Below are 127,316 nucleotides of genomic sequence, written 5' to 3'. Positions count from 1 at the left end.
AGAGGTACCCCACTTCTTCATGTTCAGCCTCACTCTGCTGAGAAAATTAATCACATTTATACATGTCTTTTCCTCTTGTTACAACAGAAGATGTGTGTCTGCTCCTGGCAGGGCCAGTTTCTCCTTGGACTCTGGAGACTGCATCCCTTCTTGCTTTCTCAAGAACTTAATTCCCTCAGTCATCTGTTTTCCCTCCTGCACAAAGCTATCAGTAATACCTTCCATTAAAAACAGACAGCAAACAAACAGTCACTGTCTTTAACTCCATAACCTGCTCCAACACAGGTCCTCTGTTCCCTTGATAGCAGAACTGAAAGTGCTGTCCACACTTGCCTCTGTCTCCTCACCCGATGCATGCCTCCACCCGTTCCAAAGGTTTCCCTTCCAGAGGGCCCTGCCCAACTCTGCACCCCAGTCTTCTGTTATCAAAACCATCACGACTATAATGATAATGGAAATGATTCCACATTCTGTGGCCTCTTCCCAGTCTTCATCTTACGTAACCTGTCAGTAATAATTGGCAGCTCCGTCCTTCTGCATACCCTCTAGTTCCCTGGCTCCATAACATGGCCTGCCAACCTTTCTTCTTCCTCAGCAGCTATTTCCTTTCAGTCTCTTGAGAGTTCCTTCTCCTCCCTCTGACCTCCCCACTTGGACTGGGCCCTTTTCTTCGTTCGGCCCTCTGGGGTGGGCTGAATAGTATAGCCAAAGATTCCAGGTCCCACTCTCTGAACCTGTGAATGTTATCGTGTACAGCAAAAAGACTTTGCAGCTATGATTGTTACAAATCTTGAGATAGGAAGTTTATATCGGATTACCCAGATTGGTCCTAAATGTAACCACAGTGTTCTTATGGGGCTTCCCAGGTGGCACAGTGGTAAATAATCTGCCTGCTGATGCAAGAGACATGGGTTTGATCCCTGGGATCAGGAAGATCCCCTGAAAGAGGAAATGTGGCAACCCACTCCAGTATTCTTGCCTGGGAAATCCCATGGACAGAGGAGCCTGATGGGCTACAGTCCATGGGGTTGGGAAGAGTTGGACACAAAAGAGTGACTGAGTATGCATGCAAGCACGGTGTTTGTATAAAAAAAGACAAGGGAGCTATGGGACACATGAAGGAACACATGCTGTGCTGCTGGCTTTGGAGATGCGGGATTGCTTTCCCAAGGCTGGAAAAGGCAAAGGACCGGATTCTCCCCTCGAGCCTCTGGAGGCCTGCTGGCACCTTGACTTTATTGCAGTGAAACTGATTTTGAACTTCAGATTTCCAGAACTGTTGAAAAATAAATGTGGGACTGTTGAAAAATAAATAACCCTGGTGGTCCGGTGGTTAAGAATCTGCCTTCTAATGTAGGGGACTCAGGTTCGATCCCTGACTGGGGAACTAAGATCCTACATGCTGAGGGGTAACTAAGCCTGAAACATGCAAGTAGAGATGCCTGCTGTGCTGCCGTGAGGACCCAGTGCAGACAAAGAGATGAAAGATAAACGTGTGCCACCCAGTCAGTGGGAGTTTGTATACCCCCTCCATAGGTTATTTCACTCATCTTCCTGGATCTGAAATTCATCTTTATGCTAATAAGTTCAAAATGTATTTCTTCCTGGTCTGCAGACTCCAACCCCTGCTTGAGCAGATCATGGTGGCAGTCCCTGTCGCTTCTGTCCCTCTAAGCACAGTCCACACAGCCGCAACAGTGCTCCTCCAAATCTGATCACATCACTTAACCTGGTAAATTTCCTTTACTGTCTTTTGGTTTCGCTTTTAACGATATCCAAACTCCTTACTTTCCTCTATAAAACTCAGACTGGTTTGGCTGCTCACGATGGCCACATCTCCAGCTTTACCTCTGACTCCTCTCTGTTTCAGCTTTTATCAGTTCCTGTGCCCTGCTAGTTCCTTCTTGCCTCAGGACCTTTGCACACACTGCTTTCTGTGCCAGGAATGCTCTTTCTTTCCAGCACCCTCATCCTCTTTCCTAGTTCAGATGTAAGCTCCCCAGACTGCCCACTCCAAAGTGGGCCCCTCCCAAGTTATTTCCAATTTCCATTATTTTCTTTAGTTACCCTAATCCTGGGACATTCCATCTTACCTGTTAGTTTGACTTTTGTCTGTCTCCTTGAAGTCTAGGCTCCATGGAAACAAGGACCTCAGACCTGTTTTGCACACTGCTGTACCCCAGCACAGACCACAGTGCAGATATACAATAGTTGCTCAGCAAACATTACTTAGAGAAATAAATAAACATATAAAGAGAACAGACCGTGTAGTGGGCTTAACTCTCTTGACTTTGACTATGTAGGTCAAAAAAGATTTCATATCCAAACGTCAAGGGTCTCTAACAAACAAAACAAGAGTTTTGGGAACATAGCTATGGGGCCCACAGCTGCTTTGGCTTCCTTCTAACAAATGACACTGGAGTAAGGAGAGGGGGAAGAGAGGCTTTAGAGGAGGATGTGTTATTTAATCCCTAAATGCACCTTATAGAAATAAAAGGGGGAGACAAACACTAAATGAATGGACAGTTATACACATATTTGTTGAACTGTAATTGGAGCAGAAGATATGAAGAAGAGGTGGCAAGAATACACAGAAGAGCTGTACAAAAAGATCTTCATGACCCAGATAATCACGATGGTGTGATTACGCACCTAGAGCCAGACATCCTGGAATGTGAAGTTAAGTGGGCCTTAGAAAGCATCACTACGAACAAAGCTAGTGGAGGGGATGGAATTCCAGTTGAGCTATTTCAAATCCTGAAAGATGATGCTGTGAAAGTGCTGCACTCAATATGCCAGCAAATGTGGAAAACTGAGCAGTGGCCGCAGGACTGGAAAAGGTCAGTTTTCATTCCAATCCCAAAGAAAGGCAATGCCAAAGGATGCTCAAACTACTGCACAATTGCGCTCATCTCACACACTAGGAAAGTAACGCTCAAAATTCTCCAAGCCAAGCTTCAGCAATACGTGAACCATGAACTTCCTGATGTTCAAGCTGGTTTTAGAAAAGGCAGAGGAACCAGAGATCAAATTGCTAACATCCGCTGGATCATCGAAAAACCAAGAGAGTTCCAGAAAAACATCTATTTCTGGTTTATTGACTATGCCAAAGCCTTTGACTGTGTGGATCACAATAAACTGTGGACAATTCTGAAAGAGATGGGAATACCAGGCCACCTGACCTGCCTCTTGAGAAACCTACACGCAGGTCAGAAAGCAACAGTTAAAACTGGACATGGAACAGCAGACTGGTTCCAAATAGGAAAAGGAGTACGTCAAGGCTGTATATTGTCCCCCTGCTTATTTAACTTTTATGCAGAGTACATCATGAGAAATTCTGGACTGGAAGAAGCACAAGCTGGAATCAAGATTGCCAGGAGAAATATCAATAACCTCAGATATGCAGATAACAACACTCTTATGGCCGAAAGTGAAGAGGAACTGAGAAGCCTCTTGATGGAAGTGAAAGAGGAGAGCGAAAAAGTTGGCTTAAAGCTCAGCATTCAGAAAACTAAGATCATGGCATCTGGTCCCATCACTTCATGGGAAATAGATGGGGAAACAGTGGACACAGTGTCAGACTTCATTTTTTGGGCTCCAAAATCACTGCAGATGGTGATTGCAGCCATAAAATTAAAAGACGCTTACTCCTTGGAAGAAAAGTTATGACCAACCTAGATAGCATATTCAAAAGCAGAGGCATTACTTTGCCAACAAAGGTCCATCTAGTCAAGGCTATGGTTTTTCCAGTAGTCATGTATGAATGTGAGAGTTGGACTGTGAAGAAAGCTGAGCGCCTAAGAATTGATGCTTTTGAACTGTGGTGTTGGAGAAGACTCTTGAGAGTCCCTTGAACTGCAAGGAGATCCAACCAGTCCATCTTAAAGGAGATCAGTCCTGAGTGTTCATTGAAAGGACTGATGCTGAAACTCCAATACTTTGGCCACCTCATGCAAAGAGTTGATTCATTGGAAAAGACTCTGATGCTGGGAGGGATTGGGGGCAGGAGGAGAAGGGGACGACAGAGGATGAGATGGCTGGATGGCATCACCGACTTGATGGACATGAGTTTGGGTGAAATCTGGGAGTTGGTGATGGACTGGGAGGCCTGGCCTGCTGCAATTAATGTTGTCACAGAGTCGGACACAACTGAGTGACTGAACTCAAGTGAACTGAAGTGAATTGTGATTTTCATTAAGAAGAAAAATAGAGGGGAACAGTGGATAACATGTACACAGCATTCATCAGTCGCCAGGCAATGTCCTAGGCACCTTATGTATATTAACTCTTTCAATCTTTACCTCAATCCTAAGCAGTATGAGGTACAGAGGGGGCATGCAACTTTCCCAAGGCCTGCAGCTGGTATCACAAGAATATTTAACAAAGGATTAACAAAAATTAATCCTGTTTAGTGTTTGCAAGGAAGACCCTCCAGGGGAAGTGACATCGAGCAGAACAGTCCAGGCAAAGAGGCTACTGTGGATGTGTTTTGGGGCAGGTGAAGGTCTGGAGGAGGCAAGAGCTGGCTAAGTTGAAGAACTGAAGGGAAAGTAGTGCAACTGGTAAGGCAGGCAGTGACCATGCAAAATAATTTGAATTTTATCCTAAAAACAAGGTACACTTTAAGAAGGGGAGTGATAGGATAATACTGGAGATTTTACAAGCTTCCTTTGGCAGCTGCTGGGGAGAAGGGCTTCCCAGCCTGCAGGGCCTACCTGTACGTGGTTAGGAGAGAGGATGGCAGCACAGGTGGAGGAAAATGACTAGATGTTCAATATTTAGGAGCTAGAAGCCAGAGAATTTGGAAATTGGTTAAGGGAGCTGGGAGAGAGGGCGCTGTTACACAAGGCAGTCCAGGTGTCTAGTTTGGGCGCATGGTCGCATGGCACTGCTTTGAGCAAGATGGGGAAGACTGGAGTTCAGGCCAAGAGGGGATGCGGGTTGTGTTCCTGGCCATTGTGTGGTCCTGGTCCCATGAGTCCCCTAAGCGGAGGGTCGTGCAGGCCGTGGGACGAGGACTCCGAGGGCAGGGCGGGGTGGAGATGTACACAGGGCAGGTGAGCGCACACAGAATAGGCTTGGCTGCACGGACCTGCCCGTGTACAAAGAGCAGAGACGTCAGCCCCGGCCCAAGGAGCCCTCCTGTTCAAAGGTCCTGCCAGCTCCAAGTGTTGCTGATCACAGCGTCTCTTGACTGTCTCTCAGCATCCCAGATCAAGGCTCCCGTGGGCAAAGCGAGAGGCGAAGCACAGACCCCTGAGACAGAGTCAGGCGCAGTCTCACCACTCTGAGCCTGCACCTCCCTGGCCCCCAGTGTTCCTGCAAGAGTTAAGTGCCCCGTCTTCCACGTTTGCTCCGTCTAACCCGTTCGCTCGCCTTTTATGGCGCCCTTTGCACCACCTTCTGACCCGATCCCGCCATGTAGAAATGCTGGGGGTGAGGCGTAAGGGGGCCGTCCGGTCTGCAGGGTGACAGGCCACTTCCGGAAGGGACTTCAAACTTCCCGGCGCCCGGAAGGGGAGGGGATGAGGGTGGGAGGGGGGCGAGGACTAGCCGAGGTGCCGCTCGCCCGGACGCCCCTTTCCCAGGGTTGCGGGCGCTGCCGCGCTCACCGCGCCCCCCGGCTCCCGGAAACACCGCGCTCCCTCGGCGCTCGCTCTCCTCCGAGGTTCCGGGAGAGCGCGCGGGGCGGGCCGAGAGCGCGCGGGGCGGGCCGAGAGCGCGCGGGGCGGGCCGAGAGCGCGCGGGGCGGCCGCAGCCGGGGCCTCGCGGCGCGGCTCGTGCTTTGTTTGGCCGCGGACTCTCGCCCTCGGGCGCGCGGCGGCGGCGCGGAGCCCGGGGACCTGCCGGGGTGGCTGCGCCCCGGCCTGCGGTGGAGGAGCGGGCGCGACCCGGGCTCCCGTGCCCGCGGAGCAGCCCCGGGACACTCCAGGCCAGGCGCCGGGAGAAAATGGCTGTGGCGCATCACGGTGCAAAGACCGGCGGAATGTGGGAGCCACCGGGGAGCAGGCAAAGGGAAAGCGAAACCCGCGGGCTGGGCTGGTGACGGGCGAAGGCGCCGCACGGCCCTCCCCACGCCGGCAGTCCGCAGGCCTGCCTCGCGAACCTGCCCGGCCCAGCCCGGCGCGCCGCAGCCATGGCCATTGCGCACCTTGCCACCGAGTATGTCTTCTCGGACTTCCTGCTGAAGGAGCCCTCGGAACCCAAGTTTAAGGGGCTGCGGCTGGAGCTAGCCGTGGACAAGATGGTCACGTGCATCGCTGTGGGGCTGCCTCTCCTGCTCATCTCGCTGGCTTTCGCGCAAGAAATCTCCATTGGTGAGGTCCGGGGCTGGCGGGATCGGGGCGGGCTGGGCCGGCGTTATCAGAGGTGCCCTGGTCTCTGGCTGGAAGTGATTTTACCGCGCGCCCCTGGCGGTGCTCGCCGTTGTCAAGGGCATATGCACGTTGGGAAGGAAGGTAGCCAGATTTGATGGTCTGAAGCATCCTTTGTCCACGTGCTCCCCGCCTCCCCGAACCGTGGACCTTGCTCGTGTCCCACTCCCCAGTTCGCCTGTTCCCTGCTGCCCACTGATGGCTTACTGGCAGTGTGCCCAGTCAGTGCCTACTGCTGACTGTGGCTTAGTGTTCAAGCCTCACTCCTAAGACCGGCGCCGTTGTCACTAGATTTGCCTGGAACAACTGTTTCCTCTTCCCTCCACGCCCACATTTCTGCAGTCACCCAAAATTTGTATCAGGGAAGCTCCTTAGTGTCTAAATGGAGGATATGAGAAAAAGTACCCCAATCAAAGTGCTTTCTCCCTTGTCTTACATTAAATTAATGTGTACTGAGACAGCAGCTGCAGGGTTGTGAATGATGGGAAATAACTGCTCTTGGCCAGTATTAGAAGGATATCCAGATCCTCTACCTGGATGGTCTTTTTGGAATGTGAGATGAATGAATCGCCTTCATGTAAATTCTCATGTGTTATAGCAACAGTTCTGTGAGATTCTGAAAGTCTGGTGGTCTGGGCAGGATCACGTGGCTACGAAGCAGCTGGTCTTCCTTACCAGCTGTTCTGACTTTGGCGGGGGCGGGGTGGGGGATGGGGTGGGGGGAAAGTGTTTTGAGTCAACAGGAAGGCAGCCTGTGAGGCTATACACAGCTCTGTGGAGCGGAGGTGGCCAGTGGGCTGAAGGATGGGGAAAGCTTGTGTGAGAAGCTGGGCTGGCCCTGAGCCCCTGCCCGTGCGTAGGATGTGGATAAGCAGAATTGACACTTCTGCCAAGATTTTGAGATGGCCGAGAAGGCCCAGTTCCTGGAAGGACAGACTCAGCGAGAGAGTATCCTCGCTGAGGCGGAAGGATTGGTCAGGGTTTCCGACATATGAGAGTGAATATGGGCCTGAGTCAGTGAGAACAGAAGACTTGGTTTAAAAAGTGAAAAGTTATGATTTGAGTAGAGGCTGGACTAGCTGAAAACAGCACTTAATAAGTAATAGGCTGAGGGCAGTGTGTAAGGTCTGGAGAAGGCAATGGCATCCCACTCCAGTACTCTTGCCTGGAAAATCCCAAGGACCGAGGGGCCTGGTGGGCTGCTGTCCATGGGGTCGCTAAGAGTGGGACACGACTGAGCGACTTCACTCTCACTTTTCACTTTCATGCATTGGAGAAGGAAATGGCGACCCACTCCAGTGTTCTTGCCTGGAGAATCCCAGGGATGGCGGAGCCTGGTGGGCTGCCGTCTACGGGGTCGCACAGAGGACACGACTGAAGCAACTTAGCAGCAGCAGTGTGTAAGGTCTGTGAAGGGGAGGAGGTTAGAGCTAGGAATGATGCCAGAAAGATTCGGAATCAGTTGAGGTCTCCTGTGAGTGTGGGCCCCACGACTAGAAGGGAAAGGATGGGAGGTTTCCAGGAGCAAGGAGCCTCGCTGTTGGGTGTATAGCTTTCCAGAGGCCCCAAAGGGCTGAACTGATCAGAGATAACGGAAAGGCTGCAGGCCTAGTGATTGGAGAGTCATATTGACAGAAGTAGTGAAGTTGAGGGAAGAGTTGGTTAGAAAAAGGTTACAGTGAGCTTGATTTTGTGATCTGCACCACAGAATTGTTCAACTTGGTAGGAAGTCACCAAATTCATTTCGAAAAGTAGTCTTCAGTTTTCCTTGTCATTGGGCAGGCATTGATAGTCGAAGCTTTCCCTCTGCCTTCCTGTGAGTTGAGGCTTCCGGGAGAAAGGAAAACCACAATGTAGCGTGGATTCTGGAGATGATCTGTCCCTTCAGTGAATGTTTCCTGAGGACCCAGTGCTGGGTGCTGAGGACCCAGGAGTTGGGGAGACGTGGGCTCTGCCATGGGGGAGCAGCCATCTGATGCCAGGAGCTGGGTACCATCTGTGATCAAACCTTACCTCTAGCCCACGTATTCCAGAGACTCTTAAGAGTGCTGTCTGCCCCTTCTAACTGATGGGCTGTCTGAAAGGCATTTACTTTGGATAGGTTTACCCAGTGGGAGGCTGAGCTTTTGCTGTTTTTTTTTTTACTGGCGGGGGGTGGGGGTAGGGGTTGAAGGAGTTTGAGGTGTGGTCCCCTCCCCGCCCTGTAGGAGTTTACCATCCAGCTGGGCACAGGAACAGACTTGCTGGAGGTAAGGTGGTTCAGCAGTGTGTGATTCAATGACAGGGCAGTGTTAAGCTCTGAGCACCAGGTGGCAGGAGCTTGGGTGAAGCTGTCAGAAGACTCCTGTATACTGAGAGCTTCAGGACATTCGAGAGGAGGAAGGCAGGACCAGGGATGACATTAGACAAAGCCAGAGGACAGACTTCAGAGAGGAGAGAAGAGGTACAGGAAAGAGTGTGTGGATCTGGTCTGGTGGGGTCCTGCACGCTCTGGGAGGTGGGAGCAGAAGGGGCTCTGCCTAGCCATCTGTCCAGCGTTTGTGGGTCATCACAGAGGTGATGTGGTGTGGAAGGGCAGAGCGGGGCTGTGCCCACAGGCATGGTGGAGGGCACACTGGTGGCCTTTGCAGCAACCTGGAGCTGTCATTGCTCATTGGTCTTGCCTGCCCTGCGGCGGCCGGAATTACAAGCAGAGCCATTCCGGAGGGAGTTGCTAGGAGAATCATTTAATTTCTGAGTTGTGGCTGGAGAGTTTTAAAGACTTTTGCAAGGTGAGCTGCTGATGTTGGATTGATGTAAGAATTAAAATAGACCCCTGGTCTGGTTAAGCTTGATACTTTGCTCAGCTCTTCTAAAGCATTGCATGCCTGGCTCCCTGAGAGGGTAAGCTGGGTAGGGGGACAAAAAACCCCCGATTCCACACTAACTGATGCACAGCAGAGGACAGTTTAAATTTGACTGTGACTCTGGGCTGGTAAGACTGTGCGATGGGAGCCAGAGAAGAGGCTGTCGGCACTGACCACGTTTTCAGCACTGACCGCGTTTTTTTCAGCTCTCACTTTTTCTCTCCCCTTGCCTTGCATCATGTCTTGTATACAACAAGTGCTCAATTAAGATGCAGTGAAAGAAATGCAGGAGCATGTGAGAGAGCTCTCCTGGGTCCGCCCTTGGAGAATGGCTGGGCTGAGGTGGGGAGGGGCATCCAAGGAGGGAGGCCAGGCTTCTGTGTCTAGGTCAGAAGCCCAAGTCAGGATCGAGGTTGTAGCGGCCAGGTCCCAACCTGGAATTCACGAGCTCGAGGTGAAGGGTCCCTAGTATGGGGAGACTTCCTTGTTGCTGGGTCCCCGTGTCATTTGATAATATAAGGGCTGCCTTGGTGAGGTCAGTTCTGGTTCCCTCCCTGAGGTCCCTCTCTGATAACAGAACTGCAGGATACGGTCAGAGTGGAGGCACCGGTTGCCTCACCTGACTTACAAGCATAGGATGTACTGCAAATACCTCAAATTCCCTTTGATAGCACTTTTGGGGGAAGGGAGAATCTGTTTGATGTCGAGGGCTCTGTGGAAGGTGGTTGAGTGTTGATCTGTATGGCTCAGGCAGTTGACTGTCATTCTGTGTGGCTTGGAGAACACACGACTGTCGCCATATGGCAGGTGCAGGGGGTCAGAGTTCTGTGCCACAAAAGGACCCTCATTTCTAACACACCTTTGCAGATGCCTCTAGAGGTACAGCATCTGTCACCCTGACTATCTCCCTATCTCTATGTATTTCTGTATCTAGAAAGAGTTTAGGAAATAGCAGAGTGACAGCTCTGTGTAGAATACAAGCATAATTGGGCTGCATGGCCTTCACGCTCTGAAGTGAAGTGTGGATTCTAGGAGTATTTATCTCAAGCATTGAAGAAACTGATTCCCTAAGCATGCTACTTTTCAACAGACCAGACCCTGAATGGGATTTGTGCTCTTGGGGTCTTTTGCTGGGTCTGCAGTGCCCTTGGCCTAGGGCTGTACATGACCTGAGGCCGAGGTGTCCTCCCTTGGAGTCTGCTTTGACTCTGGAGCCCCAGCCTGGTGCCTTGGGAGACGCTGGGAGGGTGGAGTCCCTGTGTCCTTCCAGGATGCTGGCTGCCTGGTCCCGGTCTGGCCGGACCAGATGAGCAGCAGGGGCAACTGCTAGACCCCGGGGAAGGGCGTCTGGCCTGCCCAGGGAGCCTGCTCCCCCGCTGCCCTCCCGTTGGGCTCCTGTGGTTCTGGATGTAGGGACGCGGTCTCTCGGGCTTAGCCTTCTCTGCTGCTGTCATTCCTGGGCGGGTGCTGGGCCAGACCCAGGGTGGCTAGGGGACAGGGAGCTGCAGCCTCTTGCAGAGCTGTTAGTGCCCAGCTCCCCTCGTGTTTCCTCCAGCTGAGTTGGCAGCTCTGTCATCCGCTCTTCTGTGGCTGTGTGTAGGCACACCTTTGGGAATGTGTTGAGGCTGCCTTCAGCATGCAGCGGGTGGCACAGCTGATTGTTCTTTTCCAGTGTGTCTCTAAGAATGGGCTAATATAGGGTCTCAGGGCAAAGGTCCCCAAACAGCACATCCTCAACTCACAGTTTAAGCCAAAACACCAGGGTTGCATCCTGGTCCCCTTTGAGAAGGATGCCTGCTGTCCAGAGAGGCTACTGATACATACATGTTTTTCTGTGTTAAGTTTTGTTTTTCTTTTTGTTATTTTTATTGTTCAGATAGTACCTACATACCTTCTCAGGCTAAAGGATTTATAAGCCTTCCTCGTGTGTTACAGGTGACCACCATGGACACTGTGTACAGCTGAAAGGTCCCCTTTCTTTGCATTAATACAAAGTTTAGACATTTTTTTAAACCAGACTGAGTCACGTCATGGTGGTTTGCACTTTCCAACTCAGTATGATATGGAGAGCCTTCTGTGTCAGTACTGAAATGTCATCTCACTGTTTTTTAATAGACAGGCAGACAGAGATAAGAGAAGGCAATGGCACCCCATTCCAGTACTCTTGCCTGGAAAATCCCATGGACAGGGGAGCCTGGTGGGCTGCAGTCCATGGGGTCTTGAAGAGTCAGACACGACTGAACAACTTCACTTTCACTTTTCACTTTCATGCATTGGAGAAGGAAATGGCAACCCACTCCAGTGTTCTTGCCTGGAGAATCCCAGGGACGGCGGAGCCTGGCAGGCTGCTCTCTATGGGGTTGCACAGAGTTGGACACGACTGAAGTGACTTAGCAGAGATACTCCATAGGGTGAAATGTTCTTGCCATAGTTCACCCAGTCATTTTCCTAGGGATGTGTGTGTAGGTTCTTCCTAATTTTCCATGATTACACATCAGGCTTGTTGGTACATAAATCTCTGTAACAGCTGCCCCCCGCCCATCATTGAAAGGAAAAAAGAAAAGTTCCCAGAAAGATGGAGCCATTCTCCAGGATAGTTCTGCATTCCTGAGTTACTATTTCAAGTACAAGTCAATGCGCCTGTGTACCCTCCAGCTCCAGCTCCCTCTAAATATGACTCAGAAGAGGGGAAGAGGAATTTTGATGTGTTCCCCGTTTTAGGAAAGAAATCGCCTCTTTCAGGAGTAAGGTTGCAAGTTTCCATGGACTTTTCTGATGTGTTCTCAAAGCACAGTGTTTCTGTCTAAGCACTTACCCCAAGTTCCAATTTGTTAATTATTTTCATAATTGTTTGTTTAATGCTGTCTCCCTACCAGACTGTAAGTTCACTGGGGTCCGGGACCATTTATCCTCTGTGGGGTTGACTGCACTATCCCTAGTGTCCAGCACAAAACTTGATACATAGTAGGCATTCAGTGGAGTTTGTAAAGGAATGGAATCATTAAAGATGCCAGTAGGATTCTAGCATTTTGGGATCCTGAGTGTTATTCTGTTGTCTGTAAGACAGGATTTTATGTATCTTGAAAGAGTTTGTCTTAAAAAAAAAAAAATCACCATCAAAAATATTTGAAAACTCTGTATGTCATTGGAGAGAACTGGAGTAACAGTAGTAGACCAAAGAATGTGAACTGATGGATTATAAGCAAACATTTAGTCATGATGGGATCGATTTTAAAAATTAACAGAATTTACCCCAGTAGCATTTGTTCTGTTTCAATGCCCATTGTTCCCTGACTTTAAAGAACTCAGTGACTTAGATCTATGTTTAATTATTTTCAAATCCCTTTCTCTTTTCCAAAGAGAAATGAAAATGCGAAAAGAAGATGAATTTGTGGGGGAGGGGGGAACTCTATTATTTCGAAACAGATGAAACTCCTGTCCTTAGCAAAAGCTGAACATATGTCTTGAAATCTTTGCAGAGTCTAGATTTAGATTGGCAACATCCTTTTAGAAACCATTCAAACACCCACCCTTCCTCTGCATGTTGCTTCCTTGGAGTGCTTTCTTCTCAAACCCCTACCTGGGGCAGTGAGTTTGGTCCAGAGCAGGGGTGCAGTTTGGGAGCACCGTGCCCCAGCTGAGTGAGCTGGGCTCAGCTCTGTCCCTTGGGGCTGCCTGGAGGCAGCTGGGACGTCAGTTTCCGGGAGAGAAAGTGTGGGGCACAGGGTATGTGTTAGCGCAGGGGTGATTCTTCCCACTTAATTCATCCTCTCTAAAGCTTGCACTCCTTTTTCTCAAAGGCCGTTTACATATGTGTATATTTATCTGATTGTAAAGATAGGACTTCCTGTAGAAAACATGGGCAATGTAGAACAGAGCGGTAATTCCAGCACTGTTACAACACTGAGGTAACCCCTGTCAAATCTTTGTATGTTTCCCCGAACTCTTTATTTTATATACATAGCTGACAACTTGTATTCTGCTTTTGAAAAACCAAACTTCATTTCGGGTGATTTTACCTCATTCTTAAATCTGACAAACTTGCCTTCTGTTGGCTACCAAAGTAAACATTAAAAAGGTGTATGGAAATTGAACCCACTTGCAATTTTTTGCTAATACAAATAGCAATGTGAGGAACATTCCTGAACATAAACCTCTAAACTAAAGGTCTCAGTATTTCAACAAATTGTGTATAAATCTAATTACAAAGTACGGGAACATTTTCAGGATTCTAGACTTAAATGGCTGGTTGCTCTCTGTAAAGATCATTTGTTGTTGAATCTTCCAGTAGTTAGGAGGGTCCCCTTGCTCCTGGTTTCCAGAGTGTATGATTTTATGTATCTCATTTACCCAGGTATCTCCTTACATCTAGAAATAAACTGGGAAATTGACAAGCAACAGACAAAGTGACTGACTTGCCTGTACAGCTTGTTACATCTGTAACAAGTAGTAGATAAATTCCTCAAAATGTACTGCTACAGAATTATAGGAAGGGGATCATTACTGGGAATTTGTCAGGTTACCTGACAAACTTCTACATTTGGGGGCTCATTAAATTTACTTTCACTTCTTTGTTTTTGCCTTTTGATTAATTATTTATTTGACTGCATCAAATCTTAGTTGTGGCATATCTTGCAGTGGGGGACCTAGTTGCCCCGCGGCATGCGGGATCTTAGTTTCCCAACGAGGGATTGAACCTGGGTCCCTTGCATTGCAAGGCAGATTCTTAACCACTGGACCACCAGGGAAGTCCCTCATTTCATATTTTGATTATTGCTATTACTACTATCTTTGTGATTGAGAGAAGCTGGGTGGCTAAGGATGGGATAAACAAAGTGGAAATGCTTTGAGAAAATTACAGCTCCCAAATAGGCTCAGAATGTGGTGAACAGTCAGTATGAAGGATGAAGAGGTTCTCCGTGGACTCATGCTGATGAGATAGACTGGGAGCAGTGCGTCTGCCCTGAGATGCTCTCGAGTAGATAACCCACCATTCTGCTGCTGTGCTGGTGGAGGGGACTACCCAGATAGTTTTAATTTGCCGTGTGTCTGTATGTTTGTGTTAAAGTTCAGAGCAAGAGGAAATTAATACTCTCCCTTTTTTTTTTTTTTTTTAATAAAAGCATACCCCAATGTTGGTCTCTTTCCTAGAGGTAACTACTATTACTGTTTACTGTATATCCTTTTACACTACTCAATGTTCCTATGGAAAAATCTGATAATATTTAGCATTTTATCAGAGTTAAATTTGTAACAAAATATTATGTCATTTGCTCGTTTGTCTATAATGTGTCCCAGAGATATTTTGGTGTCTATGTGTAGGTCTGCCTCATTCTTTTTAGTTGCCTGTAATTTTCCATTATATGACTATACCTTAGTTCACTTAACCTTTCTGTTAAGGGGAATGTAGGTTCATTCCACTTTTTTCTACTGCAAATAGTGGTTCAGTGAGCATCCTTGGATGTGCTTCCTCATGCAAAACGTGTTTCTCTAGGGCAGTGGTTCTCAAACTTTTTGGTCTCAGGACACTTTTATATTTTATACTCTTACTAAATTTTATTGAGGATTTCCAAAGAGCTTTTGTTTGTAGGTTATATCCATCAGTATCACATTAGCAATTAAAACTGAGAGATTTTTAAAATATTTGTTAATTTAAAATACAAGCCCATTACATGTTAACATATATTTTATGAAAAAATAAGTTTAAAAACAAAAGCTTAGCAAGAAGAGTGGCATTGGCTCCCAGTTTTGCAAGTCTCCTGAATGTCTGGCTCAGTTGGAGACCACAGACCACTGCCTGCACCTCATTCATTGCACAGTGATACGCCAAGTCAGTAGCTTCTGGAAGCACTATTGAACATATGAGAGAATGAGATTAAGAAGGTAGGTAACAATTTAGTAATATTATGAGAAGCAGGTTCACATCATGAGCTTGCTTCAAGAGTCTGAGGTTCTGGACCCCACTTTGAGAAACATTCTCTGGGGACAAAGAGTTGTGTTTGCGGCGAGCACCACATGAGGCGTGCACGTTGCATGTTCACAGGACCCTTCCAGTGGCCCTGCAGAGCTCTGTCCACACCCGTCAGGATGTAGGGAACAGCCCCTTCCCCACTTCCTTCCTGCTACCGAGGAAGCTTTCAGTTTCTCATTCTGTTGATGGAAATCGCATCTCACACATCAGCTCTGCTGCTAAGTCGCTTCAGTCGTGTCCGACTCTATGCAACCCCATAGACGGCAGCCCACGAGGCTCCACCATCCCTGGGATTCTCCAGGCAAGAACACTGGAGTGGCTTGCCATTTCCTTCTCCAATGCATGAAAGTGAAAAGTGAAAGTGAAGTTGCTCAGTCGTGTCCGACTCTTAGCAACCCCATGGACTGCAGCCCACCAGGCTCCTCCGTCGAAGGGATTTTCCAGGCAAGAGTACTGGAGTGAGATGCCATTGCCTTCTCTGACACATCAACTCTACTTCAATTAAAAAAAAAAAAAAAACCACTGGGGATTTTCCTGGTGATCCAGTGGTTGGGAATCCTCCTGCCAGTGCAGGGGGATGCCAGCTCGATTCCTGGTTTGGTCAGAGCTCACACCCTGCGGGGCAGCCTGAGCGTTTCAGCTGAGAGTCTGGGTGCAGAGGGTCCGGGTGCTGAGGGTCTGGGTACTGAGGGTCTGGGGCTGAGAGCACTGAGAGCCTGGGCGCTGCAGCAGGAGGGGCCGCCACGACCGCGGGAGAAGAAGCCTGGCTGCTGATGTAGAGAAAGCCTGTGCAAAGCAAGACCCAGCACAGCCAAGAATAAATACGTTTTTTAAAATTTAAAAAAGAAAAAAAATCTTAAAAAAGTACACACAAAGTCTGCTTTGTTAGAGTTAAAAATAAAAACAAACAAAAACAGACAAAACGGCACCTCACTGTTCCAGTCTCTGGTTCCCGGCGTGTCCTGGGATTTCATAACTCGCAGCTCGGGTCTGTCCTCTGTTAGCAGTGTCCAGAGGCTGCTCTGTCTCCAGGCAGTTCTCCATTGCCTTCTGGTCTGGAGTGCTTGGTCCTAGAGAGTATCAGGTCTCAGTTTGTTATTATTAGCTTATGAAATATTTCCTTCCACAGTCTCGCTTTATCTTTTTTTTTTTTCAAAGCTAAAAAGTTAAAAATAAGCTGTTTCCCTTCTGAGCCCTGTTTCCCACTTAGTTCAGCTCAGTTCAGTCACTTAGTCGTGTCTAACTCTTTGCGACCCCATGAATCGCAGCACGCCAGGCCTCCTTGTCCATCACCAACTCCTGGAGTTCACTCAGACTCACGTCCATTGAGTCAGTGATGCCATCCAGCCATCTCATCCTGTGTCTTCCCCTTCTCCTCCTGCCCCCAATCCCTCCCAGCATCAGAGTCTTTTCCAGTGAGTCAACTCTTCACAGGAGATGTCCAAAGTACTGGAGTTTGAGCTTCAGCATCATTCCCTCCAAAAAAATCCCAGGGCAGAATGGACTGGTTGGATCTCCTTGCAGTCCAAGGGACTCTCAAGAGTCTTCTCCAACACCACAGTTCAAAAGCATCAGTTCTTTGGCGCTCAGCCTTCTTCACAGTCCAACTCTCACATCCATAGATGACCACTGGAAAAGCCGTAGCCTTGACTAGACGGACCTTTGTTGGCCAAGTAATGTCTCTGCTTTTGAATATGCTATCTAGGTTGGTCATAACTTTTCTTCCAAGGAGTAAGTGTCTTTTAATTTCATGACTGCAGTCACCATCTCCAGTGATTTTGGAGCCCCCCAAAAATAAAGTCTGACACTGTTTCCACTGTTTCCTGCTTAACTAAGTAGCAAAATGAGCAAGTATAATTTTTTAGGAAATATAAAGATGTCTTTAAGAAATCGTTAAATTTTGAATTAGGGGATAATTACTTTACAATATTCTGGTGGTTTCTGCCATACATCAGCATGAATCAGCCATAGGCATATATAGATGCCCTCCCTCCTCTTCCCTCCCCATCCCACCTCTCTTGCTTGTCACAAAGTAGGAGCTTTGGGTTCCCTGCATCATACAGCAGATTCCCACTGGCTATCTCTTTTATGTGTGGTAATTATTTGTTTCAGTGCTGCTCTCTCAAATCATCCCACCCCCTCCTTTGTGTCCAAAAGTCGGTTATGCCTACTGCCCTGCAGGTGGGATCATCAGTACTTATATATGCATTAATACATGATATTTGTCTTTCTCTTTCTGACTTACTTCACTGTGTATAATAGGCTCTAGGTTCATCTACCCCCAATCAGTTCAGTTCAATTCAGTCGCTCAGTCATGTTTGACTCTTTGTGACCCCATGGACTGTAGCACACCGGCCCTCCCTGTCCGTTAGAACTGACTCAAATGCGTTCCTTTTTATAGCTGAGTAATATTCCATTATGCATACATTCCATAACTTCTTTGTCCTTTCATCTATCGATGGGCATCTAGGTTGCTTCCATTTCCTAGCTATTGTACATAGTGCTGCAATGAACATTGGGGTACATGTATATGGTTTCCCCAGGCTGTTGCCCAGTAGTGGGATTGCTGGGTTATATGGTAGTTTTAATGGGCTTCCCAGGTGGCTCATTGTAAAGAATCAGTCTGCAATACAGGAGACCTAGATTTGATCCCTAGGTTGGGAAGATCCCCTGAAGGAGGTCGTGGCAACCCACTCCAGTATTCTTGCCTGCAAAATTCCATGGACAGAAGAGCCTGATGGGCTGGAGTCCATAGGGTCTCAAAGAGTCAGACACGACTGAAGCAACTGAGCGGCAGCAGCAGCAGCAGCATGGTAGTTTTATTCCTAGTTTATTTAAAAGAATCTCCGCGCTGTTCTCCATAGTGGCTGTATCAGTTTTGATTCCCACTAGCCGTGTAAGAGTGTTCCCTTTTATTCACATCTGCTCCAGCATTTATTGTTTGTAGACTTTTTGGTGATGGCCATTCTGACGGGTGTGAGATGTTACCTCATCGTAGTTTTGATTTTCATTTCTCTATTAATGAGCAGTGTTGAGAATCTTCTCATCTGTTTATTAGCCATCTGTATGTCTTCTTTGGAGAAATGTCTGATTAGGTCTTCTGCCTACTTTTTGATTGAGATGTTTGTTTTTTGGTATTGAGTTGCATGAGCTGCTCGCATATTTTGAAAATTAATCCTTTGTCAGTTGTTTCATTTGCTATTTTCTCCCATTCTGAGGGTTGTCTTTACACCTTGCTTATAGTTCCCTATAAGTAGATGGTGACTGCAGCTGTGAAATTAGAAGATACTTGCTTCTTGGAAGGAAAGCTATGACAAACCTAAACAGTGTATTAAAAAGCAAAGACATCACTTTGTCAACAAAGGTCCATATAGTCAAAGCTATGGTTTTTCTTGTCATTTACATATGTGAGAGTTGGACCATAAAAAAAGGCTGAGCACCTAAGAATTGATGCTTTTGAATTGTGGTGCTTTAGAACATTCTTGAGAGTCTCTTTGACTGCAAGGAGATCAAACCAGTCAATTCTAAAGGAAATCAACCCTGAATATTCATTGAAAGGACTGATGCTAAAGCTGAAATTCCGGTACTTTGGCCACCTGATGTGAAGAGCTGACTCATTGGAAAAGATCCTGATGCTGGAAAAGACTGAAGGCAAAGGAGAAGAGGGTGGCAGAGGATGAGATGGTGAGATAGCGTCACTGACTTTCAGTGGACATGAACTTGAGCAAACTTAGGGTGATAGTGAAGGATAGGGAAGCCTGGCATGCTGCAGTCCACGAAGTCACAAAGAGTTGGACACGACTTAGCAGCTGAACAACAACATAGTTTCCTTCATTGTGTAAAGACTTTTAAGTTTAATTAGGTCCCATTTGTTTATTTTTGTTTTTATTTCCATTACTCTAGGAGGTGGATCATAGAGGATCTTGCTGTGATTTATGTCAAAGAGTGTTCTGCCTATATTCTCCTCTAAGAGTTTTATAGTTTCTGGTCTTACATTTAGGTCTGTAATACATTTTGAGTTTATTTTTTGTGTATGGTATTAGGAAGTGTCCTAATTTTATTCTTTTACATGTCGCTGACCAGTTTTCCTAGCATTACTTACTGAAGAGACTGTCTTTTCTCTATTGTATATTTTTGCCTCCTTTGTCAAAAATAAAGTGCCCATAGGTGCATGGATTTATCTCTAGGCTTTCTGTCTTGCTCCACTGGTCTGTATTTCTGTTTTTGCACCAGTACCATACTGTTCTGATGACTGTAGCTTTGTAGTATAGTCTGAAGTTAGGAAGGTTGCTTCCTCCAGCTCCATTCTTCTTTCTCAAGACTGCTTTGGCTATTCAGGGTCTTTTTTTTTTTTTTTTTGTCTACATACAAAAATCTTTTTCTGTTTTTAACATCTACTCTGTCATAGATGATCAAATATGGATTCTCAAAGTTTTTATAACTACAATATGGAAGGGTAACTTTTCAGAGGGGGTTATGCTTATTTGCTGTACCCTTTCTTGGCAGGTTTCACCTCTCCTCTCTGACCAGGTTTATTTTGCAAAACAGATAGCCAGGCTATCAATTGAGGTAATTTATGGAAAGAGCCTGGCACATATACCTGTATTGGTTTGTATTCAGTACATGTTGGTTGACTCTAAAACCAGTGACATAAGCTTCTACAATCTGAAGGTACTTTGTAGTGGTGTGAACAGCCAGCAAAGCAGAGACAGGCCTCACGCTTCTCTCCAGCAATCACACAGATTTGGGCACTGTTCAGACAGGTGCTGGAGGCTCAGCTTACATGAGTCTGGGTGATGGTACCAGTGACTTTCCTGCCTTCCATTCCCAAGTTCCTTGGTGAGAAGAGAATCCAGGAGCTGATGGTCTTGATATTCTTCTTAATAAGGCTTTGTTCTTTTGAGTGTCTGTAAACACTCTAAGCCTTTGTGTTCTCCTTTTTTCTTTTTTTGTACATATTGAAGTGAATTCACTGCAGATGGTGACTGCAGCCATGAAGTTAAAAGACACTTACTCCTTGGAAGGAAAGTTATGACCAACCTAGATAGCATATTCAATAGCAGAGACATTACTTTGTCAACCAAGGTCCATCTAGTCAAGGCTATGGTTTTTCCAGTGGTCATGTATGGATGTGAGAGTTGGACTGTGAAGAAAGCTGAGCGCCGAAGAATTGATGCTTTTGAACTGTGGTGTTGGAGAAGACTCTTGAGAGTCCCTTGGACTGCAAGGAGATCCAACCAGTCCATCCTAAAGGAGATCAATCCTAGGTGTTCATTGGAAGGACTGATGCTGAAGCTGAAACTCCAATACTTTGGTCACCTGATGCAAAGAGCGGACTCATTTGAAAAGACCCTGATGCTGGGAAAGATTGAGGGCAGGAGGAGAAGGGGATGACAGAGGATGAGATGGTTGAATGGCATCACCGACTCAGTGGACATGGGTTTGGGTAAACTCCAGGAGTTGGTGATGGACAAGGAGGCCTGGCGTGCTGCAGTTCATGGGGTCACAAAGAGTCAGACACGACTGACCAACTGAACTGAACTGAAGTGAATTCCAGAATAGAAAAATGATACATTTTGAACAGTTGAGGGGCTTCCCAGTTGGCACTAGTGGTAAAGAATTCTGCTGGTGCAGGAGACACAAGAGACATGGGTTTGATCCTAGGTTGGGAAGATCTCCTGGAGTAGGAAGTGGCGTCTCACTCTAGGATTCTTGTCCGGAAAATTCCATGGACAGAGGAGCCTGGGCTACAGTCCAGGGGGCTGCAAAGAGTCGAGCACGACTGAGCACAGAAGAACTGATGGAACCCCTTTGCAGCGCTTCTTGCTTACCGGAAAGGAGCAGCTGTGGGTGCATAAGTGACCAGAAGGCCTGCCGCTCTGACTCAGTTTCAGCCCTTATGATGTGAAGACGCTGGACTAAAATTAGCTGTTACACGCCCTCCGGTTCCCTTCTGGTTCCGGCACTAGAGTTCACGCCTTGTCTTACCATCTTACTGTTTCTCACCTTCTCATCTTGGTGTCCGTTCACTCACATCCTCCTTCACATGCCTCACTTACTCGCTGAGCGCTGCTTTGCGTTCAGGACCTGTCAGTGAAGGAGGCAGACGTGTCCTAGCGCTTGCAGCCTGGCAGAAAAGATGCTTTCCTAATAATTGCAGGCTTCTGGCTGTGATATGTGCTTTGGAACAAGTGCTGTTGGAGAAGCGTTGCCCAGCCAGGGACATTGGAGAGTGCCTTCTAAGGAAGAGACATGTGGCCAAGTTGTTGGTGAGCGCGTGTGAAGCTTTGAGGGGGGAAAGGACATGGATTCTTGGAGAATGGGAGAGGCCCAGTGTTCCTGGGGCCTGCTGAGTGGGGGGAAAGGGTGAGTGGTAGGTTAGAGAGGTGAGCAGGGCTCCTCTCGAGGAGGGCCTCTTGGGATTTGGATTTTGGAGTTTATCCAGAGTGATTGGAGGGCTTTTTGTTATGAGTGACATAGTCAGATATGCATTTGAAAATCTCACCTCAGATACTTTGTGGAGACTGGAATGGAGACGTGGGGAGATTAGTCAGGGGCTGTCACGGTTAAGTTCAGGATCACCGACTGTGCCCTTGGAGGACGGGGATTGTCGCATGTGTCTTGGCCTCACTGTGGGGCTTCATGTGGGAGCACATGGGTCACCAGCGTTTCTCAGGAGCTGTTACTGGGAGCTCTGCGGGCGCGCCGGATGCCTCTGGTTGTGCTGGGGTGCTGGAGCTAGTTGGGGAGGGCCCCGAGCTGGCCACGTTCAGAGGCTGTGCTCTGGGCTCCATGGTGTCTTTGAAGCCTGGCCCCGAGTGGGCCCCAGGAGCCTCTCAGACAGAAAGCTCTGTCTGCCAGGGCCTGGGAGACACGGAAGCTCCGGGAGGCTCTGGCCTAGGCCCTGCAGGTGAGCAGCCAGCAGGGTTGGTGTCCGGAGGGAAATGCTGCTTCTCGCCTCTGCACCAAGGCAGCTGCTCCCAATCTCTTCCCCCCCCTGCTGTCCTGAGGACTGGTGTTAATAGCTGCTGTGCGTGTACACACATGCACATGTATTAGTATTTTTATTTTTAATTTCGTTTTTAAATTTGGCTGCGCCACCCGGCATGTGAGATCTTACTTCCCCAACCCAGGATTGAACTTGTGGCTCCTGCGTTGAAAGCGTGGAGTCTTTACTGGACCACGGGGAAGTCTTAAGTGAAAGTGAAGCCGCTCAGTTGTCTCCGACTCTTTGTAACCCCTTGGACTGTAGCCCACCAGGCTCCTCTGGGAAATTTTCCAGGCAAGAGTGCTGGTGTGGGTTGCCATTTCCTTCTCCAGGGGATCTTTCCAACCCAGGGATTGAACCCTGGTCTCCCGTATTGCTGGCAGATTCCTTACCACCATCTGAACCACCAGGGAAGCCTTAAGACTTTTACTTTTTCAGAACAGTGTTAGTTTTGCAGCGAAACTGAGGGGAATGTACAAAGATTTGCCATATACTCCCTGCCCCTGCACATGCACAACCTTCTCTGCTACCAAATTTCCCTCATAACACATTCTGTGGGTTTGGAAAAATGTATAATATTATATATCCATCATTATGGTATTACATGAAGTATTTTCACTGCCCTCACATTCCTCTGTACTCTGCCTATTCAGCCTCTACGGTATAACCCTTGGCAACTGCTGACTTTTTTTTTTTTTTTTTGTTTACAGTCCACAGTCTGGTCTTTTCCTCAGTGTCATAGACTTGGAATCACACAGTCTCTGTAGCATGTTCAGACTGGCTTCTCTCACTCAGTGAAATGCAGTCAGGGTTTCTCCATGTCTTCTCATGGCTTGATAACCATTTCTTTTTAACACTGAATAATATTCCATCGTTTGGACATAGCACTGTTTATTTATGCCGTCACCTGCTGAAGGACATCTTAGTTGATTCTGAGTCTTGGCAGTTACGAACAAAGCTATAATGAACATCCACATGTGAGTTTTTGTGTGGACATGAGTTTTCAGGTCCTTTGGGTAAATACCAAGGAGCATGATTGCTATACAGTATGTTCAGCTTTGTGCAAAGTGGCCAAACTGGTTTCCAAAGTGATTGTACTCTTCTGCGTTCTGACCGGTACCTAACGAGAGTCCCTGTGGTGCCAACCCTCACCAGCGTTCGGTGTTGTCTGTGCTCCAGACTGTGGCCATTCTAATGGTGTGCACTGGCATCTTGTTGTTTTAGTGTTTATTTCTCTGATGACATATGATGTGGAACATTGTATCATATGCTTATTTTCTATCTGCATATCTTCTTGGGGGAGGTGTCTGTTAAGGTCTTTAGCCCATTTTTTGAGTTGTTTCTTATTGTTGAGTTTTAAGAGTTCTTTGTGTGTATATAAATATTTTAACTGAAGTACTATTTGATTTGCAGTGTGGTGTTTCTGGGGTACAGTAAAGTGATTCAGCCATATGTATATACATTTTCCAAATTCTTTTCCATTATAGGTTATTATATTGAATATACAGGAGGACCTTGTTGTTTACCTATTTTATATATAGTAGTTTATATGTAAAAGTGAAAGTTGCTCAGTCATGTCCGACTCTTTGTAACCCCATGGATTATATAGTCCCTGGAATTCTCCAGGTCAGAATACTGGAGTGGGTAGCCATTCCCTTCTTCCCTCATAGCTCAGTTGGTAAAGACTCCACCTGCAATGGAGGAGACCCTGGTTCGATTCTGGGTCGGGAAGATCCGCTGGAGAAGGGATAGGCTACCCACTCCAGTATTCTTGGGCTTCCCTTGTGGCTCAGCTGGTAAAGAATCCGCCTGCAATGTAGGAGACCTGGGTTTGATCCCTGGGTTGGGAAGATGCCCTGGAGAAGGGAATGGCTACCCATTCCAGTATTCTGGCCTGGAGAATTCCATGGACTGTATAGAGCATCGGATTGCAAAGAGTCAGACACGACTGAGCGACTTTCACTTTCACTCTTTCTCCAGGGGATCTTCCCAACCCTAATCTGCTCATCCCAAACTCCTAAATTTATCCTCCTTACCCCATCTTGACTTTTTCTTTGGTAACCATTAATTTGTTTTCTATGTCTGTGAGTCTGTTTCTGTTTTGTAATTAAGTCACTTGTGTCACCTTTTAATATTTCACATGTAAGTGTTACCATATGGTATTTATCTTTGTCTGACTTACATCATTTTGTATGATAATCTCTAGGTCCATCCATGTTGCTGCAAATGACACTATTTCATTCTTTTTACATGGCTGAGCAATAGTTCACTGCATGTATATATATACCACATCTTTTATATCTAAGGAATTCTTTACATATTTTTAATAACAGTCCTTTATTACATAAAGCCACTGTGTATTGACACCACCTGTGTGCTAGGTCCTTAAAGCACGATGTTTTTCTCAGCAGAAATTCTTCAAAAAAGTTCTGTATTTTCACTTTGGGGAGACTTTGGAATATTGGTTAAGATATGAGTTTGAAGACAGACTTCGTGGGTTCCAGTCCTGGAACATCACAGAGACACTCACTGTGAGATGTTGGGCAAGTTACGTGATTTCTCTGTGTCCTGGTTTCCTCCTCAATAAATGGGGTAATACTAGCGAACCTGTCTCACAGGGTGGTGAGAATTAAATGCGTTCACACCATGGGCCCTAGAACCATGTCTGGGACATAGTAACCATTCAGTCGCGGTTAGCTGCCCAGTGCCCTCCAGCACTGTATGACTCTGACAGATGAGGGCCTACCATCAGTCGGGGCCAGATTAACACGTTCAGGGGCGCACGGGGCAGGGCTGTAGCACAGCTTTGATTCTGCAGCCTGAGTTTTCGGACATTGCTGTGTGCTCTGCTGGAGCAGCACACTGAAAGCAGAGCGAGCTTGTACCCAGCATAGAAGCTGCTAGTTTGTTCTGAATCTCGACCCTGTTCCCCACTCTTGGAACCATCTTCCCACTCCTGAGACCATCTTCCTCACCTCTTGCTGGGGAGGGTGCCTGTTCTGTTGAGTCACAGCCAGCTCCATCCTCAATTTAGCTCTGCAGCTTCAGCGGAGCATCAGGACCATGGGTGTGTGAATTACAGCCCAAGGATCTTATTAATAAAACACAGCACACCTCCCGCCACGCATCCTGCCAGACCTCCTGGTTATTATCACAGCATCAAGTCTGGACTTCCCAGCATGTCACCCCATGGTGTCCTTTATCTGACCCCCAGCTGAACTCTGTTTCAGGCACAGTGGACTGCTCCCCTTTGTAACATGTGGTGAACTTCAGAGACCAAGCCTGGGACTTCCCTGGTGGTCTGGTAGCTAAGACTTTGCTCCCAGCGTGGGCAGCCTGGGTTTGATCCCTGGTTGGGGAGCTAGATCCCACATGCTTCGCCTGAGTTTGCATGCCACAACTAAAGATCCCGTGTGACGCAGCTAAGACCCCGTGCTGCCAAGTAGATAGATAAATAGGTACTTTAAAATAAATAATCAAAGACTTTGAGCCTTTCTCATGCTTTTTCTTAGTCTGGGTTTTCTCCTTTCCTCCCTTCGAGTATGATTATCTGCCATGGCTCAGCCTTCATGCAGTCTTTTTGTCTGTTGTTAATCATTAGTGGTTCATATTCTTGGCCTCCTCCGCTGGACTGTAGTCTGTTCAAGGACGGGGTCCATGCTTTCTTTGTCTCTGACCCCTCTGTGGTCCCATGCCTGATAAATGCTTTTGGGGTTGAGCTCAATACCATCGAGGTCTGAGTACCTTATGGAGCGTAGCTGTGCTCTGTTGTGCCAGAGAGAAACAGAAAGAACTGCCCTTGGGGAGAACAAGGTCCTTGGCACAAGGCTGCTGGCACGAAGACTCTGTGGCATTAAATACCCAGCTCAGAGAAACTAAGATGTCTCTCTTCTTTTCATTTTTTGGCTGCACTGTGCGGCATGTGGGATCTCAGTTCCCCGACTAGGGATGGAGTCCGTGCCCGATTGGCAGCATGGTTTCTTAACCATGGGACTGCCAGGGAAGTCCCTGTCTTTTCTGAGGTTCCTTGAGAAGAACATTTGCTGCTTCAGCATCTGCATCTGTCCATGAAATCCTCCGTGGTCTGTTCAGAATGTCGTTGTGTCTGCACAGAATTGGCCACCGCTTGACCCATTGTCTAAATAATGATAGCAGTCTCTGTTCTTCTCATTTTCCTGGAGTCGCTAATTGTTGATTTGTACCAAATTTAGACACTCAAGGCCTTCTTCGACGCAGTAGGCTTGCTTTGTTGCAGAAACTATAAAATCTCGCTTTTAAAAGGTGTCTTTGAGGGAGGGGTGATACAAAAGGACTTAACAAAGTTGAGTTAGTTTCAAGCCATGACCCCATTAAATCTCAGATCCCAGCTGTCCAAGGCATGCTTTCACAATGCATGTGCCCTAAGATTTAGAGAAGATACGACAAGCAAGTATACCAGTAAGGGCCGTGGAATTCAAATAATTATAAAGGTGCTGAAGAAAAGAATAAAGGATATGACATATCGATGACCCATACATCTTTGTATTTCCAGTGCTTACCGTGGTGCCTAGTACATAGAAATAAAAACAGCTACCATTTATTGAGTTCTTACTGTCTGCTTGCACTGTGGCATGCCTTTCCTTTAATCCTTATAGGAATTCTATGAGGTTTTGCGGATGAGAAAAATTAGGTTCAGAGAGGTTAAGTAATTTGCTAGCAAGTAAAGGAGAAAACCTAATGACTGTTGGCTATAATGGGACCTTAAAGCCATATTCAGGAACTACTTTAGAACCTAATTTTTTCCCTTTAGACTAAAATCCCTTCTCCACACCTAAGTGGACTTCCGTGTTCACACAGTTTTGGCCTCTGTGTCAGTGAGGACCAGTTGTACAGTAATTTTCTTCTAACCCTTTTTATACTTAAAAGGATCTATTAACTTGCCCCTTGGCCTTAAATGAGCTGTTCCTTAAATGTGTTTTCTTAAGGCCCCTTCCCTTGCTTTGAGGGCAGTATCGATTTATCTGGTTCATTTTGGCACGATGTCTGGTATCCCCACTGCCCTCTTACAAGGCAAAAACCGAGCCCGTGTTTCCTGTGGAGGAGGTGGGACCCAGCTGCGGCTGATGCAGGGATCCGTGCCTGGCTCTCACATGTCCTTCCTGCTGTGAGGTGCCTGGTGATGCAGTTTCTCTGATCCGGCCCTTCCCTCCCTCCGTGGACCCAGCCTCCATCGCTAGTAGGGAACATCCCTCTCGGTCGGCCCCCTTCACCCTGCCAACAATCTTTCTGCCACAAATTGGACTCCGCATGAAGCAGCATCAGGTACTTTGTGTTAGGTTTTCACATACCAGCCATTGCTCTTCTTGGCCCTGTGGCTTTTTAAAAAGATACTTATTTTCGGTGGCACTGACTGGGTCTTTGTTGCTGCCTGTGGGCTTTCTAGGTGCAGCAAGTGGGGGCCCCTCTTCGCTGCAGTGTGGGCTTCTCGTTGTGGTGTCTCCTCTTGTTGCAGAACACGGGCTCAGTAGTTGTGGCACACAGCCTTAGTTGCTCCGCAGCTTGTGGAGTCTTCCCAGACCTTGGATCAAACCCGTGTCCCCTGCATTGCAGGCAGATTCCTGTCTACTGTGCCACCAGGAAGTCCGGTGCTGAGCTTTTTGGTGACACTTCCCTTGTGAACGTGGGCCTAGAGCTCAGGACCAGGCTGCTGGGGGGACTGAGGTGGGCGCTTTTCCTGCTCTTCCTGTGTTACTGGCTGGCCTTGCGTCCCGCAGCTCTGCTCCTTTGTCACTCCACCCGCGTCTGCCGTCTCTTCCGTGATCCCTGCTTCTCAGGTGTCATCTCGTTGGGGAAAGAGGAGGGCCGTTCCCTGGAACTGACACAAGTGTTCGCTCTCTACCTCTGGAAGTTGTCTTACCTCTCTGAGCTTTTTCCTCATCTGACAAATGAAACTAAATGATAACCAGATTCTTTTTTTCGATTGAGTGAGAGTATCTAATTCCTATCTAGTCATCCTATGTAGTAAATGACATTTGTTCCTCTCGGTGCTTTTGTGATGGGAACTAGCTTATGTGGGATCAGACATAGGGAATACCATCAAAGTATGTGAGTCGCATTGGTTCATATGCCATTTCTTCAGCACGTGAATGATTTGTGCCACCAAGGAAGAAGACGAGGATGCAGGAAGCTTCAGAGGAGTGTGGCACACACGACGCCTGTTCACCCCTCACTCCCCTTGGCTTCATTTGGTCACGTGTCCTGTTTTAGAATTGTTCTCGGGTGGTACTCTCTGGTCTTTTGATTTTGTACTTGGGTGCATAACTCAGCAGCCTTCCTTACACACCCCTTTATCACACTAGTAAATGTGTTTTTATCAGGATTGTTGCTGTTTGGTTACTGTTCTAGGTACAAAATCTGCAAAGAATTTGAGTGACGTGCCTCAATCCTGTATGTTTTATAAGCTCTGTTATTTCAGTGATTTTGCAGAACACATTTTTTTTTAATATACAAGTTGTTTTATAGCAGAGATGTTTGCATTGATTTCCCTTTTTACCTTCATCTACATTTTGTATTGATCATTTCATGGAAGCAAAACCTTTGGCCTGGACCAAGCTAGGACCTAGAGGTGATGGGAGGGACTTGAGGCAGATGTCTGTTCACACTCTCTCACCTGAACTATTGCATTAGATCCCTGTCTGGTTTCTACTTAAGTTCTTGACCCCGAACGGCCAATTTTGACATATAATCCAAAGTGAAAATCAGATGTTGTTGCTTTAGAAATTCTTAAGTTATTTTCTGTGAATTATCAGGATTGAGCAAATGAGTAACTATGTTGATGTATTGGGGGCTAAGGGTCTAAATGAAAGAAAGCAGATACAAACATGGAATAGAGGAAAGCAAGGAAGGGCCTAGTGATGTTGGATCAGAATTAAAAATCTCAGCATAAACTCTTTCTTTCTCTTACACATATACTCACAAGTCAGATTCTTAGCTAGATCTGTTGTAAGGGCTTGGGAGCTGTGATATCCCAGAAGCAATGAGCACACCAAGCATCCAAATCTTGGTTTAAAAATTTAAAACCTACTGAAAGGAATGGAGGGCTCCTTGGAGAAATGGCCAGTTGCAGGGCTAGGGCAGGCAAAGCACAAGGTAAGCCCAGAATGGCTTGTGCCAGGGAGTACAGAAGTGCTCAAAACCCCAGGGAGCATGTTAGGTACAGGATCTAGTTTGGAACAGTTTAAGCCTCAAAAGAAATAAAAGCGTCTTTTGGACTCTGTGGGAGAAGGTGAGGGTGGGATGATTTGGGAGAATGGCACTGAAACATGTATAATATCATATGTGAAATGAATCGCCAGTCCAGGTTCGATGCATGATACAGGATGCTCGGGGCTGGTGCACTGGAATGACCCAGAGGGATGGTATGGGGAGGGAGGTGGAAGGGGGGTTCAGGATGGGGAACACGTGTACACCCGAGGTGGATTCATGTTGATGTATGGCAAAACCAATAAAATATTGTAAAATAATTAGGCTCCAATTAAAATAAATAAATTTATATTTAAAAAAGAAATAAAAGTAATGGATTATAAAATATTGAAAAGGCTATATGAGTCTATGTTGATTATGTTGGTGCTTAAAAAATGAGGGAGGGGGAAAGGGGAAGCTCCTTTTTATAGTAAAATGCCACTAATAAATTAGAGGGAAGGATCAAGTTGGAAAACCTTCATGTTGCAGCCACAGTGGAAGTATTTGATTAACCACTGAATAGAAGTTAGTTGGGGAACAGAATACTTACACAGTCTAGGAGCGTCCCCCATAGATCACTTATTTCTCAGGGAAAAAGGCACTTTTACAGCAGAGCCCTTGGGGATGGCACCTTGACCAAGTGACTGTCATAGGTGATATCACCTGTCATGGGGAAGCTTTCACAGGTATCTCCAGGAGTGTCCTGTGGAGGGCCCACAACCCTTTCATGGGATCCCTGCCAACAAACAGATGAAGGCGTGTTGCACAGAACGGGGGCCTGAGCTCTTCACACATGTTACGGTCTTCATCGACAGAGGAGGGCTATGGAACCAGGATAAAGTGACCAGGGAGATGTGACATCTAAATGCGCAGTGTATAGTGCAGGGTTGGATCCTGAGTGGAGGGAAAATTGCCATAAAGGAGAGTTGTATTCGGCTTTTCTGCTGTTGTGTTTCCATTTGGTCGTTGCACTGCGTAATGTTCCAGGGGGTGCTAGTGGTAAAGAACCTGCTTGCGAGTGCAGGAGATGTAAGAGACGCTGGTTCCATCCCTGGGTGGGGAAGATCCCCTGGAGAAGGGCGTGGCAGCCCACTCCAGTATTCTTTTCCTAGAGAAGCTCATGGACAGAGGAGCCTGGCGGGCTGTAGGGATGCAGAGTCCAACCTGACTGGAGCACCTGAGCACACACAGATGCGCACAGTGTAAGAGAATGTCTTGTCTCTGAAGATGTGCACTCTTCAGAGGAAAGGGTCCTAACCGCAGCAACTTACTCTCAAGAGGTTCAGGGAAAAAGTGTGCGTGTTATACATATACATAAAGGGAGGGTGTGTAGCAGAATGTTGACAATGTGATATTTCAGTAATATTTTTTATGGTGATGTTGTATTTTATAAGACTTCCCTGGTGGCTCAGATGGTAGAGCGTCTGTCTACAATGTGAGAGACCTGGGTTTGATCCCTAGGTTGTATATATGTGCAGATTTTACTTTTTTTCCCCCAGTTTTATTGAGCTGTATTTGACATATAACATCGTATAGGTTTTAGGTATGCAGCATAATGAATTGATATATGTATGTTTTGCAAAATGATCACGACAGTAAATTTTGTTAATATCATCATCTTACATAGTTATTTATTTCTCATAATAAGAATTTTAAACATCTACTTACTTAGTTTTCAAATATACAATATGGTGTGGTTACCTATAATCACTGTATTGTACATTACTTCCCAGAACGTATATCTGGATGTTTTTGCCTTTTGACCACCTTGGCCCATTTTCCTCATTCCCCTTGCCTGGCCTCCGTCAACTGCCAATCTGTTTTCTGTCTCAGGTGAGTTTTGTTTTATTAGATCAGACATGTTTGTCTTTCTCTAATTTATTTCACTTAACATAATACCCTCAGGGCCCCTCTGTGATGAAACAAAAGGCAGGATCTCCTTGTTTTTTTTTATAGCTGAATGTCATTGTAATATTTGTATTACTTCTGTATATCTGAAATAATTCAAAATAAAATGTTTAATTTCTAAAAAAGATATGAAGTAGGTACTTCCCTGGTGGTCTGCTAGTTAAGACTTTTCCCCTTACAGTGCAGGAGGGGAGGGTTTGATCTCTGGTCGGGGAACCAAAATCCCACATGCCTCACAGGCAAAAAACAAAAAGCAGCATTGTGAGTTCAATAAAGACTTGAGAAATGGTCCACAACACAAAGAAGCTTTAAAAAAAAAGAAAAAGAAAGAAATGAGGTAAACAAAGCGAAATATCAATATTGCTTTAAACCTCTAGGTATCTCTTATATTATTTTCTGTATATTTGAGCTAGTTAATCTCAGATGATAAAAATTAAAAAATAATATTTAAATACATTAAGTACTTTTTTTTGCATCTTTACTAGAACAGGTACTCATCTACTCAAGGCTATGGTTTTCCAGTAGTCATGGATGGATGTTAGAGTTAGACTATAAAAAAAGCTGAGTGCCAAAGTATTGATGCTTTTGAACTGTGGTGTTGAGAAGACTCTTGAGAGTCCCTTGGACTGCAAGGAGATCCAACCAGTCCATCCTAAAGAAGATCAATCCTGGGTGTTCATTGGAAGGACTGATGTTGAAGCTGAAACTCCAATACTTTGGCCACCTGATGTGAAGAGCTGACTCAACGGAAAAGACCCTGATGTTGGGAACGATTGAGGGCAGGAGGAGAAGGGGATGACAGAGGATGAGATGGTTGGATGGCATCACCGACTCAGTGGACATGGGTTTGGGTAAACTCCGAGGGTTGGTGATGGACACGGAGGCCTGGCGTGCTGCGGTTCATGGGGTCGCAAAGAGTCGGACATGACTGAGCAACTGAACTGAACGAGAACATTAGTTCTTGTATTTTTTCACTGGTACACACGTCATTGAAATTTTATTCACTGGACAGTCAGGTTTTACATTGGATTGAAACAAGTTCTTCTTTTGTGTGGTCTAGACGTTCTGGGTGTGCTAAGGAACTTGGTTCTGCACCACAGGAAAGCAGCCCCTCAAACCACTGCTTATTTGTCTAGTCTGTTGTGGGTATAATGCTGGCCTCACGGGTCCTTCAGGTTGTAGTCTCTGTCTGACTTCGGTCTTGCTTCTGCTCCTGCACTTATCAGGCTGTATAATATTATATTGGTCACAACATTATTCTTCATTGAGTTAAAGGAGCCCTGCCATTTTCACTGGAGGCTCGCCAACTTAATTGTATGGCTCCTTGGCTGTCCACTCTATAGTCACAAATCCTGGACCATGTGGTCCGGGCTGTTATTCCCTTCTGTTAGGAGTGCATTTTACACTGATGGGCCTTTGTCTAATTTGGTAGACCCAGAAGCAGAAAACTATCAATGCAGAAATGCCATGCAGTTTATTCCTTGGATGGGTAGTGAAATATCTAGACTCACTTAGAAAATAACATTTGATTATGTTAAGGGGCTTCCCAGGTGGCTTAGTGGTAAAGAATCCACCTTCAATGCAGGAGAAGTAAGTTCAACCCTGGGTTGGGAAGATTCTTTGGAGAAGGGAATGGCTACCCACACCAGTATTCTTGCCTGGAGAATTCCATGGACAGAGGAGCCTGGCAGGCTACAGTCCACGGGGTCATGAAAGAGTCAGACACATCTCAGTGATAAACAATAACAGCAACGGTCTTATCAAGGAGCAGATGTTAGCCCTGGTTGGGTTCTCTTTAAAAGCCAGGCTTACTTGTAGTTGTGGAAAGAAAAGAGAACTGGTGAATCAGCTTGGTTTAAAGGAAAATGAAACTGTCATTCCAATTCAGTATTTCTTTTCTCCCAGTTTGGATTACGAGAGTACTTACATTTTCACACTATTTTAAAATTCATGTGCTGTAGCGTCAGTTCCTGCAAAGCAACGTGAAGGCAGAAATGGACCATGTGGGACTTGTAGAATTCATTTATTTGCTTGTGTTTGAAGCTAGAGGTGGGTTTGGGGTGAAGTTGGCTGGAGAGGTTAAAGGGGAGGAATTTGGTTCTTTTTTAGAGAGAGGAATAATCCTGAGATTCTTGGAATTTTACTTTCTTTTATCATGGTTGGACTGCTGAGTATTTGGCAAGAAAGGATCCTTTGGGGCAGACTTCCTTTGGTCTTGTGTTGGTGTCAAGGGTACTGAAACCAATTCGGACCTGTTTCATTCTTAGGAGTGCTTGTTACTATTTCGCGTTTATTTTTCAGTGCTGACCACTGCCCATCTCTTTCTCTACCACACAACCAGGGTCCGTTTCTACATGGTTATTCTTATTGAACCTGAGAGTTTATAATAGAATTGTTTTCTTTTTTGGGCAACCTTAAAATATAGCAAGAACTTTCAAGTCCAGTCAGTGCCTCACAGGTTGTATTATGATGTACCTGGACTCCGTGTCTGTGTGTGTGTGTGTGTGTGTGTCTGTGTGTGTGTGTGTGTCTGTGAGTATGTGTGAGAGGGAGAGATTGATGTGTGTACGTATATAATTTATGTTAAAGTCAGTTAGAACTGTTTTTTTTTTGTTTTGCAAAATTAAAACACCTTGCAGACTTTTAAAGCACTTTATCAATAGTAATGAGTGTAGTTGATATCATTAAAGTCTGTCTTCCTTTCTGCTTCCTAGGACAGCAAACCCAGGACTTACTATTTTCTTCAAAGAAAGTCTCCTGTCTCCCTGCCTCTGTTTTGACCTTCTCTGACTCAAGTTTCTTCAATAACCCGTGCTTTTTGCCTTTTCTTTCTCATGTTTGGAAGATAAAGATGGAAACCGCGTTGATATGCCAGCTCTACAGCCCACTAGTTGTGAGATCTCAGGGCTCAACTTTCCTGATCCTTAAAATAGGGTCAAAGTCCTCAGCACGGGAAGCGTTCCCTTCCTTGCTTTTTGCTAAGAGTCTCTTCTGTTTGCAAGTTCCTCTAAAGTCCTCCCAGGCAGTTAGCTGGCTCTTCCCCTTGGTGCTTTGCTAGCCCTGTGGTTTTGGTAGGTTTCATTGACTTTTCAGGAAGCCCAGTTCTTGTGTCGCCCTCAGTGGCATGTAGCCTTTAAATGGGGAAGCAGCGCAGAAGACTTCCCACACAGCACCTGGGGAGGGAGGGTGGACGTGTCTCTGTCAGAAGGTGCTGTAGGCTTTCCCAGGACTTCCAGCCCTTCAGATGCTAGCAATGAGAAGAATGGAAAGAAAGCTCAGGAAAAAGAGGGACAGTGAAGTCCCACCTCTGAGGGGGGTGGACCAGGCACAGAGCGAGCTGCACTGGCCTGGCGCTTGCTGGTGATGGTCCTACAGAGAAGCTGCGTGGGCTGGCCCACCTCCTTGCTCCCATCTTGGCTCTCCTCGGGCTGGGAAGCCCTTTGGTTGTGCAGCGGCTGTGTCTGCAGCTCAGAAACAGACCTTGGCTGGGCTGCCTCAGGGAGAAGGCGTGAGCTGTGCCCTGGGCTCCAGTCAGGGGTCTGGGACGTGGGCGGGGGATGGTGTGATGAGGGTCTCTTGTTAGCAGATGCTGAACCTGCTGCCACGGGGCCCAGGAGTACCTGTTTCCTGCCTGTGACCTTTCATCCTCTCTGGCCAGACTCAGATGGAAAGCCTGCAGCTCTGTGTGCACTCTCAGCTGGACAGACATGGTGGTGTTGATCCTGGTGTAAAGTGGACATGCATTTCTTGATTTCCGTACAGTTGTGAAAGACAGTGCAATTCTCACGAAGCTACCCCCTAGAAAGAAATCAGAGTGTCTTTATTCTGCCAACGTGTGGCAAAGAGAGGCAGGCCGAGCACAGGACCCAGGCTGGAGGGTCACTGCCGGTCAGGGACTCTGTTTCCTCAGCTGTGAGAGTTTCTTGCCATTAATTGAGATACTATTTATCATAGTACTTGGGAACATCTTGGGCCTTCCCAGGTGGCTCAGGGGTAAAGTCTCCACCTGCCAGTGCAGGAGATGTGGGTTCAATCCCGAGGCCAGGCAGATCCCCTGGATAGGGAAATGGCAACCCACTCCCGTATTCTTGCCTGGGAAATCCATGGACAGAGGAGCCTGGCGTGCTGCAAGTTCATGGGGTAGCAAAAGAGCCAGACATGATTTAGCAACTAAACAACGACAGAAGCACCCAGATAGGTGTTGTTTATTCATACGGGGAGCTGTATGAACTGAGAGAGAGGGAGGAAAGAGAGAGTGTGTGTCTGTGTGGGTGTTCTGTGTGTGTGACTGTGTTCACCCTGCCAGCCAAGAGCTGAGATATTACTAGAGGGGATAACGCATGAGCGTTTATACAGCCTGGTTGAAGGTGATTATCTGCATATTTCTGTTGGCTTTAAAGAGCTCCAGGAGCTCAGTGGGGACAAAGCTTTTGGAGAGGGTGAACTGGTCTTTAAAAGATGGACGTGGAGGGGCACTAACTTTAAGAAGAACTAGAGAAAGGGCCTCTGGGTGGAGGGAATGGTGTGATGAAAGGCAAAGATTTAGGAGCAAATGAGGCCTGTACATGCCACGGCAGTAATGGGTTGGGGTGAAGCATCAGTTTGGATCTGTCCTCTGGGTGGTTGGGAGCCAGTGAAAAACACTGAGCTGAAGGAGTGTCAGGATGGCAGCTGAGCTGGCAGCAGTTTGAAAAGGTGGAGCAGAGCGAGACCAGAAGCTGTCCTTACTGGAAGACTGCTATGAAAATACATAAACGACTTGTTCACCTCCCAAAAGTATTATTTTTTCCAGTTTTATTAAGTTATAATTGATGGATAGTACTGTATAAGTTAAAGATGTCCGGTATAGTGATTTGACATACATACATCATAAAATGATGATCACAGTAAGTTTAATGAACATCTGTGGTCTCATAAAGATGCAAAATAAAAGAAATTTTTCCTAGTGATAAGAACTCTCGGGATTTGCTCTCTCCACCGCTTTCGTGTATGACATGCAGCAGTGTTAAGTGTGTGTGTGGGTTGCTGGTTATGGCCCTGACCCTCATATTTCGAAGTCTGTACATTTGACTGCCTCCATCCAGTTCCCTGTCCCCAAAACCTGACTCCTGGAACTGCATATCTGACCCCTTTTTCTATATGAGTTTGCTTCTTTGTGTGTCTGTTTTTGAAGTATAATTGATCTGCAGCGCTGTTAGTTCCTGGTGCACAACATGGTGACTTGACATTTCTTCCCTTACAAAATGACCATCTCCCAATGCTAGTTTGATTTAAGACAGAAGACATGGAGTTGCATTTGAAGATGAATCAGGATGGGCCAGGTCCGAGCATCCTAGCCCCATGGCAACAGTTGAGCACCCCGACACAGTGACTTTAGGCCAGGCGGACGGGCCTGGGTGAAGGAGTAGGACTGCACAGCCCTGTTCGGACAGGTTCCCGTGCCCTCTGGCTTTGCCCCTCTCTTTCTCCTGGCTTTCATCCCCAGTTTGGCTCTTTTCCTTGTCTGACTCTTGATTTCCTTTGTTTCCTGTTTCTGACCTGGGAATATCCAGTACCTGGGGCTGGATTTGCTCCTTTCCCTGGATTTGACCCTGACCATTCCTAGGAAGAAGCTGTGCCCTCTCTGGTCAGTTGGAGTGTCCACGTGTTCAAATCCGTCTCCGCACCGTCTCCCCGGCTCTGCCGGAGGCCTGGCTCCCAGGACTGCCTCTAGCTTGACCTCCTTGGAGGACTGGTCCCCGCCCTGCCCCATCACTCAGTCATGTCTGACTCTTTGTGATTCCATGGACCATAGCTTGCCAGGCTCCTCTGTCCATGGGGATTCTCCAGGCAAGAATACTGGAGTGGGTTGCCATGCCCTCTTCCAGGGAATCTTCCCAACCCAGTGATTGAACCAGGGTCTCCCGCATTGCAGGTCGATTCTTTACCAGCTGAGCTACCAGGGAAGTCCAAAGAATGGTCTAGATAGGAGCATTTTAACAGCCTGAGAGTTGAGTACAGATTCAAGTTCCGGCACCCCTATTGACTTCACAGATTTCATTGGATGGGGGATTGCTGAACTACTTTGAGCTTCAGTTTCCTCCAGGATAAAATGAAGATAAGATCTCTCTATCCCCTTTCCCCATTTGGTTGTGAGGTTTAAATGAGGTGAGGATTTAAGGATGGCATGGTGTCCTGTGAGTATTAGTAGTCTTTTTCTTCTGATCTTCCATTCCAGGGGAAGAACATTTGAACATACTTGTACTTATGAGCAGGAAGGATTGAAGGCAAAAAGAGAAAGGGGCAGCAGAGGATGAGATGGTTAGATGGCATCACTGACTCAATGGACATGAATTTGAGCAAACTCTGGGAGATAGTGGAGGACAGAGGATCCTGGCGTGCTATAGTCCACGGGGTCACAAAGAGTTGGACAGGAGTTAGAGACTGAACAATACTTACGAGGCTTCCCTGGTGGCTCAGTGGTAAAGAATCCACCTGTCAATGCAGGAGACATGGGTTTAATCCTTGGGTTGGGAAGATCTGCTAGAGAAGGAAATGGCAACCCACTCTAGTATTCTTGCCTTGTAAACCCCATTGTCGACTGAAAAATATTAGTCATAGTCTGTAAATAGAGAGTTATTTTATTCCAGAAGGCAGCATCCCAGTAGCTCTGAGAAAATTGCTCTGAGGAGGCAGGAGAGGAGGTCAGGCTATATACAGGTTTGCAACTAGGGGAGCAGGCAATCTATACATCAGAGATTATTGTCAAGTAGAGAGGAAAACCAGATATTAAGGGATTTAGCGTTCTTCTGTGTCTGAGAAGACGCAAGCTTCTGGGCTCACTGAATTCATTTCTTTCATATGCCCCTTAGCTGTCTGGGACCAATCCTACTCTTTTTTTTAAATTTCTCATCCCTCTCCCCTTGCGCTCCTCCGCCCCAGCACTAGTGGGTAGCGGCGTCTGCTGGAGCGCAGGTGTTGTGTTCCCTTTCGGGAGCCCTAGTTCACGTTTGGAAGCTTGAAATCACAGATGGCTGTCACATTCTTGTTTGGCTGGAGACACTCCATTTCCCACCCTGGAAGGGGGAGCCTGGTGGGCTACAGTCCTTGGGGTTGCAGAAGAGGCTGACGTGACTGAGCAACTAAACAGCAGCAGCAACATGCCTATGACTGTAAGAACATAGCTGTGAGCTCAGCACGTCCCCAGCTCCATCTGTAGACTCGGTTTCCTTTCTTCCTCTTTTTTGCCAAAGCTTGCAAAAGGTTTGGTGTGAAAAGTTTAGTTATTTATGCTCCAGCACTTTCCACCACTGCCCTGCGGGAGGCCCCTGAAGTCCCAGGACAACCCGCAGCATTTTCCTTTGGAAAGAAGATTACTACATGTTGGCTTCATGCACCATGAGAACTGTACCTACAGGAACTTCTCGGCCGGACAGATTTCCATGATATCCTAGGAGCATGGTCCATTTTCACAAGAATGTGTTTGAACAGATGCTGCCTAGCAAGCAAAGTGCCCAAAACCATTTATAACCCAGGGCCTGTCTGTCTCATTGTATCTGCAGATTTATGTAAGCCTTGGTGTCTGGGACCTCATTGGAAGCATTTGACAAAGGAATACTGATGCAGGAGCAAAGCGAGGTTAGCCTGGGGGCCTCTGCTGTTTGACCGCTCTCTTGTTGATAGAATGTAAGAACTCAGGTTTAACAGGGTCACAGTTGGAAGGACCTTGGCATGTCTTTCCCACCCCCAGTTTATGTGTAAGCCATGCCTGGTTGGCAAGAACTTATGCTGTTAGAGGACATTTTCAGATGGTATGTGACTTTTCACAGTGATCTCCAAGGGCTCTTGCTGAGAAGTCCTTCTTTGACATCTTTGAGCAAATGAAGAAGGGGGTTGCAGCCCCTTTGCCCCAGGAATCTGCTCTGCAGCCAGCGTGGCCACCCTCACTGCCTTCTCCTGCCACAGGTGTGAAGGCCAGCCCCTCAAAGGCTTCCCTGCTGGCTCCCGCAATGCAGGAGACCCAAGTTCAGTCCCTGCGTGGGCAAGATCCCCTGGATGAGGGCCTCCCCATGGGTCGGGCATGCAGCCCACTCCCAGTATCCTGGGACATCCCCTGGACAGAGGAGCCTTGCGGGCTGCAGTCCGTGGGGTCACAGAGTCAGACATGACAGCGAGTAACTCTTCACTGCCCAGAGGATGGCGACCATTTGCGGGTGTTTGTGTCCATCATAAAGGGACCAGGGATGTCCAGCCAATGTCTTCCTGCGGTCCTATGCTCTCTGCAAGGTGGGGAGGGAGAAGGTGGGCACCCCTTTCCCGTCTTTAAAGCTGTAACGCAACCTGCTGGCCACTTTGTACAGGAAGAGGTAGCGCTCAGCGCGCAACTGTCGGGGACCAGGTCCTCTTCTCAGAATGCAGACTTTAATGTCGGTCCCATTCGGACATCCCAGGAGTTGTAATCAGTGGCGAGGTCCCCGGCTGTGGGTGGCAGCAGGTTTAGGTGCAGCGTCGTCAGAGCCATGTGGCGGGGAGGGGGAGCCTCTGCCCCCAGAGCTGGTGCCCATGGTGCTGCTGGGCCCGCGGAGCCTCAGCACCAGCCCTCTGCCTGCTGGCGAGGAGGGGAGATGCGGCGTCAGCCCTGCACCCAAAGCTTCATTGGCCTGTTTTCCATGGTGGCCCCTGTGAGTCAGGAGGAGTCTGCTGCTGCTGCTGCTGCTAAGTTGCTTCAGTCATATTCGACTCTGTGCAACCCAATAGACGGCAGCCCACTCGGCTCCCCCGTCTCTGGGATTCTCCAGGCAAGAACACTGGAGTGGGTTGCCATTTCCTTCTCCAATGCATAAAAGTGAAAGTGAAGTTGCTCAGTTGTGTCGACTCTTAGGGACCCCATGGACTACAGCCCACCAGGCTCCTCCATCCAAGGGATTTTCCAGGCAAGAGTATTGGAGTGGGGTGCCATTGCCTTCTCCGAGGAGGAGTCTACCAGGCAGTAAGTGACGGCAGCATTTGTGGGGAGACGCGGGCCTCTGCTTGTGGAGGAGAGAACGAGGTCTGGAGCCCCTCACAGAAGAGCAGCAAGTTATGAGGGTCCGCACCCTGTGCCCCGCTCCCTGCCTGCAGGTTGGCACTTGGGAGCATCTGCCTTCTGAACATATACCACTTGGACTGTAGTTCTGGCCTCAGCCTTCTTTTTGCTTAGAGGAGATGAAAAACTCGATTTTCCATCCAGGGATGTGTTACCAAATGTTGCAGCAACTTTCTCTTCCTAAGACTGAACATTCACTGTTTCTTTGTTGTAAAAAGGACTCCTTTTTCTATTCAATTTTCTGTACTGAGTCCTCCTTCCCCACTCCACACCCTCCATGGACTAAGTTGCTTCAGTTGTGTCCGACTCTGTGCAGCCCCATGGCCTGTAGCCCGCCAGGCTCCTCTGTCCATGGGATGCTCCAGGCAGGAATACTGGAGTGGGTTTCGTGCCCTTCTCTAGGGGATCTTTCCACCCCAGGGATTGAACCCACATCTCTTACATCTGCATTTGGCAGGCGGGTTCTTCACCACTAATACCACCTGGACCGTCCTCACCCTCCAGCCCCCAAACCTTACCCTAAACTAAACTAGCTCTGCCTGTTTCCTTAATGCATGTTTGGCTCTGGTTCCTTTCCTGCTCACTTTTCCTTCCTAAATTCTCTCGTGGTGGCCGGGTGGGCTCTCTCTAGTTGCACTGTGTGGGCCTCGTGCTGCGGTGGCTCCTCTTCTGCGGAGCACAGGCTCTAGGCTCCGTGCGCTTCAGTCGTGGCGGCGCCTGGGCTTAGCTGCTCCACGGCCTGTGGAGCAGGGATCGAACCTGTGTCTCCTTCCTTGGCAGGAGGGTTCTCATCCACTGGACCACCGGGGAGGTCCTCACTTTTCCTTTTTATGATGGTATCTCTTCTTTCAAGAGTTCTTCCCCAACTGAGCCCAAGCTGCTGTCGTGTCCAGTGCTGGTCAGAAAGCTCACAATAGTCAGCTTTACCGCGGACTCAGATGTTTGGTTTCGGTGCTGGCCTCGCTCCTGTCGTGCTGCTTGATGACTTAGCAAACACTTGCAAGACTGAGGCCGGCGGGGAGGGGGTGGTGCGGTGGGAAGGGTCCACACGCTTGCACTCACACTGACTTGAAACACTCTGTTCTTGCTTCTTAGGTACCCAGATAAGCTGCTTCTCCCCCAGTTCTTTCTCGTGGCGTCAGGCTTCCTTTGTGGACTCTTATTGCTGGGCGGCCGTCCAGCAGAAGGACTCCTTGCAGGGCGACTCCGGAAATCTTCCATTGTGTCTGCATAAGGTAACGGGGGATAGTTCAGATCTCACCTCTTCTTTGCCTGCATAGGAACTGAGGTCCAGAGCAGCTGCACCAGTCCACAGCCGCCTGTGGCCAGCCCGGGCTGTAACTCAGATCATAAAGCCATAGCATGTTAAAATCGGAAGGAACCTCCAAGATGACTAGATCCAGCGCCTTCCTTTAGCAGATGGGAAACTGAGGCCCTCTGATTTTAGCTCTGTAGTGATTGGCACCTCATGTGTCTCAGTCACCTTTCTACCCTTGATGCCCAGGGATGTCTGAACTATAGGAGGGTCTCAGGCCATTTTTTATGCCCCATGGAGCTTTGTTAGAGAACAGCAGACCTGGGACTCAGAGCTTCCACCAGCTCCTATCCCACCACACATAGGACCTCTTGGAAAAAGTAAGGACCAGCCTAGAGGTCAGTAGCTTCCAGCCTGTGTGTTACTCCACCGTCAAGAAGACCAGGAATGAATTCATTTGGGGCTGTTGGTTGCAGCACAGCTTTGGGCATACACGCCTTTGCTTTCCGATGGGTCCATATGCTGCAGGTCCATTGCTGCCCGGGAGATCGCAGTGTCCTGCAGAGAAGAGGAGCAGGCCAGGAGCCTCCCGGGAGAGCGCAGGGGCAGGGCACACATAGGCTTCGCACTGTGGGGCTTGGGCCAGAGCCCCCAGGTTTGTACAGGAGAATGTTCTCTGCATAATGAAATGGCTCCACTGGGTCTTCTCTGTGCTTGTGAAAGTGGGACTTTGTTCCAACTTGTCATTATTTGAAACCACTGGTCTTTTTGTCCATCATGAAAACAAGTAGAATGTGTATCTTGGGTCTTCTCATCCAGCAAGGAAATCATGGTATGTTAGCTGCTAAAAAGCCAGAAGCCAACATTTGAGGTTCTCCTGCCTTGAGCACTTAGCATCCTTCTTTTTTAAAAAAGAACAGTGTAAATCATTTGCTGTGACTCAGACTTGTCCCCTTATGTCTGTGTGTCACGTGCCATTTGGCACAATGATGCTCTCCACTGACTCCCTTCTTTGGGGTTGGGCTTTTCTCTCTGACTTTCTTCCTTGGCGTTGATTGGGTCCTCATCAACTTTGCATGCCTTAGTAGCCAGAGCAGCAGATAATAAGGATCTTCTGTGTGGATGGGCACAGTTATAGAAACTGAATGTCTTTGTTTGCACATCTAAATGCATGCTCTTGCAGTTTGGTGGTGGTTTAGTTGCCATGTCGTGTCTGACTCTCATGACCCCATGAACTGTAGCCCACCAGCCTCTTCTGTCCATGAGATTTCCCAGGCAAGAATACTGGAGTGGTTGCCATTTCTTTCTCCAGGATTATCTTCCTGACCCAGGGATCGAACCCACATCTCCTGCATTGGCAGATAGATTCTTTACCACTGAGCCGTCAGGGAAGCTTTCTTGTGGTAGTTTAAGTCCATTTGTTTTAATGGTCTTCTGAGAATGGAAAGTTGTGATTAGTGGTTGGGCTGGGTGCTGATGGATCCACAGAAGAAGAATGTATATTCTGGGATTGTCCAGTGTAGGAGGTGGCAGGGATGTTAGAGACTGTGAAACTTCTAGAGCAGGAAGACGTTCAAAGACTCTGATCCAGATGCATTTTACATGTGAGGATAAGGGCATCCTGGGAGGTCACGCCTAGGAGTCAACAGAACTAGTTGCTGGCTGTAAGGTGAAAATCAGGTCAAGACTCTTGATGAAAGTGAAAGAGGAGAGTGAAAAAGTTGGCTTAAAGCGCAACATTCAGAAAACGAAGATCATGGCATCCGGTCCCATCACCTCATGGGAAATAGATGGGGAAACAGTGGAAACAGTATCAGACTTTATTTTTTGGGACTCCAAAATCACTGGAGATGGTGACTGCAGCCATGAAATTAAAAGACGCTTACTCCTTGGAAGAAAAGCTATGACCAACCTAGATAGCATATTCAAAAGCAGAGACATTACTTTGCCGACTAAGGTCTGTCTAGTCAAGGCTATGGTTTTTCCAGTGGTCATGTATGGGTGTGAGAGTTGGACTGTGAAGAAGGCTGAGCGCTGAAGAATTGATGCTTTTGAACTGTGGTGTTGGAGAAGACTCTTGAGAGTCCCTTGGACTGCAAGGAGATCCAACCAGTCCATTCTGAAGGAGATCATCCTTGGGATTTCTTTGGAGGGAATGGTGCTGAAGCTAAAACTCCAGTACTTTGGCCACCTCATGCGAAGAGTTGATTCATTGGAAAAGACTCTGATGCTGGGAGGGATTGGGGGCAGGAGGAGAAGGGGAGGACAGAGGATGAGATGGCTGGATGGCATCGCTGACTCGATGGACGTGAGTCTGAGTGAACTCCGGGAGTTGGTGATGGACAAGGGAGGCCTTTCTGCAGGCCTGGCGTGCTGCGATTCATGGGGTCGCAAAGAGTCGGACACGACTGAGCGACTGAACTGAACTGAACTGAGGCTCCTTTTGCCTCTTCAGGGTTGGGAAAGTCTTGTAGAATGGTGTGGGTAGCCAAGTCGTAAGTTTCTGATGTTAGTGAAAGATGGAGCTCTTTTTCTGGTGATGGTAGTCTGGCTTGTTTTGGTAGAAGTTTGGCTGAAACTCTGAGCCGAGGTCTTTCCATATTCATAGGACTGGAGACAAAAAATTGAACAGGCCAAGTTGGAAGGACCTTGGTCAATGCCCTAGGCTTGAAAGGCCATTGGTGAGGAGTGAGGGGTAATGCAGAGTTCACCTAGCCCTCATAGGATCTAGAACCTTGGTTCGAAGCATTTTAGCACCAATTAAGTGAAGGGAATTTGGGATTGTCAGTGTCTCTAGTCTGCTGCCAGCCAGAAGCAAAGTTAAGGCAGTCCTCACTGAAGGAAGTAACTTCATCCAGAGCCTCAGACCCTTGCTCCGGTTTTTCGCATGTGGTGTTCAGCACTCAATCAGAAATACCTGGAGTACAGGAGAAGTCGCAGAACTGGAGAGAGACCCTCAGTTCATGAGAGCGCCCTCAGCCCCTTGCCATTGCGCCTGCCCAGTGTCCCCTGCAGCACCAACCCCCTCTTTTTGGTGAATGGAGGAGCCCCTTCTCCTGATTGAAGCCAGACCCCCGTGTGACCCACCTGTGTTCTGGATCCCCCTCCCAGGTTATACAGACACCTCTCCCCATCTTTCTTGTCTGCATCCTCAGCCCTTCCCTTCCCAAGGGCTCTCTTCCCAGTGACGTTTCAGCGAGTCCACCTCTGCAATGCGTGCTCTTGTTGAGGTCCCCTCCACCCTGCTTGTTGCTGAGTTACTTCTCTCGGGGGCACGTGCTGCTTGCCTTCTCTGGCGTCCGGCCCTGTGGGCTGCGCCCTCCTGCAGGTGCTGTCTTGTCTCTTGGGGCAGCGTTGCCCTTCACCGGTCCCTGGGAAGCTAGGGTTCTCTCCCAGGGCACCTCCTCGGCACCCCTCCTGGAACCATCCCAGGCCCCGGTTCCTCTTACTTCCCCTGGGCCGTTACTCCCATGTCTTCACCCCCAGCCTGGCCTTCTCTCTTGAGCTCCAGATCCGCACGACCCGCTGAACCCCAAGCTTGGACCCTTGGAGGTCTGGCTCACGCCTCCAGCACAGCTTCAGAGCTGACCTTCCATCCCCTGCCTGGCCGCACTGTGACCTCTAGCTCGGTTCATGACACCAGCCACCCTGTTAGATCAGCCACAGATCTGAGGGCCACTGCGACTCTGTCTCCCTCCGCGCATCCTGTCCGTCATTGAGCCCTATCAGGTCTGTTTCCTTAAGCAGCTCTGAGCCCTTTGCCCCTCGGTCTGGCCCCCGGGACTGCCTGTCATCTTGTTCGCGTTCCGCACGATCACAGGAGCTCTTTTCAGCCTGACTGTCATTTTCCTGGCTTCCCTGATAGCTCAGTTGGTAAAGAATCCGATGCAGGAGACCCCAGTTCAATTCCTAGGTCGGGAAGATCCGCTGGAGAAGGGATAGGCTACCCACTCCAGTATTCTTGGGCTTCCCTTGTGGCTCAGCTGGTGAAGAATCTGCCTGCAACACGGGAGACCTGGGTTTGATCCCTGGGTTGGGAAGATGCCCTGGAGAAGGGAAAGGCTACCCACTCATTTCCCTAAACAAACACCTCCAGTGTCCTTATGAAATGTCTCTATTTCTTAAAAAAAAAACAAAACCACAAAACTATATTGGCTACCAAGTTCACTCCTTTCCGGCCCTGTGAACCATCCTCCCAACCTTGCCTCCACATGCAGCCTCACCCCCCGGCACCCAGGGCTCTGACTTCCTAAAGGTCTCCTGTTCCTGGTTGTTTCACTCACATTCTACTTTGAAGAGCCTTCCTAGCCCCGAATCCGGGGAACTCCTAATTTTGTTTTCTAGTCTCAGCTTAAATGTCATTTCCACCTAGAAGCTTCCCCTGAACCCTAGACTGAGGGTTGTTGCCAGTTCAAACTGCTTCCACGGCCAGGTAGGTGAACGTGAAGCTTCCAGGAATAGGACTGTGGGCTGGCTGAGTAGATAGTAGACCACATGCCCTGCCTCAGACATTCAGATCCTAGAAATGGGGCAGCAGCCGAGCAGACTATCTGTACCCGACCCTGGTCTGCATTGCTTGGTTGTGTATTCCCAGAGCAGCCTGCCCTTTGCATACGGTCATCACTTGCCTTGTTTGCTAAGTTGCTGTGAAGTGAAGTGAAGTTGCTTAGTCATGTCCGACTGTTTGCAACTCCATGGACTGTAGCCCACTAAGCTCGTTGGTCCATGGGATTTTCCAGGCATGAATACTGGAGCGGGTTGCCATTTCCTTCTCCAGGGGATCTTCCCGACCCAGGGATCAAACCTAGGTCTCCTGCATTGTAGGCAGACGCTTTACCGTCTGAGCTACCAGGAAAGCCTAGTCATGTCCAGCTCTTTGTGACCCCATGGACTATATCCCACCAGGCTCCTCTGTCCATGGGATTGTCCAGGCAAGAATATTGGAGTGAGTTGTCATACCCACCCAGGGATTGAACCCTAATGTCTCCTGCATGGGCAGGTGGGTTCTTTACCACTAGCACCACCTGGCACTTGCCTTAATTCTTCTCAGTTAATTCTGTATTTCCGAGACTCTTAAGTTCCATGAAGGCAGAGAGCATGACGTGTCTTGTTCATCCCTGTGCCCGAGGACTCTGCACCGTTCATAGTGGGTGCTTGGAACACACATGTAGATGGGAGGTGAGGAATGAGGTGGCTGCAAGTCCTGATCAGAGCCAGACTTGGTTCTCCAGGAGCCTTCTGACTTGTGCTCATGATGAGAGGGTTAGAAGGACAGACAGGGTTTATGTGAACACTGCTCAGCTCAATTCTCATGTCAGAGCTAAAACGAGAAGACCCAGGGACTTCCCTGGTGGGCCAGTGTTTGAGAATCTGCCTTGCAGTGCAGAGGACACAGGGTTAATCCCTGGTTGGGGAATTAAAATTCCACATGCCATGGGGCAACTAAGCCCAGGCACCGCCGTAAAAGATCCCACATGATGCAACTAAGACCTGCCACAGCAAAAAAAAAAAAAGGACCCAGAACCCCCCTGAAGAAGTGGAGCACTGATGTGTGTGTGGGCGTGATTTGGCGGGGCTTGATTCATGCTGGCACTCCTCCGCACCTGCTTTTTTCATGTGTCCAGCCCTTTTCCTCCTCCTTTTCTCTCCCACCCCTTATTTCTGGTGACTCTAGTACCTGAGTTATCTCTGGTGGAAATGTGGGTGCACTCAAAGGACCAGCACTGGCACCCCAGGACTGTTTGATAACTGGTCTTTTTTTGAGTGTTCTGTTCTCTTTGTTCAGGTTCATTAAGTAGGCAACTGTTAGGCACAATTTCTTTCTGAAACAGAAAAGCCAGTTTTTGACTGAAAAACAAACAGACAAAAACAAGAAGAAACTTAAAGTTAACAGAGTTGTCAGATCTTGCTATGTTTCCTTTAAGTGGATTCAAAGAAGCTTAGTTGGAGAGATTCTCTGAGGCTACCAGACCAGAGGTTTTCAAACCTTAGCACTATCCATGTGAAAATACAGGACCCAGGGCCCCAGCCAGACTATTGAGTTGACACGTGTGGGTTTGAAACCTGTAGGTTTAAGGCCCAGAATGTGATTTTTATCCACTTTTCAGGAGAGTCTGCTTTTGCTAGGCCAGATTAGGTTCCATTGTAGACACCGGTCATCTAAACCAGTGTTTCCCAAGCTGTGTGCACGCAGATTACCTGGATACCTTGTTGAAATTCAGATTCAGACTTTTGTATTTCTTTGCACGTTCTCATTTTGTAGTGGTGGTGGTTTTTCTTGTTGAAAACTGGACATTGTTGAGAATATCTTGTAGCCCAGCCAGATAGGTTACTAAACAAAAAAGCAAATAGCAAAGCAATCTTGGATGAGGGAGGGATCAGAATCTATAATCCAGAGTTGCCGCAATATAGACTCAGATTCAGTAGTCCTGATGGGGGCCTGCATTCTGCATTTCTAACAAGCTCCCAGGTGATTCTGAGCGTGCTTGTCTGTGGATCACTTGTTGCAAAGCAAAGATCCTGGGCAGGGGCTGGCAGACTGACATACGTGCCCCAGCCAGATCCAGCCCATCACCCATTTCTGCAGATAGTTTCATTGGAACACAGCCATGCCCTTGCCTGTGTACTGTACCTGTGTCTGCTTTTATACCTAGTTGTGACAGAGGCCATATGGCTCACAAACATTTCCTGTATGGCCCTTTGCAGGAAAAAAGTTTCCCACCCTAGATCCAGAGCTCCTAAGCCCTCCCAGATGATCCAGTGAAACAGAACTCACCACCTCACAGAACACTCCATGCCGTGTTCGTGCTGATCTTTGGGAAAGTTTTTCCTTGCTTCCTTGTGACTTGGTTCTAATTCTATTAACAGGAGTCTTTTCTTCTTTCACACACAAATGCTCTGTTTGCCATCTTCTCTTTTCCAAGTCTCTCTTCCTGTTAGGTCCCTCCCAGAATGTCACTCAGCACGAAGCCTGCTGCCTTGGGTGTCTTCCTTTGAGTGCAGACTGGAATGACATACTGCCTTTCTCCTCTCTCTGTAAACTGCTGATGCATTAGTCTTCTGGGGAGCCCTTCACTCACTGGGCTTCGTGTAATTGAAGTTATCTTTAAGTACGTTACTGTCCAAGCATCAGGCATCCAGGAACAGACATAATTTATGAACCTTATATGTCTCCTCCCCTATGGAATTTGTTCTTGATTAACGTGACCCCTGCTGACTGATCCTGAAGTGTTAGGGTGTCACATCCTCCATGCTTCGCTTGTCTTTTCCTGCACGTTCTGCTTGGATCCTAACCATGCTCTTGGCTTCTTTGACCATCTCTATGCTGCATAATCTGAAATTGGAAAGAAATGGTCAGATTTTCTTTTATTTTTAGTTATCTGCTACACGTCTCCTCCAGGCTACTCTTGACTGTGGTGTCTCGTGTTCAGACTTTCTCATCTCAGCTCTGTCTCCCACGTCACTCCTCTCTGCTCTGAGTCTGTTCCTCCTTGTTTCTTTATTTCAACCAATGGCGCTACTGCTCATGCCCTCACCTAAGCTGGAAACCCGGGATTATTAACCCTAGTTCTTCCCCTTTTCCATCCATCGCTTACAGTTGGGCACCGGAAGATATGTCTTCCCCTCTGTGTACTGAGTTGGCCAAAAAGTTCATTCAGATTTGGCCATAAGATGTTACTGAAAAACCTGAACTAACTCTCTGGCCACCCAGTAGCGCTCAGATCCGTCTTCTCTGCTGCTGCTGGCTTGTTAGTGCTTATCACTGCCCCTCTCTGCTGCAGTAACTGCCTGCCTCCAGTGTCATCTTTTCTTCACAGCTGTAATAATCTTTCTCGAGTAAATTTCCAACATGCCCTCCACCAGTGGCTTCCCCATACTGTGGGAATTTCATAATTCAGTCCATGCTTTCCCTTTGCGTGGATTTCCTGGGACTGCTCTGACAAGTGACCACACACTTAGTAATTTGAAACAACCGAGATTTCCTCTCTCCTAGATTTGGAAATCGGGGTGTCAGCAGAGCTGATGCCTACTCTGGGGCTCAGAGCGAGGGTCTGTTGGTGTCTGGCTGCTGGTTTCCGGTCACGGCTGGCGGTCTTGCTGGTCCTTGCCTTGTAGGTGCATCACTCTGGTTTCTGCCTCCGTCCTCACATAGCTTCTCCTCTGTGTGTCTCTGTGTCTTCTTATGGCCTGCTTAGAGGAATACCAGTCACTGGATTAGAGCCCACCTTAAGTTAGTTAGCTTGCTCCTTGGAAGAAAAGCTATGATAAACCTAGACAACATATTAACAAGCAGAAACATTACTTTGCTTACAAAGGTCCGTCTACTTAAAGCCATGGTTTTTCCAGTAGTCATGTGTGGATTTGAGAGTTGGACCATGAAAAAGGCTGGATGCCAAAAAATTGATACTTTAGAACAGTGGCATTAGAGAAGACTCTTGAGAGTCCTTTGGACTGTAAAATCAAACCAGTCAATCCTAAAGGAAATCAGTCCTGAATATTCATTGGAAGGACTGATGCTGAAGCTGAAGCTCCAGTACTCTGGCTACCTGATCTGAAGAGTCAACTCATTGGAAAAGACCCTGATGCTGGGAAAGAATGAAGGCAGGAGGAAAAGGGGACAAGAGAATGAGATGGTTGGATGGCATCGCAGACTCAATGGACATAAGTTTGAGCAAGCTCTGGGAGATGGTGAAGGACAGGAAAGCCTGGCATAATGCAGCCTGTGGGGTCACAAAGAGTCAGGCATGACTGAGCGACAGAACAACAGCAATAACAAGTTAATGTGACAGGCTTCCCAAGTGGCTCAGTGGTAAAGAATCCACTTGTCAGTGGGAGAAATGCAGGGGATGTGGGTTTGATTCCTGGGATGGAAGGATCTCATGAAGGAGGAAATGGCAACCCACTCCAGTATTCTTGCCTGGTAAATTCCATGGACAGAGGAGCCTGGTGGGCTGCAGTCCATTTGGTCACAAAGAGTCAGACACAACTGAGCACGCTGTGCTAAGTTAGTATGACCTCATCTTCACTAGTTACATCTGCAAAAACTCTGAATCATGCAATCACGACTTTGAAAGATGCTGAGACCTCAGAACTAACTGGGAGTAGATAGAACTTGGGAACAAAGCCGTTCCTCTCTAGCAGATGCACTTGAAAGCCTGGTAGTTTTTCCATTCTCCTTATTTGGACAAAAGGATTTTAAAGAATATAATTTCATGGCCTTTTAAAAAAAATTCCTATTTTAGTGGAATTAATTTTAAAACCATCTTGCTGCAGTTTCATTGAAAATCACTTTTTTCTTTCTGATGGAAAAGAAAAAGAAAGGTTTAACTATGAAGAAAAACTAAGAAATGGGACATTCCTCTACATTCTACTACAGGTGATCAAAGTACAAGGATATTTAGAAGAAAACAAACATTTGATATGTAATACCTTTAAACATTCATTTTTCTAATTGCAGTGAGTGGTGTTGAACTATTCATTGGTGCTAATTATTGCATGGTTTTGGCATGTTAGAAAAATTGTCATAGGCTGTAAATAGTTACTTTTCAATTCAAAAGAATGCTTGGAGGTAAAATGCTATTATTCAAATAGCTTTGAAACAAAAGTGACTTAAATACATATTCCATAGCCCCAAGTTAGAAACAGTGTTCCCTCCATGGTTCTCAAAGGAAATCCCTGTTTCTTCTGGTTATGGAAGGAACACAAACTCATTTTTACATGAATGGGCACCCTTAAGGGTGACTAGGATTAAAGGAACACTGCATCTCACTGTAGCCAACAATAAATCATGTGGCCAAAATGCAGCTACTCACAGCCTCTTGTGTGTATCATTGTGTAGCAGCTCTTTGTAAATTGGGTTAGTAATTTTGAGGACGTCATCCCATGCCAGAACCCCCGAGGGAAGCAGCTGCTTTGGTGGGACTTTGTGGAGTTTCTGAGCCATTTCTGCTATTTGTCTTGCCCGTGGGGCAGGGCTTCCTAATGTGGGCTCCATGATAGCGTCAGGAAGATTATGAACTGGGATAAGAAAACATAGGGCAGCTTTATTTTCTGTCTACTTCCAACTAAAACTTTATAAACCATGTCAGTAAGTAGTCAGGAATCCATAGTGGTATCGGTACCACCTGTCACTGTCACCCATAGAAGTCTCAGCTGCCTTGAATACTTTTTACTCTTCATCACTTCCAAGTTACTGTGTTGTTGGGCCATCTGTTAGATCCCATCAAATGTGCTAGATCCCATCAAATAAGAACCATATACAAATCTGTCTTTTAATGTGATAGCTGTGTATCAGTGTCATCCATTTCCTTTGTGAATTTGTGTTATTTTAAGCGTTTAAAAATGCTATTCTTCATGAAAAACAAGGCAAACTAAGCAACTGTCACAGAACCAAGGTTTCTAGGGAGACATGACAGCAAAATACAATGGATACCCTAGATCTTGGAACAAAAAGAAGGCAATAGTGGGAACACTGGAGAAATCCAAATCAAAGCCTGAAGTGTAATTAATGGTAATATAGCAACAACGGTTTCTTCCTCTTAACAAGGGTACCATGGAGATGTCCAGTGTCAGCAGTGGGGCATACTGAATGAAGGTCATTCAAGAACACTCTGGACCATCTTTGCAACTTTTCTGTACATCTGTTAATAATCTATAGTGGCTTCCCAGGCTTCCCCAGTGGTGCTAGTGGTAAAGAACCCACTTGCTGATGTAGGAGATGTAAGAGATGCATGTTTGATCCCTGGGTGGGGAAGATCCCCTGGAGGAGGGCATGCCAACCCACTCCAGTATTCTTGTCTAGAAAATTCCATGGACAGAAGTGCCTAGCAGGCTGCAGTCCATAGGACCAGAAAGAGCTGGATGCGACTGAGCACACGCACACACACACGCACACACACACACACACACACACACACACACTTCTGTAGTGAGTCACACTCTCACTTGGTCTGCTGCTGCCTTCCAGAGATCACACACACATACACACACACGCACACACACACTTCTGTTGTAAGTCACACTCTCACTTGGTCTCCTGCCGCCTTCCAGAGATGTTGGGGTGGGGCTTTTGTGTCAACTCAAGGCCTTCATAGCCTCTTTCTGTTACAGCTCTGAGGAGTTATGTAGAGAGACCAGTCCAAAGGGAGGGAGAAGTTTTCCAAGAAGTAAAATAATTTGCAGTGTATTATGGTGAAAGAGGCATTGTTCTGGGATCAGAAAGGTCCAGCTTTGTATTCTGTCTCTGTCACCAGCTTTGTGCTCCATGGCCAGAAATTGCTCTGGACATCCTCTTCCTCTTTGAAAAATGAGGCCATCAGTAATGGCTTTGCCAAGGTCATTGTGAGGATTGACATTAGCGTGGCCACTTAGTAGCCCTTTCGTTGGTTCTGGTTGGTGTGTTTTAGTGTCTGTGACATGCCAGGCACCATGCAAAGCATTTTTCATAAGGTATCTAATTTAATCTTCATAACACATGTATTGCATGACTATTTCATAGATAGGGAAACTGAGGTCAGAGGCTCAGCAACCTTGCTGTTCAGGCCACTACCTGAGCTTGACTTCACATCTGTGCTGGCTGCAGCTTCCTCTGTCTTTGAGGCTAAGCCTTTCCCCCCTTCCCGAGGGGTCTTGGTTATGGGATGCTCTTCGCCGTCTCTGACTTCTGAATCCTCTCTTGTTGATTTTGCGTACCATCCAGATTGGGATGCTCCCCCATGACTGTGGTTCATTATGGTTGGCTTCTCCCGACTTGAGATTACCTGGCTGTAAAATGAGAATGTTGTGTGGTCCTCACGGTCTGTCCCTCTACAGAAGATACGTTCTGCACTTTGTGGATTTTACCTGCTTATTTCTGCTGTTTCATGGGGTGTTTACTGGGTCACTGAAACCAACATTTTTCTGATTTGTTTTGAGCAAAGTTGTGCATTTCTGTGTCATTCTCCCAGATTCCAGAGAGGGAGAAAAAGAGTTCCAAAAGCCTTAGTGACCTCCTAAAACCATAGCGATTAAAAAAAGAAAAAAAGAACCTGGAGGCCACTGTAACATTAACATCTTCCTTAATTGTGATTTTGCTGAGGGATTATTTTAAAGGACCAGGGAACAATTTTATTTTTTGTTTCTTTCTTTGATTAGAGTGGAGACATCATGTGCCATGATGTACTTGCCAATTATTTCAAATTGAGTCTAGCAAAGTTGGAGAGTGTCAAGTATTACCTGGACAGGTGAATTTAGCCATAAGATGTAGCTACTGGGTAAGGAGCCTGATTTTCACAAGCGATGTGGAGATGCCTTTAGTGTGAAAATGAGAAAACCACTAACAGTGCTTGGCATGGTTACTTCAGTGGGGGCTGGGGGGTCTGGTGATTGCATGATCTGCTCCCCTGTTTTTCAGTTTTTCCCCTACATCCTGCTGCTGGTGGCCATCCTGCTGTACCTGCCCTCCTTGTTCTGGCGTTTCGCAGCTGCTCCTCATGTTTGCTCAGATTTGAAGTTTATCATGGAAGAACTCGACAAAGTTTACAACCGCGCAATTAAAGCTGCAAAGAGCATGCATGACCTTGACTTGAGAGACGGTGCCTGCCCAGTGCCAGAAGTTAATGAGAACATGGGGCAAAGGTAACTCAGCCCCCAACCCATCGGGATTTGGGAGTACGAGTTTGCTGCCCTTCTGTCCATCTGGGCTTCAGGTTCTCACTACTAGTACGTGGGGGACTGCCATCTGCCTCGTGACACCCGGGGGGAGCCAGGAAGGCCCGCCCTCCCCAGATCTCACCCTGCCTGTCTGCCCCAGCCGCGGTCCTCACCTCAAGTCCTTCCCTTGTGGAGTGAAGCATCACTCGCTCATGTTCTCAGTTGCAGGGCGAGTTGCTTTGACCTTCCCCTTCATGGAGAAACACAGGATTATGAGGCTCCTGGGCACCGAGATTGGACATGAGGGAACTAAGGAACAAGTAGACAGCACCTTGCTCTTTTGGACATCCTTCCTTTGGTTTTTGTGATTGACAATAGCAGTAATAGCATTAGTAGGTCTCATTTTGGGCTTCCCAGGTGGCTAGTTAGTGGTAAAATATCTGCCTGTCAATACAGGAGATCCAAGAGACGTGGGTTCAATCCCTGGGTTGGAAAGATCCCCTGGAGTAGGAAATGGCACCCCACTCCAGTATTCTTGCCTGGAGAATTCCATGGGCAGAGGAGTCTGGCAGATCACGGTCCATGGGACTGTAGAGAGTTGGACACAACTGAGCACACAGCTCTCAGTTTTAAAAGTTCTTAATATAACTCAGACACTGTTGAGTTTTCCAAAGTGCGTTATCTCATTTAATATTCAAAACATCATTACAGATAACTGCATTTATTTATCCCCCTCACTGCCGTTGTCCAGCCCCCCACCCCCCACCCAACCCCCCAGTTGAAAACTCTGTCCTGTAGCTTTAAGTGGGAGACCTGGAACCAGGACCAGGTTTAGCCCACAGGCTAAACCCACACCCTCTCAGCTGTTTTCCTCCCACTGCTGGCCTATAGGAAGCAGATGTGTTCTAGTTAGGCTGGAAAAATTGTCTTTATTCTACACACTTGAATGGAAAATTATAGTTTAAAAAAACAGCAGTAGAATATGAACAATCAAGTTCATGTAACAAACATTTACCATTCACTGGGATGACTGAAGCAATTTAGCAGCAGCAGCAGCAACCAGGAGTTGTTCTAACAATTTACAAGTAGCAGCTTTAACGAATTAGACCTTCCTTAAAATATCAAGTGAGGGGAGAAGGCTTTTATTACTTTTACTTTTTTCTTATTCAAAAAAACAAACAGACAAAAAAAAAAAAACCTAATTTTATTCCCTGGGTACTCTAGTGAAGTTATAGGTAGAGAAGTATGGAAGGGAAGGTGATGGAAATTTTCCATGTGGTAACATTGAGTGTGTTTCTATTTGATGGTCTTGGTGAGGGTTTAAATTATTTTTATTTGTTTCTTTTTAGTTCACAGGAAAGCCACTTCAGGTACCCAATTGTGGAACGGTACTTAAGGACAAAGAAAGCCTCCAGACATTTAATCGTCAAGTACATGAGCTGCCGGGTGTTGTCACTCAGCACGATACTGTTAGCCAGCATCTACCTGGGCTATTACCTGAGCCTCTCCTCCCTCTCGGATGAGTTCGTCTGCAGCATCAAATCTGGCATCCTGAAAAATGACAGCACTGTCCCTGATAAGTTCCAGTGCAAGCTCATTGCTGTTGGTATCTTCCGGCTGCTCAGTTTCATCAACCTCGTAGTGTATGTTATGCTGGTTCCGGTCGTGGTCTACTCCCTGTTTGTTCCTTTCCAGCAGAAGCCGGATGTTCTCAAAGTGTATGAAATCCTGCCCACGTTCGACGTTCTGCATTTGAAGTTGAAAGGGTACAATGACTTGAGCCTCTATGTTCTTTTCTTGGAGGAGAATATCAGTGAACTCAAGTCGTACAAATGTCTTAAGGTCCTGGAGAATATTAAAAGCAGTTGTCAGGATGTCGACCCCATGGTGCTCCTGACCAACCTCGGCATGATCAAGATGGACATGGTTGATGGCAAAAATCCCGAGCCTGTGGAGATGACGGCAGAGGAGCTGGGGGACCAGACAACAAAGCTGCAAGGTAGGCCTGGCTCTCGGGGAGCTGGGGAGCCCACGGAGCCCTCTGTGCGCCTCCGATGACTGACTGACAGTCTGCCCTGCCCACTGGTGTTAGCCCGTTTCTTCGGTGTGATTAGCGGAAACCCCTCAGTGCTGGGAGAGAGGTGGGCGTTGGTGCTGCATCAAGTTTCCAGGGGAAACACCTGTTGCTCTACCTTCTCATTCTCTTCTGCCTCATACTCCACTTCTTGCTCGAGCATTCCTCTCTGACATCACTCTTGCTCATTTTTGTTCTGTTTTACTGGCTTGTCTCCCTGTCCCTCTGATCGTCTTGTTGGTTGTTCTCTGTCTCTTACAAAAGGAACTGGGAATTTATTGAGTTACCTGTCGCCCTGACCCACCTTCAGCTGTTCTGCAGTGAAGCTAAGATTAAGTGGATAAGGCAGAAACAACAGCTAGATTGATAGCAGAGGAGAAGTTAGTTAGTGCCAATGGAACCTGCCGTGGGATTTCAGTCATAAATGCTTGTTTTCTGTTCTGACAGATTTAAATGTACACAGTGAAACAAAAATAAGTAATAGAGAGAAGAATGCCCGCCAGAGACTTCTGGACACTTCTTGCTGATGATTTTTGTCCTGTGAACTTCAGATCGGTGACTCTGACCTGGGATTCGTTTTGGCTGCAGCACCTCTGGCAGGCACCTCTGGCAGTAAATGGTTCTCAGCAGAGGTACTGAGCATGTCTTACTGAGGCCCTGGTGGAAACAATGGTCAACAAACATCGTGGAGGGTGGTTCATGAACTTCCTACGAGACAATGCGGAAACAAGTAAGCCTTGGCAAATGTCAACGCGAGCATCCTCATCAGATGTAAAGTGGTAAGGTTAATCCCAGGAAGAGGAGAAGCGCTTTAGTGCCACAAACAAAACGCCTTTCTGTGCGCATGGTGCAAAGAGCCTCCGAACTACAGAGAGCAAGGACTGGGGGAGCTTTTTGTTTTATGGGATGATAATAACAGGGTATAATTTAATATGAATCTTGTCTATGTCCCAATGACTGTTGGAGGAGAAAACATTCACTGACTGACTCTGGACCCATGGGGGCCTCTTCCTGGAGGTGCCCTACGCTGGAAGAATCGCTGGTGCTTCCGTTCTCATAGTCAGGCTCTGGGCCCTGCCACCTGTCACCCTTGGCCGACTGAGACCCTCTAACCACCATGTGATGCCCTGCACTGCAAAGGGCAGTGGACCCAAGTGCTGCTCTGGCTGAGAACTTTGTTAATAAGGTAGAGTTGAAAGGATGTTTAATTGTTGACTTCCATGCAGCAAGGAATGCTTCTAAATGAACCCAGTGGGGGAAAATGAACATACAGAACAAGTTAAAATGACTACTTTAGAAGAGGTTGTCTTCAGGGCATTCCTCTTATCAAAAGCATTTGAGACAGGATGTTACTGAGGCAAATTCACAGAACACAGAAGGCTTAAAGTGAGGGACATTTTTTGCCTATTGGGATCAGAATGTATAAATGACATTTGCCATGTGCACATTGACATGTGCTCAGAGCCAGAACAGTTTCACAGTTTATATTTAAAAGCATCTTTGAAAAATTCATCTAATTTTAGAATTGTATGATATCAGAATTGAGGCCATTTGGGAAGAACATTCTAGCATTAATGTGGAATTATAGAATCAGTGTTACAAATAGGTATATTGTGTATCAACCAAGCGTTATTTCGTAAACATTCAAGGCTGACTGGGAATATCAAAAACCTTTTCCCAATTCCAGTCATGTAAATAGATCCCAACTATGTTTACATTTTATGCAAAATTCTTAAGGACATCTGTGGACCTTCCTGTTTTTATTCTTGGAAAGTTAAACCTAGTACATTGCTACTGAATAATCCTCAGGAACCTCAAGGTTTATGTGTGGCTCTTAGGGACAGTTGTTTACGTGATCTAATTACATAAGCTGCTCTCTGCCTTTCAGAATATTCGCAGAAGTGAATTTTATTTGTGCCTCTGCGATGGTTTCTGAGATGGAAAGCTAATAATAAATATCCAGGATGCAATCAGTGTTTTAAATTATTCTTACTGCATAATATTTATTACCCTTGAATGTGTGACTTAGAAATGTCAGTAATCTAACTCATCTATTTTGCTACTTTTTATATCACTGTATCAGATGTTTTATTGTAGTGCCCTCAACCTGTTTCTTTGTGTAATTTGAAAATTTTCTGAAATATAGTTTTCTATGACTTGATTTTTTTTCCCCCCAAAGCCTCAGATTCTCTATAGACTGCCCCTAATTTATAGTTTGAAGTGGATACGTTATTATAGGATATCAGGAACTCTCTCAGCCCTGTCACATGTAATTCTTTAATTAGAGCCCTTAACGTCTGTGGATCCCCCCATCCCTACTCTCTGAGTTCCAGTAGCATCTGTGATGTCCCAGAGGTCAGCTAGTGACTGGCTGCGTGGATGTGAATAAGGCTGGTGCCCACCTTCGAGGAAGTCAGAGACTAGTAAAAGGCAGTGAAGACAGAGGCAGGTACCAAGAGGAAGAGTAATAACCACAATGAAGGTCCTTCCAGAGAACTCCTAGCAAACGCTGTGTTCTTGGGGAACACAATACTGTTTTTCTCTTTCCCATCATTTGTAGCTGATAGTTTTGAGAGTACAGTTATTGCTTGTCCCGGAAGTTCTTTAGCCATGTATCTCCCAAGCTGAAGCTTGAGCAAAACAGTAACATAGACAGTGATTTTGAACAGAAAGAGCTCCAATCGCACTTTGTACCTTACCTTGCAGGACATGAGGAACACAGCCTGGAGGTACATGATACTGTCCGTGAACAGTCACGGCTGTAAGAGGCTAATGGGGACATCTGGCCATAGTTTTGACTTGAGGAAAAGTGTTACTAGGAAAGTTAACTTCTCCATCTACTGCTGGCTTAGGTGAGGACTACCTTTGAGTAGATTCCCAAGGATGAGGAATCGATCATTGCTTTACAAAAGGGGGCACACAGATCCTAAATGACTACTGCCAGTAGCAGCTAACTTTGTTTCCGGCCAGTGTCTTCCTAATAAACTACTACACGTCCTCTAACCGAGGCTTCTAGCACCAGTGTTGTGTCTGTGGTCTGACCGATCGTTCTCACAGCAGTGGCCGGCTCCTCCTTTAATTTCACCAAATGACAGGCAGACATACTCTTAAGACAGAGCCTCTTAAACTTTTAGGAAGTTACAAACCCTCTTGTAAATATATTTTCTAAAGCTAGGGACCCTCTTCTCAGACACACACACAACACTAAATACCCTTCAGGGGTCTTCGTGGTCCATACACCCCAGGTTAAGAAGCTGGGCTTTAATGGCTGGGGACCAAGCCACGTGGCAGGGAGGGTCCCGTAGCCCTTGTGCAAAGTCACCGCTCCCAACAGTAAGTCTCCGCTGCTCGTTTACGATTAGTGTTTGCACACTTAGAATGAGCTTTCCCCTTGAGGAACTGACATCGTTTCCTCAAGTCAGACTGAAAGAGTCCATTAAAGGAGCAGGGGGCGGGCAGTAGCCCGGCCTGATCAGGGGTCCGCGCAGACTGCGTCCTCTCAGCCTCCAGACTGGCATCATCCCCTGCAGCCAGCCTTGCTGGGCTGGGGGAGGGTGGGCACACCCCTGACCCACACAATGCTTTGTCCTACTTCGTAAGTGTCCTGGGAGAAATGGAGAAATGTGCCACATTGTATGGCAGGTCCTGTTGGGTGTTCGTGTTTCTTTTGTGGAGGCTTCCTGCTCTGAGCACCCTCTCCTTTGCAGGGATGAGCTAAGCTGGGACAGCAGCAGGCCACTGCAGGCACTGGCCCTGTGAGAACTGTTCAACTCTTAGAGCTGGGTTGTTGCACAGCTTTTAAAATGCATGCATGTTGGTTTCTTTTGCGTATTGCGTTTTAAACTCATTGCTATATCATAAATTCCAGGAGAACAGTGACTGGCTTGGACTAGGCATTCTGTAAATACTTGAACAAAAGAACACACCGTTAAAATAAATCCTAGTTTGTGAACAACTGTAATTTGATTTTAAAAGGCAAGTGGTCCTCTGCAGGTCAGGGGAGGGGATTCTTAGCCTCTTGCTGGAGAAAGGACCTGTTCTGCAAATGGATAGATTTCTGCATGTAAGTAGTGCCGGTTCTTAGCTTTTTGTTTTGGAGTGAATTGCGATCCTTTCCATGTTCAGTACAAGTTTTCAGTGTTGCCTCCCAATGATTAGGGCAATTGAAGTTATAAAAGTCTCTGTAATTTCCCAGCATAATTTGAAAAGGGATGCTGACTGAAATGTGCAATTCTGAGTAATTTCATCTGAGGGTACTAGGATGAAATGGCTCCTCCTGGGCAGTCATTGGCATTTTTGTCCTGTTTTTCACAAGTAAAGTAAAACCTTTGAAAAAGTTTGGCAAAGATGACATTGTGTTGTTTATGGATTGTAATACACGCTCATCTGTGATTGGTTTGTCCTGCCTGCTTTAGATGAAATGTATTGTGTTAGGGGGTTCTCTTATTTGCTGTAAGAATACTTGTCTCTTAAAGCACGTGTTTTGATCAGTCATTGTTCCTGAAAGTTGTAAGTTTCTCATGCCTTGAATACTTTCTCTGTGCCTCATCAGAAGAGGAAAAAAGAATTTTACAATATCCCAAGGGTTTTCTACAAAAACTGAAGCCATCAGCTCCTCTTTAACAAGTTGGCTTTTTAAAAAACACAATAATGACAATTTAATGATATTCCATAAAGTGGTGCTCTAGGCATAATTTACATTGTTTTTAATGACTACATTTCTTCAAACCTTTTAAAGAAAGATACGTTTTTTTTTTTTTTTTTCCTTTCCGTGTCATTTGGTAAGAATGATTTGGTTTCTATTCCACAGAGGTTGAAGGATGGGAACAAATTACAGTCTTAGAAAATGACTGTTAAAAACCAAGAGCCTTGAAAACTCTGTATTTGGCTGGTTATCACCATTCTGTTTCATATTTCTACATAAGTCACCTGTCCACGCCCTGCCCTCTGACCATGCTGATATTTAGGGAGAGTGGAAAGGCTGAACACCAAGGCTGCTATGTCTGTAGGTAAAAGTGAAATGGTGTTTTTGTTCTGCACTGTTGTGCCTACCTTAAATAAAACTTTGTTTCTAATGAAAAATGTGCCTTAATGTTTTTTGTCTTCTCTTCAGGGAAGATGTGGCAGAAGATGAATCCCAAAATGTCTTGAGGCCTGTTCCTCCGCTGAATACCTGAGATTCAGTAGGCTTCATGGCACACATGAAAATCCAACTAGCTGGCAGTAGCTAAAGGAAAAAAGTCCTTGACTAAGGGCCCACAGAGTCTGGAATTTCTGAGGCAGAGATCACATGCTCTCTGATTGGGAGCTGTGTGCCCACCCGGGCGTGGAGAGGGAGGGATGAGGGCTTAAACCCTCATGTTTAGGATGAGACCCTAAACATGGGTCTGCCTGTCTCCATCTCCCAAGAAGGGGACTCTCTTGTACAGTGGTCAGTTAGCACCGTTGACTGTTGTGGGTAATAAATCAGCTGCCTGAGATCTTAATACAGTGCCTGCCCCATGGTGAGGTCTGTAAGTGCTAGCTGTAACTGTCATCAGCTCCTCCCGCAGCCCCACTGTTCCCTAGGGGGGCACCCCCAGGGAGCTTGGAGATTGTGTTAGTCTGTTGTTCCATAACATTTTACTACAACCATTGCAGCCTAAAGCAACACATACTATTATCTGGCTATTATAATAATAACATATTATATGATTATACCCAGTTTTCTGGGTTAGGGGTCTGAACATGGCTGAGCTGAGTCCCCTGCCCAGGGTCTGACAAAGCTGCAATCAAGGTATGGATTGCACCTGGGCTCTAATCCTGAGGCTGTACTACAGAAGGCACTGTTTCCAAGCCCCCCTGCCCCGAGTTGTTGACAGATTTCATTTCCTTGGGATTGTACGACTGCCTTTACATTGGCTGGAGGCTGCTCACAGGTCCTGGCGTGTGGGTTTCTCTAGCGTGACTGCTTACATCGTCATGCCCATAGTGTTACCAGCCCATGCTCGCTCTGCTCGCCACAGGATAGTTCAGTGAATCTGAGAGACGAGGGGCTGAGGCAAGGAATATGACTTTATTTGGAAAACCAGCTGACCGAGAAGATGGCAGACTAGCATCTCAAAATAATCATCTAGTTGGGGTCTGGATGCCAGTTTCTTTTATGGGTCAGAGATGAGGGGGAGGTGAGGAAACAAGGCCATTAATCTTGCAAACATCTCCTAGAATGGCAAGTATCAGTCAGGGGAATGTGTTAGTTTCTTCCTTCCTGTCATCTGCAGGTGGGCAGGGTTCTGAACGAAGGCACTTTAACAGGCAGAGGGGCAGGGTCCTGTGAAGCAGGCCATTATGTATAATAATAAAAGCAATGGAAAGCAAGTCAAAGAAACAGTTTCAACATGGAGTCAGAATCAGTTTCTCCCTGCACCAATAGGACTCTCCATTGGAAAGGGCTCAGTTCCTCTTTTAAGGGTTTTGAAATCAGGCCACTCAGGATATTCTCCCTCCTGATGGACTCAGAATGAACTGCTTTTATCTGCAAAATCCCCTTGCTTTCGCTTTGTCTAGAAGTGAGGCACAGTACTGCCTCACTCGGGGAGATTACACAGGCATGAACATCCAGGGACTCATCCAGGGGCTGCCTTAGGGTCTGCCCACGGCAGTTATCCTGAATAGCCTCTGCCTCTGACCCTGTGGTGTAGCCTCCTCCAGGGGAAGTTATCCTGAATCGCAGCCTCTCTGACTCCGACCCCTTGGCGTTGCTTCCTCCACACCCAAGTCCTCCCTCCAGCCCCAGCGCTGTTCTTCAGGCTCTTGTCTGCTTCTGAGAAGTGCTCTCATGGACTTGCCATGTCTGTCGCGCCTTCCACACTCCTGTCAGTGGATTTCGTGGAACGTAGACCTCTTATGCCAACCCTCCCTACATACCCTCATCACCACTTTTAAATCCCTCTGTCCCTCCTTGGATTTCAGTGTAAGGAGCAAACTTTAGGGGCCGCCTCCTGCCCGCTGCCTCAGGCTCATTCCGCCATCCCTCCTCTTTTCGATGTGGCCACATGTATCGTTCCTTCAAGGCCTCTCTGCTTTGTCAGGTGCTCCTCTGTCCGTTCCCTCTTAATGCTTATTCAAAGTCAGCTCCAGGTTGGGGGGAATGCAGACTGGTACGGCCACTATGGAAAACAGTATGGCAGGTCTAAGATATATATATATATATTAAGCATATCATTCCCATATGATCCAGCCATTCTACTTCTGGACATGTAATATTCCAGGCTGCCATAACAACTCGGAAACTAGTCCCATTACCACAAAACCTGAGACTGCCAGCCCTGTGGCAGAGTGGTCCTCCTGGGCTCCCTCACCCTCCTGCCCTCTGCCCCCATGCCCCTTCCCAGTGAAATCTCTTGACTGTGTCAGCATGTGTGTCTCTCAGACAATTGATTTCTGAGTGTTGGACAAGAGCCCACTCTCGGGCCCTGGAAGGGGGCCACCTTCCTGCAACAGGGAGAGCTTACATGTCTGAAGCAGGGCCCTGGAATGACACCCAATCTTGCGCGCCAGGTGACCAGCAGGACATGGCAGCAGGCTTTGCTACTGAAGGAAGAGGGAAGTTACCAGTTGCAGAGGGAACTGACGTCAGGTTACCTGAGAAACACTCCTAACTGCCCCTTTGATCAATTTATAGTAGAGATAATCCTGCTCTGAAGATTAGAACAAGCACTGGTTAAGCTCTCTGATTAACAGCAAAGGTCAGTCAGGTAAGTAGGCTGTGGGTGAGGCAGGGACTGGTCAAGTTGGGTATATTCAGACAGCAAGAGAACAGCCATCTTGAGTGGCCTGACCATACATAGGGGTCTAACCTACATCATTTAAACACTGTTACTAGACGCTGTTAGGTTGTAACACCTTCTACTTATGAGTGGTTCCAGCCAGGAAAGAGGCTGAGTCTATGCTTCTTCCCTACACCACCACCACCGCTCCTGCCCCAGGTGAGAGCAGGGCATGAGGGAAGAAGCCGGATGCAGCTGACTTGGGCTAACAATTTTGTGTTTCATCTGATAAAACCAAGTTGCAGTAATTAATCTTACCTCTTTCCCTTTCAAATAACATCAGTGTTCTGGTTCCCTTCTTGAAAGTGAGATGAGGGACTTCCCTGTTGATCCAGTGGTTAAGAATCCACTTTGCAATGCAGGGGACTAAGGTTTGATCCCTGGTTGGAGTAGGGCAACTTAATCCCACAGGCTCTGGAGCCTGTGGTACTGAAGGAGGAAACAGACAGAACAGGCTCCATCTTGAAAGCTGGACTCCTTCTTGGGCCAGACTGTGGACTTTGAGCCATGTGCCCAGTATCTATGGAAACGACATACCAACTGGCTAACCAGACCTCCTGGATGGAAGAGCCCCAGGGCTCGTATCTAGACTCTCCTTCACCTAAAAGAATACCCTAATTATCTGTGTAACTGAATAGAATAATACATTCTATTATGCTCATTGGGGTATGACCACAGGTCTATTGATAATTGTGCACTGTTAACTACCTAGGCTTGGAGAAGGCAATGGCACCCCACTCCAGTACTCTTGCCTGAAAAATCCCATGGGCAGAGGGGCCTGGTAGGCTGCAGTCCATGGGTTCGTGAAGAGTCTGGACACGACTGAGCGATTTCACTTTCACTTTTCACTTTCATGCATTGGAGAAGGAAATGGCAACCCAGCCCAGTGTTCTTGCCAGGAGAATCCCAGGGATGGGGGAGCCTGGTGTGCTGCCGTCTCTGGGGACGCACAGAGTCGGACACGACTGATGCGAGTTAGCAGCAGCAGCAGCAGCAGCAGCAGCAGCAGCAACTACCTAGGTTTAAGGCATATAAATCATGGGTTAACTTCGATTGTGTCTTTCTTTTCCTCTGTTCAGACTAGTTTCAGGAAATTTGGGGAGGTGGGTTTGGGCACATACACTTAAGGGATATAAAGTTTTCAAAAAAACTGATCAGGGTCCTTGGCTAAGAGAAGACTCTGCCTTGAGTCTGCCGGTGTAATAAACTGCCCTCCACTACCTGCATTGTCCTTCTGAGTGAGCGTGTTTCCTGCAATGCGTGAGTACAACAGAACCACAGTTGGAGAATTCATGTGCTGCAACCAAAAATCTTGAGCGCTGCGACTAAGACCCAATGGAGCCAAACAAGTATATTTTTAAAATGAGATGAAAAAAGAAAACGAGCAAATAAGTGCTCCTTTGTGGTTCTTTAGAGACTGTAGACTCCTCAGGGAAAGCAGAAGCAAGTCAAATCCTGTAAATGAAGGAAAATTAAGATCCATTTACCAAGAGGCCTGTTTCAATGCTTCAGTGTGTCTTTTCTCAGGAGGAAAAGAAAAACCAGAGAAACCACAATGCTATAAAAAATCACTTCCAAACCCCCAGAAACAAAATTCACACTACCTCAGGCAGTGAAGAGTTGAATAGAGCCTAAGCCTTTATGGAAAATTCAGAGACAGGAAAGGAAATGTTCTGATGGTGATTTCAGAGGTAAAGAGACTCAGATTTTAACATTCATGCATTGGTTCATTTTGAATAATAAAACTGTTGCAAAGGAAGTATTGTTAAGCACAAAGGCCCTTGAGGCTCTTTCCTGTCTTTCAAAGTACTTTATAAATTATCACCCCTCTCGATAAGGGAGGGTACATTTTTTTAAGGAAAGAGAAAAGAAATTGCCCCAAACTATGGCTGCTGCAAATGCGACCGAAAAAAGAGTAAGCATTAGACAGAACAAGGGTGTTCTAGAGGGCTGCCCAACAGAATATGATGAGAGCCACATAAATTTACAACTTTCTAGTAGCTGCATAAAAATAGTAAAATGAAACAGGAGAAATCAATGTTAAAAATTATTTTAACTAATCCAATGTATTCAAATTCTCATTATTTATGTAATCAATAAGAGAAATTCTGAGATATTGCATATTTTTTTGACTAAGTCTTTGAAATCCAGCCCATTTCATTTCAGACTGGCATCATTCAAGGTACTCAGAAATCACATCAGTGATTACAACATTGGTCAGAGCAGGTCAAAACAACATGTCTCCCCATATCTGTTGCAGGAAGGGGGACCATTTGCAGGGCCTGAGGAGTGGGCTGTTGCCTAAAATTCAGAAATGAATTGTCCATGAAGACACACATGCTGACAAAGCAGGAGACTTTCTTGGAAAGGGGCACCTGGGGAACCAGGAGGACTGCTCTGCCATGTGGCTCACAGTCTCGAGTTTTATGGTGACGGGATTAGTTTCAGGGTTGTCTTAGGCCAACCATTCTGATTCAGGGTCCATCCTGGTGGTGCAGGTGTTGCTAAGCCAAGATGGATGCCAGCAAGGATACTAGGAGGGGGCGTCTCCTTTTGACCCTCCCTGAACTCTTCTGATCAGTGGAGGCTTATTAGTTCCAATTCTTTACCAGGACCTCCTGCCATAAAATAGCTCACACAAATGGTTACTATGGTGCCTGGCCAGGGGAGGTGGCTTCAGTCAGTTTCCCCTAACATGTCCACTCCCACGTGATGACACAAAACTTAATGCCTTGTGTCATTGCCAATGTCTCTCTTTTGGCCTCAGGAATTAAAGTCCAGCTCTTTTCTGAAATACTGTCTGTCCCTTTCATCAGAAAGACCCAGGTGCGCATACTCTGTTCTCTGAAACACAACAGGTCTATGAGTACATATCACTTGCTCACCAGCAGATGTACATTAAATACCTACTACTTTTGCAGTAGCTTTTTTTTTTTTAATGTTACATTGTTTTTTATTTTATCTTTTTATTCAGTTAATTTTTATTCGGGTATAGTTCATGTACAATGTTCTGTTAGTTTCTGCTATACAGCAAAGTGAATCAGTTATACATATATACTCTATGGAAATACAATCTTAAAAAAAGTGGGTATATGTAGCTTTAATCTGGAGTAAGAGTGCTCCAATAGTTAAGAATTTTCCCCTTGCAATGCAGGAGGTGAGGGTTCGATCTGTGGTCGGGGAACCAAAATCTCACATGCCTCACGGGCAAAAAACACAAAAGCAGTATTGTAAGTTCAATAAAGACTTTAAAAAGAGTCCACAACAAAAAGAATCTTAAAAAATGAGGTAAACAAAGTGAAATGTCAGTATTGCTTTAAACCTCTCTTATGTGATTTTCTGTCATTTTCTGTATATTTGAGCTAGTTAATCTCAGATGATAAAAATTAAAAAATAGTTAAATACATTAAGTACTTTTTTTTACATCTTTACTAGAACATTAGTTCTTGTATCTTTTTTCACTGGTACACACGTCATTGAAATTTTATTCACTGGACAGTCGTCAGGTTTTACATTGGATTGAAACAAGTTCTTTTGTGTGGTCTAGATGTTCTGGGTGTGCTAAGGAACTTGGTTCTGCACCACAGGAAAGCAGCCCCTCAAACCACTGCTTATTTGTCTAGTCTGTTGTGGGTATAATGCTGGTCTCACGGGTCCTTCAGGTTGTAGTCTCTGTCTGACTTCGGTCTTGCTTCTACTCCTGCACTTATCAGGCTGTATAATATTATATTGGTCACAACATTATTGTTGATTGAGTTAAAGGAGCCCTGCCATTTTCACTGGAGGCTCGCCAACTTAATTATATGGCTCCTTGGCTGTCCACTCTATAGTCACAATTCCTGGACCATGTGGTCCGGGCTGTTATTCCCTTCTGTTAGGAGCGCATTGTACACTGATGGGGCTTTGTCTAATTTGGTAGACCCAGAAGTAGAAAACTGTCAATGCAGAATTGCCATGCAGTTTATTCCTTGGATGGGTAGTGAAATATCTAGACTCACTTAGAAAATAACATTTGATTATGTTAAGGGGCTTCCCAGGTGGCTTAGTGGTAAAGAATCCACCTTCAATGCAGGAGAAGTAAGTTCAACCCTGGGTTGGGAAGATTCTTTGGAGAAGGGAATGGCTACCCACACCAGTATTCTTGCCTGGAGAATTCCATGGACAGAGGAGCCTGGCAGGCTACAGTCCACGGCGTCATGAAAGAGTCAGACACATCTCAGTGATAAACAATAACAGCAACGGTCTTATCAAGGAGCAGATGTTAGCCCTGGTTGGGTTCTCTTTAAAAGCCAGGCTTACTTGTAGTTGTGGAAAGAAAAGAGAACTGGTGAATCAGTTTGGTTTAAAGGAAAATGAAACTGTCATTCCAATTCAGTATTTCTTTTCTCCCAGTTTGGATTACGAGAGTACTTACATTTTCACACTATTTTAAAATTCATGTGCTGTAGCGTCAGTTCCTGCAAAGCAAAGTGAAGGCAGAAATGGACCATGTGGGACTTGTAGAATTCATTTATTTGCTTGTGTTTGAAGCTGGAGGTGGGTTTGGGGTGAAGTTGGCTGGAGAGGTTAAAGGGGAGGAATTTGGTTCTTTTTTAGAGAGAGCAATAACCCTGAAATTCTTGGAATTTTACTTTCTTTTATCATGGTTGGACTGCTGAGTATTTGGCAAGAAAGGATCCTTTGGGGCAGACTTCCTTTGGTCTTGTGTTGGTGTCAAAGGTACTGAGACAGATTCAGACCTGTTTCACTCTTAAGAGTGTTTGTTATTATTTCATGTTTATTTTTCAGTGCTGACCACTGCCCATCTCTTTCTCTGCCACACAACCAGGGTCCCTTTCTACGTGGTTATTCTCATTGAACCTGAGAGTTTATATCTACTACATTATATCTACTACTGCAGGCAGGAATCCCTTAGAAGAAATGGAGTAACCATCAAGGGCAACAAAAGAGTCTGAAATGCAGTACTTGGATGCGATCTCAAAAAAGACAGAATGATCTCTGTTCGTTTCCAAGGCAAAGCATTCAATATCACAGTAATCCAAGTCTATGCCCCAACCAGTAACGCTGAAGAAGCTGAAGTTGAATGGTTCTATGAAGACCTACAAGACCTTTTAGTACTAACACCCCCAAAAGATGTCCTTTTCATTATACGGGACTGGAATGCAAAAGTAGGAAATCAAGAAACACCTGGAGTAACAGGCAAATTTGGCCTTGGAATATATGGAATGAAGCAGGGCAAAGACTAATAGAGTTTTGCCAAGAAAATGCGCTGGTCATAGCAAACACCCTCTTCCAACAACACAAGAGAAGACTCTACACATGGACATCACCAGATGGTCAACACCAAAGTCAGATGATTATATTCTTTGCAGCCAAAGATGGAGAAGCTCTATACAGTCAACAAAAATAAGACCAGGAGCTGACTGTGGCTCAGATCATGAACTCCTTATTGCCAAATTCAGACTTAAGTTGAAGAAAGTAGGGAAAACCACTAGACCATTCAGGTATGACCTAAATCAAATCCCTTATGATTATACAGTGGAAGTGAGAAATAGATTTAAGGGCCTAGATCTGATAGATAGAGGGCCTGATGAACTATGGAATGAGGTTTGTGACATTGTACAGGAGACAGGGATGAAGACCATCCCCAAGGAAAAGAAATGCAAAAAAGCAAAATGGCTGTCTGGGGAGGCCTTACAAATAGCTGTGAAAAAAGAGAAGTGAAAAACAAAGGAGAAAAGGAAAGATATAAGCATCTGAATGCAGAGTTCCAAAGAATAGCAAGAAGAGATAAGAAAGCTTTCCTCAGTGAACAATGCAAAGACATAGAGGAAAACAACAGAATGGGAAAGACTAGAGATCTCTTCAAGAGAATTAGAGACACCAAGGGAACATTTCATGCAAAGATGGGCTTGATAAAGGACAGAGATGGTCTGGACCTAACAGAAGCAGAAGATATTAAGAAGAGGTGGCAAGAATACACAGAAGAACTGTACAAAAGTGATGTTCAAGACCAAGATAATCATGATATTGTGATCACTCACCTAGAGCCAGACATCCTGGAATGTGAAATCAAGTGGGCCATAGAAAGCATCACTATGAACAAAGCTAGTGGAGGTAATGGAATTCCAGTTGAGCTGTTTCAAATCCTGAAAGATGATGCTGTGAAAGTGTTGCACTCAATATGCCAGCAAATTTGGAAAACTCAGCAGTGGCTACAGAACTGGAAAAGGTCAGTTTTCATTCCAATCCCAAAGAAAGGCAATGCCAAAGAATGCTCAAACTACCACACAATTGCGCTCATCTCACACACTAGTAAAGTAATTCTCAAAATTCTCCAAGCCAGGCTTCAGCAATACGTGAACCATGAACTTCCTGATATTCAAGCTGGTTTTAGAAAAGCAGAGGAACCAGAGATCAAATTGCCAACATCAGCTGGATCATGGAAAAAGCAAGAGAGTTCCAGAAAAACATCTATTTCTGCTTTATTGACTATGCCAAAGCCTTTGACTGTGTGGATCACAATAAGCTGTGGACAATTCTGAAAGAGATGGGAATACCAGACCACCTGAGTGGCCTGTGGAGAAACCTATATGCAGGTCAGGAAGCAACAGGTAGAACTGGACGTGGAACAACAGACTGGTTCCAAATAGGAAAAGGAGTACATCAAGGCTGTATATTGTCATCCTGCTTATTTAACTTATATGCAGAGTACATCACAAGAAACGTTGGGCTGGAAGAAGCACAAGCTGGAATCAAGATTGCTGGGAGAAATATCAATCACCTCAGATATGCAGATGACACCACCCTTATGGCAGAAAGTGAAGAGGAACTAAAAAGCCTCTTGATGAAAGTGAAAGAGGAGAGTGAAAAAGTTGGCTTAAAGCTCAACATTCAGAAAACGAATATCATGGCATCTGGTCCCATCACTTCATGGGAAATAGATGGGAAAACAGTGAAAACAGCATCAGACTTTATTTTTGGGGGCTCCAAAATCACTGCAGATGGTGATTGCAGCCATGAAATTAAAAGACGCTTACTCCTTGGAAGAAAAGTTATGACCTACCTAGAAACCATATTGAAAAGCAGAGACATTACTTTGCCAACAATGGTCCATCTAGTCAGGCTACGGTTTTTCTAGTGGTCATGTATGGATTTGAGAGTTGGATTGTGAAGAAAGCTGAGCACCGAAGAATTGATGCTTTTGAACTGTGGTGTTGGAGAAGACTCTTGAGAGTCCTTTGGACTGCAAGGAGATCCAACCAGTCAATTCTGAAGGAGATCAGCCCTGGGATTTCTTTTGAAGGAATGATGCTGAAGCTGAAACTCCAGTACTTTGGCCACCTCATGCGAAGAGTTGACTCATTGGAAAAGACTGATGCTGGGAGGGATTGGGGGCAGGAGAAGAAGGGGACAACAGAGGATGAGATGTCTGGATGGCATCACTGGCTCGATGGACATGAGTCTGAGTGAACTCCGGGAGTTGGTGATGGACAGGGAGGCCTAGTGTGCTGCGATTCTTGGGGTCGCAGAGTCGGACACGACTGAGCAACTGAACTGAACTGAACTGAACTGAACTGAACTGAAAATATAGCAAGAACTTTCAAGTCCGGCAGTGCTTCAATTCCTAGGCAGGTTAATAAAATGTCTGGGGGGTCCCCAAGGAGAGAGGGGTCTGGGATTCTCAAGGAGGAGGAAAGGACAAACTTTTTTTCCCCTCTACATTCCTTAGTCTTAGTCACATAAAATGTTTTTGTTTTTAAGCCTTGAACTGATGATTACATAACAAACTCAGTTTAAACTCTGTACTAAGGATTATATAACAACAATGTATCCTGCTTGAGGACAGTTTCTCCTTCCTGAAAACCTCTGGCTAATCCCGTTATCTTAAAATGTAAGTTATGGGAGTGGGTCTAGCAAGATCTTTTCAACCTCCAGACATTCTTTTGATTCATTGTAATAACTAATTGAAAAGTATATAACTCCCTTCCTAACACTAGTGAGGGGCACTCTTTGTGCCCCGCTTCTGATATCTGTGTCGGAAGCTTTCTCTATCTCTTTTATACTTTAATAAAACTTTGTTACACAAAAGCTCTGAGCAATCACACCTCCTCTCTGGTCCCGGATTGAATTCTTCTCCTCCAGAGGCCAAGAATCCTGGTGTCTTTCATGGTTCAACAACAACCTTTCAATAGGTTGTATTATGACCTACCTGGACCCTTTGTGTGTGTGATTGATGTTTATATATATATAATTTATATTAAATTCAATTAGAACTGGTTTTTCTGTTTTGCAAAATTAAAATCCTTTGCAAACTTTTAAAGCACTATATTAATAGTAATGAGTGTAATTGATATTATTAGAGTCTCTTTTCCTTTTCTGCTTCCCAGGACAGCAAACCCAGGACTTACTGTTTTCTTCAAAGAAAGTCTCCTGTCTCCCTCCCTCTCTTTTGACTTTCTCTGACTCAAGTTTTTTCAGTAAGCTGTGCCTTTTGCCTCTTCTTTCTTGTGTTTGGAAGGTAAAAATGAAAACCCCGTTGATATGCCAGCTCTACAACCCACTAGTCATGAGATATCAGTTCAGTTCAGTTCAGTTCAGTTCAGTTCAGTCGCTCAGTCGTGTCCAACTCTTTACGACCCCATGAATTGCAGCATGCCAGGCCTCCCTGTCCATCACCATCTCCCGGAGTTCACTCAGACTCACGTCCATCGAGTCCGTGATGCCATCCAGCCATCTCATCCTCCGTCATCCCCTTCTCCTCCTGCCCCCAATCTCTCCCAGCATCAGAGTCTTTTCCAATGAGTCAACTCTTCGCATGAGGTCGCCAAAGTACTGGAGCTTCAGCTTTAGCATCATTCCTTCCAAAGAAATCCCAGGGCTGATCTCCTTCAGAATGAACTGGTTGGATCTCCTTGCAGTCGAAGGGACTCTCAAGAGTCTTCTCCAACAACACAGTTCAAAAGCATCAATTCTCTTAAAATAGGGTCAAAGTCCTCAGCATGGGAAGGGTTCCCTTCCTTGCTTTTTGCTGCCCCTCAGTCTCTTCACTGTGCTGGTGACCAGCTTAGACTCTCTTTCATTTCCAAGTTCCTCTAAAGTCCTCCCAGGCAGTCAGCTAGCTCTTTCCCTTGGTGCTTTGTTAACCCTATGGTTTTGGTAAGTTTCATTGACTTTTCAGGAAGCCCAGATCTTGTGTCACCCTCATAGTTGTGTCAACTAAAAAAAAGATGTACAACTTGAGAATTGTGCGTTAAGTTTTATTTGGGGCAAAATGAGGACTGCAGCCCGGGAGTCGGCAACTCAGAGAGACTGCTCTGAGAGACTGCTCCAAAGCGGCAGTGGGGGAAAGTCAGTGTATAAGGTTTTGGTGAAGGGGAGTTCAATACCATGAAGCACTCAATTTACAAAAGGTTTTTTGTTAGTCATGAGAATCTGATGCCACCATGAATGGATTTAGTGCTTCTCTAGATATGAGGAGATGCAAGGATTGAGATCATAAAATCTGTTCCTGAAAACATCCAACTATCTAAAGACCTGTCCCACCAGATTCCCTGGAGCACAGAGTGATTCACTTCACCCCCTCCGGGGGTGTTGAAGGTTAACAGCTATGGCAGCATGGGATTCAGTCTCCGTAGAGGCAGATGGCAAACACGTTTGTGGTTCAGTCATTGGCAATACTCTTGGTAAGTGCCAATTTGTAGTTGACAGTTGCATGTAGCATTTAAATGGGGAAGCAACACAGAAGAATTCCCAGGTAGGATGGACATGTCTTTGTCAGAAGATGCTGAGGACTTGTCCAGAACTCCCAGCCCTTCAGATGCTAGCAATGAGAAGAATGGAAAGAAAGCTTTTCAAGAAAAAGAGGGACAGTGAAGTCCCACCTCTGAGGGGGGTGGACCAGGCACAGAGCGAGCTGCACTGGCCTGGCGCTTGCTGGTGATGGTCCTACAGAGAAGCTGCGTGGGCTGGCCCACCTCCTTGCTCCCATCTTGGCTCTCCTTGGGCTGGGAAGCCCTTTGGTTGTGCAGCGGCTGTGTCTGCAGCTCAGAAACAGACCTTGGCTGGGCTGCCTCAGGGAGAAGGCGTGAGCTGCGCCCTGGGCTCCAGTCAGGGGTCTGGGACGTGGGCGGGGGATGGTGTGATGTGGGTCTCTTGTTAGCAGATGCTGAACCTGCTGCCACGGGGCCCAGGAGTACCTGTTTCCTGCCTGTGGCCTTTCATCCTCTCTGGCCAGACTCAGATGGAAAGCCTGCAGCTCTGTGTGCACTCTCAGCTGGACAGACATGGTGGTGTTGATCCTGGTGTAAACTGGACATGCATTTCTTGATTTCCGTACAGTTGTGAAAGGCAGTGCACATCTCACGAAGCTACCTCCTAGAAATGAGAGTGTCTTTATTCTGCCAACGTGTGGCAAAGAGAGGCAGGCCGAGCACAGGACCCAGGCTGGAGGGTCACTGCCAGTCAGGGACTCTGTTTCCTCAGCTGTGAGAGTTTCTTGCCATTAATTGAGATACTATTTATCATAGTACTTGGGAACATCTTGGGCCTTCCCAGGTGGCTCAGGGGTAAAGTCTCCACCTGCCAGTGCAGGAGATGTGGGTTCAATCCCGAGGCCAGGCAGATCCCCTGGATAGGGAAATGGCAACCCACTCCAGTATTCTCGCCTGGGAAATCCATGGACAGAGGAGCCTGGCCTGCTGCAAGTTCATGGGGTAGCAAAAGAGCCAGACATGATTTAGCAACTAAACAACAACGACAGAAGCACCCAGATAGGTGGTGTTTATTCATGCGGGGAGCTGTATGAAACTGAGAGAGAGGGAGAGAGGAAAGAGAGAGTGTGTGTCCGTGTGGGTGTTCTGTGTGTGTGACTGTGTTCACCCTGCCAGCCAAGAGCTGAGATATTACTAGAGGGGATAACGCATGAGCGTTTATACAGCCTGGTTGAAGGTGATTATCTGCATATTTCTGTTGGCTTTAAAGAGCTCCAGGAGCTCAGTGGGGACAAAGCTTTTGGAGAGGGTGAACTGGTCTTTAAAAGATGGACGTGGAGGGGCACTGACTTTAACAAGAACTAGAGAAAGGGCCTCTGGGTGGAGGGAATGGTGTGATGAAAGGCAAAGATTTAGGAGCAAATGAGGCCTGTACATGCCACAGCAGTAATGGGTTGGGGTGAAGCATCAGTTTGGATTTGTCCTCTGGGTGGTTGGGAGCCAGTGAAAAACACTGAGCTGAAGGAGTGTCAGGATGGCAGCTGAGCTGGCAGCAGTTTGAAAAGCAGAGCGAGACCAGAAGCTGTCCTTACTGGAAGACTGCTATGAAAATACATAAACGACTTGTTCACCTCCCAACAGTATTATCTTTTCCAGTTTTTTTGAGTTATAATTGATGGATAGTACTGTATAAGTTAAAGGTGTCCGGTGTAGTGATTTGAGTTACCTACTTCATGAAATGATGATCACAGTAAGTTTAATGAACATCTATGGTCTCATAAAGATGCAAAATAAAAGAAATTTTTCCTAGTGATAAAAACTCTCGGGATTTGCTCTCTCCATCGCTTTTGTGTATGACATGCAGCAGTGTTAAGTGTGTGTGTGGGTTGCTGGTTATGGTCCTAATCCTCATAGTTCAAAGTTTGTACATTTACTGCCTCTGTCCAATCCCCTATCCCCCACACCCAACTCCTGGAACCATATATCTGACCCCTTTTTCTATATGAGTTTATTTCTTTGTGTGTTTGTTTTTGAAGTATAATTGATCTGCAACGCTGTTAGTTCCTGGTGCACAACATAGTGATTTGATATTTCTTCCCTTACAAAATGATCATCTCCCAATGTTAGTTTGAAGAGTAAATAAGACAGAAGACTTGGAGTTCAGTTTGAAATGAATAGGATGGTCCCGGTCTGAGCATCCTAGTCCCATGGCAACAGTTGAGCACCCCGATGGAGCAGCCTGGTTGGCTACACTCAAAGGGATCGCAAGGAGTTGTACATGACTGAGCAAGTTCACTTCTCCTGAATCAGGCTGCTTGGTACCTCCTTCTGCGAGGTCATCTGACAGTATGTTTCACCTAATCAGAGCAAAAATAGGCTTGGCCATCCACATTCACAGAGCACTCTCCCATGATATCTTGGCTTCTCAAACGGGACAGTGTCTGTGAACTATGAGTGTCTTTATGCAGCTCTGAATGTGTAGGGAAACATGTTACCTTGAAGCTGGAATTCCAGGTAATATGGCAAAATCAGTATATTGTTCCTGTGAAAGCAGACTTGCAGCCTCAAACGAGCCAGGAAAACAAACTGGGTCATTTTTCTGTGCATTATGACAACAGCTTTGGTCCATTCTTTGAGTTTTCTGAAAGGAACATGCTGCTGGCCACTTCTCACTGGGAAGGCAACACCCAGTCCAGCTTCACCGAATTAAGCTAACAACAGGTATGGCAGCCAAACTCAGAGAACACTCCCTGCTGGACCCTCAGAGCACTCCCCCTGAACTCTTTACTCATGGAATGGTGCTATCTGTCCTTGGGCTCTGTCAGACAGCTTTCTAACTACATGGACATTTGTTTTTGTTAGCGTGGGACTTGGAGCCTAAAGGCAGAAGTGGCATTTCTTTTTGTGACTGCTGGGTGTTGCAGTCTGATGCCTGGAAGAAACACACATGGGTTCATTTCTCTCTTCCTTACACCTGCAGCTTTGCTTAAGTATCTGTTTTCTGAAAGCACATGCCCTTGCTTATTAATGCTACAAAGTCATCTGACAGTGTAATTTTGCCCACTCAGGGTAGCAACAGGTAGAGCAGAAGCGCTCACGGAACATTCTTCCCTGAATCCTTTTCTAAGGGAATGGTGCAGTGTGATCTAGGTGTGCCTTTGCATAGCTCCAAACCTGTGGGGCAACGGTTTTCTGAACCTAGAATTCAGTGCCTGAAGAAAAAGCAGTATTTTCGCCTAACAAATCCAGAATACTTGCAGTCTCCAACCTGATGGGGAAACACACTGGTGCATTTTCCCCTTCTTTATGACAGCAAGTTTCATCAAACATTTGTGTTTTCTGAGAGAAACATACTGCTTGCCTTTTCTAGCTGCAAGTCCTCTGACAGTACAGTTTTAGATGATCACTGGAAGCCCAGATATAGAAGTCAATATACACGGATCATACCTTGACTCCTAGGAGTGAATTTACACAGCTTTGAAACTGCAGGGAGACGTGTTTTTGTGAACCTGGAACTGGGGTATGACGTTCAAAAGCAGTCATTTGCCCTGTGAAACCTGTATAGTTGCAGCATGTAACCTGCCAGAAACACACACAGGCTCATTCTACTCTTCAACCCTAGAACCACTTCTTTAAGCAGTTGACTTCTCAAAATATTAAGTGAACATCCCTGGTGGCTCAGAGGGGAAAGTGTCTGTCTGCCACGTGGGAGACCTGCGTAAGATATTCAGGTCAGGAAGTTCCCCTGGAGAAGGAAAGGGCAGCCCACTCCACAAATGCCATGGACAAAGGAGCCTGGTTGGCTACAGTCAAAGGGATCACAAAGAGTCATACACGACTGAGCAACTTCATTTCTCCTGAATTAGGCTGCTTGGCCCTTCTCTGGGAGGTCATCTGATGTTGAGAAACATTAAAATGTCTGTTCCATCAAGTTTTCTCTGTAGGAAGGATCCAGTGATCCTAGGTCTGTCTGGAAAATTCTTGGGGACACATACTGAGTGTGAACATGGATATTGGACCTTGTTAGCAAAATTAGCATTTTCTCTCTGTTGGCCCTAAAAGGGTGCATGCTAGCAGCTGCCTGATAATCCATCCAATTAATGTTTTGCTACTTATGACATCAATAGGTTTGGTCAAACCTTTCTGATTTCTGACAAGCAGGCAGCTTGCAACTCCTTGTGGCAGGATCATTTCCATTAAAATGTCAACTAATCTAGGCAAAAACAGTATGGCACTCAGTAATCTTAGACAATTTCCCAAAGCCTGTTTCCTCGTGGGCAGACCCAAAATGACCTAGGAATGTGTTCACAAGGCTCGGAAAATGCAGGGAAACATATTGGCTATAAGTATGGAAATTAGGTCCTCTATGAAAACCAGGAGTTCTCACAACTTAGAATCTAGACAGTTCCTGATAGATAGAAGCCTGAAAAACATTCCCTTTTTATGCCTTTCATTCATCAAAGAAATATATGTTTCCCAGGATTCTGGTTGCTGAGAGTAACCCACCACTTGAAAATCTTTGCTTGGACGTCATTTTTAAGTAATAATTTCCCCTCACAGGTGTCATAGTAGGGAGCAATTGCATAACTACAGGGAAAAACAAACCAAAAACCCCAAGTTTATTCAGTTATTCTCTGTAGGAAGGATCCAGTGAGCCTAGGTCTATCTGGAAAATTCTTGGATGGTGCTTGGCCACATTCTGAGCATGAAGCTGGATACTGGATCTTGTTGGCAATATTAGCATTTTCTCTCTGTTGGCCATAGTAGGCTGTGGCTTAGCAGCTGCTTGAAAATCAATCCAATTGCTGTTTTCCTGCTTATGACAGCAATAGCTTTGGTCAAAACACTGGGATTTCTGAAGCAAGCAGTCAGCTTGCAACTCCTTGTGGCAAGATCATTTCTACTGGAATGCCAACTAAACTAGGTAAAAACAGTATGGCACTCAGCTCTGTCAGACACACTCCTGCAGCCTGTTTCCTCATGGGTAGTCTTATTATATAGTACCATGTTCACAAGGCTTGGAAAATGCAGGGAAACATACTGGATATGACTCTGGAAATGAGGGCCTCTGTGCAAATGTGGTGTTCTCGCATCTTGGAATCTAGACAGTTGCTGAAAGACAGATGCCTGAAAAACACTCTATTGATTGCCATTCATTCAGTGAAGGAATATAGGTTTCTTACCATTCTGTTTGCTGAGAGTAACCCGCTACTTGGAAATTTTCATCCAAAATGAGAATGAGAGTCAGGCACTAGGGAGGATGAGTCAGGCCAAAGTGAGGACAAGAGTCAAGCCCTAGTGAGGATCACAGTCAACATGTAGTGAGGACCAGAATCAGGGGCCAGCAAGGATGAGACTCAAGGCACACTGAGGTCCAGAGTCAGCCTTTAGTGAGGATGAGTGTCAGGATGCAGAGTGCTTTGCCTCACTGCATAGGACTCTGCCCCTCACAGGGCCCTGTGTTGGTTCCACACTGGGACCTGTGTCTGGTTCCTCACTGGGACCTGCCACACTCTGACCCTCAATACGGCCTGACTCTGGTCCTCACTTCATGTTGACACTGTTCATTACTGGGCCCTGATATGGTCTTAGCTATGATCTGACTCTGGTCCACACTATGGATGCTTCTCTTCCTCAATAGGGCCTGACCTTCATGCTCACTTAGGTCCTAGTGTGGATGAGACTGACACCCTAATGAGGACCAGAATTAGGACATAGTGAGGACCATATTCAGGCTAGGTGATGTCCAGCATCAGGTCCCAGTGAGGCAGAGTCAGGCTGTAGTGAGCCAAAGAGTCAGGGCACAGGGAGGATCAGAGTCAAGCCCAGTGAAATGAAATGTCAGGCTGAGGTGAGGCAAAGTGTCAGGCTATAGAGAGGACTAGAGTCAGGGCCTATAGAGGACCAGGTTCAGGATGTAGAAAGGACCAGAGTCAAGCCATACAGCCAACCAGGAGCAGAGCCCAGTGAGAAGAGAATCAGTGCCTAGTGAGAACCAGACTCACGGCCTAGTGAGGTGAGACTCATGTCCTAGTGAGCATGAGAGTCAGGCCTTACTGAGAACGAGAGTCATGCCATAGTGAGGACAGGAGTCAGACTGTAATGAGGACCAAAATCAGAGCCCAGTGTGAAGCAGCGTCAGTCTCCAGGGAGGACAAGATTCATGACCTCGTGAGGCAAAGAGTCAGGAGGTAGTGATGCAAAGCGACAGGCCATAGAGTACAGATTCAGGCTGTGGTGAGGATGAGTCAGGTGAAAGTGAGGATGAGAGTCTAGCGCTACTGAAGACGAGAGTCAGGCCCTTTCAGACATGAGGTTCAAGCCCTAGTGATGATGAGGGTCATACTGTAGTGAGGGCAGAATCACTCAGTGTGAGGACCGAAATCAGGTCCTAATGAGAAGCAGAGTCAAAGTGAGGCAATGTGCCAGACCTTAGAGATGATCAAATCAGGCCATAGAGAAGACCAGAAGTGGGGGTCACTTAGGGCCAGGGTCAGGCCATAGTGAGGACCAGATTCAGGCTGAGTGAGCAGCATCAGGGTCCTGTGAGGACAAGGTTTATGACAGAGTGAAGCCAAGAGTCAGGTCACGGTGATGCAAAGTCTCAGGCCGCAGAAGATAGAGTCAGGGGGTGGTAAGGATGATAGGTCACACTGATGATGAGAGTCAGGCCCCAGTGAGGATCAGAGTCAAGATGTAGTGAGGATCAGAATCAGGGCACAGTGAGGATGAGACTCAGGGCACATTGAGGTCCAGGGTCAGATATAGTTAGGACGAGTGGCAAGACGTAGGCAAGACAACAGTCAGGCCCTAGTAGAATGAAACTCAGACTGTAACGAGGACCTGAATCAGGACATAGTGAGGGCCATATTAAGGCTACAGTGATGTCCAGCATCAGGACCCACTGAGGACCAGTGTCAATTCCCAGTGAGGCAAAGAGTCAGGGTGGTGTGAGGACCAAAGTCAGACCCAGTGAAACAAAATGCCAGGCAATGGTGAGGCAAAGAGTTGGGCTGTCAGAAGACCAGAGTCAGACTGTATAGAGGACCAGATTCAGGATGTAGAAAGGAGCAGATTCAAGTCATAGAGTGGACCAGGATCAGATCCAGTGAGGAACAGAATCAGTGCCTAGAGAGGAAGAAAGTTAGGGTGTAGAGGATGAGAATCAGGTCCTTGTGAGCATGACAATCAGGCCCTATTGAAACAAGAGTCTTGACATGGTCAGGACCAGAGTTAGGCTATAGTGAGGACCAAAATCAGAGCCCAGTGAGAAATAGTGTCAATCTCCAGGGAGGACGAGTTTCATAGCCCAGTGAAGCAATGAGTCAGCAAGTAGCGACACAAAGTATCAGGCCATAGAGGACAGAGTCAGGCCCTGTTGAGAATGAGAGTCAGGACAAAGTGAGGAAGAGTGTCAGGCCCTAGTGAGGACCATAACCAGGGCTCAGTTAGGACCAAACTCAGGGCGCAGTGAAAACCTGAGTCAGTGACTAATGAGGACAAGAATCAGGAGATGGAGAGGACAAGAGTCAGAAAAAAATGAAGATGAGAGCCAGGCCCTAGTGAGGACTAATGTCAGGCAATAGTGAGGGCCAGAGCCAAGCTGTAGTGAAGACTAGTGTCAGAGCCCAGTGAGGACCAGAGTCAGGGCCCAGTGAGGACAAGGGTCAGGGTCCAGCGAGGCAAACTGTCAGGCTATCAATGGGACTAGATTGAGACTGTTATGAGGATGAGAATCAGGCTGCAGTGAAGACTAAGTCAGGCAATAGTGAGGGCCAGAGTCAGGCTGTAGTCAAAACTAGTGTCAGAGCCCAATGAGAAACAGAATCAGGGCCCAGTGAAGCAAAGTGTCAGGCTATAGACAGGACTAGATTGAGACCATAATGAGGACAAGAATCAGGCCACAGTGAGGACCAAAGTCAGGTAGTAGTGAAGAACAGAGTGAGGCCATAGAGAGGACAAATGGGAGGACTTAGTGAGGACCAGAGTGATGCCAGAGAGAACACAAGTGAGGCCAGAGTGAGGACTAGCATGAGGACATAGTGAGGACCAAACCAGTCCCTCGTGAGGAAATCAGTCCCTAGTCAGGCCCTAGTAGACACGACCTTTGGCCCTAGTGATGATGAGAATGGTGCCGCATATGAGGCAGGGTCAGTCTGTAGTGAGGATCAGAATCAGAGCCTAGAGAGGACCAGAGTGAGGCCTAGTGAGGCAATGGGTCAGGTCGCAGACAGGTACAGTCTCAGGCCATAGAGAGCACCAGAGTCAGGGCCCAGTGAGGACCAGAGTCAGGCTCCAGTGAGGATCAGAGTCAGGGTCCAGGGAAGAACCATGTCAATCTCCATTGACAACAAGATTCATGAACCACTGAGTCAGAGTCAGATCATAGAGACGCAAAGGGTCAGGGCATAAGGACAGAGTCAGGCCATGGTGAGGACAAGAATTGGCCCTACTGAAGAGGACAGTCAGGCCCAAGTGAGGATGAGAGTCAGGCCCTAGTGATCAGGCCCTAGTGGATCAGAGGACTTAGTGAGGACCAGAGTGAGGTCAGAGAGAGGACATGTCTGAGGCCATGGTGAAGATAAAAGTCAGGCCCTTGTAGACACGAATTTCAGGCCCTAGTGATAATGAGGATCATGCTTTAGTGAGGACAGAGTCAGTGTATAGTGAGGATGAGATCAGGGCCTAGAGAGAGCCAGAGTCAGGTCAAAGTAAAGAGCAAAGTCAGGTCATAGTGAGGGCCTGAGTCAGGGCCCATTCAGGACCACACTCATGGCCTAGGAGGACCAGAGTCAGGTCCCAGTGAGGACCATACTCACAGCCTATTGATGACCAGAGTTACGCACCATAAGACAAGAATTGGTGTGTAGTGAAGAAGAGTGTCAGGCACGTCAGAGAAAACAGAGTTAAGTCATAAAGAGGATCAGAGTCAGTCTGTAGTGAGGATACAACAGTTGTAGAGAGGTTTAGTCAGGGTCCAGTGAAGACCAGACTCAGGATCCAGTGAGAACCTGATTCATGGCCCAGTGAGTCAGGCCCAGTGAGGCAGTGTCAGGTCATAGCGAGGACCAGAGTCAGACTATGGAGAAGACCAGAGGCAGGCCACATTAACGATGAGAGTCATGCCACAGTTAGGACCAGAGTGAGGTCACAGTGAGGAGCAGAGTCAGGGTGTAGTGAGTACGAGAATTAGGCCCTGGTGAGCACAAGAGTCAGGACCTAGTCAACAAGAGAGTACTACCAGAGTCAGGATGAGAGACAGGTCATGGTGAGGACCAGAGTCAGGTCCCAGTGAGGACAAGAGTCAGGCTGCAGTAAGGCAAAATGTCAGCCGCAGTGAGAATAGTCAGGCCCTATAGGAAAGAATCAGGTCATTGTGGGGACGCAAGTCAGGCCCTGGTGAGTACAAGAGTCAAGCTAGTTCTATTTGCAATTATTTTAAGGAATCTCCACACTGTTCTCCATAGCGGCTGTACTAGTTTGCATTCCCACCAACAGTGTAAGAGGGTTCCCTTTTCTCCACACCCTCTCCAGCATTTACTGCTTGCAGATTTTTGGATCGCAGCCATTCTGACTGGTGTGAAATGGTACCTCATTGTGGTCTTGATTTGCATTTCTCCGATAATGAGTGATGTTGAGCATCTTTTCATGTGTTTGTTAGCCATCTGTATGTCTTCTTTGGAGAAATGTCTATTTAGGTTAGGGAAAGATGGCGGAGGAATAGGACGGGAAGATCACTTTCTCCCTCACAAACTCCTCAAAAGAACATTTCAACGCCGAGCAAACTCCACAAAACAACTTCTGTAGGCTGGCAGAGGACATCAGGCAACCAGAAAAGCAGACCATTGTCTTCAAAAACAGGTAGGGAAAAATATAAAAGACGAAAAAAGGAGACAAAGGAGGTGGGGAGGGAGCTCCGTCCCGGGAAGGGAGGCCCGTCCCGGGAAGGGAATTTTAAGAAGAGAGGTTTCCAAACACCAGGAAACACTCTCCCTGCCGAGTCTGTGGCGAGCCTTGGAAACACAGAGGGCAACATAACAGGAAGGAAAAATAGATAAATAATTAAAACCAAGAGATTACAAGCCCACCAGTAACTCCCCCAGCGGAAAAGCAGCACAGACGCCTGCATCCGCCATTGGGAAGTGGGGGCAGGGCAGGGACGCGCGGAAGGCGCTGGCTGCAGAGCTTTGCAAGAATCGGGCAGGAACGCCCCACGCGCAACCAGAAAGATCTAACTTGGGCTAGCAAACCAGACTGTGGGATAGCTACCACGCGAAAAGCTCGAACATAAGATACTGCCAGGACCGAGCACAGAACAAAGGACGGAACGGATAAAGCCGGCTGCAGACCATCCCCCGCCGGGGACAGGCAGCCAGAGCCGTAAGGACTGGAAAGGGGCAATTGCAGACCCGGAGAGACTTTACTTACCTAACTGGAAGCAGGCTCCTTTGCTAAGACTTCTGGGGGTGCTGGACAGTCACAGTCTGCCTCACGAGGTGCGCCAGTGGTCCACCCAGAGAGCTGAGCGGCAGCGGCGGAAAAGGTGACAAGCCGTGGCAATTACGCTCGCCAAACTCCTGAGCTACTCGGACCTGGGAAGGGCACAAAGCGCAGTCCCAGCCGCATTTGTGCCTCTGAGGGCTGCCTGAGCGCCGAACCTGAGTGGCTTGGACCGGGGAAGTGCACGCAGCCTAGGGCCGGCCCCAGACGGTTCCCGGCTGAACATCATAGAGCCGGAGCGGTTTGTGCGCCGCGAGAAAGGACAGGTCGGGCGGGGCAGAGATACTGTGTGCACACGACAGTGCTATTTGTTTGCAGCATCCCCCCTCCCCACAGCACGACTGAACTAGTGAACCTAAAAACCAGCAAACAGAAGAAGTTAAACAGAGGGAACCACCTTGGAAGTGAGCCCACACGGCCCATAACATCAGAGAAGAGCCAGATATATTTTTAATTTTTTAATATTTTTTAAATTATTCTTTTTTTTTCTTTTTGCTTTCTTTTTCTTTTTTTTTCCGAGCTTTTTTTAATTGTTAAGTCTTCTATTTCTCCTCTAATTTTTATTTCTATAACCTAGTATTACTATTTTTAAAAAAAAGACTTTTTTTTTTTTTTTTAAGGCAAACACCATATATACTCTTTGGATGATTGTTGGTGTTTTGTTTTGTTTTGTTTTGTTTGTTTGTTTTTTAATAATTCCTTTTTTTCTTTCTTCCTTTTTCCTTCTGCTTTTCTTTAATATTATATTTTTGAAAATCCAACCTCTACTCTAGATTTTTAATCTTTGCTCTTAGGGTTTTTATTGTCAATTTTGTACATTTAAAAACCCAAACTTCACTACCCCAGTTTACCTGAGAGCGAGATTACTTGCTTGACCACTCTCTCCTCCTCTGGACTCTCCTTTTTCTCCACCAGGTGGCCTCTGTCTCTTTTCTCCCCCATCTCTTCTCTATCCAACTCTGTGAATCTCTGTGTGTTCCAGACGGTAGAGAACACCTAAGGAACTGGTTACTGGCAGGATTTGTCTCTCTCCTACTCATTCCTCTCTCTTATCCTCCTGGTCACCTCTGTCTACTTCCTCCCTCTCCTCTTCCCCGTATAACTCTGTAAATACCTCTGAGCGGTCCAGACTCTAGAGTGCACGTAAGGAAGTGACTACTGGCTAGCTTGCTCTCTCCTCTCTTGATCTCACCGCATCTCATTCCAGTTACCTCTAACTACCCCCTCCATCTTCTCTTCTCCTTGTAACTCAGTGAACCTCTCTGAGTGTCCCTCAATGTGGAGAAACTTTTCATCTTTAACCTAGATGTTTTATCATCGGTGCTGTATAGATGGAGAAGTCTAGAGGCTACTGTAAAAATAAAACTGAAAACCAGAAGCAGGAAGCTTAAACCCAAAGCCTGAAAACATTAGAGAACTCTCGAATTCAGGGAACATTAAGCAATAGGAGCTCATCAAATGCCTTCATACCTACACCGAAACCAAGCTCCACCCAAGGGCCAACAAGTTCCAAAACAAGACATACCACGCAAATTCTCCAGCAACACAGGAACACTCCCCTGAGCCTCAATATACAGGCAGCTCAAAATTATCCCCAAACCTTTGATGTCTCATAACCCATTACGGGTCACTCCACTGCACTCCAGAGAGAAGAAACCCAGCTCCACCCACCAAAACTCCAACACAAGCCTCCCTAACCAGGAAACCTTGACAAGCCACTGATAGAACCCCACCCAAAGTGAGGAAGCTCCATAATAAAGAGAACTCCACAAATTATCAGAATATAAAAAGGCCACCCCAAACGCAGCAATATAACCAAGATGAAGAGACAGAGGAATACTCAGCAGGTAAAGGAACAGGAGAGTTGCCCACCAAATCAAACAAAAGAGGAAGAAGTAGGGAATCTACCGGAGAAGGAATTCCGAATATTGATAGTGAAAATGATCCAAAATCTTGAAATCAAAATGGAAACACAGATTAATAGCCTAGAGACAAGGATTGAGAAAATGCAAGAAAGGTTTAACAAGGACCTAGAAGAAATAAAAAAGAGTCAAAATATAATGAATAACACAATAAACGAGATCAGAAACACTCTGGAGGCAACAAATAGTAGAATAACGGAGGCAGAAGATAGGATTAGTGAAATAGAAGATAGAATGGTAGAAATAAATGAATCAGAGAGGAAACAAGAAAAACGAATTAAAAGAAACGAGGACAATCTCAGAGACCTCCAGGACAATATGAAACGCTCCAACATTCGGAATTATAGGAGTCCCAGAAGAAGAAGACAGAAAGAAAGATCATGAGAAAATCCTTGAGGAGATAATAGTTGAAAACTTCCCTAAAATGGGGAAGGAAATAATCACCCAAGTCCAAGAAACACAGAGAGTTCCAAATAGGATAAACCCAAGGCGAAACACCCCAAGACACATATTAATCAAATTAACAAAGATCAAACACAAAGAACAAATATTAAAAGCAGCAAGGGAAAAACAACAAATAACACACAAGGGGATTCCCATAAGGATAACAGCTGATCTTTCAATAGAAACTCTTCAGGCCAGGAGGGAATGGCAAGACATACTTAAAGTAATGAAAGACAATAACCTACAGCCCAGATTACTGTACCCAGCAAGGATCTCATTCAAATACGAAGGAGAAATCAAAAGCTTTACAGACAAGCAAAAGCTGAGAGAATTCAGCACCACCAAACCAGCTCTCCAACAAATTCTAAAGGATATCCTCTAGACAGGAAACACGAAAAGGGTGTATAAACCCGAACCCAAAACAATAAAGTAAATGGTAACAGGATCATACTTATCAATAATTACCTTAAACGTAAATGGGTTGAACGCCCCAACCAAAAGACAAAGACTGGCTGAATGGATACAAAAACAAGACCCCTCTATATGCTGCTTACAAGAGACCCACCTCAAAACAAGGGACACATACAGACTGAAAGTGAAGGGCTGGAAAAAGATATACCACGCAAATAGAGACCAAAAGAAAGCAGGAGTGGCAATACTCATATCCGATAAAATAGACTTTAAAACAAAGGCTGTGAAAAGAGACAAAGAAGGCCACTACATAATGATCAAAGGAACAATCCAAGAAGAAGATATAACAATTATAAATATATATGCACCCAATATAGGAGCACCACAATATATAAGACAAATGCTAACAAGTATGAAAGGGGAAATCAACAATAACACAATAATAGTGGGAGACTTTAATACCCCACTCACACCTATGGACAGATCAACTAAACAGAAAATTAACAAAGAAACGCAAACTTTAAATGATACATTAGATCAGTTAGACCTAATTGATATCTATAGGACATTTCACCCCAAAACAACGAATTTCACCTTTTTTCAAGTGCTCATGGAACCTTCTCCAGGATAGATCACATCCTGGGCCATAAATCTAAACTTGATAAATTCAAAAAATCGAAATCATTCCAAGCATCTTTTCTGACCACAATGCATTAAGATTAGATCTCAATTACAGGGAAAAACTATTAAAAATTCCAACATATGGAGGTTGAACAACACACTTCTGAATAACCAACAAATCACAGAAGAAATCAAAAAGAAATCAAAATATGCATAGAAACTAATGAAAATGAAAACAAAACAACCCAAAACCTGTGGGACACTATAAAAGCAGTGCTAAGAGGAAAGTTCATAGCAATACAGGCATACCTCAAGAAACAAGAAAAAAGTCAAATAAATAACCTAACTCTACAACTAAAGCAACTAGAAAAGGAAGAGTTGGAGAACCCCAGAGTTAGTAGAAGGAAAGAAATCTTAAAAATTAGGGCAGAAATAAATGCAAAAGAAACAAAAGAGACCATAGCAAAAATCAACAAAGCCAAAAGCTGGTTCTTTGAAAGGATAAATAAAATTGACAAACCATTAGCCAGACTCATCAAGAAGCAAAGAGAGAAAAATCAAATCAATAAAATTAGAAATGAAAATGGAGAGATCACAACAGACAACACAGAAATACAAAGGATCATAAGAGACTACTATCAGCAGTTGTATGCCAATAAAATGGACACGTGGAAGAAATGGACAAATTCTTAGAAAAGTACAATTTTCCAAAACTGAACCAGGAAGAAATAGAAAATCTTAACAGACCCATCACAAGCATGGAAATTGAAACTGTAATCAGAAATCTTCCAGCAAACAAAAGCCCAGGTCCAGACGGCTTCACAGCTGAATTCTACCAAAAATTTCGAGAAGAGCTAACACCTATCCTCCTCAAACTCTTCCAGAAATTGCAGAGGAAGGTAAACTTCCAAACTCATTCTATGAGGCCACCATCACCCTAACACCAAAACCTGACAAAGATGTCACAAAAAAAGAAAACTACAGGCCAATATCACTGATGAACATAGATGCAAAAATCCTCAACAAAATTCTAGCAATCAGAATCCAACAACACATTAAAAAGATCATACACCATGACCAAGTGGGCTTTATCCCAGGGATGCAAGGATTCTTCAATATCCGCAAATCAATCAATGTAATTCACCACATTAACAAATTGAAAAATAAAACCATATGATTATCTCAATAGATGCAGAGAAGGCCTTTGACAAAATTCAACATCCATTTATGATAAAAACTCTCCAGAAAGCAGGAATAGAAGGAACATACCTCAACATAATAAAAGCTATCTATGACAAACCCACAGCAAACATTATCCTCAATGGTGAAAAATTGAAAGCATTTCCCCTAAAGTCAGGAACAAGACAAGGGTGTCCACTTTCACCGCTACTATTCAACATAGTTCTGGAAGTTTTGGCCACAGCAATCAGAGCAGAAAAAGAAATAAAAGGAATCCAAATTGGAAAAGAAGAAGTAAAACTCTCACTGTTTGCAGATGACATGATCCTCTACATGGAAAACCCTAAAGACTCTACCAGAAAATTACTAGAGCTAATCAATGAATATAGTAAAGTTGCAGGATATAAAATCAACACACAGAAATCCCTTGCATTCCTATACACTAATAATGAGAAAGTAGAAAAAGAAATTAAGGAAACAATTCCATTCACCATTGCAGCGAAAAGAATAAAATACTTAGGAATATATCTACCTAAAGAAACTAAAGACCTATATATAGAAAATTATAAAACACTGATGAAAGAAATCAAAGAGGACACTAATAGATGGAGAAATATACCATGTTCATGGATTGGAGGAATCAATATAGTGAAAATGAGTATACTACCCAAAGCAATTTACAAATTCAATGCAATCCCTATCAAGCTATCAGCCACATTTTCACAGAACTAGAACAAATAATTTCAAGATTTGTATGGAAATACAAAAACCTCGAATAGCCAAAGCAATCTTGAGAAAGAAGAATGGAACTGGAGGAATCAACCTGCCTGACTTCAGGCTCTACTACAAAGCCACAGTCATCAAGACAGTATGGTACTGGCACAAAGACAGACATATAGATCAATGGAACAAAATAGAAAGCCCAGAGATAAATCCACACACATATGGACACCTTATCTTTGACAAAGGAGGCAAGAATATACAATGGAGTAAAGACAATCTCTTTAACAAGTGGTGCTGGGAAAACTGGTCAAACACTTGTAAAAGAATGAAACTAGATCACTTCCTAACACCGCACACAAAAATAAACTCAAAATGGATTAAAGATCTAAATGTAAGATCAGAAACTATAAAACTCCTAGAGGAGAACATAGGCAAAACACTCTCCGACATAAATCACAGCAGGATCCTCTATGATCCACCTCCCAGAATTCTGGAAATAAAGCAAAAATAAACAAGGGATCTAATTAAATTAAAGCTTCTGCACAACAAAGGAAAATATAAGCAAGGTGAAAGACAGCCTTGAATGGGAGAAATAATAGCAAATGAAGCAACTGACAAACAACTAATCTCAAAATATACAAGCAACTTATGCAGCTCAATTCCAAAAAGATGCTCAACATCACTCATTGAAATGCAAATCAAAACCACAATAAAATTGCAAATAGAACTACCTTATGACCCCAGCAATCCCACTTCTGGGCATACACCGAAACCAGAATTGAAGAGACACATGTACCCCAATGTTCATCGCAGCACTGTTTATAATAGCCAGGACATAGAAAGCTGTGGTACATATACACAGTTCTGATGAGATGGATGAAACTGGAGCCGATTATACAGAGTGAAGTAAGCCAGAAAACACCAATACAGTATACTAACACATATATGGAATTTAGGAAGATGGCAATGACGACCCTGTATGCAGGACAGGGAAAGAGACACAGATGTGTATAACGGACTTTTGGACTCAGAGGGAGAGGGAGAGGGTGGGATGATTTGGGAGAATGACATTCTAACATGTATACTATCATGTGAATTGAATCGCCAGTCTATGTCTGACGCAGGATGCAGCATGCTTGGGGCTGGTGCATGGGGATGACCCAGAGAGATGTTTTGGGGAGGGAGGTGGGAGGGGGATTCATGTTTGGGAATGCATGTAAGAATTAAAGATTTTAAAATTAAAAAAAAAAAGAATAAAAAAAATAAATAAAAAGTATATTTTGAAAAATGAAAAAAAAAAAAAGAGAAATGTCTATTTAGTTCTTTGGCCTATTTCTTTTTTTTTTTTTTTTTAGTTTTTATTTTTAAATTTTAAAATCTTTAATTCTTACATGCATTCCCAAACATGAACCCCCTCCCACCTCCCTCCCCATAACATCTTTCTGGGTCATCCCCATGCACCAGCCCCAAGCATGCTGCATCCTGCGTCAGACATAGACTGGCGATTCAATTCACATGATAGTATACATGTTAGAATGTCATTCTCCCAAATCATCCCACCCTCTCCCTCTCCGAGTCCAAAAGTCCGTTATACACATCTGTGTCTCTTTCCCTGTCTTGCATACAGGGTCATCATTGCCATCTTCCTAAATTCCATATATATGTGTTAGTATACTGTATTGGTGTTTTTCTTCTGGCTTACTTCACTCTGTATAATCGGCTCCAGTTTCATCCATCTCATCAGAACTGATTCAAATGAATTCTTTTAACGGCTGAGTAATACTCCATTGTGTATATGTACCACAGCTTTCTTATCCATTCATCTGCTGATGGACATCTAGGTTGTTTCCATGTCCTGGCTATTATAAACAGTGCTGCGATGAACATTGGGGTACATGTGTCTCTTTCAATTCTGGTTTCTCGGTGTGTATGCCCAGAAGTGGGATTGCTGGGTCATAAGGTAGTTCTATTTGCAATTTTTAAGGAATCTCCACACTGTTCTCCATAGTGGCTGTACTAGTTTGCATTCCCACCAACAGTGTAGGAGGGTTCTTTCTCCACACCCTCTCCAGCATTTATTGCTTGCAGATTTTTGGATCGCAGCCATTCTGACTGGTGTGAAGTGGTACCTCATTGTGGTTTTGATTTGCATTTCTCTAATAATGAGTGATGTTGAGCATCTTTTCATGTGTTTGTTAGCCATCCGTATGTCTTCTTTGGAGAAATTTCTGTTTAGTTCTTTGGCCCATTTTTTAATAGGGTCGTTTATTTTTCTGGAGTTGAGCTGCATAAGTTGCTTGTATATTTTTGAGATTAGTTGTTTGTCAGTTGCTTCATTTGCTATTATTTTCTCCCATTCCGAAGGCTGTCTTTTCACCTTGCTTATATTTTCCTTGGTTGTGCAGAAGCTTTTAATTTTAATTAGATACCATTTGTTCATACACACCGGGGAAACCAGAATTGAAAGAGACACATGTACCCCAATGTTCATCGCAGCACTGTTTATAATAGCCAGGACATGGAAACGACCTAGATGTCCATCAGCAGATGAATGGTTAAAAAAGCTGTGGTACATATACACAATGGAGTATTACTCAGACATTAAAAAGAATACATTTGAATCAGTTCTAATGAGATGGATGAAACTGGAGCCGATTGTACAGAGTGAAGTAAGCCAGAAAGAAAAACACCAATACAGTATACTAAGACATATATATGGAATTTAGAAAGATGGTAATGATGATCCTGTATGTGAGACAGCAAAAGAGACACAGATGTGTAGAACGGACTTTTGGACTCTGAGGGAGAGGGAGAGGGTGGGATGATTTGGGAGAATGGCACTGAAACATGTATACTATCATGTAAGAAATGAATCGCCAGTCTTTGTTCAATATAGGACACAGGATGCTTGGGGCTGGTGCACAGGGATGATCCAGAGAGATGATATGGGGTGGGAGGTGGGAGGGGGTTCATGATTGGGAACTCATGTACACCCATGGCAGATTCATGTCAATGTATGGCAAAACCAATACAGTATTGTAAAAGTAAAATAAAGTAAAAATAAAATAAAATAAAATAAAAACGAACAAAGCAAAAAAAAAAAAAAAGTCAAGCTAGGAACAGAGTCAGGACCAATGAGGACAGAATCATCATCTAATGAGGACAAGTGTCAGAATGGAGTGAGGATGAGAGTGAGGACCTAGTGAGGATGATATTCAGTCCTTAGTGAGGACCTAGTCATGTTGTAATAGGACCAGAGGCAGAGCCTAGTGAGGATGATAATCAGGTTCAAGTGAGGATCAGAGTAAAACCATAGTCAGGAAAAAAATCAAGGTGCCATGAGGACCATAGATGGTGTAGAGTGAGGATGAGTGTCAGGACACAGAGAGGATGAGAGTCAAGCCCTAGTGAGAAACAGAGTCAGGCCCCAGAGAGGACCAGGGGCAGCGCCCAGGGGACCTGGCTCAGGGCCCAATGAGAGTCAGGGTCAGTGAGGCAAAGATTCAAGCTGTTGTGAGGCAAACAGTCAGGCAGTTGAGAGGACCAGATTCAGGGTGCAGTGAGAATGAGGGTCAGCCCCTACTGAGGACAAGGGTCAGAGTATCATGAGAAACAGTGTCAGGCCATAGAGAGAATCAGATTCAGGTACTTGTGAGGAAATGAGTGAGGATGTAGTGAGAACCAGAATCATGCGGTCATGAAGAACAGGTTCAGGCCACAGTGAGGAACTTATTCAGGCCATGGAGAGGAAAGAGTAAAGCTGTAGAGAGGAAGGACCAGAGGCAGGCTGTATTGAGGACCAGAGGCAGGCTCTACAAAGGAAAAGTCTAACGGCCCATGGAGGACCCAAGTCAGGGCCCATTGAAGAAAGGATCAGTAAGTACTGTGTCAAAGATTCAGGCCATAGAGAGTAACAGAGTTCGGCCGTAAGGAAGACTGATTCAAGCTGTAGACAGGACCAGATTCAGCTGTAGACAGACCTAAATTCAGGCCATAAAGTGGACCAGATATAAGCCATAGAGTGGACCAGTATCAGAGCCCAGTGAAGAACAAACTCTGGGCCAAGTGGGGACCAGATTCAGGACATACTAAGGATGAGAGTCAGGCTCTAGTAAGCACAAGAGTCAGACCCTAGTAAAGACCAGATGCATGCCATACTAGGACCAGAGTCAGGCTGTAGTGAGGACCAGAATCAGGGCCCAGTGAGGAACTGTGTCAGTCTCTAGAGAGGAAGAGTCAGGCTCAAGTGAGGCAAAGTGTCAGGCTGTCATGAGGCAAAGGGTCAAGACATTGGACATAGTCAGGCCATAGGGAGGATGAGAGTCAGGCTGAAGTGAGGATGAGAAACAGGCCAAAGAGAGGATGAGAGTCTGATCCTGGTGAGCACCAGAGTCAAGCCCTCAGGAGTACCAGACTCAGGGCCCAGTGAGAACCAGATTCAGCAGGCAGTGTGGACCATAGTTGGCCTCTAGTGAGGTCCAGAATCAATGCTTAGTGAGGAATTTTTATAGGCTTCATGATGAAAGGGTCAGGCCCCATTGAGCCAAAGTGTCAGGCCCCAGTGAAGAAAAATCTCAGGCCATAGTAGGCAAAGAGACAGTCAATTTGGAGGCAAAGAGACAGGCCATAGAGAGGACCAGAATCAGGCTCTAGTGAGATGAATATAGGCTTTTGTGAGGACCAGAGTAGGGCCATAGTGAGGACCAGACTCAGCTTCCCAGGGAGGACCCAAGTCAGGGCCCAGTGAGGACCCAACTCAGGGACCAGTGAGGAAAGTGTCAGGCCGTATGAGTGAATGAAACAGGCCATATAGAGGAACAGAATCAGGCCATTGTGAGGATCAGAGTTAGCTCATTGTGAGGCAGAGTCAAACCATAGAGAGGACCAGAGGCAGGGCTCACTGAGGAATAGAATCAGGCCCAGTGTGCAAATGTGTCAGGCCTTAATGAAGCAAAGAGTCAAGCAGTTGAAAGGACCAGACTCAGGCCATAGAGAAGACTAAATCAGGCTATTGTTAGGACCAGATTCAAGTCTTAAAGAGGCCAGTTCCAGGGCTCAGTGAGGAACCGACTCAGGGCACAGTGAGGAGTACAGTGAGGGCTTACAGAGGATGAAAGACAGGTCCTAGTGAGCACGAGTGCAGGCTCTATTGAGGACGAGAGTCATGAGAAAATGAGGACTAGAGTTAGTCCATATGGAGGGCCATAATCTGGGACAAGTGAGGAACATTGTCAGCTCCAGTGAGGACAGGTCCCAGTGAATCAATGAGTCAGGCCATAGTGAGGCAAAGTGTCAGGCGATAGAAGCCAGTGTCAGCCAAAGTGAGGATGGCCCCTGTGAAGATCATAGTCAACTTGTACTGAGAACCAGAATCAGGGCTCAGTGAGGACCAGACTCGGGACACATTGAGGTCCAGAGTCAGAAGCTAGTGAGGACTAGTGTCAGGAGGTAGAGAAGATGAGAGTCATGTCCTAGTGAGAATGAGACTCAGATCCTAGTGAGGACAAGAATTAGGACATAGTGAGGACCATATTCAGGCCACAGAATGGCCAGAGTCAAGGCCCACTGAGGATCAGTGTCAGGGCCCAGTGAGCAAAGAGGCAGGCCATAAAGAGCTGAAGATTAGGGCTCAGTGAGGACAAGAGTCAGGCCCAGTGAAGCGAAATATCAGGCTGTAGATAGGACAAGAATATGCCATAAAGAGGATGAGATTCAGGATGTAGAAAGGACCAGAGTGAAGCCATAGGGAGGACCAGGATCAGAGCCCATTGAAGAAGAGATTCAGTGCCTAGTGAGGACCAGAGTCTGGGCATACTGAGGATGAGATTCAGGACCTAGAGAGCATGAAAATCAAGTCCTCTTAATCTAAAGGATGAGAGTCATGCTGTAGTGAAGACTAGAGTGAGGCCATAGAGAGGACCAGAGTGAGGACCTAGGAGGACCACAGTGGTGCCATCATGAGCACCCCAGTGACACCAGAGTGAGGACTCAAGTGAGGATGTAGTGACGACATGTGTGAGACCATTGTGAGGAAGAAAGTCAGGCCCTAGTGAGGATCAGACTCAGACCCTAGTAGACCTGAGCTTCAGGCCCTAGTGATGATGAGATCTTGCTGTCAGAGGATGGAGTTAGTATGAGTGAGGGGCAAAATCACAGCCCAATGAGGACCAGAGACAGGCCCAGTGAGACAACGTGTCAGGGCGTACAGAGGACCATGGTTAGACCCGAGAGAGGACTAGAGTGAGTCCCCAGTGAGGCCCAGAGTCAAGCCATAGTGAGGACCACCATCAAGACCTGGTGAGGAACAGACTAGGGCACATTGAGGATCAGAGACAGGGGCCAGTGAAGAAGAGTTTCAGGCTCCAATGAGCACAAGATTCATGCCCCATCAAGGCAAAGAGTCAGGTCATAATGAGACAAAGTGTCCGGACATAGAGGACAGAGTCAGTGGTAGTGATCATGAAAACCAGGCCCTACTGAGGACAAGAGTCAGGGCCCAGGGAGGAATAGAATCAGGGCCCATTGAGGATCAGAGTCAGGATGAAGTAGGGACAAGAGTCAGGTCCTAGTGAGCATGAGAGTCAGGCCCTGGTGATGACAAGAATGATGCCATAATGAGGACCAGATTCAGGCTGTATTGAGGATCAGAGTCAGGCAATAGTGTGGACCAGACTTAGGGCCCAGTGAGGAACTGACTCAGGGCCCAGTGGGGAGCAGAATCAGGCCCAGAGAGGCAAAGCATTGGATGGTAGTGAGACAAAGATTCAGGGTATAAAAAGCACCAGAGTTAGGCCATAGAGAGGACCAGAGTCAGGCCACAGAGAGGACCAGAGTCAGGGCCCACTGAGGGCCAGAGTTAGGCCCTGTGTGGCAAAGTGTCACACCGTAGTGAGGCAAAGAGTCAAGCAGTTGAGAGGATCAGATGCAGGCCATAGTGAGGTTCAGAGTCAGGCCTTTTTGAGGACCAGAGTAAAGCTTTAAAGAGACCAAATTCAGGGCCTAGTGAAGACCAAACTCAGTGCATAGTGAGGATGAGAGTCAGTGCATAGTGAAGACCAGAGTCAGGTCACAGAGAGAAGTGGTGTCAGCACATCCTGAGAACCAGCATCAGGTAATCGAGAGAAAAGAATAACAGTGTACTGAGCACAAAAATGAGGCTGTAGTGAGGATCACAGTGAGGGCATAATGAGGAGCAGAGTGAGGCCAGAGTATGGACAAGATCAAGGACATGATGAAGATGCTAGTGAAGCTGAAGTGAGGACAAGACTCAGGGCAAAGCAAGCACGAAAGTCAGGCCCTGTAGAGGACGAGAATCATGCCATAGTGTGGACCAGATTCAGGTTGTAGTCAGGACCATAATCAGGGCCCAGTGATGAACAGTGTCAGCACGCAGTGAGGACCAGAGTCAGCCTGTGTTGAGGATCAGAGTCAGGCCATAGCGTGGACCAGACTCAAGGCCCAGTGGCAACCAGAGAAGGTCCCAGTGAGGCAAAGAATCAAACCATTGTAAGGCAAGAGTCATGCTAGGGAGGACCAGATTCAGGCTGTAGTGAGAACCAGGGTTAGCGGGTAGCGAGGACAAGGGTCAGCATATCATGAGAAACAGTGCCAGGGCTTAGCAAAATTCAGACTCAGGATCTTGCGAGGAACATGTTAGGATGAAATGAGGACCAGGGTCATGCTGTATTGAAGAAAGGGTGATGCCATAGTGAGGCAATACGTCAGGCCATTGAGAGGAAAGAGGAAAGCTGTACAGAGGACCAGTGTAAGCCCAGATTAGGTGACCAAAAGTAGGCTCCATAAAGTACTAGACCTTGGGTTCAGAGATGACCAAACATTGGGCCCAGTGAGGACCCAAGTCAGGGTCCAGAGACAGAGTTTCATTCTGTAGTAAGGCAAAGATTCAGGCCATTGAGAGGAACAGAATGAGGCCATAGAGAGGACTAGAGTCAGACAAAAATGAGGACCAGAGTCTGGCCATATTGAGGGCCAAATGCAAGCTGTAAACAGGACCAGATTCAGGCATAGAGAGGACAAAAGTCAAGCCATAGAGAGGACCTAACTCAGAGCACAGTGAAAACCAAGGTCACGGTCAGTGTGTTTTGAGGAGAAGAGTCAGGGCAGGATGAGAAGCATGTCAGTTAATAGAGAGGAAAAGAGTGAGGAAAAAGTGAGACCAGAGTTATTTCATAGTGAAGACCAGCAGGAGGAAATATTGAGGACAGAGTGAGGCTGTAGTGAGAACCAGAGTGAGAACCACTTTAGAATGCTGTGAGGACAGAGTGAGGCTGTAGTGAGAACCAGAGTGAGAACCACTTTAGAATGCTGTGAGGACAGAGTGAGGCTGTAGTGAGAACCAGGGTGAGAACCACTTTAGAATGCTGTGAGGACAGAGTGAGGCTGTAGTGAGAACCAGGGTGAGAACCACTTTAGAATGCTGTGAGGACAGAGTGAGGCTGTAGTGAGAACCAGGGTGAGAACCACTTTAGAATGCTGTGAGGACAGAGTGAGGCTGTAGTGAGAACCAGGGTGAGAACCACTTTAGAATGCTGTGAGGACAGAGTGAGGCTGTAGTGAGAACCAGAGTGAGAACCACTTTAGAATGCTGTGAGGACAGAGTGAGGCTGTAGTGAGAACCAGGGTGAGAACCACTTTAGAATGCTGTGAGGACAGAGTGAGGCTGTAGTGAGAACCAGGGTGAGAACCGCTTTAGAATGCTGTGAGGACAGAGTGAGGCTGTAGTGAGAACCAGGGTGAGAACCACTTTAGAATGCTGTGAGGACAGAGTGAGGCTGTAGTGAGAACCAGGGTGAGAACCACTTTAGAATGCTGTGAGGACAGAGTGAGGCTGCTTAGAGAAGTGGGTCAGAATCAGTGAGGACACAGTCAGGCCCAGTGAGGACAGAGTGAGGCCCCAGTGAGGACAGAGTGAGGCTGTTCAGAGAAAAGAGGCAGGTACAGAGAGGACAGGCTCAGGCCTATTGAGGACAGAGTCAGGGCTCAGTGTGGACAGAGTGAGGCTGTTCAGAAACGAGAGTCAGGCCCAGTGAGGATGAGAGTCAGGGCTCAGTGAGGACAGAGTCAGGCCCAGTGAGGACAGAGTCAGGCCCAGTGAGGACAGAGTCAGGCCCTGTGAGGACAGAGTCAGGCCAAGTGAGACAGAATCAGGCCCAGTGAGGACAGAGTCAGGCTCTAGTGAGGATACAGTCAGGCCACTGAAGACAGAGTCAGGATGTAAGGAGGACAGAGTCAGGTCCTAGTGAGGACAGAATCAGCCCCGGTGAGGACAGAGTCAGGCCCAGTAAGGACAGAGTCAGGCCCTGTGAGGACAGAGTCAGGCCAAGTGAGACAGAATCAGGCCCAGTGAGGACAGAGTCAGGCTCTAGTGAGGATACAGTCAGGCCACTGAAGACAGAGTCAGGATGTAAGGAGGACAGAGTCAGGTCCTAGTGAGGACAGAATCAGCCCCGGTGAGGACAGAGTCAGGCCCAGTAAGGACAGAGTCAGGCCCTAGTGAGGACATAATCAGGCCCAGTGAGGAAAGAGACAGGCCCTGTGAGGACAGAGTCAGGCCCAGTGATGACAGAGTCAGGCGTCAGTGAGGACAGAGTCAGGCCCTAGTGAGGACAGAGACCGACCCAGTGAGGACAGAGTCAGGCCCAGTAAGGACAGAGTCAGACCCTAGTGAGGACAGAGACAGGCCCAGTGAGGACAGAGTCAGGCCCTGTGAGGACAGAGTCAGGCCCAGTGATGACAGAGTCAGGCCCGAGTGAGGAAAGAGACAGGCCCAGTGAGGACAGAGTCAGGCCCAGTAAGGACAGAGTCAGGCCCCAGTGAGGACAGAGTCAGTCCCAGTGAGGACAGAGTCAGGTGTCAGTGAGGACAGAGTCAGGCCCTGTGAGGACAGAGTCAGGCCCTGTGAGGACAGAGTCAGGCCCAGTAAGGACAGTCAGGCCCCAGTGAGGACAGAGTCAGTCCCAGTGAGGACAGAGTCAGGTGTCAGTGAGGACAGAGTCAGGCCCTGTGAGGACAGAGTCAGGCCCAGTGAGGACAGAATCAGGCCCAGTGAGGACAGAGTCAGGCCCAGTGAGGACAGAGACAGGCCCAGTGAGGACAGAGTCAGGCCCAGTGAGGACAGAGTCAGGCATCAGTGAGGACAGAGTCAGGCCCAGTGAGGACAGAGTCAGGCGTCAGTGAGGACAGAGTCAGGCCCAGTGAAGACAGAGTCAGGCCCTAGTGAGGAAAGAGACAGGCAGTGAGGACAGAGTCAGGCCCAGTGATGACAGAGTCAGGCCCAAGGAGGACAGAGTCAGGCCCAGTGAGGACATAATCAGGACCTAGTGAGGACAGAGTCAGCCCCGAGTGAGGACAGAGTTAGGCCCAATGAGGACAGAGTCAGGCCCAGTGAAGACAAGTTGAGGCCCACTGAGGACAGAGTCAGGCTCTAGTGAGGATAGAGACAGGCCTAGTAAGGACAGAGTCAGGAAGTAAGGAGGACAGAGTCAGGCTCTGTGAGGACAGAGTCAGACCCAGTGAGGACAGAGACAAGCCCAGTGAGGACCGAGTCAGGCCCCAGTGAGGACAGAATGAGGCTGTTCAGAGAGAACAGTCAGGCCCAGTGAGGACAGAGTCAGGCCCAGTGAGGACAGAGTCAGGCCCAGTGAGGACAGAGTCAGGCGTCAGTGAGGACAGAGTCAGGCCCAGTGAGGAAAGAGACAGGCAGTGAGGACAGAGTCAGGCCCAGTGAGGACAGAGTCAGGCCCAGTAAGGACAGAGTCAGGCCCCAGTGAGGACAGAGTCAGTCCCAGTGAGGACAGAGTCAGGTGTCAGTGAGGACAGAGTCAGGCCCTAGTGAGGACAGAGACAGACCCAGTGAGGACAGAGTCAGGCCCAGTAAGGACAGAGTCAGGCCCCAGTGAGGACAGAGTCAGGCCCAGTGAGGACAGAGTCAGGTGTCAGTGAGGACAGAGTCAGGCCCAGTGAGGACAGAGTCAGGCCCGAGTGAGGAAAGAGACAGGCAGTGAGGACAGAGTCAGGCCCAGTGAGGACAGAGTCAGGCCCAGTGAGGACAGAGTCAGGCGTCAGTGAGGACAGAGTCAGGCCCAGTGAGGACAGAGTCAGGCCCTAGTGAGGAAAGAGACAGGCAGTGAGGACAGAGTCAGGCCCAGTGAGGACAGAGTCAGGCGTCAGTGAGGACAGAGTCAGGCCCAGTGAGGACAGAGTCAGGCCCTAGTGAGGAAAGAGATAGGCAGTGAGGACAGAGTCAGGCCCAGTGATGACAGAGTCAGGCCCAAGGAGGACAGAGTCAGGCCCAGTGAGGACATAATCAGGACCTAGCGAGGACAGAGTCAGCCCCGAGTGAGGACAGAGTTAGGCCCAATGAGGACAGAGTCAGGCCCAGTGAAGACAAGTTGAGGCCCACTGAGGACAGAGTCAGGCTCTAGTGAGGATAGAGACAGGCCTAGTAAGGACAGAGTCAGGAAGTAAGGAGGACAGAGTCAGGCTCTGTGAGGACAGAGTCAGACCCAGTGAGGACAGAGACAAGCCCAGTGAGGACCGAGTCAGGCCCCAGTGAGGACAGAATGAGGCTGTTCAGAGAGAACAGTCAGGCCCAGTGAGGAGAGAGTCAGGCGTCAGTGAGGACAGAGTCAGGCCACAGTGAAGATAGAGTCAGGCCCTGAGAGGACAGAGTCAGGTCCAGCGAGGATGAGAGTCAGGCCTTGGTAAGGATGAAGTCAGGCCCCAGCGAGGACAGAATCAAGCCCAGTGAGGACAGAGACAGGCCCCAGTGAGGACAGAGTCAGGCACAGTGAGGACAGAATCAGGCCCAGTGAGGACAGAGTCAGGCACAGTGAGGACAGAATCAGGCCCAGTGAGGACAGAATCAGGCCCAGTGAGGACAGGGTCAGGCCCAGTGAGGTGAGAGTCAGGCCCAGTGAGGAAAGTGTCAGTCCCTCGTGAGAACATTATCAGGCCCAGTGACTACAGAGTCAGGTGCTAGTGAGGACAGAATCAGGCCCAGTGAGGACAGAGTCAGGCCCAGTGAGGACAGAGTCAGGCACCAGTGAGGAAAGAGTCAGGCCCCAATGAGGACAGAGTCAGCCCCAGTGAGGACAGAGTCAGCCCCAGTGAGGACAGAGTCAGGCCCAGTAAGGACTGTGTCAGGCCCAGTGAGGAGAGAATCAAGCCCAGTGTGGACAGAGTTAGGCCCAGTGAAAACAGAGTCAGGTCCAGCAAAGATGAGAGTCAGGCCTTGGTAATGATGAGAGTCAGGCCCCAGTGAGGACAGCATCAGGCCATAGTGAGGACACAGACAAGCTCAGTGAGGACAGAATCCGGCCCAGTGAGGACAGAATCAGGCTTTAGTTAGGACAGAGTCAGGCTCAGTGAGGACAGAGTCAAGCCCAGAGAGGATGAGAGTCAGGACCTTGTAAGGATGAGAGTCAGGCCCCAGTGAGTATGAGAGTCAGGCCCAGCGAGGACAGAGTCAGGCACTATTGCAGACACAGTCAGGCCCAGTCAAGACAGAGTCAGGCCCCACTGAGGACAAAATAAGGCCCAGTGAGTATGAGAGTCAGGCGCTAGTGAGGATGAAAGTCAGGCCCCAGTGAGCACAGAATCAGGCCCTGTGAGGACTGAGTCAGGCCCGAGTGAGGACAGAGTCAGGCCCCAGTGAAGACAGAGTCAAACCCCAGTGAGGATAGAATCAGGCCCAATGAGGATAGAGTCAGTCCCTTGTGAGGATGAGTGTCAGGCTCAGTGGGGACAGATTCAGGCCCTAGTGAGGACAGAATCAGGCCCGGTGAGGACAGAGTCAGGCCCCAGTTAGGACAAGAGTCAGGCTGTGGTGAGGACCCGAATCAGACCCTAGTTGAGGACTGGAATCAGTATCAGTGAGGCAAGTATCAAGCCATAATTAATGAAAGACCAGGTCATAGTGAGGACCAGAGTAATGAAGTAGAGAGGATAAGAATCAGCACACAGTGATGGAGAGAATTAGGGCTATGTGAGGACCAGATCAGTGAGTCAAAATGTGAGGCAAGTCAAGCAAGTGGAGGGAAGTGGGAGGGGTGTTCAGGATGAGGAACACATGTACACTCATGGCTGATTCATGTCAATGTATGGCAAAACCACTACAATATTGTAAAGTAACTAGCCTCCAATTAAAATAAATAAATTTAAAAAAAAAGAAAAGAAAAAAAAGAAAAAAGAGGAAAGGAGTCAGTCCATAGTGAGAACCAGAGTGAAGCTGTGTAGAGGACCAGTGTCAGGGCCCAGTGAGGAATTGATTCAGGGCCGAGTGGCAACCACTCAGGACATAGTGAGGGCAAGAATCAGGTCCTAGGGAGGAATGTTCTCTGCCTCCAGTGAGGGCAAGAGTCAGGTCCTAGTGAGGCAAAGAGTGAGGTCATAGTGAGGCAAAATTTCAGGCCATAGAGGACAGAGTCAGACCTTTGTGAGGACGAGAGTCTTGTGGTGGTGAGGATGAGAGTCAGGCTAAAGACAGACAATAGTCAGGCTCAGGTGACGAAGAGTCAAGCAGTAGTCAGGACAAGAATCAGGATGCAATGAGGACCACAGACAATGCATGGTGAGGACGAGTGTCAGGACGTAGAAAGGAGGGGAGTTTCAGGCACTAGTGAGGATGAGGGTCAGGCCAGAGAGGACAATAGTCAGGCCCTGGTGAGGAGGAGAGTTAAGTGATTGTCAGGATCAGAATCAGGGCACAGTGAGGACCATAGACAGTGTATAGTGAGGATGAGTGTCAGGATGTAGAGAGGACCAGGGTCAGGTCACAGTGAGGCAAAGAATAACCATTTTGAGGCTAAGAGTCAGACTGTAGAGAGGACCACATTCAGGCTATAGTGAGAACCGAGGTCAGCCCATAATGAGGACAAGAGTCAGTGTATTGTGAGAAACAGTGTCAGGGCATAGAAAGAAGCAGATTGAGGCGCTTAGGAGGAAAAGAATGAGGATGAGTTGAGGACCAGAGAGACATGCTGTAGTGAATACCAGGGACACGCCATAGTGCAAAACAGTCTGGCTCTGAGAGGAATGAGTAACGTTGTAGAGAGGACCAGAGTAAGGCCATACTGAGGACCAGAGCCAGGTTCTAGAAAGGACCAGAGTAAGGGCCCAGTGAGGACCCAAGTCAGGGCCCACTGAGGCAAAGCATCAGACCGTAGTGAGTAAAAGATTCAGGCTGTAGATAGGAACAGAGTTTGGCCATAGTGAGGACTGATTAAGGCTGTAGATAGGACCAGATTCAGTCCAGAGAGAGGTTCAGAGTCAAGCCATAGAGAGGACCATACTCAGAGCAGAGTGAGAACCAGGGTCAGTGCATTTGAGGAGAAGAGTCAGTGCAGAATGAGAAGCGTGTCAGGTAATAGAGAGGAAAGAGTGAGGAAGAAGAGGGACTCAAGCTAGTTCATAGTGAGGACCAGAATGAGGACATATGGAGGACCAGTGTGAGGATACTGTGAGGACCAGAGTGAGGCTATACAGAGAAGAAAGGCCCTAGTGAGCACATGACTCAGGCCATAGTTAGGATGAGTCAAGCTGCGGTGAGGACCAGAGTCAGGGTCAGTGAAGCAAAGCATCAGGCCATAGTGAGGCAAAGAGCCAGGTTGTAGAGAGGACCGGAGTCAGACCACAGAGAGGGCCACATTCAGGGTCCAGTGAGGATCAAGGTCAATGAGTAGTGAGGACAAGTGTCAGGGCCCAGTGATGATATGAGCAAGGCTGTAGTGAGGGGAAGAATCAGGACGTTCTTAGGCAAAATTCAGGCCATAGAAAGGATCAGAATAGGCTATAGTGAGGATGAGGGTCAGGCCCTAGTGAAGACCAGAGTCAGGCCAGCATGAGGTCCAGTGTCAGTGCCCATTCAGGAGCAGATTCAGGGGCCAGTAAGACCGGATTTAGGCTGTAGAGAAGACCAGAGACGGGAAACAGTGAGAACCACAGTCAGGGCCTTTTGAGGCCTTTCGAGTTGCCCCAGCCAATCAAAGAATCAGGCTGGAAAGAGGACCAGGGTCAGGTTGTAGTGAGGGCCAGATTCATGTCCCAGTGAGTAATGAAAGGTTGTTGTTGAATCATGACATCGGGATTCTTGGCCCCCGGAGGAGAATTCAATCCGGGGCCAGAGACAAGGCTTGATCACTCAGAGCTTTTGTGTAATAAAGTTTTATTAAAGTATAAAAGAGATAGAGAAAGCTTCTGACATAGGCATCAGAAGGGGGTAGAAAGATGCCCACTTGTTAGTGTTAGCAATGAAGTTATATACACTCCAGTAAATCCAAAGAATGTCTGAAGGTTGTAAAGACCTCACCAGACCTACTCCCATAAGTTACATTTTAAGATAACAGAATTAGCCAGAAGGTTTAATCCAGAGACTGTCCTCAGGCATAATACATGTTGTTATATAATCCTAAGGAATGTAGAGAAGGAAAAATGTTTGTCCTTTCTTCCTCCTTGAGAATGCCAGACCCCTCTCTCCTTGGGGACCCCTAGACTTCTTATCAACCTGCCTAGGAAATGACTCTCAGTAACAGTATCAGGCTCCAGTGGGGCCAAGAATCAAGCCCAAGTCAGGTAAAGAGGCAGGCCATAGTGAGGTAAAAAGGTCACCCCACATCCCAGACGATGTACCTGGTGTCACATGTCCAGTTGCCAGACTGACGCTCCCGTCCCAGATTCTGTACCTGTGGTCAAATCTCATCAGTCTTCAGGATGACCACCTCCTACACCCTGTACCTGGGTCACATACTCACAGTCTCCAGGGTGAACCCACCCTTCAGACCCTATACTTGTGTTCACACATCCACAGTCTCCACAGTGATGCCCCTCCCCAGAACCATTACCTGGGGTAACAATCCATAGTTTCCAGAGTGATCCCAACACCAGACACTGAACCTTGGAGCATACATCCAGAGTTTTCAGGGTGATCCCCCATCCCCTGTACCTGGGTCCACACATCCACAATCTCCAGGGTGAAACCACCTTCACGACCCTGTACCTGGGGTCACAGGTCCACAGTCTCCAGGGTGACCCCAACTCCAGACCCTACATCTGGGGTCACATTTCCACAGTTATCAGCGTGACCCCACCTCACAAACCCTGTACCTGTGGTCACATGTCCACAGTCTCTAGGGTATACCCCTTCCAGACACTGTTTTTGGGGTCTCATGTTCACAGTCTCCTGGGTGACCTCACTTCCCAGACCCTGTAACTGGTGTCACATGTCCACAGTTCCCATGGTGATCACTTTCTCAAAGACCCTGTTCCTAGGTTCAAATGTCTGCAATTTCCAGGGTGACCACCTCCCAGACCCTGTTCCTTGGTCACACATTCACAGTCTTCAGGGTAAACCCACCCTCCAGAACCTGTACTTGGTGTCACACATACACAGTCTCCAGGGTGACACCCTTCACAGACCCTGAAACTAGGGTCACATATCCACAGTCTTCAGGGTGATGCCACCTCCCAGACCCTTCACATGGGGTCACATGTCCGCAGGCTCCAGAGTGACACACCCTCCCAGACCCTGAATCTGGGGTCACATCCACAATCTCAAGGGTGACACCACCCAAGACCCTGTATCTGGGGTCACACACCCATTGTCTCCAGGGTGACACCCTCCCAAGATTTACCTGAGGTCACATGTTTCCCAGGCGCTGTACTTGCTGTCACAGAGTCCACCATCTCCAGGGTGACCCCACTCCAAGACCCTACAGCTGAGGTTTCACCTTCAAATTCTCCAGGGTGACACATGTCCCAGAGGCTGCCATGGGGTCACACATTCAGTTTCCAGTATAGCCCCATCTCACTAGAACTTGTACCTGGGCACACATGTCCACAGTATCTAGTGTAACCCCATCTGTCAGATCTTTTATCTGTGGTCAAACATCTACAGTCTCCAGGGTGACTACAGCTGCCAGGCCCTGTCCCTGTGGTAACACGTCCACTATATCCATAGTGACCCCCTCCCCTTATGCAGCACCTGAGAACACTTGTCCACAGTCTCCATAGTCACCCCCCTCCCAGACCCTGTGCCTGGGGAAAAAGTCTGCAGTCTCCAGGATGACCACTCCCAGGCACTGTTCCTGGCATCACATGTCCAGTCTCTAGGGTGATGCCCTTCCCAAATTCTGCATCTATGGTCACATGTCCACTGTCTCCAGGATGACCTCACCTCCCAGACCCTGCACCTGGGATCACACGTCTACAGTCTCTAGGGTGACCATCTCCCTGACCCTTCTTGCGGTCAAATGTCTACATTCTCCAGAGCGACACCCTCCTAGAACATGTACCTGGGGTCAAACATCCACAGACTCCAAGATGACCCTTCTTCCTAGACACTGAATTTGGTGTCACACATCCACAGTCTCCAGGGTGACACCACCTTCTAGTACCTGTACTGGGGGACACATGTACACAGTCTCCAGGGTGACCCTACCAAGTCGCTGCCCCTGTGGTCACATGTCCAGAGTCTCAATGGTGAAGCCCTCCCAAACCTGCACCTGGGGTCACATGTTTAGTCTCCAGGGTGATCCTACCTCCCAGACTCTACACCTGGCATCTCAAGTCCACAGGCTCTAGCATGATCCCTCCCAGAGCTTGAACCTGGGTTCACACGTCCACAGTCTCCAGGGAGACACCTCTCCCCAGACCCCTATCTGGGGTCACACATCCAAAGTCTACAGAGTGATACCCCCCAGACACTGTAAATGGGGTCACACATCCAAGTCTTCAGGGATACCCCCTCACCAGAAACTGAAACTGGCATCACACATCCACAGTATCCATGGTGAGCCCTCACAGAACCTGCTCCTCGGGTCACACATCCATAGTCAAGGGTGACAACCTTCCCAGACACTGCACTTGGTCTCTCAGGTCCACAGTGTCCAGGGTGACCCCACCTCACAAGAACTTGTACCTGAAGTCACATATCTACAGTTTCTAGGTCACCCCATTTCACCAGACCTTTTGACTTTGGTCCCACATCCAAGTCTCCAGGGTGCCCACCACTTCTAAGCACTGAACCTGGGGTCACAGGTCCACAGTCTTCAGGGTGATACAACCCAGACCCTGTAAATGGGGTCACACGTCCACAGTCTTCATGGTGACCCCACACACCAGACCCTGCAACTGGAGTCACAAGTCCACAGTCTGCATGGTGACATGCTCCCAGACCCTGTCCCTGGAGTCACATGTTTAGAGTTCCCAGGGTGACCCCTTACAGGCACTGTACCTGGGGTCACATATACAAAGTATGCAGGGTGACACTAAGAGGGTAACAGGCAGGAAGGCCAGGGGTGTCCAAACGGAGGAAATAGCCTGCAAGTGTCAGACATTTTTATTTCTCTTAAGCGGCAGGAGGAAACAAACTAGCGATATTTTTTCCTCTCTATACAAATTTAAAAGGAGGTTTCTCTTAAAATTCTGTGTTGCCATAATGAAACCTGGTTTCACCTGAAGTTAACCAATGCCTTTTTCTTATGGAAATGTTTATCTTAAGCTATGCTAATGTACTATGCATTGACCCAAACTCTGTCTTCAAGTTGGTTCCACCTTTTGGGCTCAGAACCTACTTGATAAACCAGTATGTTATATTCCGATATTGTTCATCTAATCTATGTAAATGAAACTATTTGTATGGTGATCTGCCCTTATTCAAGATTCAAGTTAATCATTTTATGGCCCAAGATAAACCATTTGGTGCCAAGATGATCCCAAATTACATCTTATGGGTGAGGGGCCTGGTGCCATTCTAAGTTTTGAGACATTCCTTTCTTCCTCATTAACAGACTGCCGGTGACTACATAACATCCAGCTGAAGACTAGCAGGGGGGTACTCTTTCTGCCCTCTTCTGATGCCTATGTAAGAAGCTTTCTCTATCTCCTTTATACTTTAATAAAACTTTATTACACAAAAGCTCTGAGCGATCAAGCCTTGTCTCTGGCCCTGGATTGAATTCTTCTCCGGGGCCCAAGAATCCCGGCGTCGTGATTCAACAACAACCTTTCAACACCCAATCCCCAGACCCTGTACCTAGGGTCACAGGTCTACAGTCTCCAGGGTACTCCCCTCCCAGACCCTGTACCTGGGGTCACATGTCCACAAGCTCCATGGCGACCCCTTCGAAGTACCTGCACCTGGGGTCACATGTCAGGATTCAACTTGGTGACACCATCCCAGATCAGGAACCTGGATTCAGATGTTGACAGTCTCCAAGGTGACACTAACTCATCAAAACTTGTACCTGGGTTCACATTTCCAGTTTCCTATGTGACCCCCAACCAGACCCAGCATCTGGGTTCACAGTTCACATTCTCCAGGGAGACAGCCTCCCAGACCCTGTACCTGGGGTAACACCTCCACAGTTTCAAGAGTGAGCACATCTCCCAGAACCTGTACATGGGACACACTTCAACAGTATCCAGAGAGACACCACTTCCCAGACCCTGCACCTGTATTGGCATGTTTACAAGCTCCAAGGTACCCTCTTCCCTCACCTTGGACCTTTGGTCACATGTCCACAGTCCCCAGGCTGACCCCACCTCCCAGACACTGCACCTGGGGTCACACATCCTGAATCTACAGGTTGATCCTTCCCAACCCTGGACCTGGGGTCATATTTCCACAGTCTCTAGGATGATACTTCTCCCCAGACCCTTTACCTGGGGTCACACGTCCACAGTATCCAGGCTTACTCCACACCCTCCCCTCCCAGACCCTGCACTTGTGGCCACAGGTCCACAGTATCCAGGGTGACAATATCCCTCAGATTGTGTACATGGGGTCACACGTCCACATTCTCCAGGGTGACACAACCTCCCTGACTCTGTATGGGGTATCACACCCACAGTCTTCAGGATGGCCATCCTTCCAGACTCTGCATTCTCTGGATTCTCATGTCCACAATCTCCAGGGTAAACCCTTTCCAGACCCTTCATCTGGGGTCACACGTTCATGGGATCTAGGTTGAACCTTCAGAAGTACCTGCACCTGGGGTCACATGTCCACAAGACTGCACCTGGGGGTCACATGTCCACGATGAAATCCTCCCAACCCTGCACCTGGATTGTACATCCACAAGCTGCAGGTTTACATCCTCCCAGACCCTGGACTAGGGTTACGTGTCTACAGTCTGAAGAGTGACCCCACCTTCCAGACCCTGAACCTGGCTCACACTTAAGCAGTCTCCAGGGTGATCACTCCTAATCCAGCACCTGGGGTTACATTTCTACAGTCCCCTGATGGCACCTCTCCCAGGTCCTGTACCTGGGGTCCCATGTGCATAGTCTCCATCATGATCCCCCTTCCCAGACCCTGTCCCTGGGGTCAAATATCTGCAGTATCCAGTGTAACTCCCCCCAGACCATAAACATGGGGTCACACCTCCACAGTTTCCAGCATGAGCCCACTTCCAGACCCTGTACCAGGGTCACATGTCCACAATCCAGGGTAACCCCACCTCCACAGTTATCCACAGTCTCCATGGTGACCTCCTCCCAGGCCATGCGCCTGGGATCACATGTCCACAGTCTTAAGGTGACCCCACCTCTGAGTCCCTACACGTTGAGTCACATGTCCACAGTCCCCAGGGTTTACCCCTCCCAGATCCTGTACCTGGGGTTACATGTCCACAGTCTCCATGGTGACAGCCTCATAGACCCTGCATGTTGGTAACACGTCCAGAGTCTACAGGGCAACAAACCACCCTAGACGCTTTACCTGGGTTCACACATCAACAGTCACCTGGATAAGCCTACCTCCAGACCCTGTACCTGGGGTCACATGACCACAGTTTGCAGGGTTGACAGCTCCTCCCTGACCCTGCACCTAGGATCACACATCCATGGTCTACAAGGTGACGCTTTCCCACACCATGCACCTGGGGTAACCTGTCAGCAATCCCAAGAGTGATCCCACTTCCCAAACCCTGCACCTGGGCTCACAGTCTCCATGGTGACACCCCCTCCCAGACCCTGAACCTGGAGTCACATATCCACAGTCTTCAGGGAGAGGACTCCCAAACAGTGCATGGGGTTCATATATCCAAAGTCTTCCATGCGAACTCCCTTCAGATCATGCACCTGGATCCACAAGTCCACAGTCTCCAGGGTGACATCCCTCCCAGACCCTGCACCTGCGGTCATACATCCACAGTCTCCATTGTGACACCTCCTGCCACAACCTGCATCTGGGATCACATGTCCATAGTCCACCATGGACGATCCTCCCCAGATTTGTACATAGGGTCACACATCCACATTTTCCAGTTGACGCAACCTCCCTGACCCTGTACTGCGGTATCATGACCACAGTGACCAAAACTCACAGACCTGGCACCTGGGTTCTCAGGTCCACAGTTTCCATGGTAAACCACTCCCAGACCCTGCACCTGAGGTAACATGTTCACAGTCTCCAGGGTGACCCCACCTCCCAGACCAGGTCCCTGGGGACATATGTCCACAGTCTCTCGGATGAGCCCCCTCCCCAAACTCTGCACATGGGGTCACATGTCCACAGTCCCTGAGAGACCTCACCTCCCAGACCCTGTACCTAGGATCACATGTCCAGTCTCCAGGGTGACCCCACTTCACCAGACTCTGTACCTGGGGTCACACTTCCACAGTCTCCAGGGCGATCCCCTCCTGAACCTGCACCTGGGTCATACTTCCACTGTCTCTATGGTGGCATCACTGCCCAGACACTGTACCTGCAGTCACACATCCACTGTCTTCAGAGTGAGGACTCCCAATCACTGAACCTGGATTCACATATCCCAAAGTCTCCTATGTGACCCCTATCCTGTCCCTGTGCATGAGGTCACACATCTACAGTCTACAGGGTGACCCCCAACTTCCAGACCCTTTACCTGGGATCACATGTCCACAGGCTCCAGGGTGAACTCACCTCATCAGAACTTTTAGCTGCTGTCACAGATCCATAGTCTCCAGGGTAACACCCCCCCAAAAAAAGGCCCTGTACCTGTGGTTACATGTCCACAGCCTTCGGGGTAACCCCACCACACCAGTCTGACACCGGGATCACATGTCTACAATCTCCAGGGTAACCACCCCTAACAGACCTACACCTGGGCTCACATGTCCAGTTTCCAGACCCTTTTCCTGAGATCACACATAACTTCAAATCCTAAGGTGTTCTCTCCAAGGTACTTTGGTCACATATCCAAAGTCACTACTGAGACTATCCTCCCAGACACTGAAATTAGGTCCACATGTCCACAGTTTTCAGGCTGACACCTTTTCCTAGACCTTGTACCTGGTTCACACATCCACTCTCCAGCTTGATGCCCTTTCCCAGACCCTGTGCCTGGTTCACACATCCACAGTCTCCAGGCTGACACCCTTTTTGGACCCTGTACCTGGGTCACATGTCCACAGTCTCCAGTCTGATGCCCTTTCCCATACTCTGCACCTGGGCTCATACTTCCACAGTATCTAGTATGACCTCCCCCCCCCGCCCCCCCGCCACCCAGACCCTGTACCTGGGGTCCGATATCTGCAGTCTCTGGTGTGGCACCACTTTAGACCCTGCACCTGCTGTCACATGTCAACAGTCTCCAAGGTGACCCAACTACAAACACCCTGAACCTGGGGGCACACATCCACAGTCCAGGGTGAGGATTCCCAAACACACCACCTGGGTTCCCATACCCAAAGTCTCCTATGTGACCCCCACATCAAATCCTGCATTTGGGTTCACATGTCCAGTTTCCCGGGACACACTCCCAGACCCTGTACCTGAAGTCACATGTCTTCAGTTCTCAGGGTGACCTCTCCCAGGCATTGTATTTGGGGTCACATGTCCACAGTTTCTACATTGACCATACTTCCAGACCCTGTACTTGGGGTCACATGTCCACAGTCCCCAAGTGACCCTACCTCCCAGATCCTGTGCCTGGAGTCACATGTCCACTGTCTCCAGGGAGATAACACCTCACAGACCATGCACCTGGGGTCAGGTGTTCACAGTCTCCAGAATGACCCCTTCCTGAACCTGCATCTGGGGTCACATTTCCACTGTCTATAGGGTGACACATGTCCCCAGAGACTGTACCTGGAATAAGACATCCAGAATCTCCACAGTGACCTCCTTCCAGAACCTGCACCTGGGGTAACATGTCCAGAGTCTTCAGGCTGACGCCCTACCCTAGCCCCTGTACCTGGGGTCACATGGCCACAGTTACAATGGTGAACCCCCTCGCAGGCCCTGTAGCTGAGGTCACATCTCCACCATCTCCATGGTGACCCCCTTCCCAGACCATGTACATGGGGTCTCATATCCAGTCTCCAGCCTGACTCCACATCCTAGAATCTATACCAGGGTTCAAAACTCCAGTCTCCAGTAAGACCCCACCTCCCAGACATGGTACCTGGGGTCACACATCCAGTTTCCAGGGTAACCCTCCTCTCTGGCCCTGCAACTGGGGTCATAGATCCACGGTCGGCAGGGTGCCCTACATCAGCAAACCCTGCACCTGGGGTCACATGTCAGTCTCCGGGGAGAACCCTCTTGCCAGACCCTGCACCTGGGGTCACACATCCACAGCCTCCAGGGTGACCCCGCCTCTGAGACCCTTCACCTAGGGTCACAGGTCCACAGGTTCCAGGGTGACCCCTTCAAAATACCTGCACCTGAGTCACATGTCCAGAGTCTCCTTGGTGACACCCCACCATGGCTTGGGGTCACATTTTTAGTTTCCAGAGTAGTCTCCCCTCCCAGACCCTGCACCTGAGGTCACATCACCACAGCCTCCAGGGTGAATGCACCTCATCAGTACTTGTACCTTGGGTCACATGTCCACAGTCTCTAGGGTGACCCCACCTCATCAGAACTTTTACCTGTGGTCACACCTCCACAGGTTCCAGAGTAACCACCACTCTCAGATGGTGAACATCTTGTCGTATGTCCATAATCTCCAGAGTGACACCATCCAGGTCACTGAACTTGTGATCACACCTCCACAGGCTTCAGGGTGACCCCACAACTACAGTCCGAGCACCTGGGATCACACATCCACAGTCTCCAGGGTAACCTTCCCTCACAGACATACTTGGGGTCAAATTTCCAGTCTTTACTGTTACCATGCTCCCAGACCCTGTATGTGGGAGGTACATGTCCACAGTCTCCAGGGTGACAATCCTCCCCACACCCTGTCTGTGGAGTGACACATCCACATTCTCCAGGCTGACCCAACCTCCCTGACCGTGTACTGGGTTATCACAACCACTCTCTCTAGGGTGACCAAAACTCTCAGACCCTGCACCTGTATTCTAACATCCACAGTAACCAGGGCAAATCCCTCCCAGACCCTGCATCTGAGGTAACATGTCCACATTCTCCAGGGTGACCCTGTCTCCAAGACCCTTTACCTGGGGTCACATGTCCACTGTCTCCAGGGAGACCACACCTTGTAGACCATGCATCTGGAGTCACATGTTCACAGTCTTCAGGGTAATTCCCTCCTGAACTTGCATCTTGGGTAACATTTCCACGGTCTTTAGGGTGACACACATCCCCGGACACTGTTCCTGGAATCACATGCCCAGAATCTTCAGGTTGACTCCCTTCCAGATCCTGCACCTTGGGTAACATGTCCAGAGTCTCCAGGCTGACACTCCAGCCCAGACCCTGTTCCTGGGGTCACATGGCCACAGTCTCTATGGTGAACCCCCCCACAGACCATGTACCTGAGGTCACATGTCCACCATATCCAGGGTGACCCCCTTCCAAAACCATGAGCATAAGGTCACATGTCCCATCTCCAGTGTGAACCCACCTCCCAAAGCCTGTACAAGGTTTCAAAACTCCACAGTCTCCACGGTGATCCCACACACTAAACCCTGCAACTGGGGTCACATGTCAACAGTCTCCAGAATGACCCCTCTCCCCAGACCCTATAACTGGTGTCACATGTCCACAGTCTCCAGGGAGAGCCCTCTCCCAAGACCCTGAACCTGGGGTCATATGTTCACAGTCTCTGGTGTCCCCACCTCCCAGACCCTTCATCTGGCATCACATGTCCACTGGCTCTAGTGTGACCCCTTCAAAATACCTGCACCTAGGTAACATGTCCAGAGTCTCCTTAGAGACTCCCTTCCAAGACTGTGTATCTGGGGTCACATTTTCAGTTTCAAGGGTAAACTCACTCCCGGACCCTGCACATGGGGTCACAGGTCCATGTCTCCAGGGTGACAAACCTCCTGAACCCTGTACCTGGGGTCACACCTCCAGAGTCTCCAGTGTGACTGCACCTCACCAGAACTTGTACCTTGAGTCACATGTCCACAGTCTGTAGAGTGACCCCACCTCATCAGAACTTTTACCTGTAGTCACACCTCCACAGTCTCCAGGGTGACCACCATTCCCAGACTCTTAACATCTGGTCACACGTCCACAGTCTCCAGGGTTACACCACCAAAGACGCTGAACCTGTGGTCACATGTCCACAGCTTTCAGGGTGACCCCACAACACTGGTCGAGCCCCTGGGATCACATGTTCAAAGCCTCCAGGGTAACCTCCTGCTCAGTCACTACACATGGGGTCACATGTCCACCGTTTCCAGGATGACACCCTCCCAGGCCCTGTACCTGAGGTCACATGTCTTCAGTTCCCAGGATGACTCCTCCCAGGCACTCTATTTGGGGTCACATGTCCACAGTCTCTACTGTGACCATCCTCCCAGACATTGTACGTGGGGTCACACGTCCACATTCTCCAGAGTGACTCCCTTCCGACATCCTGTGCTGCTGCTGCTAAGTCACTTCAGTCGTGTCCGACTCTGTGCGATCCCATAGACGGCAGCCCACCAGGCTCCCCTGACCCTGGGATTCTCCTGGCAAGAACACTAGAGTGGGTTGCCATTTCCTTCTCCAATGTATGAAAGTGAAAAGTGAGAGTGAACTCACTCAGTCGTGTCCGACTCCCAGAGACCCCATGGACTGCAGCCTACCAGGCTCCTTAGTCCATGGGATTTTCCAGGCAAGAGTACTGCAGTGGGTTGCCATTGCGTTCTCCTCCCAGAGCCTGTGCCTGGGATCAAATATCTTCAGTCTCCAGAGTGACATCCTCCCAGACACTGTACCTGGGTTCTCACATCCATGGCTCAGAGTAAACCCCTCCCAGACCCTGAACCTGAGATAACATGTCCAAAGTCTCCAGGGTGACCCCACCCACCAGACTTTGAACCTGAGATCACATGTCCACTGTCTCCAGGGTAACCCCAACTCCTAGACCCAATATCTGGAGTTGCAAGTCTCCTTGATGATCCCCTCTCAGATCATTCACCTCGGATCACACATACACAGTCTCCAGCGAGAGCCCCCTCCCCAAATGCTGCACTTTGAGTCACATGTCCACAGTCCCCAGGGTGACCCCACCTCGCAGACCCTGCACTTGTGGGCACATACTAAGTCTCCAGGGTTACTCCACCTCCAAGACCCAGTACTGGGTTCACACATCCTCAGTCTCCATGGTGGTCCCCTCTCAGACCCTGCATCTAGTGTCACATGTCCACAGTCTTCAAGGTGACCCTCTTCCAAATGCTGCATCTGGGGTCACACATCCACAGTCCCAGGATTACAACCCTCCCCAGACCCTGCACTTTGGTCACATGGCCACAGTCTCCATTGTGACCCCCCTCCCAGATCCTATACCTGATGTCAAATGTCTGCAGTATCCACGATGACCCCCTCCCAGACCATATACATGGGTCACATGTCCACAGTCTCCAGAGTCAGCCTCTTCCCCAGACACTGCACTTTGGGTCACATGTCCACAGTCCCCAGGGTGACCCTACCACCAAGATCCTGTACTTGAGGTCCCACGTTCACAGTCTCCAGGGTTACCCCAGCTCTCAGACCCAGCACCTGGGTTTTCACATCCACAGTCTCAAGGTGACTCCCCATCCAGACCCTACACTTGAGGTCACATGTACATAGTCTCCAGGGTTAACCCCCCAGCCATATACATGTTGTCACAAGTCCACAGTCTCCAGGGTCAACCTCCTCCTCAGACACTGCACTTTAGGTTACACATTCACAGTCCTGGAAGTCAACCCACCTCCCAGAACCTGTACTGGGGGACACGTGTACACAGTCTCCTGGGAGACACCCCCCACAAACCCTGTATCTGGAGTCACATGTCCAAAGTCTCTCGGGTACCCCACCTCCTAGACCCGGGGGTCACATGTCCACAGTATCCAGGGTGACCCCCTCTCAACCCTGGACCTTGGGTCACATTTCTACAGTGTCTATTGGTGACACCCCTCTGCAGACACTGTACCTCCAGTCACACATCTACGTGTCCAGCCTGATCCCACCTCTCACACTGAGCAACTAGGATCACATATCCACAGTCGAGGGCAACCTCATCTCCCAGACCCTATACCTGGAGTTGCACGTCCATAGTCTTCATGGTGATTCCCTCCTAGACCAGGTACCTGGGTTCACATGACCACCATTTCCAGTGTGATCCCCTCCTGACCCTGCACCTGGGGTCATGTTTCCAGTTTCTAGGGTGACACTTCTCCCCAGACCCTGTACCTGGGGTCACATGTTCCATTTGAGTCGCTTCAGAGGAATCAGGCCTTATCTCAAATTGAGAGGGAACACATTGTTGTTTCTATTTGTAGTGGGAAATTCGGGATTTCTCTTGAGTTGCAATGGGGATCTCAGGATTTCTCTTGAGTGGCAACAGGGGAGTCAGGACTCTTCTCGAGTTGAGGTGGGGAACTTGTGTTTCCTCTCGAGTTGCAGCAGGGGAGTCAGGCCTCCTCTTGAGGTGCAGCAGAAACTTGGGGTTCCTCTCTAGTTGTTGCTGGAAACTAGGGGTTTCCTCTAGCATTGCTGCAGGGGACTCAGAGCTTGTCTCGAAGTGCAGCAGGAAATCAGTGTTCTTCTGGATTTGGAGCGTGGGATGCAGGATTCCCCTGGAGTTATGGCAGGGAACTCAAGGTTCTTCTCGAGTTTGGTTGGTACTCAGGATTCCTCTGACTTGTGGTGGGACCTCCTGTCGAGTTCCCTTGGGGTGACTCGCCTCTAGTAGGGATGTGCAGGGTGGCTCCTGTCTTGTTGCAATGATGGGTGTCTGCTCACTTGTTTTGGCAAGGGGCTACTCTCTCCTTGTGGTCAGGGTCCAATCTGTAGTTGCAGGGATTTCGAGTCTCTCTAGTGGTGGTGTGCAAGCTCCTCTCTCCTTGTGGTGTGAGGTTTGGCTGTATTAGCAGAAGAGGTGCTCCTCTCTGCATGTGATGTCCAGAGGGCTCCTCTCAAGTTGTGGTGAAGTGCTCCTCTCGAGGGGCAAGGCTGTGTCCTCTCTGGCTGGGGTGTGTGTGTGTCTCCACGGGGAAGGTCCTCTCTGCTTTTGGCACAATGGGTCCCTCACTTCTATTTGTGGGATTGCTGCTCTCTAGTTGTGAGGGCCTCCACTAGACTTCCTTCAGGGAGTTTGTTTCCATTGGAGGCAGAAGGTCTTCTCTTTAAGTGTGATAGCCTGGGGGACACCACTCTAGTTGTGCCTGGGGCATCCACTTCAGTTTTGGCCAGGGAGCCAGTCTGTCATTTGGTGCAGTGACCCCTTTTCTTGTTACAGCCTAAGGATCCTATGAAATTGCAGTGGGGAACTCATGGTGACTCTTGAGATGCAGCATGTGACTCGGGGTTACTTTAAAGTTGTGCTGGAGACTCCTCTGGAGCTGCAGTGGGGCAGATCCTCTCTAGTAGCGGTGTACAAGCTGGTCCCCGTCTAAGTGCAATGTGTGGGAGGCTACTGTCTAGATGCGGCATGGGCTCCACTCTCACTGCGGTGGGTGTTTGCTCTTTAGTTGCTGTGGGTTGGCTTATCTCTAGTTGTCATTTGCAGCCACCTCTCTAGTTGTGGCAGGGGGGTTTCTTTTAGTTGTGGTAGTGTGATGGTGTGACTCCTATCTAGTAGCAATGTTCAGGGTGGCTTCTGTTTAGTTATGATGTGTGGGTGGCTAAACAATCCGTGACAAGGTGCTCCTCTCAAGTTGGTGTTGGGGGTATACTCTTACTTGTGTTGGATGAGCTCCTCTATAGTTGTGCAGTATCCCCTCGAGTTTTTTTAGGGGACTTTTCTCTAGTTACAGTGTGTGACTGGCACCTCTAGAGTTGCAGTGGAGTGTTCCCCTCGAATTGTGGAGGGGATTTCCTCTCTGGTAGCCATGTGCACAGGCACTCTTTCCAGATGTGATACATGTAAACCTACTCTCTAATTTTGGCATGCCCCCTTGTCTTTAGTCGTGGCATGGGGGCCTCCTCTCTAGTTGTGGAAGGCAGCTTCTGTGTAATGGCGTTGTGTGGGAATGCTCCTCTCAAGTGGCAATGTTCAAGGGGCTGCTCTCTAGTTGCAGAGTGAGGTCTACTCTCTAGTTGTGCCGAGGTTACTCTTCTCTGATGGTGGTAGGGGGATCTATTCAACTGGTACAGGGGGTGCGTCTCTATTTGGGGTGGAGGGGACCCTCTCGAGGTACAATGTCCAGGGTCTCCTCCCAAGTTGTGGTGGGGGGGCACTCTCCAGTATTGCCGGGTGGGCTCCTCTCTCATTGTGGCCATGGGCTTCTCTTGAGTTGTGGCATATGCCTCCTCTCAAGTTCAGGAGGGGACTCGTGGCTCCTCTTTAGCTGCCATGGTGTCTCCTCTGGGGGTTCTCTGTGGGGAGGGTGTTCTCTCTACTTGTGGCATTTGAGTCTCCTCATTAGTTTTCATGGCTCTGCTCTAGTTGTGAGAATCTTGTCTCGTGTTACTTCAGGGGTCTTGTCTCTATTTGTGGCAGAGGGTCTTCTCTCTATGCTGGGAGCCAGCACAGGAGATCCCACCCATAACAAAGGTCATGAGGAAGAGGCCTGACAGGCAAAGGCGAGTCAGGTCTCAAGGGTCCTCTGCCTGAGCATCTACCCCAAAACCAGAATCTGTCTGTCTTACTATTTTATGACTTTCACCAACTCGTCTGACATTAGCAGGGGGCTATCCCCGACCACCTTTCTCTGGAAAAAGTTAACTTAGAGCTCCAGTTAGTCTCCTGCATATAAAAGGAGTGTCTCAGCTCAAATCCCTCTGATGGCTCTCTAACTTGCCTGACAGGTTTCCCCGGACTTTTACAACTATGCATTTGATTGTTTACAGCCTCCCAACCGCAAGAGGCATGGGAAGCTTAAAACATCTTAAATATATAGAGCCTTTTAAAGAGCTAAGAATTATATTGGTGAAGGGTTTCATTGTTGAATTAATGATTGCCACCAGGCCTCCATAGCCTTTATCTTTTAGGCACCTGGGAAGATATTAATCAATGTAATTGGGATGCAGAAATAGGAATATAGTAGTTTGATGTTAGCAATACTATACTTTTGAGTTAATGAATTTTCTCTTTGTTATAAATCACTGTACTCCTCTTTCTTTGTTATAAATTATTGTATCCTTGCTATGTAAGAATGTAACTTTATTTAGTGCTTTCTGAGAGTGGCACCAGACTTTGGAAAGAACAACATTTTTAGGGCAAATAAGTTTTCTGGTTGACGGACCCTTATCAGAAAAGGGCCATAAAATGCTAATAGGCCTCCTGGCCAGAAGATGATGTAAATCACCTAAGACCTGTCTATACAGATAGGTATGCAGAGAGAAAGCCTGGTCTCGATAAGGGTCAGGGCTGCTGACCCTGCATGACTTTGCATTTTCCATTATTCTCTATGTACAGCTTAAGGTGTATAAGCCCCCTGGAAAAATAAAATTTTGGGCCTCGCCTCAACATTGCTTGGCTTCCCCGTGTCAATTCTCTTTTTCTTTCTTTCTCTCTCTTACTCTCTTTTTCAGGCTGATCCCTTGGAGCACAGGGGCTCGCTGTGTTCACTTCTCTGCCCGGGCTTCTAAGACCCACATGAGAGGAAGCCCAAGGCGGCACATCCTCTGCTATTCAAGCAGGCACCTGTGGCCTACGTGAACAGTGTAAGTCCCTTGTCTTGGGACTTTATTGGCTTTCTGTGTAAACCAAGGAATATCAGCCTCTTTCTCTCCTCTATTTTCTTAACTGCAACATTCTTTATTTATCTCTCTATATATCTTTAAATAAATCCTGATCTCCTTCTATATCTCTAAATAAATAAATCTCTCATCGCCAATGCCATCCATGCTTTGGATACCCTGGATCCAACCGGGGCTGGACCCTAGTATCTCTAGGCGCAATGTGCCAGAGGGCACCTCTAGTTTTGGCAGGGGAATCCTCTCCAATTCTGTCAGGTGGCTTCTCTGCTTTTCCCTGGGGGCTCTTTCCTTGTGACAGCATAGGGCACCTGTAGAGTTGTGGTTGGGGGCTCGGGGTTCCTCTTGAGTTGGGACGTGTGATTTAGTGTTCCTTTAAAGTTTTGATGGGGCCTCTTCTCGAGCTGCATGGGGCAGCTCCTTTCTAGTCAAGATTAGCAGGGTGGCTCCTGTCTAGTTGTGATGTGTTATGGCTACTGTATAGTTACGGCTTGGGATTCCACTCTTGTTGCAGTTGGGTCAGCTGATGTTTCTGTTTCAGCTCCTCTCTAATTTTGGATTGTGGACTCCTCTCTAGTTGTGTGTGTGTGTGGGGCCTCCTCTTTAGTTATGATATGGACCTTCCTCTTTTGTTGCAGTTGAGTGCTCCTCTTGTTTGTGGTGGGGTAGGCTCCTCTTGGGAATCCTCTGGAGTTGCATCAGGGGGCTTTGGTTCATCTCAAATTGTGATGGGGAACTTGGGATTCCACTGAAATTGCTGCACGGAATCGGGCCTCCTCTTCAGTTGAGGCAGGGAACTCTGGGTTCCTAATGAGTTGCAGCGTGGAACTTGGGGTTCCTCTCGAGTTGCAATAGGGGCCAGGCCTCCTCTCGAGTTGTGAGGGGGAACTTGGGGTTCTGCTCGAGTTATGGTGGGAAACTCAGGGTTCCTCTAGTGTTGCAACAGGGGACTCAGAGCTCCTCTCGAGTTTTTGAAGCAGGAACTCAGTGTTTCTCTTGCTTACAGTGCAGGACTCGAGCAGTGGCAGGGAACTCAGGATTCCTCTCATGTTTGGGTGGTACTCAGAGTTCTTCTTGACTTGGGGTGGGGCCTCCTCTTGAACTGTATTGGGGTGACTCATCTCTAGCAGGGATGTTCAGGGTGGCTCCTGTGTTGTTGCAATGTGTGGGTGGATACTCACTGGTTTTGACAAGGGACTACTGTCTCCTTGTGGTCAGGGTCAACTCTGTAGTTGTGGTGGGTTCGATTCTCTCTAGTTGTGGTGTGCAAGCTCCTCTCTAGTTGTGGTGTGAGGTTTGTCTCTATTAGTAGCAGAAGGGCCCGTCTCATGTGTGATGTCCAGCTGGCTCCTCTTCAGTTGTGGTGGAGGGCTCCTCTCAAATTGCATGGCTGTGTCCTCTCTGGTTGGGGTGTGGGTGGCTTCATGGGAGATGCCCTGTCTACTTTTGGCACTAGGGGTTCCTCACTAATATTAGTGGGATTGCTTCTGTCGAGTTGTGAGGAACTCTGCTCGACTTACTTTAGGGAGCTTGTCTCTATTTGCGGCAGAAGGGCATCTCTCTAGGTGTGATATCCTGGGCACTCCTATCTAGTTGTTCTGGGGGAGTCCACTTCAGTTTAGGGCAGGGAGCCCCTCCATTATTTTGCCTTGTCACCCCTTTTCTTATTACAGCTTAGGGCTGTAATTGAAGCAGGGAACCCGGAGTGCCTCTTGAGTTGCAGCAGGTGACTTGGAACTTTAAAGTTCCTTTAGAGTTGTGGAGGAGTCTCCTCTAGAGTGGCAGTGGGGCAGATAATCTCTAGTAGTGATGTGCTAGGTGGAGAAGGCAATGGCACCCACTCCAGTACTCTTGCCTGGAAAATCCCATGGATGGAGGAGCCTGGTAGGCTGCAGCCCACGGGGTCACAAAGAGTCAGACATGACTGAGTGGCTTCACTTTCACTTTTCACTTTCATGGATTGGAGAAGGAAATGGCAAGCCACTCCAGTATTCTTGCCTGGAGAATCCCAGGGATGGGGGAGCCTGGTGGGCTGCTGTCTGTGGGGTTGTACAGAGTTGGACACGACTGAAGCAGCAGCAGCAGCAGTGATGTGCTGGCTGGCCCCTAAGTGCAATGTGCGGGAGGGTACTCTCTAGTTGTGGCATGGGGCTCCACTCTAGTTGCAGTGAGAGTCCACTCTTTATTTGTGGTGGGTCAGCTCCTCTCTAGCTCTCGTTTGCAGACTCCTTTCTAGTTTTGGCAGGGTGGCTCCTTCTTGTGGTAGCTTTGCTCCTCTCTAGTTGCAGTAGAATGTTCTCAAATTGTGATTGGGATGACTCCTCTCTGGTTGTGATGAGAAGAGACACTTTTTCTAGTTGTGATGTGCAGGATGCTACACTCTCACTGTAGCATTGGGAGTTCTTTTTAGTTGTAGCATGGTGGGCTCCTCTCTACAGTGGCTTCTGTCTAATTGTGTGGGTGTGCTCCTCTCTAATGGCCATGTTTGGGGGGGGGCTTAACTCTAATTGCAACAGGGGTCTCCTCTGTAGTTGCAGTGTTGGCCTCCTCTTTCGTTATGATCCGTGTGGGAGTTCCACTCTAGTTTTGATGTGCATGGTCACTTTTCTCTAATTGTGATGTGAGCTCCTATCTACCTGTAGCAGGTATGTCCACTCTAGTTGTGGCAGTGGTTCTCCACTCTAGATGTGATGTACAGGAGGGATTGGACACCTCTCTAGTTACAGCCTTGTGCTCCTCACTACTTGTGCCTGAGAGTCAACTATCTAGTTGTGGCATGTATTCAACTCTCTAGTTTTGATGTTTGGGCTTCTCTCAAGTTGTGTTGTGCCAGAGTGCTCCTCCCTAGTTGTGCTGTGCCTGGGGAAGTCCTCTCTAGTTGCGGAGTGGGAGCTCCTGTCTTGTTGCATCGTGTTGTGTGGTTCTTCTCTAGGTGCAGTTTTCTGGCTCATCTCTACTTATGGTTGGAGGGGCTACTCTCTAGGAGTGGTGTGAAGCCTCCTCTCTCGATATGGTGTACCAGATTGCTCCACTCTAGGGGCAGGGTGCTGGACCTCCTTTCTTAATGCAGTCCAGGTGGGCTCCTTTCTTGTTGAAGCGTGTGGGTTCCTCTCTAGTTGTGATGAGGGACTCCTCTCAAGTTACATCAGGGGACTTGGTGCTCCTCTCAAGTTGAGGTGGGGCCTCCACTCGAGTTTTGGTGGGGTGGCTCCTCTCTAGTAGCAATGTGTAGGGTGGCTTTTGTTTAGTTGTAATGTGTGAGTGGCTAAACTCCCTGTGGCATGGGGTACTCTAGTTGATGTTGGGGATCAACTCTTAGTTGTGTTGGGTGGGCTCCTCTCTAGCTGTGGTGTGTAGGCTCCTCTTAAGTTTTGTTAGGGGGCTTTTCTCTAGTTAAGGTGTGTGTGGGGCACCTCTAGTGTTGCAGTGCACTATTCCTCTGAATTGTTGAGGGGGTTTCCTCTCTGGTAGCGATGTGCACAGGCAATCTTTCCAGATGTGATATGTGTGAGCCTACTCTTGAATAATGGTATGGACCCTGCTCTTTAGTTGTGGCATGGGAGCCTCCTCTCTAGTTGTACAAGGAGGATTCTGTGTAATTCCAATGTGTGGGAATGCTAATCTCAAGTGGCAATGTTCAAGGGGCTGCTCTCTAGGTGTGGCGAGGTTACTCATCTCTGACAGTGGTAGGGGGATCTACTCAACTTGCAGCACAGTGCTCATCTCTATTTGCATTGGAGGGGAGCCTCTGTAGGCACAATGTCTGGGTTCTCCGCTCCAGTTGGAGTGGTGGGACACTCTGGTTCTGGCTGCTGGGCTCCTCTCTTGTGGCTGTTGGCTTCTCTTGAGTTTTGGCATAGGCCTCCTCTCAAGTTCAGGAGGGGACTCAGGGCACTCCCTAGTTATGGTGTCACCTCCCCTGGGAGTTCTCAGTGGGGAGGCTATTCTCTCTGCTTGTGGCATTTGGGCCTCCTCACTAGTTTTCATGGGGTTGCTCCACTCCAGTTGTTAGAGGCTTGTTTTGGGTTACTTCAGGGGCCCCATCTCTATTTGCGGCAGAGGGCCTTCTCTGTCAGCGTAATGTGCTGTAGGGCTCCTCTCTAGTTTTGGCAGGGGAATCCTCTCCAGTTATGGTGTGGTACTCCTCTGTTTGTTGCTGGGGGCTCCTTCCTTGTGATGACACAGGGCTCCTGTCGAGTTGTGGTGGGGGACTTGGGGTTCCTCTCGAATTGGGACCAGTGACTTGGGTTCCTTTAGAGGTGTGGTGAGGCCTCCTCTCGAGCTGCATGGGTCAGCTCGTCTGTAGTAGAGATTAGCAGTCTGGCTCCTGTCTAGTTGTGGTGTGCGGTAGGCTACTGTATTTTTATTGCACGGGGCTCCGCTCTAGTTGCAGTGGGATCAACTGACATTTTTTTTCCTGCTCCTCTCTTGTTGTAGTTTGCAGACTTCTCTGTAGTTGTGGCAGGGGATGGGTGTCTCCTCTTTAGTTGCGGTATGTGGCTTCTTTTCTTGTGGTGGTGGAGTGAAAGTGAAGTCGCTCAGTCATGTCCGACTCTTTGCAACCCCATGGACTGTAGCCTACCAGGCTCCTCTGTCCATGGGATTTTCCAGGCAAAAGTACTGGAGTGGATTGCCATTTCCTTCTCCAGGGGATCTTCCTGACCCAGGGATCGAACCCGGGTCTCCCACATTGTAGACAGATGCTTAACCATCTGAGTTGTGTTTGGGGTGGCTCCTCTTGGGAATCCTCTGGAGTTGCATCAGGAGTCTTGGGGCTCATCTTGAGTTGCTCTCTCATGTCCTTGCACACACTTGCATGCTTTCACACATCCTCGCACACACTTGAACACTCTTGCACATCCTTTCATGCCCTTTGCATGCCCTCAGATGGACTTGCATGCTCTCGCACGCCCTATCCCTACCTCCCATCCTCTCACACGTCCTTGCATGCCTTTGTACATCCTAGCATACTCATCCACGACCTGGCATGTCCTCGCATGAACTCGCATGCCATTGCACATCCTGGCACAACTTCAAACATCCTTGCACGTCCTTGCACGGACTCACATGCTCTTGCACACCCTCACAGGTTCTAGCAAGGCTTTGCACACTCACAGCCTCGCATGCCCTCAAACGCCCTTGCACACCCTTCCATGTCTTCACACAATTCACATGCCCTTGCACACCCTCACAGGCACTCGCATAACCTTGCACATCCTTGCACCCTCTCACAAGCCCTTCCATACCCTTACATGGCCTCATACACTCTCTTAAGACCTCACATGCCTCCACACACTCTAGCACATCCTTGCACACCATCACATGGCATCACATGCTCTCACACGCCCTTGCATGCCCTTGCACATTCTTGCATGGACTTGCCTGCTCTTGACCCCCTATGCATGCTCTCGCTGTCCCTCCCACAGCCTCACACACTCGTGCACATCCTTGCATGATGTTGCACTTCCTTGCACATCATCACAAGGCCTCACATGATCATGATGCTCTCGTATGCCCTTGCACTCCCAGAGCATCTTTGCAAAAACTCATACACCCTTTCACACTCTCTCATACCATCAGGTACCCTCGCATGCTTTTGCACCTCCTTGCATGCCCTTGCACGGCCTTGATGCCCTCGCACATCCTTGTACAACTTCGCATGTCCTCAAACACAATCGCATGGCCTCACTCGGCCTTGCGCACCCTTGCACACCCTTGCATGTTCTCCCATGCCCTGCCATGCTATCACACATCCTCGTATGCCTTCGTACATCCTGGCATGGCCACCCACATCCTCGTACGTCTTCGATCACCCTCGCTCAGAATCATATGATCTCGCATGCTCTTGCACACTGTCACACATCCTTGAACACCCTTTCACGCTCCCACACAAACTTGCATGCCTGTGCAGGTCCTTGCATGCCCTCATCCTCTCGAATGGCCTCACATATCCTTGCACACACTCGCATGCCTTCAAACGCTCTCATATGGCCTCATACGTCCTCACACATCCTTGCACACCATCACAGGCCCTTGCACGCCTTTGCAAGTCCTTGCATGTTCTCCCACACCCTCTCACACCCCCCCACACTTTGCACATCTTCACACGCCCTCACATGCCCTTGCAAACTCTTGCATGTTCTTGCATGACCCTGCACACACTCACATGTCCTTGCATGGCATCGTACCCCATCGTACGTCCTCCCATGAACTCGAATGCCTTTGCTTGTCCTGGCATACCCCCACACATTCTCGCAAGTCTTTGCATGCCCTCACAAACTCTAGCATGCATGCCTTCATACACCCTCAGACATCCTCAGAAGAATTCGCATGCCCTCACACACTCTTGCATGTTCTCAGACGAACTGGCACACCATTGCATGTCCTCGTACAACCTCACATGACCTTGCACATCTTCACACGAACTAACTTGCCTTTGCATGTTCTCGAACGCTCTTGCATGCTCTTGTACAGCCTCGCATGACTTTGCATATCCTCGCATATCCTCGCATGCCCTCAAACGCCCTCGTATGCCCTTCAATGCTCTCACATGGCCTCACATCATCGCACATCTTCGCAAGCCTATGCATGCCCTTGCACGACCTTGTACGTCTTCGCAGGCCCTTGCATGTTCTCT

General features: G+C 47.5%; 1 protein-coding gene across 1 annotated transcript; it reads left to right on the top strand.

Annotated features, from left to right (window-relative positions):
• The first annotated feature begins 5,683 nt into the window (after nt 1-5,683).
• On the top strand, nt 5,684-61,413 carry PANX1 (pannexin 1). Its single transcript, XM_012101551.4, has 5 exons — nt 5,684-6,317; nt 41,468-41,607; nt 54,019-54,242; nt 55,607-56,256; nt 56,779-61,413. The coding sequence occupies exons 1-5, from the start codon at nt 6,137-6,139 to the stop codon at nt 56,856-56,858; spliced, it is 1,275 nt and encodes a 424-aa protein (XP_011956941.1). The 5' UTR covers nt 5,684-6,136; the 3' UTR covers nt 56,859-61,413.
• The last annotated feature ends 65,903 nt before the right edge of the window (nt 61,414-127,316 follow it).

The sequence above is a fragment of the Ovis aries genome, chromosome 21, assembly GCF_016772045.2.
Source record: "Ovis aries strain OAR_USU_Benz2616 breed Rambouillet chromosome 21, ARS-UI_Ramb_v3.0, whole genome shotgun sequence".
In the NCBI taxonomy this organism is placed as follows: Eukaryota; Metazoa; Chordata; class Mammalia; order Artiodactyla; family Bovidae; genus Ovis; species Ovis aries.
This window is presented reverse-complemented; position numbering and strand designations above follow the sequence as displayed.

What these genes read in the sequence shown, in the direction of transcription:
- PANX1 (XM_012101551.4), top strand. Translation starts at nt 6,137, where the DNA reads ATGGCCATTGCGCACCTTGCCACCGAGTATGTCTTCTCGGACTTCCTG. An exon ending in TTCCATTGTGTCTGCATAAG is followed by an intron (nt 41,608 to 54,018) that starts GTAACGGGGGAT and finishes CCTGTTTTTCAG; the next exon opens with TTTTTCCCCTACATCCTGCT. An exon ending in CCAGACAACAAAGCTGCAAG is followed by an intron (nt 56,257 to 56,778) that starts GTAGGCCTGGCT and finishes CTGTTCTGACAG; the next exon opens with ATTTAAATGTACACAGTGAA.